At 49.8% G+C, this 144,179-nt stretch overlaps 3 protein-coding genes across 3 annotated transcripts in view; 1 reads left to right on the plus strand and 2 right to left on the minus strand.

Moving 5' to 3' along the window:
• LOC144138876 (guanine nucleotide-binding protein G(o) subunit alpha-like) overlaps window positions 1-12,581 on the minus strand; it is a 36,560-nt gene extending 23,979 nt beyond the window's left edge. The window contains exons 1-5 of the mRNA XM_077671374.1: window positions 12,349-12,581; window positions 6,783-6,943; window positions 3,770-3,861; window positions 1,360-1,452; window positions 660-820 (exon numbers count right to left, since the gene is read on the minus strand). Coding sequence (XP_077527500.1) covers window positions 660-820; window positions 1,360-1,452; window positions 3,770-3,861; window positions 6,783-6,906 — 470 coding nt within the window. The 5' untranslated portion in view covers window positions 6,907-6,943; window positions 12,349-12,581. The remainder of the gene's footprint in view (window positions 1-659; window positions 821-1,359; window positions 1,453-3,769; window positions 3,862-6,782; window positions 6,944-12,348) is intronic.
• A 39,354-nt stretch (window positions 12,582-51,935) lies between these two features.
• LOC144138877 (uncharacterized) lies at window positions 51,936-114,925 on the plus strand. The gene is made up of 6 exons (XM_077671375.1): window positions 51,936-52,126; window positions 55,897-56,086; window positions 107,568-107,864; window positions 108,680-108,943; window positions 112,650-112,979; window positions 114,265-114,925. Exons 1-6 carry the CDS (start codon window positions 52,071-52,073, stop codon window positions 114,772-114,774), a joined length of 1,647 nt encoding a protein of 548 aa, XP_077527501.1. The 5' UTR covers window positions 51,936-52,070; the 3' UTR covers window positions 114,775-114,925.
• On the minus strand, window positions 80,314-81,441 carry LOC144138965 (uncharacterized). Its single transcript, XM_077671470.1, has one exon. It carries the CDS (start codon window positions 81,439-81,441, stop codon window positions 80,314-80,316), a length of 1,128 nt encoding a protein of 375 aa, XP_077527596.1.
• Window positions 114,926-144,179: the final 29,254 nt, after the last annotated feature.

The raw sequence follows: 144,179 nt of genomic DNA on the forward strand, positions 1-144,179 counted from the left end.
AGAGAGAGAGAGAGAGAGAGAGAGAGAGAGAGAGAGAGAGAGAGAGAGAGAGAGAGAGAGAGAGAGAGAGAGAGAGAGAGAGATGTCAATGAGTAGAGAAAATAGAGATATGCTGCTGTTGCCTCCCTGTAGTAGCGTAGCCCCACGACCCTTTTCTTCCCAGCAAACTCCCAGTTCTTCAATACACCCCAGTTGTGAAACTCCAGAACTGGGCTGTGTGACCACCCTGCTCTGTTGTCATCAAGGGGGGCAGGTAAGTGTACAGGTGTTGGCACCTAGCTAGGGACAAAATTTGGACTCTGCTAGACACTTACTTTAATGACACAACCTAATAAAACAAAGCTTGCTTTTCAAATGAGGGAACGCTACATTAGGTACTGTTCATACTTATGTTTGCACGAGGCTTGTCCATTTGCCCCATCATGCATGCCCATTTGCTGCCCCCAGTGCAGGGGGGGGGGGGGGGGCCAACGGCGGACTGCCTTTCGATACGTGGGGCCTACAGGGAGTTTCACAGCAACTGGTGCGTGTTGGGCAACTCTGCAGCAAAGTTTGGGGAGCGGATCCCCTTTTCTCAAGCTAACATCTAGGGTAGCATCCAAGGGAGGAGCTGTCAGAGACAAAACGGAGAGAAGACACGCGGCGTCAGCATGACTCACTAGAGGGCGGAGTCGTTGAGCTCGTACTCGAAGCCCCGGGCAACGGCCAGCCGGACGCCCTTGTCGTTCCAGAGGTTCTTGAGGGCCGACGCCACAAAGGGCAGCATGCTCAGGTGCTCGTCGAAGCAGCACTGGCAGCTCAGCACCGTCTGCGCATACGCCTGCACCAAGGGGACAGGGGAGCAGGGGCGGACACGGTGAGCGGTCGCCCCTTGGCAGCTGCAGTGGCCCCGGTGGTGGTCACAAACAACAGACGCACTCTCACAGGGCCAGGCATGACGCAGGGCTTGACAAAGTTTGCTGGAGCAGACCGGTGCTCCACAATGAGCCTTCAAATACACAGGGACCATCGAGGAAGTAGTCGTGCAAGACTACGTGCGCGGTCAAGAACTGGCATCAAATCAAATGCCACTGCATGCACTCATTCATCTTGGGGCAACGTCTCCCCCCTGGAAACATGCAATCCGAATGAGAACACTGCACTGAACAGTCTAGGAACGAGAAGAACAGCCTACACTCTGCTTCCATGAGATGAGGTAGCTGGCCATGGCTTGTTGACACCAGAATTTTCAGCATAAGATAACCACGCACAGCCATGCACCGGCAACAAAACATGCACAAAGCGATTCGCGCAAGCAACGGCTGTCCAGCAGTGCCCACCAGACAGCCCAAGAGAGGAACCCGAGCGGCAGTGGAGTACCTTGTTCTTGGGGTTCTCGAGGTTGATGTGCAGGATGCCCATGCCCGTGAGCACGTACTTCATCGACCCCACCAGGTTGTCCAGCACCGTCGGCTGCAGGCAGGCGCACACACCAGAACCCAAATCAACACTCGCTCTCGGTCCTCAACTACTAGCACCACATTTCCATCCGTTCTTCTCAAGAAGACACTGCAGCCTCAGAGTTCTCTCCCCCATGCACCACCCTTCATTCAGATAGACCTTTTTCAAGTGGGGACTGGGGGGTCTGGGCTTACTGAACGGCCCACAGACTTGTTCTTTTATATTAAATAACCACAACACTTTCATGTGAGCTGATACCTCCAGTATTCTAGGGAAACCTTTCAAGTGGAAACTTCCCAATAAGCAGCCCTGCAGCCCTAAAAGTGCACAAGCGCCACTCGACATACTACCCTGTTCTCGTGGTTGCCCACATTTGCCTTTTTGCTTGCAGGTTTCTCCTCACGCCTATACCAGGGTGGTTTGCAAGAACTGTGCTTGTCGGGACGAGGGAGCAACAGGCCTGGGGCTACACCAGGCTGCCACAATTACACTTTTCTCAACAACGAACGAAAAGACCTTGTTAAGGCTATTATGTTTACCGAAAAAAAAAAGCACAAAACGACATCCCCACTCACGACAGTGTAGCTGCAAACGCAGGAAAACGGAATTTGACACACAACTTGAATTTGATGGGATTATTTTTGGATGGAACAGCTCAACTACTAGGAGCAATGTGTCCCACATGCCTTGGTGAAGTGTAGTGGAGGATAATGTATCCGGTAGCATTTCGGCTGGCGTACCCGCAAATTTTCCCGCATTTTTTCTCGGGGATACCGTGGTTGCCAGACCAGCACTGCCCTCTGTTGATTAGCTCGCATCATCGTAAAGGCCGCAGATCTGTCAGCCCGCTCTGGGTATACAACCCCCTGCATGCTCGTGCCGCGGGCTCGGGCTCGAGCCCGGGTTTTTTTTTTCGCTTCGTCCCCATGGTTGTCAGACCAGGAATGCCCTCCCCTTTACAGACTGCCTTTACGGGCCCCATACGTTTGTAGTACCTCCCGTGGGGACGAAGCAAAAAAATAAAAAAAACCCGGGCTCGAGCCCGAGCCCGCGCGGCGAGCGCGCAGGGGTTTGTATTCAGAGCGGGCTGACAGATCCGCGGCCTTTACGGGTGATGCGAGCTAATCAACAGAGGGCAGTCCTGGTCTGGCAACCATGGTAGCCCCGCGAAAAAATGGCGGGAAAATTTGCGGGTACGCCAGCCGAAATGCTACCATGTATCCAGCCTGAATCTTTACACTGACGTCAACAACTAATGAGTGACAATGGTGATTGAGGCAGCAGGCCTTTTTAGTACCACTGCCACTCTTTCTTTTCTTAAAAACACACGCTTAGACAAATGTTCGCCATGCAAAGGAAATTTTTCCTTTTTTACCGCATTGCCTGTGTGCAACTCAGTTTTAATTACCGCCCCTAGACGACTACTTGCGCACTTCATTCTCGTGTAGGCGACCTTAGCCTTGGCCAGTCAGAACCATACGCACACAGCTTATTCTCTAGAATGAGTTGCTTCAGCACCATTTGGGCTCACTTTTACTACACCAGGGAAACAGCTTTCCTCAACTGACCCCCCCACCTGCCAGCAATATTGTGCGCCACATGTTTTGTTTTTAGTGCAATTCCTAGCACAATGTTCTTTTTTTTTTCTTTACAGACAGTGATGTCAGATCAGCACACACTGTTCAGTACTTACCTGAAAGTTTTCCAAAAACTTCGGTTTGTCATGCTTCCGTGACATTATTACACCATTTTCAACAGCAGTGGCAGTGATCCGAGTAACCACGTTTTTGAGCCACAGAATGACACGCGACGTCTCACCCAGATGTGCAAGCCAAGGAAGTTGTTGCATGCTGATGAATTCAGCAATTCAAGTTCACTCAAAGTAAATACAACAAAGAGAATTAATTGCACTGTAAAGGTCAAACGGCACCTCTCTAACCCTGCAGGCACTGTCCAGTGGCCTTTACTAGCCTGCCATCCAGAGCGCGACACTGACCACTTCTTTTCCATTAAATACTAATGCATACTGTTGGGTGATCACTCAAAGTAGAGATCAAAGCAGAAGTCGCAGCGGACCCTCCCTTGCCAACAACACTGCCACAATGCCCGTTTCTCAACATAACACAAACATCGCTTTAAATGCACCCCGCACACCCGTTCTGTGCGTCCCCATCAGACTCACACAAAAAGGTTCAGAACTGCAACAGTGACACGAGAGCAAAGCTGCAGACACTGCAGCGAGGCATACAGCAGCGTGGTGTCCAAAGCGCACATGCGGCGAACTGTTGGTGCCCCGTAATGAGCAAAAGTTGGCGACGGAGATGCCCACCCGAAAGCTGCGCAGCTCCTCGTCCGAGAATCCCTCGTTGTGGATAATCTTCATCTGCTTCACGATGGTGCTCTTGCCGCTCTCCCCCGCACCTGCGGTTGAGGGGACAGGGACAGCGAGGTGTTACCACTGGCGCTTCCAGGCGGTCAGAACATCTAAACAAGCCCCGTCGTGAAAGCAAACAGCGGGAGGCTCCTCGATTCCCAGTCTTGGACTCAGCGTGGATAACACAAGGACTACTCTTGCCACCGGGATGCAAAGGGTACCGAAGAACTGCGTGTCGGCCAGTCTGCGGTGAGTCTTGGACTATTAATAATCCAAGAGCCCCAGTGTCGTCTGACCTTTGACAGTCTGGGTAAGTGAAATCAATGTCTGACCTCTGACCGTACTCCTGCCACCCTCTGCCGACCGGTCTAATCGAGGTGCGGCTATTGCGGCCCCAAAGATGAAGACAACGCCTGCCCTTACGCTGGATACTTCACTTGTCCTCGGTGAGGGTTTCTATAAGCACGCAGGTGACATCTCACCAGGCATGCTCAAGATCTCCACACAGGTGCTGTCCCAGCAGAATGACACGCAAATTTTACAGCCCCGTGAGCACAGCTGCAAAAACAAATAAACCAAGTAGTTCCGTTTCTGTCCCCCCCCCCCCCCTTGCACTGGTTGTACGTGCAAATGCCGAGAAAGTGAGAAAGCGCATCACGAGAAGTGGCAGACAAGTCTGGTGCAAGCTACAACGCCGACTTAACACCCAATGCATAAGCTGGGCTGTTCATCTGTGGTGAATCGCTCCTGCCTTCCTGGCAACAACACAGTGCCCCGACAGCATCTGCCATGGAGCAGAGCCAGGAAGAGGACGACCACGAAAGGTTCCTCCGTGTGGTGGCTGAACGGCACCTTGCAATCGGCCACGTTCTTTAATTGCCCCCTTTTCTCCCGCAAGTTCCCCTTAATACGTCTTCTTTTGCATCTCTCACCACCTGTGGCTGTTGCAATTCTTGGCACGCAACAATATCTCCTCGTCGGATTGGTGCCAGCTCAAGCAACGTCCATAAGCCTTGACCGGTGATTGCCCACGTTAGAGCCAGGGGGACAAGATGAAGCTGCAGCGACTGGCATTAAAAATAAGCCCCTGTTGTCCTAATCGTACCATTGCAACCCACTGAATTTGATGCACGCCACTGTCACAGCTGATCACTAAAACATCTTCAATTATGCAACTTCTCCAGTTATGCCCCCAGACATAACGCAAACCATCAAAAAAAAAAAAGCACCAGATTTAAATTAAATCGCATTGGCGCGTATAAAGCTCGCTAAGCTTGTTTATGCTGGCAACCACTTTTAGTCGCAGATTCAGGCTTTTCTGACAGCGACCCCTTGCCGCCGGTGTCATTACTTTTTCACTTTTAGAGCAGCCTCTCCCAATACTTTTGAAGAACAACTTTTGCTGCTAGGTATGAAGAGAAACTTGTGCTTTGGAAAGTAACAGATTGTCCATTTCTGTTCCGCACGTCCAGCTGAAAATAAAGCAGAGTTTGGCTCTGCTGCAAAGTGAGCTTGGTCAGTGATCTGGATGTACCAGATGCCAATGACAGAATTTGGGAAAATTTGTGTCAAATGTGCGTCCAAGTCTAATTTGTGGTTGCATTGTGCAGTTTAATGCGCATAATTTGTTGTTCCACTATCAAGCAAAAGTCTACAACTTCAGTTTATCTGCAAGTTCTTGGTGCGCAATCCCAATTGCACAATGTTTAGACACCCAGCCGCCTTGAGGAGACACTGAAGTGATTTGTAAACAATGCGGGATTACTTGCGCAAATTGTAGTCTGGAGAGTCTAGGCCGCGTTTCAGTCCCTCTCGGTGCACTCACGCTATTTTATTCAGGAGAAGAATCAATTCGAAAGTGCTGCCCTCCCGTCTACATCCCCTGTGCCGACTTCCCGTGAGATTTCGCATGACTCTCAATCGAGATGGCTTGGCTTGACTGCGCTACTGCATGGCTCGCTGACCCTCCAACAGAATCAGTCGGCCCTGCGTTCAGTCATCCGGCGGCCAGCAGGTCGTTTCAATTGGCCACCAGCACACTGGTACCTGCCTGCATGGTGCAAGACACAGCTGCAGCTACAGCTTGCTGCCCCTCGGCAGAGTGGGAAGTCACACGTGTGGGGAAGGAGACGATAGTGCAAGTGGAAACTGAGCTACGAGCTGTCCTTTGATCAGCGCCGCAAGTGAGCAGGGCCATCAAATATCTGCCACAATGCTGACCCTATGCTGTCCATGCAGGTCGGATGCAGAGACCTGGGTGATCTGGGCGCTTTGAAACTGCCGCCACAGGTGCGCCCCTCCCTATTGGTGGAGGAGTCAAACCCCACCCATGTGGGGTGCACTGCTAGGAGTACCGCGTGCCCGGCCCATTTGCGAGTGCCGAGATGCTGTCAAACTGCCTTATGAAATACGGGGGGTTTGCAATCCAGTACAGTGTTCCTTTAACCACTGCAACAATGCTTTCTACGGGCTACAAGGACTTCTGCTGGCAATAGTTTTTTAGCAGTCGAGTGTTTGTAACGTACCGCTCCTGAGCATGTACTCACTCGTGAGAGCTCACGAGTGAGCGCGAACTCATGAGTACGTACCCACAGTGGTTCTGTGGATCCCGAAGTCGGGCGATCACATACCCATCCAGGGTTCTCCCCACGGTGGGCGGCGGTGGAAATGCTGCCCACTGCCTTCAGTAGGCCAGCCACCGCTTCGATTTACCAGTTTGGAATGTGCGCCCGGGGAGCTAAAAACGGCCGCTGTGCGGAAGCAACGCCAATGGCCGCACCTCCCGCCCCCTGGTTATGTGAAACGGAGCCCCGGCGAGTAGCTCCAAAGTCTCACATTGCCAACTGCATGCCAATCTTGGAGTCAACGCCTGCGCGTTTACCAGAGGTGCCCCACTTTTCCAAGGAACCCTGTGTGAAGTTCTCACAAGCCGAGCCCAGTGGGGAGAGAGGGAGGCAGCCCCACGCACCGAGCAGCAGGATCTTGATGACGTTGCACTCCTGGCGGGCCAGCTCAGCGATCTGGCGGTCGATCTGGGAGCTGCGCAGGCGCGCCTTCCTCTCCTCATCGTCAAGGCTCAGGCACCCGCCCATGCTGCTCCTCCATCACAAGGGGTCACCACTCCAGCACCTGCGGGAACGGCCGGCCGGCACAGGCCAAGAGTCTCGCCACGGGACCCAGTGCACGCCTGGCTCAAAGCAAAAGCTGGCAGCTACGAACCGAGCCACGACACACCACCATCATCCTTTGCCTCCGAACGCAATCCCGGCTCGACTCCTCACGAGTTCAGAGTTGCTTCTTCACACGCAGGCGCGTCAAACTCTCGGCGACAAGTGTTTCAGCAGTACCTCCAGCTCTGTGCTTTAATTTTGTTACTTGCCCATTCACTTGTTGCTGGAATGACCTTAGTCTAATTTATAGACACGAGATGAAATCGGCACAGTTCCAGCAGAAGTAGGTAGAAGAAGAATGGAGGAGCCCCCGCATCATTCACACAAAAGCTGAAGCTTGTTTAGATTCAGGGAATTGAAACAGGCGTCAAGGCACAGAGTACCTTGACCCCTGTGGACTTTCACCATCTTGTGGAAAGCAAAAAGCTTGGTTCATTTGTTCAGGGGGAGGAAGGGAAAACGGAAGCATCCCTTCATGGGCATTCTGATGAACCACGAGTTAATGCACTGCACTGGTCTGAGATGCAGTTTGGTGCTGTCTCAGTCTTAGAAAGTTGAATGCCCACCCGTTTCGTCAAGCTCTTCATTTGTCCAGGTACAGTTTGCACTCAACACACACACTTGCAGTGCACCAACTACACACCTGCAAACTTTCAAGTGTATCATTGAGGCCAACGTCTTCCCTCAACAAGACTGCCATGATGAAAACGACCCTTTCAAACGGGAGTTCTCTCTGGAAAATGCATGCAAATAAGAAAAAAAAAAGAGAGAAATTAACAAAACAAATCGTGTTCTAAGTGATCATATGACCAAATCGTGCTCCCACCTCTTGTCACTGCAGCTTTAAAAATACAATGGTAACAGCTTCTGAGAATATGGTGCACCAAGTGTAAGGTTTCTGATCAGGGAGCTTTTTCACAGAAGTATTCAGTTAGTGCAGGTAGTGAAATTTGACAGAGCAAGGTTGGAAGTTCACACGGACCATGTGGCCAATATTAAGATGAAATGCAGGAAAGCGATTTTTTCCGTCTACGGTCTTAAATCACTGAAAATAATCATTACCATTTTCCGTCTCTTTCTTCTCTCAGTTACAATGACTTGGCACATACCAAAGTTGACATCCCAAAGCAAACAGGACGTGTAACATGGATGTCCTTTGCTACTCCCTTAATTGCTATATTGATAATTCCATGTTCAAATTACATATGTAGGCGCCTGCCCCCCCCCCCCCCCACGTCTCTAAACCCCATGTTTCTAAGTCAAAGGCCCCAATGCAGAATTCACTAACTGCACCTTCATTAAATAGGGTCACTGCGCTGTGGTGGCATTGGCGATGCAGTCTCACTGGAAGTCACTGGTTCAAATCCGACAACGACCCAAATTTACCTTTCCTTTTAAACCAACTACACCCTGTTTTGTATTCATTGAGCAGTTGGCCATTTTGTCATTTTGTGTGCCAGGGGTGCCCGATTTTCACACAACCAAATTCTCTAATGCTTTTTCATTAAAGTTCTGTCTTTGTATGAAAAGTAAGTCTGCAGTTCATGACAGGCGTGAGCCAAAATCTTTCCTGACATTTCTGCGCAGCCACTCTGTGCTTAAATAGAGGAACTGGACACTGAACTGTGTGTGTCACTTGAAGGAAGCAGTACATGGTACTCCGGATAGTCAACCACCACTAGGCCAGGTGGCCACAGAAGTGATACAAGGCAAAGTGCTAACAGCTTCTTACATTTCAAAGGGTGGTGGGGGGAAGGGGGGGGGGGGGGGCATGAAGACAAAAAAAAAACAAAATTTTGTTCTGTTTGAAAGAACTATGTTCATATGTCACACAGCTCCATCCCAGCCACAAAAGACGGGTTCTTTAATAACAACAACAAAAAAAAAAGAAAACACAATAAATACTGAAAACCTGCCGAATTTCGCGCCACCATGACTGGGCGGGAGTGACGTGATATGGTCCAGCAATACAAACATAGTTACCAGTGTGTTAACTACGCGTTAGCATTGTAGTAATACAATCGAACAGAACTAGAGCCCTCACCACAATCACCCGGTCATGCTTCTCGGCATTGGCTTTGGTGAGCAGCCAGCAATCGCACCAACAAGATTTTGTGGCGTCGTAGAGAAATCCCTGGACAGTGGCTGGGGCATCTGTTTTCCTTGTTATATCGATCACCGGTATTACGCTTTCAATAAAAATTGGTGTGATTGTTATTGGTAGAAAGCAACCATTTTAAAGCACCAAACTTACACACTGCTCCTTCAACAGTGGTGAAGATGCCCTCACGAAAAGCCAGCACCTAGAAGAACCTTTTGCCATGCCCATGCACTAATTGATTTATTGGTGCAAAAGCCAAGGGCACCAGTGCTATGAGCAAAAAAAGACCACGGCAAAGGTTACACATGGATGAAAGGAGTATTACAAGTGCATACAGCAGTTTTAGACCGACGGTTTCCAGTGAAGAGGATTAGAGGCGCACAGCCCCAGTAACTAAAAAATACATTGGTGGAGCAAGATCGTGAAATATGACAAGACAGTTGACAGGACTAGCCTGCTGCTACCTTTTGAAACACACCTTCTCCAAAAAATTCATACTTTTTTTAGCACACTAAAAATTTACACACGGGCTATTAGGTAAAAACATTGCAATTTGTCTTAGCACATGTAAGGCATACAGTTCCCTAAAGAGCTGCATTATTTTTTGTTCCAGAGTGCACAAGAAATTATTCCTTGTACACAGTGCAGAGAATCCTTAACCAACATGCAGGGATTTATACACCATCTTCCCCCCCATCCCAAATCGAAATTCAGGATAAACCCCTGCGGACAGGAACAATTTCTCCCAGGAAACCTCAAGTTAGCAGCTAAACTTCCTCGATCCTGTGTACCCAATCCCCACTATATATTAGCATGATGCTTTTACCCCCCAAATTCTCAACACCAAAAATCTTCATATGTTTGTTCTTCCAATCACCTCTTTCCTGCCACAGATTTTCTACCATTAACTTTTAGTGCACAAGCAGGACTGCAGACGGGTTTGCACCTGCAATGGGTAGTGTAAAAAGTGGTACTGGGCAGAACACGTGATGTCTATGAACAATGAAGGGCAACAGGCTACCAGCGGAGGTAAAATAGGGGCGCACCAAGGAATAGATGGAGAGATGAGCTCAAAAATATGGGGGGGGGGGGGGGGGGGGGGGTGGCAAACTCATGATGGAAACAGTTGGAAAGCCTTGACAGAGGCATTCCTCCACTGGAGTGGACACCAACATGACACTGATGAAACATTTGCATAGCCTTTAAGACCCTTTATCTCATTATTACAGTCACAACTTTCCTCAGCATACAAACATTCTCTAGACTCCCACTGTGCTGCCACGGAACACACCTGCAGGAAAGTCGGACCTTCACCCAAAACGCTCTTCTAAACTTTCTCCCTTGTCAACTTGTTGTCAGGGCCCAGCCTGCAGCCTCCCCAAACTCTTTCCTTCCTTTTTACCACTTTCCTCCTCCCGCGTTCCTTCTCGGAACTGTCGCCGCACCCCAAAGCTCCCGCCAAACGCCCCGTGGGGGGAACTGGCTAGCTTTCTCCCTTCTCAACGCCCCCTCCAATTATACCCGTAGTGCCGTACGGTTCCGAAAACTCCGGCGGGGGAGACGTGGCTGAACAATGCCCCCTGCCCATTGTGCTGCCTGCCCTCTTTGCGGAATGCCAGAAGATGCTACTGACCTCGGGACACACAAACCTAAACCCGTCCAGCTTATTTTGGGTTTCCTTTGGACCCCTCTCCCCTACTTTCGTTTCACTCTGGTCCACATAAAATTATACTTACATTATACATAAAATTCTTTATGTATACAGAAAGAAATAAACATAATAAAATTATACAAATAAACATAATAAAATTATACATAAATTCTTTAGTTTTACTCTTTAAATTTCGCGAGGGCACCGCTTTCGCCTTTTATTCCACGCATACAAGACGGACGGTTATTCTAGCCCACGGAAAACTTCTGCGGACGCCCATGTCCACCACATCCTACCAAACACTAGCATTTAGTGCAATGTTTTTTCTCGTCGCAATACCAAGCGGCAAGTATAAAACAACGCTAAACGATTTCTCCATAAGCCGCGAAGGCGAACTCGTCCTTTAACGCGAAGAAAATAAAATGTAGTTCTCTTCCGCAGCTGCAGCTCCCGTGATCGACAGTGACAATCCCATCACGCGAGACCTTCCAGAATGTCCTGCTAACCTACGAATAAACCCACAAAAGGCACCCATCGAGAGAGCCAGCCGCACGTTTTGGTTTTCACCTCGTGTCGCTCAGGAAGCACGCCTGGCAAAACCCCCGGTCCACGCCTCCGCGTGCGCGCAAATCGAGCGCGCCGCAGCCTACAAACAAGAATAACTAGCGTAAAAAAAAAAAATCAGCTAGAAAAAGAAAGCGCGTACAATGCGCACGCAAGGGATAAAAAGCGCTGGCGGGCGGTGGTGAGTTATGGGCAGACTGTCATACTCTCTAGTCAAAACCAAGCCGAGCTATGGTCACAGAACAGGGAGGATATATGGTGGCTAGCGGACATCCGGGTCTCACGGCCGTGCCATGCGGTTACGCTAGCTTCATCGGACCGTACGTAGTAGCACCACGCACACGCCACCGGACACAGTATCCGGTGCGGCACACGTCCTACCGGCGCGAAATTACATTTCAACGTTTCCGCGAAGCCCATGCGAAATAGAGAAACCCGTGTAAAATAGAAAGCAGCTTCCGAACCTGAGCTTTTGTTAGTGACAAATATAGCCTTGGGGTCGAAAACATGGCGACATTTACAACGCGCGCATATTTCTTGTTTTCAATTCCTCAACAAGTAAGACTTCTCCTTTACATAACGTTGTTGAAGTACAGAAGATTCAGTCAAACTACGGACGGGGCTAAAATCTCACGCCGAGAGTTGAGCGACACGTCTGTTCATGTCACCAGTGGTAATGCATTTCCATTCACGTAGCGATCAACTTTCGGCGACGCATCCGTGTACAATCAAGTTCGCAAAGAACGAAAGCTACTACGCTAACGCGTAAAATATCCCACATGCGCTATCTTTAATTAACAACTCCAGCGGGTCTCTCAATGCGTGTGGTGCACCTTCACGATACGGCGAGACCGGCCGGACGGCGGCGAGCAAAAATATCACGCAAGCGAGAACTCGCGAGGACAGATACAACCGCTGAAATACATTCCGACAAGACAGCGCGACACTATCGGGCAATCGCCTGAGTGCAAGTGAGGGCACTTCCGACAACAAAGTACGGTGGCAGACATTTTTAAATAGACGACGATCCCGATTGCGGGACGCTTACGTTTTCTCGTGGAGTCCGAGTCTGGGAGTCCCGCCAAGCCGCGACGGTTACCGCCGCCGACGCAATCGAGACAGTTTTCGCATGTTGTCCTTGGGCTACAACACAGACGAGGTAAACGACAGCGCAGGGAACAGGAAGAAAAGCGTCGAATACCTGCGACCAAAGAGAAAACGTGCTCACGCAATGACTCACGAACGCACGTACAGACTTGTTGACATTCCCACAAGGCCTTGCGAGAGACGCCAACGAGGCTTTAAGAAACGGCCGCTGCGCGCCGCTACAAGCGGTACAATGGTACAAATGAGCTCGAACAGAAACGCGATAAACATGACGGGATGTTCGCTTCATGTTTTATTGCTGATAATTTTTTATAACCCGTTTATAAAATCAGGACGGGATTTTAAAAATAAAATGATTAGGTCGCATTCAGTTTGAATTATAGAGAACTAGAAAATTTGCATGGAGATTTGTGAGTTTGAATGCTACCAATGTTACTCAATTCAAACCCTCATTTGCGCTCATCGTACATGTAACTCGCTTTACACACATGGTGACAGGTTCTGGAAACGGACTACAATGATATTTAACAAACTTTCTCAAGACGACCGCGTACATTCGATACATTCCCTTTTCCCTTTCGCGTGATCTTTGACACGACAGATGGCGACAGCGTCGGCAAGCGGCTGTATCCTTCGGGTAGTCTTCACCGCAGAGCGTCTTCCCGAAAATGGGAGTTGTCGGGAACGTGTGCCTTTCCTCGCTTCCCTAATCGTGGTATCGTTACAAAAGAGCTATTGATTTTTCGCACCGGATTGCCGTGGTGAACCAGACTGTACTCATCAGCCCGGGGTTACGAGAAAAGCCCGGAATGTCGCTCGTGAAAACGAAGCGAGCCCGAAAGGTTCCTCTGCGCTGAGCGGGTAAGCCCAACCTATCCTTTCCCGACTCTTTTGTTTATCGTCGCGCTGTCACAGTTCAGGTCAATGGGCTTTAGCAAACTGCCCGGTGTTACCGGCGCCGCAGGTGATTAATGTTGGGGTTGTGGCATCCTGAATAGATCACACTTTTCGGTCTATACGTAATCAATGCGGAAGAGCCCTGAGAATTCCGCTGCGCGATACATCTCTGTGCAAATGACTTTCCATTTATAGAAGGGTATCTGGTCGGCGGCTCCTCAATTTGGAGTGTTTACGCTTGAAACGTGCCGGCGCGTTTAGCAAGATGCATTTTGAGGGGGTGCGGCCACCGATCAGTTTACTCAGGGATCAGCTGCAGCTACGTATATAAAATGTATGCATACTGTATCAGCTGACACAACGTGCCATTCTGCAGAAAACTACAAATTCCGGCGGTTATAAAACGAAGGAGTCACACCTGGTTCTTACAGACCTGATGCTACAGGAACAGCGGGTTAATTTGGAATACGGCCGATGTATATTTTATGAACGGGCTGTATTTCCGACACATGAATTCCCTTTTCGCTATAAAAATCCTGAATTCGCATCCAACGCAAACACGTCTGTTTAGTGCTTCCGTGTTATTTTTTTTTATTCTGTAGTCAAACAGCTGCATGAAGGACCGTTAACAGAGAGGATGCTTATGTCAACTGTAAAATTAACACAATTGTGACAGCAATACCGTATCGTTCGCATGGGAGAGGTCATTCCCTAGAAATGGCTCGAACTCACGCCCCATGAATGTTAAAGCAAATAGCATATTTTTCCATCAAGAAGAGATTGCAACGGTGCCGTTCTTCAGGCAGTTCAACGTGGAGTTGTAAGAACGCTTGCAAACCCTGGTTCGCTCAGCCCATTCAAAAATTAGGGGAATCGCCGGCAGTGCTTACTACGTAGTGGCTTTCATCATTGTTCGGGTCGGGCAGGAATCATGTCGAACTGTATCATCAACCGCTGTTTTGTACGTAACACTTTTGTCTCATGGCTAGCTATGGTTTACTTAACGAGATCCATAACGCACTGTGAACGGAAGTCTAGTTTAGCCTCGGGAAAAGAGTAAACGTTGCTTTGAGTTTCACCGCGTTCACTCCAGTAGACATTTAGCCCAACCGCCAAACAAAATACTGGAACAAATGACAGGCATCGCTGCCTTCGGCAGTTGTTTCGGCGGAGGCCGCAGGGCGCTAGGGAAACCGGCCGAAAGCAGTTGGACTTTTCAATGACGTTTGAGCCCGTGTTTCTTCACCATGCAGTTCCATTGCGCCCCTGAAGTTAGCTGTGTGTGATAAATTGCGGAAATAGGCCGAGGATCGACCCTTAGCTACGCAATGTGCACATAAAGTTGTATTTACCTGAAGTTGCTCGACTTTTTTCAATCAATCAATCAATCAATCAATCAATCAATCAATCAATCAATCAATCAATCAATCAATCAATCAATCAATCAATCAATCAATCAATCAATCAGCTAAAGGGTGCGTGCCACCAGAAAATGAATATGCCTGTCGGTGGCGTAGCCATAAATATTTTTCAGTGCTGGGAAACATCATTCTGTCGGAGTACGAAGCCTCTCAATCAAAGCCATGAAAGGAGAAAAAAATGGCGCGCGATCAAGTCAACGCAGTAAAATACGCTAGCATCATCTGGGATCCGCATCATAAAGCTTTAATTGATAAGCTTGAAAAAGTGCAAAAAAAGGCGGCTCGGTTCATATTATCACGTTACTCACGGACTGAGTCTGTCTCAGATATGCTTGAAATTCTTAACTTGTCAACACTAGCAGATCGCCGCACTCATGCGCGCCTGAAGTTTTTCTTCTACTTACCCAGAATGCCTTTAAAATACAAACAACCCAATACCTAATTCCGAGACAAGGTAGAGACATGCGAAATACAAATATCCGCGCTTTTACGTATATGTATATGTATATGTATATGTATATGTATATGTATATGTATATGTATATGTATAGATTTCTTTATTGTACTCATTCGCTTGTCTACATTTTTTTGCGTTTGTTTGGCATTATTTGTTCGCATTTTTTGTGCAATAATATAGGCATGCACGATTATGTGTTTGCTTTTGTGCGTGCTTATGCACGCTTATATGTTATTACAAGAATTTTGTAACCCCACCCTGTATCGGCCTCACAGGCCAAAAGTATGAGTAAATAAAAATAACGCGTTGCTAAGCAACGCCTGGAACAGTGACAGTGTGTGCGAGGTTCCAAGGCCGCTGGTATAGATAATTTGGTTAGGTTGTCAAGAGCAGCGCAACAGCGTCGCCACGCTTTAGTTTTCAGAAGGACATTGATATAAATATGCACGCATGTTTTCTTTGCAACGTTCAGCGCGAAGAAATTTTGTAAGGCCATCACATAAAAAAAATGAAACGTGCGCTGGAAAGTAAGTAAAGAACAGGGAGTACGATAAAAATAATATGAAATACGAAAGTGCCTATACCCTCTACATAAGAGGAAATGATGATTCAAGGGAAGAGGAAATAAAAAGACCACGAAAAAATTATTAGCCACACCACTCTGTGGAGGTAAATAACCAGCGTAGCCGTTTTAGTCCACAACAGAAAGCTGACTTCGCTGTACCAACTTATTTATTAAGAAATAATTATGACAAATTAATGAAACTCGGCGTAACGATAAAGTCGCCTTAGCGGCCAATTGTAATGTAACTTTCATTTGGACAGTGTCAATAAAACATGAACTACAGCCGGTTTCTGTAGCCACACTCCTCCTGTAGGTGTCCTCTTCTGGACAACAGGAATTCCGTAACGGTCACAACTTCGCTGTGAACTAATTACTCGCGACAAGTAAATGACTCTCTGCGCAACGACTGAGTCGTCTTAACGGCCGATGGTCATGCAATTGTTTTTTGGGAAAGTTATCGCAAAAGGGGAGTTACAGCCGTTTTCTGCTGAGCATTTGCGATCCAGTTGGCTTTGCCGCAAGGTTCCTCGCGCACATGAAAAAATGCACGAAACTGCAGTCATATAAAGCCGCTTCACTTTAAAAGGAGAATTTTATGAGAAGAACCAGAGCGTGGTTAAGGAAATGGAGCCCAACGCATAAAAAGGGAGTACGCGAACGTTTGAGGAATGATCGGGCATAAAAATCGAAACGACGCACAAGAAAGGAACCAAGTAGAGACGTACGACGCTGGAAAAAAAAAGAAAAGAAAAATAAAAATAAAACAAAGAACCATCAATTTATAGGCAAGGCGCAAGAATGCGAGAGGAAGTAGTGAAGCGATAAAAATGGACTCACGTCTGCTTAATGGATCTGACCGCATTTTTCACTGCCCCGCGCCCCAGACCCTTTTTCGCAAAAAAGGCGAGGCTTTCTGGCACGGCACACTTGTTAAGCAGTGAGGACAGCTTTAAGGGCGCGTGGACGCACCGATGAGAAAGAAGAAAAAAATAGGGAGGGGGAAGAAGAGGTTAGAGGGCGTGGACGGACAAAGGCTGGCTTCACATTCCTCGTTTTTTATGTCTGTTCGTAGCTCACTCGTGGTATTTAGCAGACGCCGGAGCAGAAGCTTCTCAGCCGTACTGGGACTGGTCATCGACGCGTTCAGTTTCGAGGTAATCGGAAGGACTGGCGAGACAAGAAAGTAATAAGAAGAAGCAAAAGAGAAAAGAAAAACGAGAGGAGAAGCAGCAATAAACTATAGGACAAGCGCGTCCCGCACGGGAAGATTTAACAAGGAGAGTTTGCAGCCCACTACCACCTGCTTCTGGAGTCGGGGACTGATGGCGGAGAAAATCTCACTGAATTATTAATTCGCTGAGAGGGAAAATTGAGCTGTGCTTCGTTTAAACGGGCATGAAAGCAAAATACAGATTTGTTTTATTGAAGATGCTCATTTGTCCCAAACTTCAAACAAACAATCGAGATATTGAAGATAACAGATGAAGTAGTGGCGACTTGCCAACCGCTTTCCGGCGATGTCTCTATGGCGTCACAGCATCTTGTTTGTGAGATTGAGGGCCGTCATTCAAATCCACCGCCAAGAAACATCAATGGGGGGCTCCTATAGTTCCGTTTGATCGTATCACTCGAATGCTAACGTGCTGTCAAGGAGCTGACAGTTATGTTTCTAGCGCTGACCCGTATGACGTCATACCTGTCCCTAACACGTCACAAACTCCCTTTTTGTCCCCATTTCTTGCGTTTTTTTTGTTGTTGTAAAAACGTCTTTCGTGGGCGGAATAAAACTGAGTGAGTTGCCAAAGGCTAGTCCTTTCAAACTGTAGTTGCGTTTGTCTTCATGGCCCTTTATTTATTAAAAATATCGCCTGAAATGCGTTAACATTTGGCGCGTCGAAAAACGCAACGTTGCAACGCTGTTGGAATTTCACAGTTGTCAGCCGACATCCGAGTGCGTGTGTGTGTACGTGAATGCAGCTTTCGGGCCGCAGGAACTCCGAGGAAACTATGAGAAACCTTTCAGGACGTTTAGCGTATGAACGCATAAGAACTCGAACTCGAAAATCCTGAAAAACCAGAGAAGAACAGAGGAGAAGAGAAGTAAAAGGCAGAAAAGGGAAAACTGGGTTTTATCATTACCGAGCGTCTGCGTTTTGTTCGTGGTCTTCAATCTTGTAATGAAATTCCGATCCTCGATCATTGCCTGGGGCCCAGAGCGTTGGGTTTCCCGCGAAATGAACTGTGAAATAAAACGTCGCCTGCGCGAAAGAGGGAGCAAAATATCCCGTTCAGTTCTTTAAATGGAAAGACATCCCCTTCGGGGTTTTTTTTTCCAGTTGTAAGGGCACCCATAAGCTCGCAATTTGCAAAAAAAAAAAAAAAAATGGAGGTGGGGGTGTGGAAACTGAATAACGGAAATTTATTCAGTGCTCGCAGTGCTGTCATCGTCTCCTTCGCTTAAGATTCGGTGGGCTTCGTAAATGTATAAAGACGTCGTCTGATTTTTTCCGGTACCCTTCGAGCTCATTAAATTTACAAACAAATGGTCGCCGAGAAACACATTTCATTTTTTTTACAGCAAACCATCGTTGCCAGGTGCCCCTCGGCTGTACTCCTTGTCGTCTGCTACACCGTTGTCGTCGTCGCCGACGCGATTATAAACTGGAGAGGTAAAAGCCCGCAGACGATCTGAGGCTTCATTTCACAGGTCTTTTTTTTAAATCTTCAGCCGCCCACTCAATTCGCGGACCGCTATCAATTTTTCGCGATTCAGCCTAATGCAAATGGAGTGGAGAACAATAACGAAAAGGAAAACATTGACCGTTAAAGGAGCCATGAAGAGAAAACACAAGTTTGGTTCATTCAAAAGATTGTCTCGTTAGAATCATACTGACACCACTTTTAACGTAAACTTCGCTCAAATAAGCTACATAATTAGGAAAAACTGGAATGGTCATGCGACCCACCAGCTCATTTCCCGCAACAGAACCTGTGATGTCACATGGGCTAAGCTCTGCGATTGGCGGAGGCTGGCAGAAGCAGACGCAAATTAGGTAGAGCTTACAAACTAGACGAACGAGCGATTTGCGCTTAAATTTAGGGCACATTCTTTACAAAGCAATAGGAATGATGGGACAAACAGTGGAAGTTACGAAAGCACATGTAAACATAGAAGTACTGATGCGTTCTGCTGTTCGTACTGCGCACAGCATGCTTTGGTTTAGCTGCACAGCACTATGGGGCTTGGGGTTGTCTCAGACGACACTGGCCGATTGACGCAAGCAACGGTGTCTTACGTGACCCCATTTGTCGAGCGAGCACTGTTTCAGGGAACGAATATTTTCTCCCAGAACAAAAACAAGCCAAGTTTAAATGCGGGCAAAAACAAACCAAACGCTTGCCACGGTATGGTGGCGCCATCTAGGTTACGGAACGTAAAGAAACGCGGGAACAAACCAACACCGCTACAGGGTGGAGACAACCTTTGAACGGTCCCGTGCCGCCGCAATTGGGCCAACGGGCTCAACGCGTTATTCTTTTCGTTTCCCACGAGACCTAGCAACGCGAAACAGACAATATGATTCAAACTTCTTCAGTAAACCGCGTTGCGGCGATAATTTTAGCGCGGTTTTGACACAATGACTTGCTTCGGCGGCGAGCGAGCAACCGAACATGGCGGCGCCAGCGTTACGTGTCTCTACCCTGTACGGCGGATGCGTGAATGAAGGTACTCTAGGCTGCAGAGCGGTCGGTTCCCGTGATGTCACTTGGGGCCACGAAAACGCACGATTGAGCGGGAAAATCAAAATTTTAACCTAAATTGTTTAATTTCTCAGTGAATAAAGCACCGTTTGTATCCGGATAAGCGCTGGGGGCACTATAAAACACGACATCTTTCGAATAAAACCAACTTGCATTTTCTCTTCATGGCTCCTTTAAGCCTAACGTTCTTTCGTGCAACGCCGCCTGGTTCTGGTCGTCTGCCGCTTCCGCGCCATATTGGCTTGTGAGTGAAGAGGAAAAAATGGCGCGACGTTGCTGTCACAGCGAGGGATAATATTTCAGTGCGTGCCACAATTCGGGCCGATGTTTCCGACTTTCTATTATCTCTTTCCGACTTTCTATTATCTCTTCTTTATATCTCTCACGAAGTTTGGGGAAATGACAGGTTCATTGATCAAAAGCGACGCGTCCTTAATTTCAAGCCGGAGCGCGCTTCGAAGTGGAGCTATGTGATATCGCGACATTTATAAAACCCCTCGCCGTTCCTTTTCGGCTTATTAATCGGCGTGATGTTACCTTACTAAAGTCGTTTAAGGGCTCGTAGTTGGAGGTTATGTAGAAGGAAGGATTGTTGGCTGTCTTTCTCTGTTGAAAGGGGTTAATTGTGCCATCAAATTCTTGCTTGGGCCTTGTCTGTTGCACACGTTTCATGTTGCATTAGAAAGCATGATACACGCTCTCACATTCACATATTCTGAGTAAATGATTTATTATCGCACGATTCATGTGAACAGTATTCGGTTTCGGTCTCTGGGCGCCGATTTAAGCAGTGGCGTCACAGTGTTGCGACGTGGCCTCCGCGATCGGTTGCCGGCGGCGCGGAGGCCACGGTTGCGAGGACGCTCTGCCATAAGTGTCTATACCATGCGGCGCTGCGGTGCGCTGCGACTTTACTGCGGCGTTCACACGAGGGAGCATTTCAGCGGAGAAATCTGAGGGAGGTCGTGGCGTCATGATCATCGCAGGCTGGCTTCCGCTCGGCGAGTTCTTTCGCTCACACGGGGGATGCGACTGTCGGACAGATATCACTATTTGCAGTCGCCAATCTCTACCGACGAGCAGAGCTGCAGTAGCACTGGCGATTCCGCATCGGCGGCAGTTTCTGATAAATCTCCTACGTAGTGATCTCCGACAAAAAAGCGGCCGTGGACGTGATGCAGGCGCTGAGAGTGCTACTAATTGCTGCTGCGGCTAGAGAACGACGCTCGAGGCAATGGGTGGGGGGACGCGCGCTGGGAGCATTCGGCTGGTCTGCCTACAGGTGCGCCTACAGATATTAGGCTTAACACTGCGGCGGATATTCGATTGCCGCTCTCGTAAGCGGTGCAGATGACGATTTTTAATGCAATTGTCCATCACATCATTACCTCTTTCCTCGTATGTGCTGCCTTGTTTAGGATTTAGTCCCATTTAGTGGAGCGTTAATAAGCTACCACTCGAGCTACCTGCGCCTGCCTGCGCCACTTCGCGGCCGCGGCGGCCGCTTGCACGGCAACCGTGCGGCTCACTCAGTGCACCTGTCGTGTGCGCGGCGCGTTTTCGTGTCCAATGTAATAAGCAACAATAAAAATAGAGTGCCTGGAACTGCTCGAGAACTTGAGTCGCGGCCAGCTGCCCGATGAGCCAACGAAATCCTGCCGCCTCCGCCGCCGCGCCACGGATCGGCTCATTTGTAGTTCAAGAGCAAAAGCTCTGATCTCCGATCGGAGCGGCAGAAGGGGCTCGCGCATCGCTCGCCCTCGCTCGCTGATCCGACCAAACAGGTAACTGTGGTAACTGGGGTTCACGTTGACGTCGCTAGAGTCACTAACGTGATATGACGTCACTGAAACTTTGTTATGCCGGCAATACATTGAAGTCATAATTAGTGGCGCTAGCGATGGACCTCGATCTCTAGAACGAACATTTAAGTAATTTTTAGAAGCAAACGAAAACATATATTAAACTCTTGCTGTACCCAGCACTTCGTGTTGAGTGAGTGTCCTTGCATAAGCCTCCAGCAGGTTTTTTGCAGGCTAAAAATTTGATGTTACAACCCCTTTAATGGTTTTCAATATCAGAGCGATGATGTTTTGTAGTTATAATGCTCCTTTGCCTTCATTGTTGTTTACGGGTGTATTATAACGCCGGGTTCTTAGAAAATAAAATGAAAATCGATATGAGACATCGCATTGTTAGCGCGTTTTATTTTTAATACGCAAGGAAGCGAACGTGCTACTGACGAGTACCAACCACAGCCATAAAATCTTTTACTGAGAGGGACCAAACGAAGCAGGTAACAATAGTTCTACCCTTCTAAGTAATAAAAAATTACGCCCATCTTCCTGCGAGGGAACCCTGATGTGATGCGACGCATCAGGGGGGATCGTTTGGACTGACGCTGGTATTGGATTGCGTCAGTCCACTCGCTGAAGGGACTGTCGCTTCCATCACGTCTTCATTGGAAGAATCAAGTCAAGCACGCTGTCGTCAAGCAAAGTGACGCGAAGTCGAACGAGAGTGAGCGCTGGCTGAACCGCCGCAGCGCGCTACCCGCTTTATATTCACATCGCTTGAAGGAGAGGAGACAGCGGAGGAGAGTCGCGCATGCGCGCACTAGCGCGACGAAAGCGGAGCGAAGCGAGCGCACGCAGCTGTTGTTTATGATAATGAGACGGTGTGAGAGTGTTGCGCACAGCTGTTGGAGAGAAGAGCGGAGGAAAGTCGCGCATGCGCAGGTGGCGTGCGGACGCCGCCGACGCCGACGCCGACGCAGGAGGGACATGCCTCAGAGCAAGAGATGCTGTCGCATCTGAAAGAGAAATCGTGGCATTTATAAAACTCCCAAACACTCACGCGGGGGACTTTTTACAGCTTACTTATAAGCACTCACGCGACCTCGCTATACCTTCATCCAGTTATTATTGAAGACAGAACGGAAAGGTTTTAAGTGCGAATGCACTTCTTAAGCGAGCCTGAAGCGTCCGCCGCCGTCCGCATAGCAACAGCTGCGGGTGCGCGCGCTCCTCGTCTTCCTTGGCAACGAGGGGAGATGGGCGCGCGCTGCCTGGCCGCTGACATGGCCCATACCCACGTGGGGGATTGGCCAGGAATCTCCTCGTCTTCTTTGGCAACGGGGGGAGATGGGCGCGCGCTGCCTGGCCGCTGACATGGCACATACCCACGTGGGGGATTGGCCAGGAATCGGGCGTGAGAAGGGCTAATGCACCCCGCGCTGCCTGGCCGCTGACATGGCACATACCCACATGGGGGATTGGCCAGGAATCTCCTCGTCTTCTTTGGCAACGGGGGGAGATGGGCGCGCGCTGCCTGGCCGCTGACATGGCACATACCCACGTGGGGGATTGGCCAGGAATCGGGCGTGAGAAGGGCTGATGCACCCGCTTAAAGGAGTACTGACACGAAATTTCAAAGCTGAGATCCGCTCTAGCAATCAAGTACAACGACAACACAAATAGGTGTCTGTGAATAAATGCATCTTTCTTTCTTTGTAGTTGTGTGTGTGTGCGTGATCTCTCTTTCGCGAACATTACCGAACCGCGCAAATTCAACTCATGCATTTTTCTGCTTACTGTTTCTATTTAATGGTTTCGCAAATTTTACGGTGATCATGCTACGCAGCGTTAACATATTTTTTTCCTTTTGTTCTGCCTTTCTTCTGCTTCGGAGTATCTTATAACGCAGTGCTGCCGAGCAATACAAAGAACCGGCGCAGCGCACCCCATTGTTCAGTTTCTTTTTCTACTACACAAGGAAGGGTCCATGGTCCTAAGGAACGTCAGCCATGCTGGTAACATCTTTTATTGACATATGACGGAAGGGAACAGGTAGAAAGAGTCCGAGCACCCTATAGCATGCAAGGAAAAACATCCGTGTTTAAAACCATTAGTTCGCTGATGGCTGTATACCTAATGTTGGAAATAGGATAGCTTCTAGTGACCTACGAAGGAATAAGTTTGCGCAAAAGACGAGGACGAAGAGACGAGAGGACAGGACGAGCGCAACTTCCAACTTTATTTTGCATGAAATAGCAACACACATATACACCTCCCACCGGTGTCACCCTTTTTCCTATCACCAGTTGCACCACCCGATGAGGTGTAACAAGAATCACGACTGAAATAAAAAAAAATAAATCGAGGAGGGGGGGACTATGCATATCTGGATGCATTGTAAAACCTGCGGGTGCATTCCCAAGCTTGAGGATACCGAATTTCTTGCACGAGCTAAAGATCAAACAGAGAGAGAAATTATTGAAGCCTGCAGAATTAGAGACTTTGGGGAAGATTGCGTCAGCACGCCCTCGGTAAGCCTCCTACCCACTGAGTTAGCCTTCTTAGAAGGTCATGTTTAAAAGATTTCGATATTTGTCACTTTTAGGCTTTGTTAAATGTCGCAACGCGCACTCTGTGTTGGTCACCACTTCCTTCTGCCATCTCACCCATGTTATTATTTTATTTGTAGCGCATGCCTTTTGGCTCCGATTTTATGCTTTTATTCTTTCATCCTTTGTTTATGTTTAGGGTTGACACGTGTTAATGCTAAAAAGCTTGTGTAAGCTCGAAGTTTGATTCGTTTTAACTTCTCATAAGTCTCGCAAACGCGAGCTGTGTTGTTCTTAACTTTGATTCTTATACCCGTGTTATCAGGTTATCATTTTATTCTTAGTGCTTTATGCCCTTTTGGCTCTGATTTTATTCGTTTATCTTTGGTTTTAAGAGCGACGCGTGTTTTTATTGTGGAAGACGTACACAGTCTAGGTAGTATCTGTTATCTGATGTATACTGTTTTTTACGCCCTTTTATCGAATTGTTTTGTTTTCTTTGTTGTATTTGACTTGTGATTCCTGTTACGCCTTATCGGGTGGTGCAACCGGTGATAGGAAAGAGGGTGACACCGGAGGGAGGTGTATATGTGTGTTGCTATTTCATGCAAAATAAAGTTGGAAGTTGCGCTCGTCCTGTCCTCTCGTCTCTTCGTCCTCGTCTTTTGCGCAAACTTATTCCTTCGTACATCATGAACCAACTAGCCAGCAATCAAGTCCTTCTAGTGACCGTTTATGCCTACCAAAAGGCGATAGGAAGCATTAAAGACAAGCCTTAAAACCACTCCAAACAAACGTATTTAATTGGACTCGAGGATTAATTCTCATTCGTGGTTCTGTTGCACAGTTTAGCTAACTTAACCGATTATTGCAGCAGGCGTTAGAAACCAATGCGCCACTAGCGGCCGCTGAGTGAACTACAGTAATGACGTCACAGTGGTTGGCGTCACAAAATAACACTTTCCCGCATTTCTTGTTTAATGTCGACATTTGACTTGCTCCCGTGCAGACTGTAAATGTTTCGCGTTAGTAAATCGGCGGGAAGGATGATGCGACATCAATGACACTTTTGAGCTAACCTCTTTTTTTTTTTTGCATTAAGAAAGGCTGCAATTTCAGAAGACGGCGTACGTCTTCTAGACCTTAATCCGGGGAGGCAAATAGACAGTGTTTACAAATCACTTGTGTGTCCCGTGGATAGTTTACTATGTCGACGCGCTGAAATAGGCGTGCGACGGAACAAAAATTGCATAGACCAGGGTGAAAAACTACCCATGTTAGCGCCGACAAATATAAAAGATTTGCTTGAAGTTTGAAAGATGCAAATTTATTGATTTCATAAGTACGTATTGCCTAGAATACACGTTGGACGAGTTTGTGTTGTGCGGTAATAAGCTGGTGCGCTCACGTGCTTCACCTTGCACACGCCGTAAATGTACGCGTTTAAATCCTTCAACCCCACCTGCCATTGTGCGTGAAGGCGTCGTTCACCGATTAAGCGGGTCTATTTTGCGCTGCCTTCGTCGGTCTGTGTGTGGTCCCCACGGTAGAGCGCATTTTATACATACGTGTACATTTCATTAAAATAGGGTGATGGCGACGAAACGAAAAATAACTGCAGACAAGAAACAAAAAGTCGTGAACACAGAGGAACTGTAAGAAATAAATACCTTGGTGCACCTAAGTCTGCTTACGTGGCTTGAATGCGATAGCGTTTGCGGCCACCGCTGGCGATATAAGTGGTTATATATCTTGGTTATATATCTTTGGTTATATAAGCGATAACCCCAAAGACGTGGTTACTGCTACGTCGGGGGTGTGCGTCTCTCTTCTCACTTTCCGTTCTTCGTCTCCATCGGTTACCAGAGAACAGATGGCTCTGAACTTCGTGCTGTGAAGATGCGAATCTCTATTATGGTGGCTTCACGGAACCAAAGAACACTTCAGATCTCTTTGGCGACCACAACACCAAATTTGTGTTACCAATTGTGTTACCAAAAGAATGAAGAGGACAGAGGCATCCTGTTCCGCATTCGGACCAACTCAGCGCGGTCACCGGCGTGGCTTCATCAGCTGAACCTCGTCTCCTCACCTCTGCGCGCAACGTGTTCTGGAACAGGTGATATCGGACATTTTCTTATGGACTGCCGAGAGCATGCGACGGAGAGGTTAGCTTTGCTTAAGGAACTTCGAAGGGGAGCCGCTCCGCATGATTCTTTGGATGGTATAATTTTTCATATAGGCCATTGGATAGCCAGGAGAGACATTTTGTGCCTGATCCTCACGTTTTTAAGCGACACACACCTCGGTGACTGCTGGTGATTTTTCGCGCATAGCGACAAGAAGGTGTTGATAGGGGGAGTGATTGCCGGCATGCATACCACGCAAGGCTAGATGCGCCCGTTAATAAACATCGTCACCACCGCCACCACCAGCATGACACGCACGCGGTATCGATTTAGGCAAATTTCGCTCCATTGCGTGCCTGCTGCACTTCGCTCTTTTTGTTGGCATAATTGCTCCGTCGACCGCGCTCGGCCGGCTTAGAAATCGGCGGCACATCCGACGTAGTGCTTCACGCCACCACACTGTGCGACCTTGCGTTATCGTCTGGCGCACAACCACAACCACGTGGGCCAGTCAGACCCCTGTTAAAGCGAAAGCTTTCTCAGTGGGACCGATATGACGTCCTGTCAAAAAACTAATGCATTTCCCCATAGAGCGATTGGTCTACCGAAAAGCTAGGGTAAGATCTCTAGACGCACAGTGTGTGCATGAAGCTGGGCTTCCATTGTGTCTTCACTGTTCCTTGAAAATCATCGAAAAGAAAACGTCCTACATAAGGCAGTACACGCCTTTATCTCATAAACCACGTATCGATATGCATTTAGATCGTTCGTGTACGTTCGTCTACTTAGTGGGCGAGACATCGTCGCATGGGTACGTTCTTCGTTTGCTATTTGGGTCTTCGAAGCTACGGCGATCGAATGGACGCACTTTCGGCGCAGTTTCCACGCAATGTTAGCGAATGTTGTGACGCACTTTGTGACGCAGTTTTGATGTGAGAAACCGTTCGCACCTCCCTCAGCTCTCTTTAGGCAGGGATGGTGAAGTTTCTTAACGACAGATTATACGTGAACATCACATCGCGTGCGAACAATGTATGATAGATGAAATTGGGCGCGCATGCCGAGAGATGTGGTTCTTCGCCGGCCTTTGAAAACAGAACAACCTTTCGCCGCTCGAAAGACAAGATAACGCGCGAAGTTCTTCGAAGCCTTCGCAACGGTGTCAGGGCCGGGTGGAGGAAGAGTGCGTGAGCGCCTTGCCAACCCGGCTTTCGGCGCGTGAAATTATATATTCATGAGCTGTGCGAGTAAATGCCCCGTTACGTGTTGCGTTTATCGTGTTTTTAAAGACTACCGTCTTTCCTGGGCTACTTAAACCCACAAATTTTGGTCTGTCTGTCTGTCTGTCTGTCTGTCTGTCTGTCTGTCTGTCTGTCTGTCTGTCTGTCTGTCTGTCTGTCTGTCTGTCTGTCTGTCTGTCTGTCTGTCTGTCTGTCTGTCTGTCTGTCTGTCTGTCTGTCTGTCTGTCTGTCTGTCTGTCTGTCTGTCTGTCTGTCTGTCTGTCTGTCTGTCTGTCTGTCTGTCTGTCTGTCTGTCTGTCTGTCTGTCTGTCTGTCTGTCTGTCTGTCTGTCTGTCTGTCTGTCTGTCTGTCTGTCTGTCTGTCTGTCTGTCTGTCTGTCTGTCTGTCTGTCTGTCTGTCTGTCTGTCTGTCTGTCTGTCTGTCTGTCTGTCTGTCTGTCTGTCTGTCTGTCTGTCTGTCTGTCTGTCTGTCTGTCTGTCTGTCTGTCTGTCTGTCTGTCTGTCTGTCTGTCTGTCTGTCTGTCTGTCTGTCTGTCTGTCTGTCTGTCTGTCTGTCTGTCTGTCTGTGATTCGATTCAGCCAGCCGGTCAAAGCAGCATAGGTGCAGCGCAATGCTCTTATAGATTCACAGCCAAATCTAAACGCCTAAGTGCGGTGTTCATACTTGTCAAAATTGTTGAACAATAACTAGACATTATTCATGGATGCTTTATTTTTGCGATAGCAAAACACTCATCAACTGCAGAAAACCGTCGCCTGCTGTTGCCCGCGCTACTTGGCAGCATTAAAAAAAAAAACATTCAAACGGCAACAGCAACGAAAGGTTCCACTAGATATATAGTTTCGCGTTCCGCTTGGAACGCTCGTGGAGTAGGACAACATGGTTCTATAAACGTTGCAGTCGGGTGCCTGGATTCACGCGCGTCTCCGCCGTACAGCAGCGCTCGCATCGAGGCACCCGACTTGCCGCAGTAGAACGCGGTAAATTTAAATTGAATTGAGCAAACCTGTGGCGTGTTATCTTTGGAGGGACGAGACGGGAGAAGAGGAGCAGCACGAGTGGTGAGCGGAAAAGAGAAGGGATGCATGTACTTGCCATAGGCGCCGGTCGACTATCGTCTTGCGTCGACATTTGCAACGAAATGAACAGATAGGCGGCCAATGTTTTTGCGTTTTATTTAATATGTTCTATCTATGTTTATGACATATGACATACATGTGTCACGCGTATGTTTCATGTCATGTGTAATCCTTTCTTGCTTGATGATAAAGAATTGATCTTCTGCACTTCGCCGCGTCTCTGCTCGTCTTACGCCTTCGCGTCCAACAGCGCACCTAAACACTTGAATGTGATCTACTGATCCCCTTTCGTGGCAATGCTCCCCCCACACACTCAATGTGCACCTTACAAAGAGCAGAGGGACAGCAACATGATCGACTCGCGAATGCCTGCCCGAGCAACGGCACGAACCCGCGGCCTTCTGGAAATGAAAGACGCAGCACTCACTCTTCTTTTATCCTACTGTTTTAAATTGTGGCCCGAATAAGCGTTTTACATTACCATTACGACGCCTTTGTCTGTGGAAGCAGCGCCGTCTATAAAACCTTTGTTTTCCTATACGGATAAAATTGGAGTAATTTCAAAGCAGCAAATTGTCTCGCCCACTGTCAGGAAGACAAAGTGCCTCATCATATGTCGGGTTGCTCCTTTTCGGGTTTTATATTTTTTCCAAAATTCGCGGGGTAAGAATCGGGTGATAATTTTCAAGCCGATAAAGGAGAGAAATCAGGGTTTTTGTAAAACTATTCCGAAATCTGTTTTTTTTTTCGGGTTAAATCTACATATGTACGCAGTAATACACTCAGTTTATTTTAGAAGGTAACACAAGCGTCTTAACGCTAACGCGTTAAGACGCTTGTTTTACGCTTGTTTTTGGTGCTTGTTTTAAGGTGGTCCTCGGGGGGAAGGGGGGGGGGGACCTGGATTTTCTAGCAAATGCCCCCCGAAAGTTGGCATTTGTTTGGAAACGAATCAGTAACGACGACAGTAAAGAGCATTGATAACATCTAAGAAATTAAGCGTTGTATTCACGAAAAGCCGGCCATCGATTTTTCAGTCATCCTTGTGTTTATACATCGTCTGCATGCGCAACATGTCGGTTTCCAATCGATACCCCTCGGATCGTTGAACGTATCTCAGGTTGGAGAAGGTTCTCTCGACAACCCAGCTTCCATTAGGTGGACACAACAATGTCAGTGCACCGTTTGCCAGCCCGGAGTAGAGAGTGGTAGAGTCATGCCGATACTCAATGAGTTCGGCAGCTGGGTTGGGGCTTGCTTTCAGCAGGTACTAGCTGAGAACGGCGCACGGTCAGCCCACGATCGTCGAGATCGCTAATTTGAAAAGGTCCATTCGGGGAGAAATAGGGTGTAACCCGATTCTCTTGAAAAACGCCCTTCCCGCTTGACCCGTCCCGTGTGCGCCCGTTCCCGAAACGACCTTCCCGTTTGGGCGCTTCCTGTTTCAGTCCGTTCCCAAAACGCCCTTCTCATTTGAACCCGCATTGTTGCAAACCATTTGAATTTCTGAAAATATGCGTTACCGTCTTCGAAACTGTTCCCGAAAATGTGCTTACAAGCAACGGGTCATGCACTAAAAACTTGTACGCACCAAATTTTCCGGAATCGACCGGTATTTCCGGCCAATAAAAGTTTCCGAATGCCTTAGGTCGATACTGCCCTCTTAACACAAAATTTGTAGCGGCGAAAGTGTACTATAAAGATACCCAATATCTTGAGGAATGCACGCATTGGATTTTTCTGCAGTTGGTGTTCGTACGTGCGGCTGAAATTTATTTATCAGCCGCTCTTATGCTCATTGTCTGGAGCGTAGCTTTGTCTTCGAGTTCCAGAGACCTATAGATCAAAGATGTCAGTAGGAGAGACTTTAAAAAAAGGCAAAAACATGTGCAGAAATCTGATAGTTGGCTACAAATGCCTTTCCTACTCGAGTAATGGGCAGATATTTTTATTTATTTACTGATACTTTACGGCCTGGTCGGGCTCATGCAGGAGTGAACATAAAAGCACATCAGTATTGGTTGGCGTAGTTTAAAAACGCCCCACACAAATAAGTAAAAGACATAAATATGTAAAAGACGCAAAGGGGTCCGAACAAGGATATGCATTCGTAATGTATTCCAATTTCAAAATACGACGATTCAACCAGAACACATATTTACAATACGTGGGGAAAATTCTTCTAACGATTCCGAGTTCACTGTTCGTTCAGTTAACGTATTCCAGTAAGAAATTGCACGACGAAACAAAGAGATCTTTCGAATAGTATTCAGCTGATTGGCTGCCTAATAGTCTTACTATGATGTCTTCTGGCTGAACGTCTGAAAGGCCCTTGGAGGTAGTATTCCCGCGACAATTTTAAGTTTCTGTAGTAAAGAAAATTTAGGCTAGAGACGACCCTGCACTGCTTAAGTTTTTGAAGGTTTGCCCTATTATGCAAATTGAGTACGGTAGAGTGACGGGAATAAACAGAATCAATAAAACGCAAAGCTAAGTTTATAATTTTCGCCGCTTTTCATGACTGTGATTTTTTTAGCGAGATGTGGCATATGTATCCAGATACATAGGGTTACTTTATTTTTATACATCTTTTTATCTTTTATAGTTTTCATCTGTTTCTTTTCGACATTGATGTACACTTGCGCTAATATAACGATTAAATGTGTTAGTCCGCCAAATACGATTTCTTTCAAAGTGAGGGTGTGTTTTTGCGATTTTTTATTTGTGCTTCCGTGGCGCGTTTCTGGGCTTTTTGGTTTTATCATTTTTTTGGTTTGTTAATTTAAAAGACTTGTTTATTAATTTAAAAGATTTGTTTATTAATTTGTTAATTGTTAATATGTTTGATAGGCTTTGTTAATTAAAAAAATTAATTGGTATGACTTGAATTGTAACCAAATTTCGTCGTCTGTAGATTCAAAAAGTGAAGCCCAGGTTTGAAAAGCAGTCAAGGACTCTCGATGTACTGAGCATGCTATTGCAGCGACAAACGGAAATAAATGAAAAATAACATGAAAATTTTTTTATAACGTTTCATAAACTGGGTACGTTATTCCGGGAACGGGCTAAATAAATAGGAAAATACGAAACGCCAAGGTTCTTTCGCCCCGGGTTGAAATGGGAAGGAACAAACGGGAAGGTTGAAATGGGAACGGGTTCAAACGGGAACGGGCCAAGTGGGAAAGGGCGAAACGGGAAGGTCGTTTTGCGCCGCGTTGAAACGGGAGGGAACAAGCGGGAAGGGTGAAATGGGAATGGGTTCAAACGGGAACCTCCCCACCGGCCCACCTCTTTCTAAGATATTTCTTTCTTTCTACTCTCCCTAGCCTCGACGCAGACACTTGTAGGCGATTAATAAACACTGGCAAAAGTCTGCCTTTTTTGGCAAACAGCCTACTTTCCCCACAGCTATGCGGGTCAGGTTAGGTTGAGGAGACTGTGGTCGTTGAGTTAAGACTCCGGGTCACCACAGTCGCCGTTCCGGCGCAGTCTTCCTGAGCTCTTTCCCCCGAAAATAGTACGGCTGAAATCTCCAAATAAGTTGCGCCAGTCCTGCGCCATCAGCCCTTTGCCAGGACACGTGTAGTCTCAGGTTGACAGCGCGTGATCGTGCGGTGATGCTCGCCACAAACATTGGCATCTTTCGTTTTTCATGCCTCGAACTGCAATCGAAAGCCCCACAAAGCCACAGGGACAAAGTGATGCCCGCAACAAAAAAGGCATTCATTCCCCCTTACAGAGACCGATATTGCTGCATAAGATGGTCAATCGGCCGGCTTCTTGTCACTGGCATCCCCTTCGTGTCGGGGGTGACATGCCGTATTCGTTCGATTCACGCTAACTTTCCTTTTTTTGCTAAACGTAACCTTCAAATTTGTGTGCGTATTACAGTCGGGCTCGAAGCCGCAACCGGCTTTAAAGCGGTCATCGGCATTCCCATGTACACGAACACCTCCAAAAATACAATTTGATCCAACCAAAACAAACCCTTTTTTTCCCAAAATTTTTCAGCAGGCTTTTCTGCGTGTTGCAATCAGGGGTGCGTAAGAATCGTACAAATACGGTATGCCATCTGCAGCCGTATGCGTTCTTCCCGGCCGCGGCGGCCGCTTTTCTGATGGAGGCGAAAAGCAAAAACGCCCGTGTGTGCGAGATTTCGGCGCACGTTAAAGATCCCCAGGTGGTCAAAATTAATCCGGAGCCCTCCACTACGGCGCGCCTCATCGCCTGCGTTGCGTCGGCGCGTTAAATCCTACAATCAATCAATCAAAGCCGTATGCGTTTTAAGACGTCTACATACTCGTTTAATTCTCGCGCGTTTATTAGAGGGCACTTCATAAGAATTGGGTTTTGTTCGTGGCAGGTGATAGCTACGTTGCATCTTACTCTCTCTTTTTTTTTTCTCCTTCAATCTTGTGATCTTTGTATCAGTTCGCTCCAGGGCACCACATCTTGCTTCCTGCGCATTGAACCCTAGGGCTGTAAGCGGACATGTCGCCTCAAAATGCATGGCTGGATGCTATATCACCTGCTGATTAAAGTCGGACTACTTTGGGCGTACTAAACTACGACATGATTGTAAGCGTAAAGTGATACAAGAAACAAGAAACCCCAGATTGCATAGACGATGGGCTTAGTGAAAAGTGTGCCGAATCGTTCCTGTTAACTCGCTACAGATGGCATGCGGCTCATCATTTTGTGAACAATAGCTTACAAAGCCCATAATTCTCAAATAAACCTCTTTAGCTTCAAATAAACAGAACACTCTCCTTGAAGTTACGCTAGGGGTTTTCCTTTTCCATACCGCACGTCTCAGCCCGGTGCATCAGAGACGACGGTGACATACCGTTCCCACGTCGGTACAAGCTCGGTGTTTCCGCTGCTATCCAGAACGTAGAAAAACGGGTGATTGGCTGCTCCCCGCTCTTAAACCAGCTGAAAAGATACCGCACAACCTTTATTTACGTAAACCATGCCCAAAACTGATCCAAGGGAAGATTTTTAAGATGAAAACGTGGGACCTGGCCAAAAAATAAATAAAAAGAAAGTACCTCCACAGCGGGTGGGGCTCGAACTTCGGAAGCTATATGAATACGTCACTAGGCCACGAGGTTGAACAACGAGGTCATTTGAATGGTTGTTTAAACATACGTCAATGTTTAATGTGAACCTGTGGATAGCTATGGATGCAACAGGAAGCGCCGGGTTTGCACCTACATTCCGCGTCTGTGTTTACCAATTGGAACGAAATGCCGCCTGGCAACGCTTTCGAACTTCGAACTAGTCTATTCTTTCTGGTTATTCGTTTCTGCTCGTTCTGCTTCATTTTTGGTCATCTTGGATGTTGCTCATTCGATCTTGTTCATGTGATTCATTGTCGGCCCTGTATCCTTTTAATAGCAATGCTGTTTAAACCGGAAGTTGGGCCGGCGAACGTGCGCAGAAAAACCTTGCCGAGCAATGACGTCATCGCGCACGCCGGCCCTGCAGCTTTACAGTGGCTTTTCCTCTCCGCGATCGGGTGGGACTCGTGTCGCCACCTGTCGGAGGCGCGATACAACTGGTACAAGCACGGCTTTGGAAACGCATCGCGAGGTGGCTTTCATTGACTGATTGATTGATTGATTGCTTTAACGCGCCGACGAAACACAGGAGACGAGGCGCGCCATAGTGGAGGGCTCCGCATTAATTTTGACCACAGGAAGATCTTTAACGTGCGCCAAAATCTCGTACACACGGCCGTTTTTGCTTTTCGCTTCCATCAGGAAAGCGGCCGCCGCGACCGGGAATTGAACCCGCTGCCTCGTGCTCAGCAGCACAGCGCCTTAGCCACTGAGCCACCGCGGGGAGTGGAGGCTTGACCAAGCCTTGTAGCATATCAAAGCAGAAAACTTGGCTGCGCGCTCCTAGTGTGAAGCTGCGCCGGTTGTTGTCCCCTCCGCATTCGTGCGCTTTCATACAGGGTAACTTAAATACAGACACCCGGGAGCATGACGACGAAATGAGGGCAAAGGAGCTGACTGCGACACAGCCTTGGCGGAAAAGGCGGCGGTGGGCTGGGGGCCCGTTGTGGTACTCATCGACTCTCCAGTGGCCTGCAAAAACTAACGAAATGACCCCATTTAAGCGCGCGGGACATCCCAACGAAAGTCGAAAAGCAATCGAAAATCTGAATCATCTGAACGCCGGGACACGAGGTTCTGGCACGGAACGCGAAGTTGTCTGCCCGAGAACACGTTCTCCGGGCATACCGGCGTGGCGACTTCTCCCCGAACCGTATCTCTAGACGTTACAGGAACATCGTGGAGAGCTACCGACTGGGCTAGGGGAGGTACCCGCCGCAACGTCCCGAACTCCGCACAGGAGTTCGGGAACCCCAGCACCCCAATACACATATGCGATGTACCAGACTAACTACAACTTCGCCAGGAAGTGCTGCTCGGTGCCAAGCACACTGTGGCACATGGTGAAGGCGTGCGCGGGCACGTGACCAAACAAGAACACCAGCCGCGCCCCTGAAGACCAGCTACTACTTGAAGACACGGTGAGGAGGATGGCCAGGTCACATCAGGAGTCCTAGTGGCGCCGAACACACTGTCTGCTCTTTTCATAAAAGTTTATTAGCCCTACCTGCCAAAATACAAGTGTCCATGTTTATATCCTGCTCGCTGTTCTCTTTGGTAAGTGTAATGCACGATGTCATACTTGGCAAGATAATTAAGTGCAGGTATACAAAAATTTAAATCAGTGGACGGAATGCTGCAACTTAACTGGAAGTAAATGGAATTTGTCGTAATGATAGGGTCGGCTTAGCGGTCAATTTGGTATAATTTTTTCCAAGATGCCTAGATTACATTGAGAGCTAGGTAGAGAATTTTACACCAATTATGGAGCGAGCGCGTGCGATTCTTTGTCGGCGCGACCCGATAGACGCACGCAGTTTCGGCCAAGGGAGGAATTCTCAGTTTTGGCCATTTCACGTCCGTTCCGAAGTGTCCGTTTCAATCGAGCCCTGATTGGCTGAAGCAGACGGCCAGATGTGGCGCACAACATCCATTGGTCAGAGGACTCGCAAGCGCAACTACGTCACGACTGAAACGGGCGCGAAATAAAGATTTTTGAAGCGGACACAAGTCATAATTCCGCCCCAGAACGTAGCGAAAGACGGCTTCGAGGACGAGTCACGTGGCTCGTGACGTCAGCGTCGCGATGGTGATGTTTGCTACCGTGACACTGGCTGACTGCGCTCTCCCCACTTGTAGTCGTACGTTCGATGGTTGACTGAATCGAACGGCCATTTGGCGAAATATCTACAACTACACAAGCTTTTAAAGCGGTGAACCAACCCTAGAACCGTGTTACTGGTGTTACTCAACAATTTAAGCTTTAAGCTTACTTTACGTGCGAAGCCCGCCACTTCGCGCTGCGTAATGACGGTTTACAGTGCATCGGATTCTTCTTTTTCGCGAAGTTATTGCGGCAGTTCAGTGGCGTGTTGGCAATCGCATCGCAGAGCAGCAATTTAGTTCTGGCCTTTCTCGTTTATCGCGGTAGTATTTGCGCATGGTTGGTGTTATTTTGCTTTTTGTATTTATATACTATTGTCAAAGTCCAGGCTGGAGGTTTCCGGCACCATTTCCTATCAAATAGGTACAAGCACGGCCCTTGATGATGGTGGTGATGATTAGAGGCCCTCCCTTTGTATCGGGACGTCGGTTGTCACCAACCGACTCGCACCTTGCACTTGCGCTTGCTCCACGCACCCAGCGCCACTTATATACTGGTTCGCCTTGGAACACTCGTTCTAATCTTTTCCGCAACTGCTAGCGCCGCTGTTCGGCCTCAGTAGCTCAGGGGTAGAGCCTCTGGTTTAGGTCCGAACGGTCGGGATTCGAACCCTAACAGTCTGAGTTTTTTTTAACACGAAAGTGTTTTATGCCGGGATACACCAAGATTTCACTGATGTCATATTCGTCACGGAAATGACGCCAGTAAAACAAACACAGGAGAAACGGCAGAAAAAAGTTTCATTGACGCGGATGGTGCTGCCGTCTAGGAGAGGGGAAGCGGAGCAGTGCATCATGACGCCAAAGAGCGCCTATGGTTGGCGCCTCGATTAGGCAGCGTAAGTTGCGTCATTTCTCAGTGCGATGGCCCCGTGTAGGAAAAGCGCCGCAAAAAGGCAACGACGCCGACGAGCGGATGCCGCGAACGTGGCTGATTTGGTGCGACGAGAAACGCCAGCAGGATGCGGAACGCGTTCGCGCGTTCACGGTCCAAGCTGCGAACTCTGCCTCTCGCTTTCCACAAGCTGAGCTCGTCGCAACGCGACCGTCTGCTGTGCATGCCACGGAGCAGGATCGAAGTGGTCTCACCTCTGCCGAAGCGACCCGCCAGCAGCACGTCGCTCGCCAAGTACACCAACAAGGCAGCCACCGACCCGCAAATCACGCTCCTTCTGCTGCAGATTTAACTTTTGTGTTTTACCGATTCCCATGACAGAGAAATCAACCGCAGCTTTTCCCGAACACCCGTGGTTTTTTGAAACGGTAAAATGTTCTTCTAGCCTAATTGTGCCCATTCTTGCCGCAAATAAGAATGGAAAGGCGCCAAACCATTGGACGCATGGCATATCAGCACGTTCAATTAACATTCTGCATCAAACCGAATGCGCCGGGCTTGTACCCGGTTTTGTACGGAATATTGCACATTTAGGGAAGGTTCGGACGATCGTAGAAGGTTTGTATGGACACCTGCTTTGTGGCAGCCTTCACTTCATCACAAATTAGCTACCGGTGCGGCTGCACAGATCTTGTTGTATGTTCAATACGAGCATGATATCAAAACAAATACCCGAAAAAAAAATTGGGTGCGAGGTCAACCCTGAACAAACCGGATTGTATTGTCTGGAAGCGGCCCTTTTAAAAACCGAATGCTTTTGCCGCGATTACTACGGGAATACAAACTTTATCGGTTGGAACATTAATTGTATGTTATTTAGGTAATCAGAAGGTATCATAAATGATAAAACAAAGTCGGGTATACCAATAGGGGTGCGGCATTTACTGGGGCCTACTTTTGTTTTTAAGTGCGAATGCACTTCTTAAGCGAGCCTGAATCGTCCGCCGCCGTCGTCCGCATAGCAACAGCTGCGGGTGCGCGCGCTCCTTGTCTTCCCTAGCAACGGGGGGGAGATGGGCGCGCGCTACTCTCCTCCTCCTCTCTCCGCTCAGTGACTGCGGGTGTTGGGCGCCTCCTCTCCACTTCGGGCGGGAGAGCTCTCGCTCGCGTAGCGGGCGCTCCGCATTCCGACGCGTGAGGGCGCTCGTGTAGCGGCCGCGTGGCGCGGGAGGGTATTAGTCGAGCGCGCGCCGTCGTCGAGAGCGGTCGCTGGTCCTGCATCTCGATAACGATGATGGCGTACCGGGCAACGGTACCAGCAATAACGAGTGAAATATCTTTCTTTGTAGTTGTGTGCGTGTGTGTAATCTCTCGACTACTCATTAAGATCACGATATCCACCGTAATCGCGCAATCAACAACCGTGCATTCGCACTTACACACTCTCCCCCTCGGGGAAGTGCGAGGGGTTTTTTTCACCCATTTTCGCGCGAAGGCGGGCACTGCCTCGAGTGAAAACTGTTTCTAAACAGAAAAAAACAAAACCGAATAAAAACACTGTCCGGAAAAATTACCCTCAACTGAGCTGCGTTTCCTACTGAGCAGGTATGCACTGTGAAATGGTTTACACCCTTGAGGGTGTTTTTTGTCTATAGCTAGTACCCTTACACCGTAGCAAGAATACAATAAAAACACCCGTTTAAAGGATGTTATAAAAGGCAAAACGCTCTGGAAAAATAGTGTTGTGTTTTTGCTGCGGTGTAAGGGTGTTCGTAATAGGCAGCGAGAATTTCCCTTGAGGGTATAAATAATTTCACAGTGTGTAGCCGGAGCATGCTGGGGTGCAACAACACAAGCTAATTAACACAAAAGGAGCAGCAGCAGCAGCAGCAACGAACCCAAAACAACAGCCCCTAGACAATCGAATAATGTGAAGGCTTGGCCGGCGTCGTCATCCTTATGGTCTCGGTCAAGGTTACTAAGTTTGACCCGCCGCACGCGCTCGTAGTGGAGGGTATACGGAAACGATGGCTCAGCAGTGCACGCGCTGCTACATGGTCCGGTCCAGCTGTCAATGTATGTGCCCACCTAGCTTCACTTCCAAACGCAGTCCCATACGCATATACAGGAAGGAAAAAAAGCATCGAATGCCAACTTTGCCTTCAAACACCTGCTGGGCTTAATCTCAGCACATTGCTCGCCGGTGCATATTTTGCTTCGCACTGTGTGCACGTACCGTGTGTTCTAGGGCTAGCGTGGAGGGCAGGCTTTGTGTGTGTGTGTGGGTTGACTATTGCAGCCTGCAGAGACACACCGAGCAATGCATTTTAGATTAAAACCAGTCAACTTGACGGGCGTTTTTTCGAACTAACAAGAGCTCGATGTGGGCTAGTTTAGCACGCGATGCCTGATAGTAACTACGGCGCAAGATCTTCGGCGTGTTTCTTCTTCATTCGTCCTCGTTTTCTTGCGCCATAGTTACCTTCAGGCACCTTTTACGGCCTGTTTATTCTATTGACGAAAGCCGATCGGCGCAGAGACGGCCCGTAAGTTTTTACCTTAACGTTACCGCGGGAAATCGGCCGATTTTGAGGGGTCTAACAAAACATTTTTTCTGTGCTATACATATTGGTTAGACACTCATTGGAGTGACATACAAGGCAGACGATTCCACGTGCTTTCCAACGACATCATTTTTAATAATGTTTTCATAAGTAATGTTTGCGAAAAAATTATCGAATTCGAAATTTTTGTAAAGGTGTCGAAGAAAAAAAAAGGTAAGTGGTGTATAATAAACCACCGGTAGTAGAAAAGATTTAGAATATACATCTTGCGGGTAAACATTTCAAATAACCGTCCTAGAAAAAAATCGAATTGCGCGGTACAATTTGTCAGATATAAAAGGAAATGTTAGGCCGCGTGGTGCCCGTGCCTTGTGGTGAAGCCCAACCACTATTTCAAATTTTGCTATTCTTGATGGTTCTCTAGAAGAAAAGTGGTGGTTTGACATTATTAAAGGGGCGCTGACACAAAAATTTTGCACCTTGTTTGTTTTTTGTTGCGATAAGTAGCTAGTAACCTACTTATAACCCGTTGAAACCTCATTTGCTTCAGCGTGCGACGGTTATTTAACTAGAGGCATTTTCAATGCGGCTAGTCGCAGTTTCGGTTTCAGCGGGTGCCGCGAAACGATGGATTTTGTGTGAACAAAGCTGACCACGTGACCATGGGAGGGATATCACAGAGCAGAGCTGCCTTAGCCCTGTCGAATCCGCGTGACCGGCAGTTTCTGCGAATGCCCCCACGTACTGATCTCGTGAGCCTTTTAATTAAAAAGCGACCGTGGACGTGACGCAGGCGCTGCGAGTGCAAATGCTGCCGCGGCTAGAGAACGACCCGCGACGCTCGAGACAGTGGGTTGCAAGACACGTGCTGGGAGCAACCGGCCGGTCTGCCTACAGGTCCGCCTACAGATGTGTTCGGCTTAGCACTGCGGCGGATATTCGATTGCCGCTCTCGTAAGCGGTGCAGATGGCAATTTTTAATGCAACCCGCCATCGCATCATTAACTCATTTCTCATATAAGCTGCCATGGTAGGGACTTGCGTCCAATTGCGTGCATCGGTAACAAGCTATCACTCGAGCTACCTGCGCCGGTCTGCGCCACTTCGCGGCCGTGGCCACCACCTGCACAGCGATCATGCGGCTCGCTCAGTGGGCTTTTCGTGTCTCCGGCGCGTTTTCGCGCCCAACGTAAATAGAAAGTAATAAAAATAGAGTACCTGGAATCGCTGTAGATCTTTGGTCGCGGCCAGCTGCCCGATGAGCTGACGAAATCACGGCGCCTCCGCCGCCAACGATCGGGTCGTTCGTTCTCGAAAGCGGAAGCTCCGCCCTCCAATTGGAGCGGCGAGCCGGCGAAAAATGCCGGCAGTGCGCAAGCGGCAAACACAAACTCGTGACGTGTTTGGATGTTGCTTATCTACAAAATATCCAGGGGATGTCGATTGCGCGAGGTCCTCTGCTGGCTGCTCGCGTTGCGTTTCGCAAACTTTAAAATTGATTTTAAATATGTTCTAGCCTGTATCCGGCGCTGATATTTTGCAGATGACGCATGTGTGTTCACACAAATCTATCTCCGAAGGAATCTCGCCTTCAAAATTTTGTGTCAGTACCCCTTTAAAGGCCCCAATTAGCCACCGCGGGATGTAAAAACACCTTGTCAATGATTATTGTTGTGTCGTGGGCGACGGCGAGCGGCCTCGGCGGCGACGGGAGCGAAGGCGCACCGCGCCGGCCCACGCACCAGCCCACAAGAAAGAGTGCGACCTCGCTGTTCCAACCCCAGACAAAGAATGATTTATTTCACATCACAACGGCACCACCAGACACGCATACGCACGTGATTGGATCATTAGCATCACGTGCATCCCACCGCAACGACATCTAGTAACAACCTAATACAACACAACACACACAGTGCGCGGGCGCTTCACAGAGGGCGCCACTACACCACATCATCTACACCACAGCCACTACACCACATCATCAAAGGGGCATATGACAACGTAAACAGAGAACGGCTGTGGAGAATGCTGAAACTCCAGGGATTAGATGACGAGTTAGTACAGTTCCTTATAGCAATCTATAAAGACAATAGAGTGCACCTTACTTGGGAAGGACAGAAATGCACCCAGCAGGTCAACATCCACCGGGGACTGAAACAGGGATGCCCTTTGAGCCCAATACTGTTCATGCTTTACATGGCAGGGTTAGAAAAGAAACTGGAAGAAAGTCAAGTAGGGTTTAGCCTAACCCATATGCTGCAAGGCGAAGTGGTACAACAGCATATTCCGGGAATGTTATACGCAGACGACATTGTTCTTTTAGCTGATAACCAAACCGATATGCAGCGGCTAATAAATATTTGCGGCCAGGAAGCCACTGACCTCGGGTTAAATTTCAGTGCAGAAAAATCAGGAATAATGGTTTTCAATGACGCTACCACCGACGTAGTGTCTATCCAGCAAGGCGAATTACCTAGAGTGAAGGAATATAAATATTTGAGAGTGTGGATAAACGAAGGGGATAACTACTTAAGTACTCACGAGGAGCAACTTAAGGTTAAGGGAAAGCGAAACGCAGCTATAATGAATCATAGAGCTCTGTGGGGGTATAACAAATATGAAGTAGTAAGAGGAATGTGGAAAGGAGTAATGGTTCCGGGCCTCACGTTTGCGAATGCTGTACTCTGCTTAAAATCAGACGTTCTATCAGGCCTTGAAGTAAACCAGAGAACGGTAGGACGTTTGGCCTTAGGCGCGCATGGAAAAACAACTAACGAAGCAGTTCAGGGAGATATGGGCTGGGCGTCGTTTGAAGTTAGAGAAGCTCAAAGTAAAATATGCTTTGAGATGAGGTTGAGGGAAATGGATCAACGAAGGTGGGCAGCTAAGGTTTTTAGGTACCTATACTTGAAAAGCGTGGACACGCAGTGGTTAAGGAAGACTAGACGACTAACGATGAAATACGGAAAGAACAGTGGGGAATCCAAAACAGCCAAGGTAACCAAAAAAGAGGCAAGGCAGATTGAAACGAATAAATGGAAGGAAAAAATGGAAGCTAAAACGTCGTTAGAGATGTACAGGGCTGAGAAGATGAACATCAGAAAGGAAAATTTCTACGATAATTCCCAGGGCAGTGCTTTGCTTTTTGAGGCTAGAGCAGGTTGCCTGCGAACTAAGAATTTTGTGGGGAAGTATTCACAAAATGATGGGGTATGTGTGGTCTGCGGAAAAGAAACAGAAACTATGCGGCACATAGTGTTAGAATGTGAGGGTATCCATCCAAATCTACATGAAGGGAATATTGGGCTTCCAGAAGCCCTAGGATTTAAGGGTATCAGAGAGGAAGTTAACTTCAAGGCTGTCGAGGGGACGAAAAGAAGATTAGAATGCTGGTGGACGAAAAGCAGACAGGGGAATATTGCCTAGGACAGTTACCACCTGTAACAGGGAAAAGAAAGTATTTCGGGCCTAATAAGCTTTAGGGCCTGCCATAAGCAGCGTTAGTATTAAACCAAGAGTGTAAAACATGGTTATATTAGTCCTTTTTGGTAAGATGACATGTCATCACCCCGCTTCAAAGGGGAAACCAATAGGAATCATCATCATCATCATCATCATCATCATCTCCCCGTGCAAAAGAAGTTCGCACACTCTGTGAACCACATACTCCACACCATTCCCCCGTGCTTAAAAAGACTGTCTGCATGTTGCACATGATCCACACAAAAGCACTCAGTCGCTAAGGACAGTCCTACATAGTCCCACAAAAGCACTCATCACTTGCGCAGGAGCAGTGGAGGTATGACTAACAGAGTCGCGCACACTCCTGTAATTTGCACACACGACACGCAACAGAGTAAGACTTTTTTAAAGACCCATTAAGAAAAAAACCATCCAAAAACACTTTCAATGGTGATATGCGATTCAACACAAGACATGACACGTCCAACATGACACAAGGCATGAACCCTACGTCTACCCCCTACCGCACATAGTCGCGAAGCCACTGAGGCTGCTTAGTCTTACGGCGTGGACGCGTAGACGATGAACTTGAATTATCTGACGACCCAGACGCCCCCTCATTTTCCCTTGTGTTGTCTACATGGCTATTTGGATCTGTTTGCTCACTATTTTCTTCCTGACATTCTACCGTTTCCTGAGGAACAACGGATCCAGACCTTGCACTGGAAGGAAGCTCTGACAGATCAGAGTCTGTCTCGACTCTGGGGTTTGCCCCATCTGTCAACGGTAGACTAGGGGACTGACTGTCACAAACGTCTAAGTTAGACGAAGAGTATAAAAACTCTTTATGCCTCGAAGAGAGTTCAATATTTTCAAAGGAATACGGTGCCGAGCCAACCTCAATTCCTTTCGGAACGACTGTGAGTTTTGAAGCGTTCCAGATCTTTCCATCACTGAGCTTAAAGGTGAAAGGTGCAACCTGAGCTTGCACTGTCAACGGCTTACTATACTTCAGAAATCCATGCTTACGGAATTTCACTTTCACGACATCTCCCCCACCTTTATGCGGGTCTGCTGCGCACCTTTCCTTCTGTCAAAGTACTGTTTAGCTTTATGCTGCTTCGTGAAGACCTGATTCCGAACATGAGGCAGGAAATTGTACGATTCTACTGCCTTTTTACGTATCCTGAAGTTGCTAATATCCACTTTGGAACGAGGATGACGTCCATGCAGCAAAAAAGCTGGAGAAAGACCTGTCACTGAATGTGGTGTGACCCTATATGACCCAAGAAATTGTGTAATGCTTTTCGAAGCATCCTTGCCTTCAAGTCTGGCTACCTGTAAATGTTCTTTGAGAACCCTGTTAAACCGTTCAATTTGGCCGTTAGCCTGAGGGTAATAATTCGACGAGAACACGTGGCGGATACCTTTCTCCTTTAGATACTCTTGCATTTGTTTGGAGAAAAACTGGGGTCTATTATCCGTCACTAAAACCTCAGGGAGCCCTTCCCGACTGAAAGACCAGTCCAACAACTTAATGACACCCTCAGTTGAAATGGAATTTGTGCCCAGAGCCTCAGGCCACTTAGAGTAGTAATCGACTAGTGTAACAAGAAATCGGGGGTACGACAGATCTAACGGACCGACGATGTCCATTCCCAACCTTTGCCAAGGCCCTTCAGGCCATTCCACTGGCTACAACGGAGCTACATGAGGCTTAGCAGACTTGTCTGCAAGCTGACAACCGTGACAATGCTTTACATGTTCTTCAACATTCGATCCATTTGGGGCCACCAGTAACGTTCCCAGAGAAGTTGTTTCGTACGTACTATTCCTTGATGATTTTGATGTACTAACTGGAGGAACGTAGGTACAAGTACACAAGGAATAACTACACGGTCATCACGCATGAGTAAACGGTCCACCACAGAAATTTCATCGTTTACATGAAAATAAGCTGTTAATTCACTGTGTTCTTTTTTCTTATCTGGCCAACCGTTAGACACATACTGTGCTACCTTCTTTAACGTCACATCTGTCTTCGTTGCCAGCTGCACGGTTTCTTTATCGACTACTGATGTTACCAGTGACACTATCTCTTCCTCCTTAACAAGTTCTTGACCGGTCTGAATGGGTAATCTCGATAGAGCATCAGCCACCAGATTTTCTGACCCTTTGCAGTACTCGATGTCAAAATTGTAATACAGCAGACGAGCCAACCACCTTGAAATCCTTAAAGGTCTCCGACCTGTATCACATGCGGCTAACAAAGCCACTACAGCCTGATGGTCAGTTCTAAGCGTGAACCGTCTACCCCCCCAAAAAATGTGCCACTTTTCACACGCGAACAAACAAGCCAGCGCTTCGCGCTCTCCCACAGAGTATTTTTTCTCAGTCTCGGACAAAGTTCTGGAAGCAAAGGCTACGGTTTCAAGCCTAGAACCATACCGCTGCTGTAGTACCGCGCCAATTCCCACATCAGATGCGTCGGTAGTAACTACTACAGGCAAGTCAGGATTAAAGACCTTCACGACAGGAGAACAAGTGAGGCCCGCTTTCAACTGATCAAAACTGCGCTGAGCATCATCAGACCAACAGAACGTCTGACCCTTCCTGAGCATGAGGCGCAGTGGTTCAACAATCTCTGCATAGTTCTTTATGAACTTGGCATAGTATCCTGCAAGACCTAAAAATGATTGTAGTGACTTTATGTCCGTAGGAGCCGGAGCATGTACCATTTGCAGTACTTTTTACTTTGCTTTTCAAAGGTGAGATGCCCTCAGCCGAAATCCTGTGACCCAAAAAATCAAGTTCTTTGACCGAAAAAAGACATTTATCGTTCAACTTCATGCCACTGTTTGCTATACATGTTAAGACTTCAACCAAGCTCGCGTCATGCTCAGACTGAGTCTGTCCCCACACAAGAATATCATCAAGATAGCAAACGACATTTTTGTAATTCTTCAAGATCTGGGACATCATTTTTTGAAAGACCGCAGGCGCCGACGCCAGACCAAAACACACCCTCTTAAACCTGAATAAGCCTTCATGAGTCACAAAGGTAGTTAAGTCCCTACTTCCCTCTTCCAGCAACAGCTGATGATAAGCCGACGCTAAGTCGAGCTTAGAAAAACAAACAGCACCATGAAACATCTGCAACAGCTCCTCGACATGCGGCAAAGGATACCCATCAATGATAATTGCCTTATTCGGTTCCCGGAGGTCCACACACAGCCGAATGTCACCGTTTTTTTTCCGGACGACGACGAGTGGCGAAACCCACTCCGAGGCGTCGACACGTTCAGTGACATCATTGTCCTCCAGGCGTCGCAGCTCGCTGGACACTGGATCACGGAGAGCAAGAGGCAATCGTCGTAGCTTAGATGCAACTGGAGTCACACCTGGCCGCCGTTGGATCTTATGCGAGACGTCTTTGACAAGACCCAACTCGCCGTTGAAGAGATGTTCGAAACCCGGGGGCACGTTCACGGGACACTGCACTGCACACACCGATGCTAGTCGACACGTAAGAGACGCACCGTCGATCTGAATAACCAATTGCTGGATGGCGTCGAGTCCCAAAAGCGATGTCCCTTTGTCTGTGACGTAGAATGTGACGGAGCAAGACCGTTGCAAGACTTGAACAGGAGCTTGGAATGAGCCGCGGATGCCGATACGCTGCTTGGAAAAATTCCACAAGTCGACGGAGGCCTTCGACAAGGCATGCTGTTTACTCAAATGACGCTTGAAATCTTCGGCAGTCATCAACGACACGGATGCTCCGGTATCGACCAAGAGTTGCATGGTCACTCCGCTGACTTTGGCTTGTACGACTAAGTCCTTTCTCGGAGGATTGTTGACGCTGACTTCCGCTTGGACGACTAAGTCCTTCCTCGAAGAAGTGCTGACTGTTAAGACAGAAAATCTCGAAGATGAGTTGATCTCCGTGGATGTTGGATGCTGCACAAGTTCCGGTGTCGGAGCGAAGCCCGTAGCTTCCTTCGAAGAAACTCGATGCACTGGTGCCGGCTTGCGACACATCGACGCGAAATGTCCCCACTTGTTACAAGAGTTGCAGCGCCGATTTCGGGCTGGACAATTTTGAAATGCTGAATTATGCCATTTATTTCCGCATCGCTCGCACAACTGAAGCTTGCCTGCAAACTTCTTCGCCTGGACTGTACCGCGAAACTCTGCAGCTGACTGCGAATGGAAACGTCCATCTTGGGGGCCACCATCTTGCCTTCCAGAACCCGGTGGAATGACGTCACGGCCTCCCCGGCTGGCCAGGGAATCTTGAATTCCTGTGCCGCCATCTTGAGCGCGCCGGCTTCCCCGGCGGCCAATGCCATATTGATTCTTCACGCCGCCATCTTCCGAGACGCCACCTTCTCACGTGCGTCCCACCGCAACGACATCTAGTAACAACCTAATACAACACAACGCACACAGTGCGCGGGCGCTCCACAGAGGGCGCCACTACACCACAATTATGGCCGGCACAATATTGAAGGTAAGCAAGCGATGCGAAAAAAATGGCTTGGAGTTGAAAACCAAACTCTTTGATGGATGCTTGTTGACGTTCTGAGGATCACTTATCAGTCAAAACTTTCATTTGCGGTTAATTATCATGTTCGGACTCGCTATGGTAGCCCTGCTTGCAGGAATAAGGTACGATGCGCTAGAATCGTGCCCAGCAAGCTTTCACCAAGCCTCCGTCATGCTATGAAGCGAGTTCAGCACTACGAGATGATGATTATGATGATGATGATGATGATGATGATGATGACTTACTGGTCATACCCTTTGCAACGGGTCGGCACTACAAGTGCTCTGGCCAACTAAAATAAACAAACAAAAACAGGTAAAGACAAGCACACAGAGTGTGCACAGTTATTGCATGTCGCGGTTCGGTTGAGCATACCTGCATGAGAGTCACACCAGACGATGCCAGTGCACAATGACCACAGACCACGCACACCGTAGTCGAGCACTCGAGTGCGCTGTTAGTCTGACGCCTTGACGCGATTGTGCGCGACAGTCCACCATTGCGCTAGGCGCCGCTTTGTCACCCGGACACTCGATTTCCTTTCTGCGGGTTCGTCGCTGGCCTCTTCGTTATCGTCGCTCAGGTAGACGAACCCAAGCGCCACCGGCAGGGTGGCGCCCCCTTTGGGGTGCGGCAAGGGTTGCGGGCACCAAAGTACGACATGTTCGATCGTTTCCTATTGGGTTCCGCACATACGGCATAGCGCAGTCTGTACCTCAGCGTCCGAGTCTGTATGTATGTATGTATGCATGCTTGTATGTATGCATGCATGCATGCATGTATGTATGTATATATGTATGTATGTATGTATGTATGTATGTATGTATGTATGTATGTATGTATGTATGTATGTATGCATGCATGCATGCATGCATGCATGTATGTATGTATGTATGTATGTATGTATGTATGTATGTAAATAAATAAATAAATAAGGTGCTATGCCTGTCTGTCAGCGTGTAGCCGCGGACATCCACTGCTACATGTGGTGTGGGATCGCAGGTGATGATTTCTGCAGCCAGGAAACGAAAAGTTTTGTCTTTCCAAGGCAAGCTCGGAATTTTGCATGCTGTGTTCATTGCCGAGTTAGAAGAACGTCGCCGCCCGGTACACTGTCGCAGCCAGCACCCTTTAACTAATTTTGAGTCTGGAAAGGAGCATCAAGTTCGCGAAAAGGCGTCCTTGAAACCCGTTAAGGCACTAAAAAGTGTCAAAAGCAAGAGTGATACTATAAGTTACGTTTGTCAATGCGGGTGCAAGCGACCGTGATTGTTTGGGTCACCGCGCATGGACGAAGCTCGTGGGAAAGCAGCAGGCGGAAATCGCGCAGTTTTTCACCGCGAAATGAATTCTTGAAGGGCGAGTTCACCGTCACTGATGCCAAGCACTTTGATTTCTGCTTTCGTCACGCGAACCTTAACTCTAAACCTGCATGTAACGAAAACCTGCATCTAACGAAAAATTGCGATTTTTTCTCAATTTTGTTATATCCAGGTTTACAGGAGTACTGACACCAAATTTTGACACCTAAAAAATGATAGAATTGGCTTCAGTAGTTTGTACAGATGCCTCACAGAAATTTCTGCAGCGATCCGAGGCCGGAATCACATCTAAAATCGATTTTGATTGTCCCGGCCACGAGCTTCCACAAATCGGCAGCACTAGCGAAATCGCTTTCGGCGTGACGAAACATCGCCCTGCGTGTCTGGCCGGTTCAGGGTGACGTCATATAGTCGTTTTCGGAACCGGAAACGATATCCTGCGCTGCGCGCTGCTGTTGTCGGTGGTATTCGTTTGGGCAGGAGACTTACGGGTGTAGCGGTGTGAGCAATGCTTGTAAACTTTGCGCACTTTGCGTGTTCGACGTCTTTGCTCTTCAGTTCGTGGTCGGCGCATAGTGTTCCCTTGCACTGGTGCTGAAAACTGCGCGGTGCCGGCACCGCGCGGTGCGCGATGTCGACGCGCACCGCGGCGACGCGGCGTTGCGCGTCGCCGAGCTCGACCAAGTTGTGCTATGGCAAGCTCGCGGAATGCGAAGTACTGCTAGTGGAAGCCTGTCCGAGCAAATCGACGACGACGCCAAGATGCATTATTTTCCACGCGATGACATGCAGCACTAAACGTGGACTGAGTTCGTGCGTGGCGGCGGCCGCAAGAAGTGTCGCCCAAGCCAGCGGGCTCGGCGTTGCTCGCGTCAGCTTGGGTGTTGGGAACTTTAGGCTTAGTATCGTGGCGAATATTTGATCGCCGGTATCTGTACAATTGCGAATGACCATCCCTTACACAACTTTTCACCACACTATCATCCCATTTTTCGCATACTGAGCTTTATTTTGGCGATAATTTCCGTTTCAGCGATCGGTGACCAAGACACCTGCCGTGGCCTGTTTTGATTCTAGCGCGCAGGTGGCGCCATCTTTCGGCCGCTCGCCGCACCGCGGTGCCGGCAGTGCTGGGTCGGAGCGCCGAACCGCCGCTTCCGGTCAGCGTAGGCTTACCATCGCGGCAAATATCTGAACGCCGCTTTTAAATTCAGCGCTGATAACAACCCCTAGCACAATTTTTCAACACACTAACATCTACTTTATCGCATGTGGAACTTCTTTTTCGCGATCAGATTGATTAGAAGAGTGGCGACAAGCTGTTGCTATCATGGTCTGCGCCGGTTCGAGCCGCAGTGGTATTAAAAAAAAAACGGACGACGGCGAAGACATTGCCGGCCTAATCGCCTGGCCAACTAAAGTTGTTCTGTCTGTTGGGTGGCAGCGACTCATCCGAATCTGACGATTCAGACGACATGTCGACTGCGCGGGCGAGTGCGGACCATGTGCAATCGTAGCAGACGATGCGGCGAACGTTCCTGACGTCACGGGTGAGACCGCGACGTAAGGCTGACCCGCTTGCAGGCTGGCCTTCGAACGGCCATTTTCCCGCGCAGCGACCAAATTCGAAACTGGTTGCAATAAACGTGCTATAATTAATTCTGTGTTGGCGGCTGACGGCTTTCGGTTCGATTTTCGTAATTACTGGGCCAATAGGTATTCTTTACAGCATAAAAACTGAAAGCGAGAAATTTCGTGTCAGTACTCCTTTAACTGTATAACAAAACTTCACCCGAAATGAAATATAAGAATTGATATTTTGGAGACTGAAATAAACCAAAATACCGTGTTCATTGCAATATTTCACCTTTATTATATAATTTAGTCGCTGACACGAAGTATGATCTTAACTATAATTTAGAAGAAGCCGTTCAACTTTCGAATAGCCAAGACAAGGCTGTCCTTCTGGGCTCTAGCATAAAAGGACGCTCGCCATTCGATCGAAATTTTACAGCAAAGCTGTAAAGACAGGGAAAAAAACTCCCTCCGTGAGCAAAAACGCCAAGGCCTAAGACGCCGAGCGCAGGCGTCAGGCTGATGAGGCATACAGCACAGAGCTCCGAATTCGTTTAAGGAAACCGCATAACAAGCATCAAAAACGCATTATGGATGATAAGGCGCTTCCGAACATGGGACCCCCTCCTCTCCCCTGTCACCGCCACCACCATGCGCCCCTGGTAAAGATTATGTTTGAAGAATATCTTTGAAAGCTAGGAAGGACTTGTGTCACTAATTCCCCAAGACGCCGAGCGCATGCGTAAAGCTGGGAAGGACCTAGCATTTGCCGCCAGAGAAGCTGAGCGTAGTGTCAGTAGGCAAGGTATTAGAATACCGCCATTGCGGCCCGCAAGTAAGCAATGGAGGCCATTATGGCGTTTATCAGTGTTGCGAGACTGCTGCATCTACGGCCTCGCCGTTAACCTCTACCGGGTCGTTTGTTTAACAACACTACCGAAGATGCAGCAAAACTGCATCTTTGAACACACTTCCGCTGTTGAAATGCTCTTACAGCGTCATCTTTGATTCGCATTCGGAACGACGTCATTATCGCGCAGGCGCAGAGCACGGAGGACAAGCTAAGCCTACCAGAGTTGACCGAATAAAACGCATGAACAACAAAATGGCGGCGCCCATGGACCGTTGCAGTGTAAACAAATGGCGCTAATGCGAACTGACCATTGATCATGGCAGCGGCACGGAACAATGGGAGAAATGAGTGCCGATACTCTGAACTCATATCTAGTTACACTATACGAGCTCAAGCGACAGGCCGGCCGACACGACGAGAAACATTTCATATGCTCCTCCATTAATATTTGTAGTGGTTTGAAACAGCTTCGCTGGACATCCACTTTCGCAGGGAGGGATGGCGACCATTTTTTTTTCGCTTCCGTTCTAAACGTCGTTAAGGTGTGTGACATCTTTGCCTATTCGGAAGCGCTTTCGCGGTGTCGTCGCTCATGTTGCCACTGACGAAACGGAGTGCGCAGTTGCGCGCTCGCCTCGCTGGGGGCAGCCATCTTTGAATTCCGCGCGGTAGCGAGAGCTGACGCGACTAGTTCGCTGTACCGCGACGGTCGCCTCCTGTATTTTTACAGGAGGCGATGGTTAAGCGTACAGCGAAGCGGGGCCCTTCGCTGAGCGCGCCACGCATGCGCAATAGTGCTCCGGCTTGCCATACGAGCAGAGTGGACCGTCAAAAATGGTCAGCTAAAACTCTCTATTAAAGATAATTCAGGAACAATCGCACCATTCGCGCTCAGCCGTCATACAGACCCACTGGCTCTCAGCGGAAGCGATTGAATATTTTCCAACAAACAACAAAAAACTACAAAACGAGACGATGAGTGAAGCTTCAGTGAAGTGTATCTACGACTAATCAAGAACTGCAACGGCGCTCTCCTTCCGCGCATGCGCAGAGAAAGAGGGGCGCAAGACCTGCCGCTGTCTGCCGAGGGCCGCGCCGGAGTGGTGGTGGCATCCCCACCACAGCAGGCGGGAGGTTGAGGCGCAAACGGCACGGCCCGACGACGGACTCCTCCCCCTGCCACTGCTACCGGCGCCAGCAGCACATCCACGCCAGCTGCGCGCCGTCGCCGCTGGACCAGGGCTCGGCCGGCCAGCAGCCACACAGCGGGCCGCTCTTGCCTCCCGAGGGCCTCCCCGGAGCGGACCTCGACACCGCCATGGCCACCCGCAAGAGGCCGCCGGGCTACGGCGGATACCTGGCGCCGTACCACAGGTGGGCCCTCGCGGACTTCTCACTTCCGAAAAACCGCCCGGGCTTAATTTGTATGGCGCATCTGAGCTCTTTGTTGCTTTAGTTTGTTGGTCCAACGTATGGTGTGCTTGGTGATGTCAGACATTTTTTCATGGACCGCCCAATGCATGCGATGGAGCGCTCGGCTTTATTCAAAGAACTTCGTAGAAGAGCCACCTCACACTCTCCTTTCGACGGCATGCTATTCCCAAAGGGACACGAGATCGCCAGGCGAGACATATTGAGTCTTGTTCTCAACTTTTGGATGCACGCAAGCTTTTGGGGCTTTTGGTGATTGGTCACGAATAGTTTTAAAAGGTGCCACCCGGGAGGAGCAATTGAGCTCGCGCCTCTCCAGGCTATAGGTCCGTTATAGTTTGCTAACTCACTCACGCGTTGGACAAACGTCTGACTTTCCTAAGATTCCGGTCACTGCCTTAGTCTTGGAATCTTACAGTCGTTAGTTTTGCGACCGTGCACTAACACCGATCCCTCGCGATGGAGGGTTCGCGTCAAAGTTGAGCACTGCGGTCGCGCAACACAAAACTCTACAAATTCTGAGCGAAATACAGATCGAAATGAAGACATCTCTTCAACCCGAAGAAAAAAAGCCATCCGACTAACAACCGCTAGCTGTACTTGTGGGACTGGCGAGGATACCGTAAATATAGAACCAGTGCAACATCTAAGTATGGTGCGATATGCCTAATCGAGTGAGTAACCATAAAATGGTCATTGGCTTTCTTTTAATTCTAGCAAACAAGAAAAATGGACGCTCCCCTTTCCCCTCGGAAGTCATCGAATGATAAAACTAACCTTCCTAAGGTAGCGAGAACGAAATCAAATAAACGATCGCGAAGCCCGTTTGGGACGCTTCCAATACCGACGGAATGCGAGGAAGCGAGCCACCAAGTGATAACACAGCGGGAGAGTAGGGAGCGTGCCTTCGAAAATGCGTCCTCTCGGCACCAAAGCTATGCGCGAATCTACAGACTGTTCTCGCATGCAATGATACAAGAAGATAGTGTTAAGCGCACCGGATGAACAACATCAACAAAAGAAGACGTTGCATTCTGCGGCAACGCCGAACGCTAGAGGCCTAGCATTTAATTCCACCTCGGCAGGAATTCAGAGTTACGTCCGAGTCAAAAATGTCCCTTTTGCTGCCCTTTCAGTGCTGAGGAGCACTTCCAGTTGCGGGGGACTCTGCTTTGCACAGAAACCTTGCCTGTGTTTTGTCACATCCTTTCACCTGCCTTCAGCAAAATGAGCACCCTAAAATGATGAAAGCGCGGGTTTCCACCCCAGGTGTCCGTAAGTGCGCTTGAAGATGCAGGTTAGGGTTAATCATCATAATTCTATTTGTATGAACTTACAAACTGGGGGTGGAGAGAAAAAAAAACAGCGACTGCGCACTGCTTGGCGGCGCCTCTCCCCCTATGTGATACATCCTCTACTACATCCTCTACTATTTAACCTTCTACCCGCCGCGGTGGCTCAGTGGCTAAGGCGTTGCGCTGCTGAGCACGAGGTAGCGGGTTCGATTCCCGGCCGCGGCGGCCGCTTTTCTGATGGAGGCGAAAAGCAAAAACGGCCGTGTGCACGAGATTTCGGCGCACGATAAAGATCCCCAGGTGGTCAAAATTAATCCGGAGCCCTCCACTACGGCGCGCCTCATCGCCTGCGTTGCGTCGGCGCGTTAAACCCCACAATCAATCAATCAATCAATCAGCTACTGCTCGCGAACAGCAGCGATAGTGAACTAGCGAAAGGGAATTCCTTTTGCCGTGCGGCTGAAGCTTGCACGCCGGTACGCAACAATTGTGCGCCTACAGTAATGTGCTGCTCGATAGAACGGGGCGAAAAATTGGCACTCCATCCGCTTGCTTTATTGCAAATGTCGTTGAAAGACGGTAGTCTTCCGCAGACCTTTCCACGTACAGGGGGATTAAAAGAAATACGCACGACGGAGCGCTTGCGCTGCTGAGCACGAGGTCGCGGGCTCGATTCCCGGCCGCGGCGGCCGCTTTTCTGATGGAGGCGAAAAGCAAAAACGCCCGTGTGTACGAGATTTCGGCGCACGATAAAGATCCCCATGTGGTCAAAATTAATCCGGAGCCCTCCACTACGGCGCGCCTCATCGCCTGCGTTGCGTCGGCGCGTTAAACCCCACAATCAATCAACGACGGAGCGCACAGCCTCCGATGCATGCTGCACCGTCTGGCTGCAAAGTGTGTAAACTGCGCGCATGCGCACTTCGTCGAGAACGTCTGAGAGTGTGGCCCACATTTGTGGGAAGCGGTTGATCAAGAAGCGACGCCGGTAGTTTATTTTGAGGCGCCTTTTCACGCTGCGTCGCCACTGAGCAGGATAATCGTTGAATGGCATAATGCTAGCTGCAATCATCAGCAGCTGTGCGCTTGGCTTCCGAATGTAGTAGATAACAGGCTGCTCCATGGTGACAGAGCATAAAAAAAGCGGCTCGAAATAAATCACTGGCGTCCTTCTTTATCAAGCATTTCCCTTAACAGTGGGCCACTCTCTCAAACGCTCTGAAACCTCTACGCATGCGCGCAGTTTACTGATAGTACAGCCAGACGGTGCGGCACGCGTGGGAGGCTGTACGCTCCGCTCGTCTTTCTTTTAATCCCCCCTGTAGCTGCCTCTTCCCTCTCCCACGCCCACCTCTCACGCTGATGCCCTCCTTTCATAGTCCTGCCACGGCAAACGCAATGGAGATTTGCGTAACTTTCCCGCGCTTGCACTGTTGGCGAGCTATCTGTTGAGATCTTTTGTTATTGTTCTCCCAGCTGATCGCGGAGGCCATACTTGGCGCTCGTGGCATGAGCTACAGCACTGAGCGCGACCCCTTTGTGTACTATGTGGTTAAAATATTGTTTCTAACGCGTTTTGTTGTGTTCAGAGTCGCAAAAATTGCGCGCAGGACTGTTTTTCATTAAAAGAACGATGCCAGTGTACGTTACGTATTGATGCTTTGCCTCACATGTGCCTAATTTTTTTCTCTTTGCTGAAGAGCGTTTACAAGTATAAGGTACGCTGCCAGATTGAGTGGTTTGGAAATACTGGGTACATTTTACTAGCGCAAAAGACGAACACACGAGTAAGAAAATCACAGGGCTCGTGTGTTCGTCTTTTGCGCTAGTAAAATGTACCCAGTATCGTCTAACCAAAAATCTAGCCCAACTTTCCGTCGTCAGTTCGGAAATTGTTTGCCTATATAAACGTCTCGTTCGAGACTTCTCTTGACTTTTCACCGTGTGGTTAAAAGCGAGGGACAGGCAGAGACATACCAAGATTTTCGTGTGTAAGTTGCCGAATAAAGGCTACCGTGTTGAAAAGCTCCACTTAAGCACATAGTAGAGCACACAGTGTGTGTGCACGGCCCCCATGAGGAAGCGGGAAAGTGCAATGACCCAAGACGAAATATGAAATAGCAACGGTGGAAGACCGAGTATGTGGGCATAGCCGACGAATGGCGGACTAGAAAGTTCGACTTTACAAGTGAGGATAAAATACAGCGCGAACTCGTGCAGTGGCGTTGGAGAAAAGCAAAAAAAAAAAAAAAGCCTAGCAAGCAAAGACAAATTTGGCGGAGAGGGATGGCCTAGCATAAATAAGCAGGTTTAGGCACACACCGCTAACGTCCAACGGCGGCCACGCGCACGTCCTCCTTGTCCCGGCGCTGAGTACGTTCTCGTAACGGGTTCGCCATTTTCCATCCCGTGCTCTAGAAACCGAGTCGGCGCCGGCATGTATGGGGGCGGCAGCCGGCGAGCCGTGGACCGTCGCTTCCTGTCCTTCTACATGGCCCTGGTGTTCCTGCTGCTCTTCGGCTGCCTCTTCCTCACGCAGCTCATCTCGGACGCGCCCAGCCGCGTCCTGGACCCGCTGGAACCGGGAATCCTGGACAGCCTCTTCCAGGTGCGCAGCCGTAACCTTTCGCTTGAACGAACCAGTAGGCTTAACACGCTTTCGAGTGGGGCTTTCTCCGTACACCGGAAGGAAGCCCTCGTACGCAGTCTAGTAGCGAGTATCCTCCTAACCTTCTTAACGCACTACTGAACTCGCGGTGTACTTCTAAGGAGACTTGAGGCGGGCGCATACCCGCGCTCACAGCTAGTGAGAGATTTGGTGCCGTGTGGTTGCTGCAGCCAACGACGACGTCGCTTTTATCGCTTCACGGACCATTTACTCCCTTCGCATTGAAACGCCGTTACGAGGCGCAATCGGACGGTGCTGCGGTTCAATGGCAATGTCATAGTCAACGTTTATCCCCGCAAACGGCATCGCCTTGATGTAGACGTCAAGGCTGAAATGGGCGTGCTGTTCACTACGAAGATTCAAACAGTACACTGCTTAATGACAGGAGCAGCGGCTGCCGCATGTTACTGCTATGTCCGCACCCTTGACGCATTGGTGGTGTCGGCACTCCCGGGCATTCTGCCTTTCCATTATCCTGGAGGGGCGCTTGCCGCTTAGCCAAACGCGTGCAAACGCCTCCGCAGAAAGCACTGCCCTCTTTCAGAAGGCGGCAGGTGCCGCGTTCTGTATTTCGTTAGCTCAGACAACCCTCCGGCCTTCTCAGGGCTCCGTTCACGGAAATACAGATAAGCCTGGTGAGGCGAAGCAATCGCCACGCACACCCGCTATGAAATGACGGTAAGCGAGAACTGAAAGTGGCCAAGGCTTGCACTGAGATTCGAAGACAGCCGAGATCATCGCGCCAGACCAAGCTAATGCCGTCTCACGTTTAACTTGACGGCGAAGACAAAAGAGAATCGGGAAGCTGAGCAGCCAACTTCCACAGCGGCATACAAACCACCGCTAAAACCTGTCAAACAATCGCGTTATACAACGATCAAGAATTCCCCGTAGTCCACGCTGCTGTAGGTCGAATGCAGTAGCAGCAGGAATAAAAATTTAAAATGAGTGCGCAATGCGGCGCAGTAACGAACGCGAGTGCCAAACATTCGACACAACTGTGAGCCAATGCGGTAGCAGCGCTCGTAAACAGTTAAGCTAATGGCTTAGCAATAACCGCATTCTTAGCCATACCTTTATTGCGGGTACAGTTTACGGCAACATAACTCTATTCAACACCGAGGCCGACTTGCAAGTCAAAAGAAAGGCGTGTCTTCGGTTTCTTTGACATTCAAGATCTTAAGAAATTACGAGAGCAGCTAAGCGCTTTTCGTGATTTTCATGCATTCAATCCAGCGCCTTACGATCCATTTCGCCAGCTTTATGCACCACCGTTACATACCACCTAAGCAATTGCGTGTTGCTAAGCTGAAAACGCGGGTTAAAAAAAAGAATCTGCGAGAGCACCTAAGCTCTCCTCTAGTTGTTTAAGCTTCTTAGGAAAAAAGTTTCCTAAAGGTAAGTTCTAGCCCTCACATGCCGGATGGCGGAGTGTGCCACATGCTGAAATCGCGCGCTCTTACGCAATCATCACCATCCGTTAAGTCCGTTACTGTGGCTCGAGCGTTGTCTGGTTTCCCTTGCAAGGCCCATATGTCGGCTTAGCGTTGGCCAGCAGTAACGTTCAGCCTTACGACGCGCCAATAAACGTCGCTTGTACTGTCGGCCACAAAATAAATCGGACAACGGGAGCGGTGGCCGACAACTATCGACGCGAGGCCTTCCGGCCAAGCGCCTGCCGTCAAGAGGGCGCGTGCGGGTTCTAGTCTCATTAATACATGTCAGTTTTCCCGATTTCGCCCACAGTGGTTCGTTTCTCTCGAATGGGGCACCACCACGCGGCGCCTTGCGTGGTGCTCCGAACGAGCAGCACTATTTGTGGCAGCGGCCGAAGCGCGTGGCTCGCGTTTAACGCGTGCAACGGGGCAGTTCATGCATCTTCGCGATATGTTGTCCGGTGCTCCATTTAAGGCCATCATATGTGACGAGCGTGATGTTGGTATCAAGCACTGAAAACAACCACGGCGGTTATTTCGCTGAAAAAAAAAAACAGGACAAAATACATAGTTCTGCTGAAAATAAGTAAAGTGTTATTGAAAAGCCAGGAGGTGTTTCAGTCCTTTCAAGCCCTGTCCACACAGCACGAGCAGTGAGCGCTCTCCTGGAGGAACTCGCGGTGCGTCAGCTGCAGTGGCCTCCGTGCGGGGCAGGCCTGAAGGCCACCGAGGATGTCTGGGGAATAATGAAAATGCACCTCGCCAAAAGAAATGACTGTGGCTCCACGGCTGACGAGTCGGGGAGTGGGAAGGCCTTCGCCCCCGTCCAGGAATCAGTCTCTTCACGAGTCTCTTCCCCGACGCATGCGTGAGGTAATCCACAGCGACGGCACCTTTGCACACACCTAGTCGGCTTGTAGTAAATCACTCGCTGTATCGCGTATATTCTTTTAAGAAGCGAATAAACCATGGCGGTTGCTTTCAGTGCTTGATATCAACTGCACGTTGGTCACATTGCCATCATCACTGGTTCTTTATCGCGGGGTTGTCTAAATGCCAATTTTCTTTACAGGCAATAAGATGAAAATAGAAAGAGCGTCAGAAAATACACAAGGCTTGATTGATTGATTGATTGATTGATTGATTGATTGATTGATTGATTGATTGATTGATTTATTGAACAACTTTTACTGAGCTTCAAATAAAGAATGGTGCGCGCAGGTACCAGATGGGGTGGTTCCCTATTCGCGGGGCCCATATGTGTCCAGTAATTCTTCTCCTCGAGCCACCAGCTGTTCCTGAATGGCGAGGTCAGAGCTGGCCAGTAAGGTCTCCCCTCGCTCGAGCGGGTTTGGGGAAGGGTGTAGGGGGTGTTTCGAGTTTAGTGCACTCCGCAATTATGTGGGCGAGAGTGCCATCTCCCTTGCAGAACGGCCATGCGTTCTCATGTTCTGCAGGGTACATTTTGTGCAGAAGCGCTGGGTGTGCGAGCGACCCTGCCTGTAAGCGGCGCAGTATCGTCTGCTGTCGTCTGCTTAACTGCCTGTGCGGCTTCGGAAGCTTCGTTCTGCTTTCTTTGTATAGCCGGACGACCTCCTTATAACTCGTGACGGGGTGCTGTTGCTCTTCCTCGGCCCGGATGGTAAGTTCTCGGGCATAGTGGTCGCCGGTGACGTTGCCTTCACGAGCGAGTGAGCCGGGACCCACACGAGCTCGGTGACGCATCCCGGTGTTGGGGAATCTTTTTTTAGTATAGCTGCTGCCGCGGAGGAGGCGATCCTTCTTTCGATAGCTTGCGTACGCTTTCTTGAACACCGTGCTGACCTCCGGCCCGGCCCGGGCCAGCGCTATGGCTACCTCTTCTGCCACGGTCGGGTCCGTGGTTGTCACCGACGCGCAGGTCTTCAGCTCGTCGATGTACGTTATGGCCACCGCAGCCTTTGTTCCGTGTTTTGGGAGCGAGGCGTCCACGTACCGGACCCAGGGGTCCTTCTCCAGCTTCCGGGCCAGGGCTTTGGCCCGTGCCGTGCGCCTGCCTTCGTGCCGTTCCGCTGTCATGTTGCGCGGTAACGGTCTGATTGTGATAGTCACGCCATCTCTGGAGGAGTGGTGCCTCTTCCGTCTGTGGTTCAACCTGCCATCCAATCGTGTGCAGGACGGCTCTTCCGTGTTCTGTCCTACTCAGGCGAACTCTCTGGTTGGACAAGTGTGCTTCGATGAGTTCATCCGGGGAGTTGAGGGTGCCCGTGTCCGCCAGTCTTTTCGTTGACGAGTACATCGGCAGACCCCATGGCTATCTTGGTGGCCTTACGATTCGCCGTGTCCAGCGCTTTCCTGTCCGCCTTCGTTAGCCAGAGGTGGGGGGCATGAACGGCGCCGTTTTGCGAGATAGGCGCTGTTGTGCATAGCACCTAGCCCAAATTCGTTGCACGGGGCGACGTGCCGACGGCGGCGCCGATTCACGCCTCGTCCAAACCACCCGTGGCCGACAAGCTCAAACTTGCACCGCCGCAGAGTCGCCTCATCCTTCTGCGTCGCGGCGGCTCGGCCGAATCATGCATCGGGTGAACGCCCGCACCCGACATGCCGCCACTAGGGTGCCTCGATGCGCGCCCGCTCCGCTGAGGGTGAGGACAACCGCGTCGTCTGCTAAAGGCCTATAAACGGTACCTCCGGCGAGGTCGTTCCGTTCCGGCCAAAATCATTCCGGCGGCCGGAACGCCCGGCGGATGGCGGAAGGGGTTGAAACGGTCTCTCCGTCACACCGCGCACTCCGGCGCCGCTAGAGCCATCTTATTGGCCGGCGAGTCCAATGACGTGCGTGCAATGCTTTTACTTTTTTTTTATTAATGCGTGCTCGATTCGAAGACGTTTGTTGTGTACTTTCGGCGTTGAGAGGCCGCGATATGGATTTACGCGAGCTTCAGTAGTGTGAGAGCAGTCTGGAAAAACTAACCTGACCTGGGTAATGGTCGTGCTTGCGCGAGAAACGCGCAGCGCCCCGCGTCGTGTGTTGCACCTGGGCGTCAATATTTGTGTAAAGCACAAAGCTTAACAAGCTGCCAGCCGGCGCCCGCGCGACTGCACAAAGGCAATCGTAGGTAAAAACTGTCGGCAGCTGATTTTAAGCAACGCACGTACATACCGCGGTTTGCTGTGCATGTTTACGCCATTTGTTTAGATACCCTTATTTATCATCGCTAGGCAGCTACTCCAGGATACTGATTATTAAAACCAAACAAGCCGCGGATCTCGTTAGGGGCGAACGGATCTGATAGTACAGTGAAGCTAGAAGTGTCTAGTTCATATCGTAGCATCGCCCCCGCTCCCCCGCCGACCTCCCGCTTATCATATTCGACCCGTAGCCGTAGGACACCGCGAGATGCTGCCGCTTCCCATCACTTATTTAGCCTCCGCAGGAATTTAGATCAAGGGTCATAATATAGTTTTAAACCTACAATTTCATTACCCAACAGCGCTTGCGCAAGTTTATTCAGCTTAGATTTTAAGTGACCCCGGTTTGCGAACTGTTCAGTCAACTGGGGCGGGTGGATCGCCATATCCCCCCCTTAACAACAAGTACCCATCTTCCAGCCTCTCCCTCACACAAACCCCTAACAACTCCACAATTCCGTAAATATTTTAAAATGACTGCAAACCAAGCAGCCTCATCAAGAAATGAGCATGACTAAGCTCTAGGAATACCCATGTACGCTCCAAACGAAAAATATGACGCGTTGGGTGTGCGCAACACTTTCGAAGAACAAATCAAGGCGCAAGCCGTGCAACACAATGCGCACCTAGAGCACCTCACCAAGACAGCCGCGAGCAGACACCTATTAGACAGCCTGCGCATTTTATACGAGAATACCGTCGGCGACAACATCTCCACCCCTGCGGAGAGAGCTGTGAGTCCAGGAACTTGAGGAAATCCGCACGTTGTTTGTATTGACACAGCCACGTGGAGCTATGGTTTCAGCCGCTACCGACTGCTCGAGAAAAGTTCTTGAACCCTGCTCCACCCAAACAACTAAAGGAGGACGAAGAACTGGCCTTTGCCCTAGCCCTATATAGCAGCTACCCAAGTGCGGAAAACGATTAGCGATTCCCATCAAGCGATCTGCAAAAGGAAGAATTTCCAGCGGAAGGCGCAGGATCTTTACCCGCCATGAGACGAACCAAAACACCAGACCCCCGCACGTGTGGCACTACAAGGCAACGAACGGGCCAACGAGGCTGCCCGAGATCTCACCCACCAAGAGCCCTAGCACACATTCCACAGACAACTCCAAAGATCGCGTCTGTTCTCGCCGAGACGTGCTTGTTCACTACAAAGGGGAAAGACGAAGCCACCCGGCTGCTGGCCCCTCGTTCACCAAGAAACAAGAAGTGGCGTGTAGACGTCTCAAGATGATCACTTATCCAAACCCAAGACTGTACTGGCCCTTCCATTTGGAAATAGACAACGCTGGATGTAAACACTGCCCAAAGCTTGCGACCTTGGCTCGCATGCTATGGGAACGCCCCAGTATACAGAGACATGGGTTCGGAAATTCAAAAGGAACATTTATTATCACTAGTAAGGAGCAATGGGAAACAGTGCCGCACTGCGAAAAGCCTGAAATCCAACAGTGGGCCGTCCAAAGGAAGACATCGCCAGGTGTTAAGGCATCTTGGCTGTCGTCTAGAATGCCACAGGCCTAAATAGGCCTCCCCTTTCGACCGCATAAAGTTATTTCCTCCTCCTCCGGATCGATCGGAGTTCAACATTTTCTAAACTAGCCATAGGATTTACTTGAAGTGAATTTAGTGCTGCAAAATATCACGAGCTAATTGCTAATTGGGCATATTTCAGAAAACTTCAGTGACAGAGAAGGATAATAGAACACTCAAAATAAATTCAACAAAACTCAAATTTAATGTCCACATGTGCCCAAATGCCCAGCTGTCAGTTGTACCACTGATGACGACCTTTGAAGGTTGGAATTCTGCAAATGCACGCAGCATTGTTTGCGAAACAGGGACTACAAGTTTATAGTGGCATGGGAGCACAAAGGGAAAGACACGTGAGCGAAAACATCTCTTGGTGCAACATCATCCACCCACCAGTTACGTAACCAGGATTTCATTTCGGGGGAGGATTGGGGCCAAAAAAGGTAATAAAAGAGCATGAAAGGATGAAAGTGCACACACACAAAAAAATACAAGCCAGAGCAAGGAATTCATTACAAAGAAAAACAGCTTTGTTATCTAACTCAACAGCCCGCACAAGCACTGTTTGAATTGCCTGCACAGTGGACGAGCAGATATCACCCTCATACCGAAGATCCACAAACCTCCAACTACGCCTGTACCTCTTCTGTTGGCAAAACATTTGAACACTTGGTACATACAAAAATCACCACGCACCTTGAACAAGCGGACAGTATCCTTATGCCATGTTTGGCTTTTGTACCGGACTGTTGGCTCAACACGCGCTGTTACAGCCAAAAAAGGCGAAGAAAAAATTCTGGAGGCTCCGTTACATCACCTCTCTTTTTCAATGCTAATTACTCCACTCACCCATAAGACTTCACCAAATCTCAGACCTTCACCAAATCTCAGACCTTCATTACACTCTCTATGCCGACAACATCATACTGCGGACAATTCAAGGTCAGTTGGACCCGACACGACACCCTACAGCAAGCTATAGATACAATCAACACGTATCTCATACCAAAAGGGCTACGCTGCCAAGCCGAGAAGTCTGCACTACTGATGCTTCGCTTACGCAAGCGAGAAAGACCTGCCGAAACCCCATCAAATTCTACTCTGGCGATTAAAAACACTCCTATCCCCCAAGTTTCTGCTCTGTGTAATCTTGGCGTTCCTTTGCATCGTGATGGCCCGAGTGCTGCCCTTAGCCTCCAACTCACTAAAGCATGTTCGCAACTTACATGCCTCACCCAACGTCTAAGACACCAACACGCAGTACTCAGAGAGGATGAATCTTGCAAGCAAGCTCAAACAGGCCCTGCTGCTTAGTCGCATCACCTACAGGATGACTTATACTCCAGTCGAACCCCCCTGAATTAAGAAAATTTGATATGTTAAGGGGGAACATGGATCTTTGGGACCAAAAAATTGCCCAAAAAAGCATTTTTTCAGGTATCACTTTTCTCTTGATTTGCAGTTTTTCCTCCAAGAATTCCATATGTGGAACAGTGCCACCGACCTTATAAAAGCCATAGAAGTTCAATTTTAATAAACAAATAATTATTTTCCCATAATTCCACACTTTTTCGCCTCGAGTGGTATCGCAGTGATACAAAACTCGTGAGAGGTACTATCAGCATCAAATGATACGCTAGCACGAAAATATGAACCTGAACACACAAATAGCACGATTTCTTTCCATGCAAGTTAAATGACGCGTCGCTTAGTTACAAAAACCAAATTCGAAACAGGGGATTTCCAAACATAACAATAGCAAGCCATTATATGAACTCTACGAACAGTACTTTTCAATTTTGCACGTTCTGGTTCATATTTTAATGTTCGCGTTTCATTTGACGGCAATAGTACATCCCAGCATGTAGTGCAGCTAGAAATGATCGTTTCTTTCGCACTGTGAAGCTGAATGTGTAAGCCATGCGATATGGGAAGCAGATTTTGCATTTTGTGTTTCAGTAGTTGCTTAATTAGCATTATTTTTAATTGGTTAGCAGTAGTAGTTCAAACCTAGAAGTTAGAGTTAGTGTAAACTTGTATGTGTATGCAAAACAAAAAAACTGCTTCACGTTTCATTCTCCACCACTTCTGGTATCTATTCATGTCTTGCTGGCAATCTTTTGTTGAATAGTTTTTTTTTCTACTGTTCTCAAAAACAATCAAGGAATTCTTTTAATTAACACAGAAACTAGTTGCCTCACATCAAAACTAATTAGATATTTGAAATCAGCTAAAAAAACTGAACAAGCCCATGAAGTTTCATCAGAATTGGTTGGAAAGAAAAAAAAAGTTTCTGGAACCAGTGTTTCCATGGAAAGCCTACAAAACGGCCCTTCACCTGCCCACCTTTACACCCTTACAAAAACTCTTAGGCAGCCACAAAACAAACTCACTCAAGTTCACCTTCAACTTGCCACCTAGCATAATCAGAAGTTCCAAGCAGGAAAATTGACCCAGAATGCAATACTGCACCGGCTAAGGAAATGATTATACACATGGTGGAGGGGCGTGTTGGCTATTGAAATGTACTTTACATGAAGTTTTGTTCACCACACATAAAATTAAAGGTAGAAACTAGCAGGAGGAGCAAAAACACTTTTCAAGACAACAATCAGTGTAAGTTCTACTGCTTTTCATTCAACTTAACAATTTTAGGCTTTCATATTTCCCAAAATTTTAACAACTGAAGGTTGCAGGCTGACAAAGGTTGATTTTCCTTGCACTTAAACTCAACATTAAATGCACATCTGTAGGTCTGTACATGCTTTATGCCAGATCGACTTCTATCTATCACCCGAGGCAAACTATATGTCACTGCGATCGCTAATCAGCTATAGTGTCAGCTCTCAGATTTTTTTTATTAAAATTTGGAATTGGATGGGAATAATACACGTCTAAAATGTGATCCCAGTACGCATCCCCGTCGCCAGTGTTTTATTGTTCCAAGTGAAAGTGGGTCTTGTGAATGCGTTGTGGCTTTCTACTTAGAAAACACGGACAACTGGTACATTCAGCTCAATGTACAGTGATTTCGACATTGCTTGGCACGTAAAGAGGGTCGACATTACGGTAGTAATGACAGGGTAAAATGAATATTGGCATGACGACATACCAACTCAGGTGGATTAGCCAGCAACGACTACAGCTGCCATCAGAACCAATTGGCTGTTCCACCAAATCGCATTTGGCTGCAACTTCACATACCCACCCATAATTCTCACCGGCTTCACCGGCTCGATGCAGAGCAGAAGTAAGTTCTAGCTCGCTCACGCTCCTCGGCTTCGCAGAAGTGAAGAGACATTGCTACACTGGCTGCGTCTTGGAGTAGCATTGACCTAAAAGTCTCCACACAACCCGACGCGAGGACTGCCCGGACTGCCTTCTGTGTGGTTGTCCTGAAACTATCGAACATTTGCTTAGCGCTTGTCCAAAGTACTCTAGTGAGCGAAAGATCCTTGAGGCAGCATTAATACTACACTTGGACACTCGCCCTGTAATAATCTGATTCAGCGACCCATTGTACATGAGGCGCTTATTGGTTGTACTGCTTGTACATAGTTCATTTGCCGATTTCACTGTCATTCCTCATACCTTCCATATTCATTCCGTTCTCTTTTTGTCCCCAGTTCCATTCCCCCAATGAGAAATAGCAGGCCCAAGTAGTTTCTTAGGCCGGCCTCTTCTCCCTTTCAATAAACATTTACTCTCTCAAAAGGTGACAATGACAATGACCGCTGTTAGAAGCTCATGGCCAATTCCCTTACTCTCATAACAAACTAAATTCTCACATATCGACAGAGTGGGACTGGCGACTGATAATGAAAGGTGCTTTCAAAAATCACGGTGAATTCACCAGTTCCTATAGGCTGTGATGTGAACACACCCACTTGAAGGAACACTCTGTGGCATTCTTTTTATTTATTTATTGCACAATTTTGACACAGGGCATCAAAGTAACAGAGGGGTAAAAAAAGGAAAGTGAGGGGATGCAAGCGGCTTCATGACCTACAGAATAGTGTATAGGCCAGTCTCGGCAAGAAATTCCAACAGCTGCTTGTGGAGAAAACCATGCGTGCAATGGGACCCCAGTGGTTTTGCATTCCAAACCCATAAGAAATGCTTCGGTGTCCTCGAACTTCTTCTCCTGTCACTTACACAACATATAGGTGTGCACACTTTAACACATTTAAGCGAAACAAAATTTTTGTTCACTGACATACACTTACAGGGCAAAGTGTAGGTAACCTGTGGCATCACTACTAGTAACAGTGCTATGTGCACATACAAATTTACCCCGGGGTACTATTTTTGGGGAAAATCACAGACCTATATGTTGTGGTGTACAGCTCACAATCAAACCATTCAAACTGATGGCCTATGTTTCATCACTTTTGTGGCAAATAATTTCAATGCAGAAGCTGTTTCAGCTTATTACTGGACATAACTGTAGCTCTTTTCAAATAGGTACTTTTCTGACAGAATCTCTTATGATGAAAACACTTGATAATTAGTTCAGTTGTGGAAGTTGAAGCTATTTAAATGACATCTGAATTCAGTATGGGGAGGCAACTTCATGTTTATACGTCGCACAGTGATGTCAACAGTAGAAGCTTTCTACATGATGTTTTGCCCACAGGAAAGCCGGAATGGGACGTGCAGTACACACTGCAGGCAAACCGGGGATATTTTCCTGCTAGTGCTACCTTCTTTGCATGCCTTATTTTTCTCACAAGATGTAACCAATTCTCAGGACTGATCCAGGCAAGCTAAAAAAGTAACAGCAGATAACAGCAAAAGGAACAAAATGAATAAAAGGAACAGCAGATAACCTGTTACATTCTTTACCACAGATCAACAACAAAAATTTAAGCAATGGGGAAAAAATATACTGCACTTGTTTAGGAGAAGCAAATGTATGTATGGCTATTCAAGACTTCATTCGCCTTCATGTTTAAGTGACACACAAGAATTAAGACCACAAATGTGACAATTAGCGACCATAGATAGCGGGCTTGTAGTGTTGTGATTGGTCTGCGGGGGAAAAGTGCATTGGTGATTACCAGATTGACGGCACCAAATGACATTGACTGCGGATTACCAACAACAAATGTTCTAACTCCTTTGTCGTGAGCCAGTAAATGCTATTCTCTTTTTTTGGTTTAGTTCCAGTTCAGGTTCAGTGAAAGCACTGTTTACTGCTGTACGGTCAGACCCAATCCTCCTGTGTTCACAATGGTCTGCAACACAAGAAGAGCTACTCGCCGACGGGATCCTGGCACCTCCTAGTAATGGGAGAAAAATTGTTCTTCTGTAATTCATGCTATGCACGACTACGCCACAGCTGGGCATCGGTACTGTGCATGCACTCTTCACCGCACACAACAGCATTAATTTTTGCCCGAAAATGTGACAGTCGACCGAGCTGTACGTGGTGAGTTGCCCCCAGTGTCAACGCAACAAATGCGCCACGCCTGCTCAGCCGGGAAGACTCCACCCTGCGAATCCCCCTCCCCCCCCCCCCTTTACCAGTTTAAAAAGTGGGCATAGATTTGATGGTCCCTTAACCTCGGTCAAAGAATGGGAACTATTGGATGATCGTGTGCATCGACTACCTTTCACGCCATAGTGATACAGCTGCATTGTCATCTGCAACAGCTGCCAAAGTGACGAACTTCATTCTCAGTCGCCGTATACTTCAACATGGCCCACCTCGTGTCCTCATCAGTGACCGTGGGCGCCACTTCACTGCTGACGTCGTTAAGGAGCTACTTCATCTGTCCGATTCTCAATTCCGCCATTCAGTGCCATATCATAAACAAACAAACGGTCTCACTGAGTGGACCATCCGGACACTCACTAACATGAATGCCATGCCTGTTGCTTCTGACCACAGCTGGGACGACATCTTGCCGTTTATTACCCATGCTTACCACACTGCCAAGCATGAGACAATTCTACCCAGTTGACGCACGTGTTCCCCCAACTACCTCAACACCATCTTCCCCTTCTTTCAAGACGAGGCCAGCCTATCAAACACCCTCTGCGTTGCTGATGAAGCTCAGAAACTCACTAGTCTCCACATACTGCCGTCACAAGACCGCTCGAAACTCCGCTACAACAGCTGACATCAGGAAATTCGTACTCGTGGGGAGACCTGGTTTTGCTCTGGACACCTCAGCGACAGCATGGACTGTGCAAGAAACTGCTGTCACATTAAGACAGCCCACTTGTGAACCGTGACTGACTTAGTTGTCTGAACTATGTCATGTTCAGCTTACTGCTTGAGGACGGCGTAGTCGCAGAACTGAAGTGGCTCGCGTACCTTGCTTGAAATGCTTTGAACCCCGTGACACTCACTGACTTGCAGAGATGGCTGCATCTTTGATGGGGGAAATGTTATGGCCTCCAGGGCCTTGCGATATTGGCCGCCTTAAATTTTGACACCAGCGAGAAAGATGTCACGTTACAATACTGAGGAGGAAGACGATGAAGCTGGCTGGTAGCCCAGTCCGCCATCTTGGCTCGCCACCCCTTTGTAAATAAATGAGTTTTTCACTGTAATGACATCGTGGTGGCTGAAGCAAGCTTTGACAAGTGGTCTTGGGCAAGCAAGAATGATCCAGCTTCGCACCAAGCACTAGCCGAGACAGCATTCCACTCTTAACAGTTATGCTGAAAACGATAATTGTTTCACCTTGAACAGCTGGGTACAACAGTGGGTGTGAGGGCCATCCTCAACATATCACTCACCGAGTTTAAACAATAAATACGGCATAAAGCTGCATTATCGCAATTGACCATGCAACTGCCAAGTGCAATCAGCAGTGTTTGATTCACAAACCAAACCAGAGCTTTATATTCATGAGCGACAGTATAGCTATTGCTGTTACATCAGCATAGCTACTGCTGTTACATCTGTCAGAAGTGCATTGTGCCACCACCACTCACATCACATGGAAAGTTGACAACTCGAAATTCAAGTCTGCTTTTATCAGGTTGTAGGCACTGCTTACACACTTGTAACGCTCATTAATGTCCAGGTGGCAACCGAGGAGGAAACCACTTTTGCCGAAAAATGTTTCTCAGTAGGAGTGTGTTAAGACATGACGGCCAGAAGGCAGCCAAGCAATCATGATCCTAGTTAAAGGAGTCATGAGGACAAAACACAAATTCGATTCATTCGAAAGATTGCCTCGTTAGAATCATAATGCCACCACTGTTAACGCACACTTCGCTTAAATAAGCTACATAATTAGGAAAAAACGGAATGGCCATGCGACTCACTAGCTCATTTCCCGCAACAGAACCTATGATGTCATATCAGCCCAGCTGCGCGATTGGTCGAGGACGGAAAAAGCAAACGCAAATTAGGCACGGCTTATAGGCTTTCTGAACAAACTATTTGCGCTTAAGTGTAATGCATATTCATTTTACAGCAGTAAGAATGGTGCAGTAAACAATGGAAGTTACGAAAACAGACGTAAGCATAGAAGTACCGATGCGCAGGTGTTGATACTGGGCGCACTATGCTTGTTTTAGGTGCACAGCACTCCGCCGCTTTGAAGTTGTCTTACAGGACACTGGCCGATTGGCGTAAGTGGCGTTGTCTTGCGTGACCCTGTTTGCATAGGCGTGCGCACAGGGGGGGGCGGCCGCCCCCCCTAATCATCTGAAGGGGGGCGCCAAATTTGCCCCATACCTTGCCGATGTAACACATGAAAGTACAAATTTCTGCTCAGAAATATTTTGTATGTGTTGCAGTTCCATCGCATTGAAATAAAAATTTTATAACCATCCCTGTGTACTGCGTTCGGACCGCTAGGCATTCAGTGGGAAGAGGTCGGGAGTTGGTGTAAGGGCGAAGGGGGGGGGGGGGGGGCGCAGCGATAAGACTTTGCCCCCCCTAATCTAGAACTCTGCGCACGCTTATGCCTGTTCGTCAAGGATACCCCAGGTTTCACGAGACGATCACTTATTACAGTAACGAAAACAAGCCAGGTGCAAATACGCTCAAAAACAAAGCAACGGCGGACAACAGTTCGTGGATGACTATAGTAGTACCACCTGGGAGGGCTGATGGACAGCAAGGCCCCAAACCCGAATGTCGCAGTGGAATTTTGCTTGAATACATGCGCTCATGACATCATTGCTGAAATTACGAAAACCTACGATTTGGATGGAGATTCAAAATTTAATCTAAAGTGATCAATTTTTCAGTCAATACGGCATCATTTGATGCCGGACAAGCGCTGGGGGCACTATAAAACGCGAAATCTTTCAAATAAAACAAACTAGTATTTGGTCTTCATGGCTCATTTGTGTATACAACGGCCGTTCCCTTAATTTGAAGTCACAGAAAGAAGCCAAAGTGCCCACTCCTTCAATTAAGCACAGCAATTCCAAGGCAGACACAAACCTGGAACACTGAAGACTACACGAGGTTGCAGCTGTGCTATGACGATTCCTAAATGGCAGCAAGCCAACTTTTTCCATTTCATTAATGTCGGGAGCAAAAGTATGGAGTCCACACAAGTGGCGGCCAAAATGTATTGCAGGGCCATCATGCGAAAGAGCTTCTGCTGTCGACACACTGGTTGTGCGTCCCATTTTAACTGCATGCACCTTCGTTGGCTCGCCTGAGTTGATACGCTTTTATTACGAAAAAGGACTGAGCTGTTTCGCTTCGGTTGCCCATGTGTCACACCTTCCCTAAGTGTTCTCGCTGAGCAATGATGAACGATGTAATTAGCGTAGAATGATATGCTGAACCAGTGGGCCGCTCTTGTTACTCCTTATCACGAACTCAAGCACACGACATGCTTCATTCAAACAAGGCCAGAGTATGCATTATTTTACTCTTGAGTCCCAGATTGTATAGGAAGTGCAACGATGACTGAAGAAGACGGAGTAACAATAAAGAACAGAAACACAGATGACAATTAATGCGCACACATATAGCAACTGCAAATTCAGCCACTCACTGGGGCCACCTTTGAAAAGAGGCACAACATGTGCAGCTGAAGCAACACTGTTCAGTCACTCTGCTTACCAACACTGCATCAACGCATAGGTGCAAACTATGATGCGTGCAGTTAAAATAAGCGACACAGCCTTTATCTCGGCAGCAGTCGCCCTTCCCCAAGGTGGCACTGCAGTGTGTTTTGGTTGGTGCTTGCGTGGAATCCAGACTTTAGCTCCCGACAGTACACATTCGGCCATGTGGAATGGTTATCGATTGATTTCAAAGAATGAGTCAGTTTCACACAAACACCAGTATACTCAGCAGGTGACGAGCCTATTGTATACAGTGGGTGTACCCCAGAAGCAACACAGAACAGTATATCTGCTTTAACCCAACGAGCGTGCACTCTGACTGCTTGAACACTCCTGACACAAGCAAGAGCACACTCAATCAGCCTAGCACACACCCAACCCAGACAAATGAGTAGACTGGGTCACTCACTAATGTTTCAATACACAGCTCTTGAAACTCCTATTGTCAGCTGTTAAGAGAGGTTTTGCGTGAACTTATACAGCTTCATGGTGTTGCTACAAAGCATATCCCCGCCTATGAAAAGCACTGCCCGTAGGATTACACCACCAGCGCCCGCACGCAAAACAAACTTCGGCGCGAGCGTGCTGTTGAGCACTGTTGCGCAGTGTACATGACGCTGTCGGCGTAAATAAATGCTGCCGGCTGCTGTCTGCAACAATCTTCGTGGATGTCTAGCTTACTGCAATAAAATTTAAAATCGTGCGCGCGCTTACACGAATTGTCGCGGTCATTGCGGTGAACAGCATCACGGCAGCACATCACATACAACCAGTGGCACACAACAGTCGCCCGTACACAGCGCATCGGCGCGAGACCCTGGCCGTAGTCGTTGCCGCACCGCGAACTCCCACGGGCCACGGTCGGAACTTTTAGAAAGCAGTGGCACACAACAGTCGCCCGTACACAGAGCATCGGCGCGAGACCCTGGCCGTAGTCGTTGCCGCACCGTGAACTCCCACGTACGCACACAGAACTGACAGCTTGCTGGTTTGTCACTCCTTGGTCCATTTTGGACGATGGCGAGTACAAATGACGCTGTCAACTTCTTCAAGCACACTCACGCACACCCAAAAACAAGGACAGGCCAGCCGTCACCAACATACACATCGGGGTATGCTTGCTGCCATAATATCGCGGCACTGTGGATCTCAAACTAAGCGCAGTGCAGGTATGCTTCCGCCGGCACAAACAAATGCTTCGTGGATTTATACCTCGATTCAAGCAGTCACAAAATAGTCGCGACGTACTATAAGCCCGTGCGACTATTTTCCTCCGCATCCCTTCGCTTGAGCAACGCCGCCATGTTGTTTAGCCTGAAACCTTCTGATAGCTCTGATTGGCCAGTAGGAGGTCGGTAGGAACCAATCAGGGCGTTGGATGATGGCTGGCGAAACGCGTCATCATCGCGGTCCGGCGAAAAGTTGAAGTTGGCCAACTTGTGGCGGAGAGCGATTTTCGGCCGGAATGCACCGCGTTCCGGCCGCCGGAATGATTTTGGCCGGGACGGAACGACCCTGCCGGAGGTACCGTTTATGGGCCTTAACGCGACCGCCATTTTCTTGCATCCGCTGGACGCGGGGCGCGCGTTTGCTGCGTGACGCGCCTTGATAGATCTGGTCTCGCTAACAGTGTGGACTTGATTTGGCTTTACTTTTGATATTCATTCCTTTTCTAGGGTAGATGAACAGAAGAGTACGGTTTTGGTGAAGGGTTCTCTATTTTGAGATGATTAGCGAAGGTATGGTGTATCCCGTGTGTTTCTGTTGCGCTACATTTGATCACTATGGATTACCAACTAGCCCAGTCTACAGCTTTACTTTTGGTGAAGTAAGCGTGATGCGGCGGGGTGACGCTTCGGTACTGAGAAAGGTCGCACACCTTCTTACAACGAGCGCCGTATTTCATGATACAAAATGAAAGAACTGAAGATCCAAACCGCCACGCGTTTCATATCGGCCCGTCAGTTTGTATCAATCAAATATAAAAAGGCCGCAAAAGCATCATGAAACCTCGAACATAAACGACCCGCCGCGGTGGCTCAGTGGCTAAGGCGTTGCGCTGCTGAGCACGAGGTCGCGGGTTCGATTCCCGGCCGCGGCGGCCGCTTTTCTGATGGAGGCGAAAAGCAAAAACGCCCGTGTGTACGAGATTTCGGCGCACGATAAAGATCCCCACTTAATTTAAAGATCCCCACTTAAAGATCCCCACATTAACTTTGACCACCCCAGGTGGTCAAAATTAATCCGGAACCCTCCACTACGGCGCGCCTCATCGCCTGCGTTGCGTCGGCGCGTTAAACCCCAGAATCAATCAATCAATCGAACATAAACGCATAAAACCGTGTGTCTGGTATCTAGAAACAGCCACACAGACAAGCTGACAACAGCCCCAAATGGATTTGGCACTGCTGAGAAGCCGGGTACAGTGGTGATCTCGCTTAGGGTGAACATGGGAGCGCGTGCGCGCCGGTACCATCAGAGCAGCATACCGTCGGCCGCGCGAAGCATCGCGCATGCGCTGTGCGTGTCGAGCTGTAATTTGCTTTGAACGCTCGGATTGCGTCATCGGAGCGTCTGATCATCTTCTATGCTGTGCGTCGTCTGCTAATGGTGCCTCGCTTTATACACCGAATCATCAAACCTTGTACGAACATGCCTAATAAAAACCACAAAGTATCTTTTCCACCGTAAATTGAATCGGGGTTGTAGTGCCCTAGCTCACTTTAAGCTCTAAATTTATTTCTGACAAACATTGTGTGTATGGGCTCCATTGGTTTCAGCGGCAATTACTTAAAACAAATAAACTGCTGTTTCAATTAACGTCATGTTTTTATGGAGTCTGATTGAAGCATGCTGGCGAGTTGCGAACTTGCGATGTGACGAACCAATTGCATTGCATTGCATTCAAGCTAATGAACGGATAACCGCTCACCAAGAAACAGTTTTCTTGCGGTTTCAAGCTTCCACTTATTTTTACAGCGGCCGATTTCTCCACCGCTTCAAGCACGATGAAGTTAGCAGACGACGTTCAGACGCTCCAATATGACGCGATGCGCGCGCTAGAATTATAGCCTCGCTCTACACGCATCCCACGGTAGGCTGCTCTGATAGCACCGGCGGCCATGCGCACCCGTCTTCATCCTAAGCGAGATCACACTGCACTTACACTGCATATGCAGGAGTGGTTCGTCTGCTGCCACTTGTCCCGCTTGATCTTCACCGTCCACAGAACTTAGAAGCCGCTTTTTTGGGTCTCCAAGAAACGAAAACATCCTCCACAAATTTTTAGAGCTGTTAGAACACTGGGGAACGCAGCACCCAGGCGTTCTGCAAAGATACTTTGTGAAGAGCGCCGCTTTTCGCGCGCGTAGCACGGAGTCGGCGGGGGTGGGTTGCAAGAAAATGGCGGCGGCGCCTCCCGAGAACCGGTCTTGGCGGCGGCGACCCCTTCAAAGAGTGGCGCCACCCTCAGCGGAGCGGGCGCGCATCGAGGCACCCTAGCCGCCACACGCCTGGAGCGCCTGGAGGCGGTTTCGCGGAGACGGCGCGGGCGTCTCCCTCGCTTTCCCCATCGTGGCGGCTCGGCTGACGCAACCGCTTCGCTTCCATTCGTCGCATTTCAAATTTCGGCCAGCGAGAGTCGTGATTGGAGCGATTCAAACTTCTCGGGGCCACAACGGACTTCCGGGGGTATAAAAACCCGCCCGGAGGCACTTATCGTCGGCATTCTTCGGCGGCACTTTTCGGGGGCACCGAGTGGAGAGGTGCTATCGCCTTTGAGCGAGCCATGTAACGTTTTACAGCAAAGCTGTAAATGGCTAGGATCCAGCAGATTGTCTCCGGTCCCAGAGCGATGTAGACAGGAATCGCTAGCGAGCGTAGCGCCACGTTGCGGAGCCCACTCACATCCCCAGAATCGTAAAACTGTGCGCCACACCCCCGGGGCATGGAAAAAATCATACAAAATTAAAAAGGTCCTAGGGCCTTCATAGAGCATGCGCCGTGCTTACCATACCCGCGCTATGATAAATTTCTACCCACGATTCCAGTGTGTTTTGTGGCGTAAGCTAGACTGGCCGAGGTTGAGCAGTTTCGCTTGTGCCGTGAAGGGCCGTTCTGCGCAAGCGGGAGGGGCATTGGATTGGATTCGCTTGGCTTGGCTTGGCTTGGGCTGGATTGGATTGGATTAAAGTGGGTTGTGTTGGATTGTGTTGCGTCATGGCCGCGGCAGACTCACTGGCGCCGGCGCGTGCCCAGGTGTGCGCCTCAATTGCGCAGTAGCCAAGTCTGCCGCTGCGTCAAAGCCGCTTGATAGACTCGTGATAGGCTCGTGAAGAGGCGTGCTGAGCATGCGCGAGAAGCGGTGACTGGACAGGACTGGACTTTCAGTTAATAACCTGGAACAATGCTCAATCGCAAATTACAAACACGTGTTTTGCTTCGTGCACCCCTTGGACTGCGACCCAGTAAAACCTCACGTGGAGGCTCGGCCCCCCAGCTTTGCTGGCCATCCCTCTTCACGGGGTGGAAGAGCTCTGAATTTTGTTTACCCTTTTACAGACTGCATATAAATGTTGCTTCAACTTTTCTTCGGCTCGAGAACTTAAAGGGACACTGAAGTGAATTTGTCAAGCTCCCGTTTTTGCTTGCACTGTGTAGACTGGCTCAAATTAACACACTATTCATCGTTTATCCGGTTGACAAATCGGTAATTATTTTACAAAACGCGAAAGAAGAAAAACTACTATGCGCGGTTTGCGGCGGCCGCACCAACTAAAGGCTGTGACGTCAGGAGGGGGGGGGGGCACCGTGATTGGACGATGCCCAAGGTTAGCAATAAAAAGTTTCGGTGTCGGTTCTGTAAAACAACATGCTTGACATCTGATGGCGTTGTTGGATGGGCATTCTCGATTTCTCAATTATCGCCATACCGCGCTTCTGCCATGTTGTCGGCTGTCAAATGTCTTGGAATCGTAGGGCGGCTTGGAATCGTAGAAATCACTAGACGAGGCCTACGCAGTGGATGAACGCCCTCCGCGTCACCGCAGACTCTCAAATGCCATGCGCTTTTCCCGCATATTTGGAGCTTGCCTCACTCATGTATGTTCGTAAAAAGCTAGTTCGCACCAGGCCAAGGGTGTGCTGATTCAGGCCTGGACCCACTGCCCGCAAGCAGTCGGTGCTTGTGGCAACAGCACGCCAACGAGAACTCGCTAGCGCGTCATTGTCAGTATGCGCGCGTTCTGCGATCTCGCTCGTGGAGCAGTGAACGTTTCGGCCCAAAAACGGTGAACTCAGTTCGGAAAACATCGGCCGCATACGAAAAAATCAACTTACAAAAAAAAAAAAAAAAAACATGTAACCTCGGGGATTTGAACTTGCGACTTTCAAAACAAATTCCAGCGCCTCAGACCGCTAGGCCACGAGCCGACGCTTTTTTTTTTCTTTCATACATGGAAATTTTAGAGAGAAGTCAGCCAAGACAATTGACACACAATATAAACACTAACAGACAGAAAAGGGTAAGCCCGTCAGTCTAACAAAGGTCGGCACCAATTCAAAACTCAGGCAAGCAAACGCACGCATCCAAAAGATGCAGCCACTCTGATGGATCACTCTGCGCGACGTAAACGCTCCGTACCAACGCCGCCTGTTCCCGAAAAATGACCTTGGTCGGCCTAGGGGGTTCAGCATGCCGATCAGTCATGCGGCACTTCCACAAGCTAAACAAACCTAGGAGCACAAAAACGTCATACGGCACCCGATTAACGTCCTCAAATGGCAAGAAGCGAATGGTGTATGGGGTGATGTCAATGTCCTTTTTTAGTGTCCGTTGCAAAACGTCCCAGAAAAACACCGCGTCACGGCACAGCACAAAACAGTGGTCAATAGTTTCTGGTTGGTTGCACAAGCGGCAATTGTCTGACCAAGGGATCGACATTCCTTTGTCTCGCAGCCATGTTTTAACTGGAAGCGTTTGCGAATGAAGCTTAAAGAAAAACGTTTTAGCATTTGGCGGCACGCACATACGCTTGAAACGGTCTAAAACATTATTCGTATGGTCCCGCAAGTATGGCTGGCGATAAAGAGGCACGGGGAATAGATTATGAATTAAAGTGTTCGTCATAGCTGTCCTTGAAAGACTAAACAGGTACTCCAGAGAAAACCGCGCAGTAAGGAAATGAAAAGTATCTACAACTTCTTTTAGAAAACCCCATGGCGGCTTTTGGTTGACCTCACCCGTAGAAACAAGGAGAAACGGCAAATGGTAACTTATGCGCTCTTGAATTACAGTACGTAAAAATGGATGCTCCGCCGACTTGTAGAAGAAAAACCGAGACACAAGTTGGTGCACAAACAAATGCATTAACCCAACACCACCAGACCGTAAAGGAAGAAACAAATTATCTCTGCGCATTGGCTCCCATTCAGAACCCCACACGAAGGTAGCAAACACTCTGTGTAGAGCCTGGACTTTCGCCCGCGCACAGTGCAGTACCTGAAGCACATAAACAAGCTTTGCTACCAAGAAGACATTGCAGACTTGCGCACGGGCAAATACAGAAAGTTCTCGCCCCATCCATGCCTGCGAGGCACGCTTGACATGCGTGAGTGCTGAAGACCAGTGTGGTCCTGAGTTCCTTATTTGGTGCAAAGGCACGCCAAGGTACTCAAGCGGTGTGCTGTCCCAATTAATACCTGCAAATTTGGAAGGTTTGGTTCCCCACAGGCCAAGCCAAAACCCCTTAGTTTTCTCCATATTCATGACCGCTCCAGACACGTCACAAAACTCCTTAGTCAATGCAAGGGCTTCGTGAACACTACGCTTGTCAACACAAAAATAGGCAATGTCATCAGCATACGCAAGAACTTTAACTTCACATGACGCTAACGAAAAACCACGTACTCTTCGACTCTTTTGTATGCTAACACAAAGAGGCTCTATGTACAGTGAAAACAGTAGCGGCGATAGAGGACAGCCCTGTCTAACAGACGATCTGATCTGAACTGGCTTCGAGAGGATGCGATTGACGACAAGTTGTGTAGTGCAATTCTTGTAGCAAAGCTGAATGCCTCTATATAGCACATCACCTACATTAGCCGCTTCCAAAAGTGCAAATAAAAAGTCGTGAGACACCCGATCAAATGCTTTCGCAAGGTCAATTTGGATAAGGGCCACCTGTTCAACCGAATCAGACACGCATTCCAATATAGAACGAGCAATATGTATATTCGTTTGAATACTTCTGTTCCGAATACCGCACGTTTGGTGAGAACCAACTAAACTAGAAATTACGTGTTGAAGACGGTTAGATAAAACTTTGGCGAATATTTTATAGTCAACATTGCAGAGAGAGGTTGGCCGATAGCCCTCTACAGATCTCAGCTTGTGTTCATCCGCAGTTTTTGGTATTAACACTGTGTGCCCTAAGTAAAAGGTAGGGGGCAAAACACCGTGATCGTATGCGGCTATGAATATGCCCAAGAGGACTGGAGCGAGGATATCAGAAAACTTCTGATAAAATTCCCCGCTCAGTCCATCCGGTCCAGGGGTCTTGTTTGTCTTAAGCGAAGAGATGGCAATCTTAACCTCTTCCAGTGTAATAGGGCCGGAAACCCCGGCACACTCATCATCCGCAAGCCTTGGAAGTGCCCCAATGAGAGAATGAAAGCCACGCTCTTGACCCACAACATTGGACCCACCAAATAACCTGCTGTAATGAGCATGGAATGCACCGGCAATATCAGCTGAGTCAGTATACCTAGTACCATTATAATTAATCTCAATTATCTCCTTTGCAAGAGCCGATTGGCGCTCATCACACAGCGAACGGCGAGTGGGATAACTGTCATAAAACCTTCGTGTTCTGGACCGAATTAATGCACCGTGGTATTTTTCAGTAACATATTGCTGCAATTGTCCTTTAGTTACGCCAATTTCATCTATACTTGATCCAGGCATTGCTGCCTCCAGTTCGTGAAGGTCCACCAGTGTACGGGAAAGTTCACGAACATGAAAGCGTTTTAGAAACGCAAGACGAGCTGACTCTTCTATAGCCAAGTTTCGCACCTCTTGCTTAAAAAGATCCCAATGTTGATATAATGAAAGCTCAGCTATTGCAAAAGTGTTGTGTAAACACTACGAAATACTTCTGCAAAAGATTTCATCGGCCAATAAGGAGACGTTGAGCTTCCATAGATCCCACTGAGGCAGCACACCACGCGGCTTTGAGCTACCGAAGTAAACAGATACCATACAGTGATCGGTGAAAAAAATAGGGCGCACAGTATAGTCGGAAATCCCAGAAACTTCTTCTGCAGAAATGTAAATTCGATCCAGGCGTGCATTCGAGGTACACTGAAAGTGAGTGAAGTGCACGGAACTCCCTTTCCTCTCTCCAACATCAACAAGACCATGCTCGTGCACTAGATCAGCCAGGATGGCTGCGCTGCGGTCATATTGCACGCTAAGCCTAGAACGATCCTGCACATTACATACACAATTGAAGTCCCCCATGAGGAGGACTTTTTTTTGCGTACGTAGAAAATCCCGAACCGACAGAAAAAACGACGTACGCTCACGACAGTTCACGGGGGCGTAGAGGCAAATGACACGCCACTCAACACCTGCAATGACAAGGTCACAGCAAATAAACCGCCCCGAAGTATCGGTGCTACACGAGAGACAAGAAAACCCTATGCCCTTGCTGATGAAGACAAAGCATCCCCCAGACAAGCCTGCGGAGTGGCTAACACAAACACTGTACTGCTCTAAGAAGGGCTCTAATGCTGCCGATATGTCCTCATCTCCACAGAGCTTTGTTTCCTGAATGGCCGCAATGCTCACGTCCATCCGTTTAAGGAGGCGCAAAAGCTGGTACTGTCGTCTCCTGTTCCTCAAGCCTCTCACATTAAGTGTGGCAGCGTGCAGTGCTGTGACACTTGCCATACTGTGGGAGCATCTCACGTGTCCTTGTCACCTCCAGATAAACCACCCTTGCGGATGGCCTTGGATGACAGTACCTTTCCTGGCTTTTTGGAACCAGCCAGCGGCACAAGACCACTAGCCAGAACAGCAGCGTCGGAGGAGTCCAGTACGGTGGACGCCTGCTTTTTGCCCGCGATGGATGCCTTCTCGCCATCCACAGGAGCAGGCCTTTTCATCGGCCCGCTGCTACCACCCGGAACGTCGTCAGGCAAAGCCACAGCATCCGCCCAAGATGATGAAGCAATCTCCATGGGGCAAGTAACGGAAGCATCGTCCCTAACGTCACCGGGAGACAAGTCGCTCCTCTCATCATCGCTGGCAGGCAGTGGTACTGAAGCATGGTCTTCCTCCAAGGCGTCAATGGGAGTCGCGGAATCCATGCCAATCGGCTCCCCCTGCTCATCACTTGTCGATCCACTTATCACTTGACCAGGTGGCACCGTATGGGGCTCCACTTGCTCACTCTTCCCCGCTGCAGGATTTGTTGGCACAGCCTCGGGAGGTCCAGCCAACACTGGCTGGTTAACTTCCCCCGATGCGTCCACTACCTCCGTGACATCCATGACATGAGCGGACACATCTTCATCAGTTGGTAATTCGTGACCTTGTCGGAGCTTGTCCGCATATGTCATGACACACCTTTCTGCGGTGTGGCCATACCGACGACACTCGGTGCACCGTGGGGTACGACACTGCCGCCGTACGTGCCCAATCCTGTTGCAACGCAGACAAAGAGGTGGTCTGCCAGGGACCAGTACAAGGCACTGGCTCCCATAAATGTCCATCATGTGCGGTATGTCAGTGACCGAGACGCCATCCTTCAATGTGAGGGACACCTCCCGAGCTCCGGTCTCCATGTGGTCCATTCCTGGACACCTCCACATCTCTCTAGCAACAGACTGGGTAGTTCCGAATGGTTCCAGCGCTTCAGCAATCCTCCGGTTGTCCAAATGGCGCGGCACCCAAAGTAGCTTCATTTTGATGTTTCTCGTTTCCGGATCAAACACCATACACTTTAGTCCCTTGACGGTGATGTGCTCGAGCTGGACTAGCTTTTGCTTGACACTGTTGGAGACGCAGGTAAGCATCCAAACGTGACTCATTTGATATTGTCCGATGCACAACACATCACGGAGGTTGATAACGCGAGCCAACGCATCCCTAAAGTCAGGAGCCCGGTAAGGACGGCCTTTCAAGTCCGCATGCAGGAAACCGGTATTCAAGACAACGTTACCGGTTGGGAGACGAGGAAGAATGATCTTGTAGTTATCCATATTAGTTTCAGACGAAGTAGTACCTCGGTCAGTGACCGATGCGCTGTTTCCAGCTGAGAGCATGAAAAGACACAGCCGTTCCGAACGGCGTCTTCTTCTTCTTCCTCAGGCCACGAGCCGACGCTGACCGGTTCGGATATATAAGGTTCCTAATGTATGACCAGTTTACACTTTTATTTATTTTAAGCATTTTAAGTACTTTATGTGACTATTTGTTGTATATCACTCCTGCAGTAAGTCTCCCCCAAACTTCCACAAATCTCACGTCTAGCAATTGCATTTCTTTGACGGAAAAGCGTTCGCAGATGTGCGGTCGTGCTGCTGACCGCTGTGCTTGTTTACCCAGCGCAAAAAGTGCTTCCTGCTCCCTATACTCCGTTTCATACATCAAGTGCAACGCTGTGAAGGCTACACAAGTAGTCCACAAAGAAAGGAGGTGTATCGCTCCGCGCTGTTTTGTAGCCGAGTGGTCTAACGCGTCGCTCTGGAGAAAAGACGCTGAATTTTCAAGTACATGGGTTCGAAACCGCGTTCCGACGTTTCTTTTTTCTTTTATCACATCTTCTGCGAGTTCGATTCTAAATCTTATTTCGTTCCTAGTAACTTAAACACTACGCGCATGCGGAAATGAACTGCACGTATGGGTTCTGGATGCATACCGATGTTTGACCAGCAATTGCTATTTTGTCGCGATTCTATACCATTGTCAGCTACCTCGTTGATTCTAGCGAGAACTTTGCGTAAGAAAAACACGTTAATTCATTAATAATTTAGCACAGCTGCTCTAACCAGGGTGAATTACGAACAGGTGTTCACTTTCAGCTTTCGTTTTTGCTGTTGCCCTGACGATCCACTTCTTTATGGGCCTCTCTTAACACACTCAGCATGTTATTGAATATACCGGGCCGCCAGCAGAGCAACGGGTTCAGTTTTTACCGAAACAGTTTGGAACCGGCTTTGGCACTGCACTCTGGAGTAGCCGAAGCTCTTGGTGCGAATAACATGTGATTTGTTATTCATGGGAAAGGACAGAAAGCAGATTTCTGTACCTTAGAATACTGATTTATGGCACAGAAACGCATAATATATATTTTAAATTTCTTATTCGCCCCTTTCCAGTCCGAATATATGCAACATTTTTGTGAATTCTTGTGCGTGATTTATTTCTTCACTGCAATATTTCACCCCGGAAGCAAGAGTTATATCTTCGTTTGTGATTGGAGAAAGAGCTCTTTAAGCTAGGCCCTTATTCGCAAGACAATCATGGATAGGTCAATTGTTTTTACATAGGGAACCCTGATATGGCCCGTTTTTCTGAGTCAAGGAAATTTCTATGGTATAGGTTAATGCTGTGACAAATAACAGTACTAGCTCATGAGTTGGAGATTTGTTGCCATACATAAATGCATACAGGGGCAATACGGATTGTGTGTCATACACAAATATTCCAAGAGGAGGCTGACTTTCGCGGTTTAAAAAACAAACTTTATTTATAGAAGAGGACCTCTGGTTGATTTCCTGGTGGGTTCCGACTTCTTACTTTCCTTCCTTTCTCCCACCCAGTTTTTGCAGAGGTTATATGACTGCTCCAGCTGTATACACTTCACGACCGAACAGGACAGCACTACAATGTAATGTCTTTCATAGCACGGGTCACTTGGTGACGTTAAACTCCACAAACAAAACCACACGACGAGGAAACACAGTTTGCTTTGTCGCGGTAACAAAGCCTTTTCGGGGAATCGGCGCAGCATGAAGAAGCGCGAGCAGGCTGGATAGAAAGGTGTCCACGCTCCAGCTCTACCGGTTGACCCTGGTGAACAAAGCCGCCACTACTGACAGGACACACATTGCTGGGAAGTTCATCAACGATTACCCCTGCCCTGCCTTCGGAATTCCTTGATCGCCCGCAGGTACCTGCGGCGCCAGACAATGATGCCAAGATTCCGTATTCTCCTATCATAGGTGAAGCCCATGTCCTTCATTAACCTCCACAAGGTGGTTTTCGTGAAGTTCGGCAAGTCGTCGTCTTCATGGACAGCCTTTCGCACACTGTCTAGTGTCGGGATCTCCCTCTTGGCGTACATGCTCTTCACATTCAGACAGATGGCATGGACTGTGAAGCTGTCATGCTTGACGGTCCGCGTGCTTGATATCGTCACGTCGCGAGGACTTCTCTTTGGAGACACCAAATTCCCATGCAGACACTCCACCTTCAATTTCGCCACGGTACGGTGAGATACTCCGGTGTACTCGCTCACAACACTCAGTACTTCCTGCACAGATTTCACCGGGAAACGCACCCTGGTATGGGCGCACACATTTGCAATTACTTGCTTGGCGTTCTTTGACAACTTTGATGCGCAAACCCTCGAAAAAATACGTACAGGAGACGTGGTCGAAGCCCGAGAGCTGGACGCCATTTTTTCAACGCTGCCTCAGAGTAAACAAAAAACGGCGTTCAAGGTTGCTCGGAGAGCGAAAACCTGATACAAAAGCGACAAACATAAAATACAGACTCGCATATTTCGATCGTTTGCCCGGCAACACGGGCGTTTTTTGTCAAGCTGATGATAAATATTTATGCTTTAAGGTTGCCGGGGAAGCATTTATTGTATCTGGCGCACCGCAACCAACCCACTACTTTTGGTCGCGGAAGCACACAGCGCAAACAGGAGCGCTAGCTTTGACAGCGTTGCACCTGATGTATGAAACGGAGTATAGTTTTGCGCTGTACGGTAAAAGTTTCAGGTGATTTTATTTTCTTAGTACCTATATTGACTTCGCTGACTCTTCTCCCGCCTTCAATTGGCCTTAGATTTTCCTACTAGCGTAAAGTCAGCGAAGCGTCGCATGTGCACTTGTGCAGCGCTTGTGTGGAGCGATCCGGACTCTCAGTTTGACACAGTGTACAAACTAACAAATTAAGGTAAGGCACATTCTTTCATTCACAAAGGTGTTCTGGCTTGGTTTCAATTGAGCGAGCGAATAGCGACGACCCGCCGGCGGCAGGCGGACGAAACGCTGGGCCGACTGACTCGATCGGTAGGTCGGCTGGTCGGCGAACCGTGCAGTAGCGCAGCCATTTTCCAGCTCATCTCCTGCTGACGTCACACGAAAACGCCACAGAAAATGGGCGAGCGTAAAGAGAGAAGGACAGCATTTTCTAATTGATTTTTCTACTAAATAAATTCGCGTAAACGCGGCCAGAGTGGTCGAAACAATGCCTACGGACTCCGAACTACAATTTGCGCTACTAATCCCGCAATGTTTACAAATCACTTCAATGTCCCTTTAATCGATCTGCTCTGCGCCGCGTCGATAGCGGACGGAGCAAGGCAGCGACGCTACACCGGTGAGTCGCCACATTGGTGGCTGCGGTGAGAGGGCCCAGTCCCAACAGCGGTGACAGCGTCGGGATGGTTGATTACCAACTTTGGTGACAAGCTGGATGCGAGTCACAACATCGGGATCGTGCGGTGGGATGCCCAGTCCCAACAGCGCATGTTACACGCTCTCGGCCGCTGCCACAAATGCGCCGCTCGCTCGAAGCGCCGCGCGAGGCGCCGCCGGGTGCCGCATTCGAGAGAGAAAAAGCGCTGTGACCGAGATCGAGCTAACTGACGTTCATTGACAAAACTAGAACGCACAAGCGCCCTTGGCTATATCGACAGCAGGCGCTCGGCCGGAAGGCGTCGCGCCGGAAGTTATCCCGCACCGCTCAATTGGTCCGCTTTATTTTGTGGCCGACAGTACGCGAAGCTGCGGGCACCGGTTTACGATGTTAAAGTTCAAAAATTAACGTTAAGGCGCATGCCCCTTAAGGCCGATGCATGCCCGCGATGATGATTTATGATGAGTGCTAATGGTATCCCCTTTGTAACGGGGTAATGACAGGTCATCGTACCTTAGACTAATATATGTTTTATACGCTTAGCTTAATTCTAGCGCTGCTCTTAGGGTAGCCTCAAAGTACTTTTTTAACACGAAAGTGTTTTATTCCTGGATACACAAAGATTTCACTTACGTCATATCCGTCGCGGAAGTGACGCGAGTACAACGAAGCAAGCGGCCTGTAAAGGGTGCACCCCTGCACACAGGGTCTTCTTGCGGGGAAGCAACCTTTAGTACTAAACAGTACGTTATACTTCGGGTTGTTCGTTTTCGGGTTTTATACTTTAACAAGAAAGTGTGTTATGCCGGAATACATCAAGATTTCACTGACGTCATATCCTTCACGGAAATGACGCCTGTACACCTTTGCTGAAGCGACCCGACAGCAGGACGTCGCTCGCAAAGCACACCCGGAAGACAGCCGCCGGCCCGCAAATCATGCTCACCTGCACATTTCGCTGCACATTTCACTTTTGTGTTTTACCGAGTCCTATGACAGAGGAATGAACCACAGTTTTTTTCTGCTACAGGTGGTAGCTGTCCTAGACAATATTCCCATCTGTTTTTCGTCAACCAGTATTCGTCGCCTCGACAGGCTTGAAGTTAACTCCCTCGGTGCTACCCTTCAATCCTAGGGCTTCTGGAAGAAGGATATTTCCTTCATGTAGATTTGGATAGATACACTCACACTCCAACTAGTGCGGGAAGTTGGGCAAGTTGGTACTGGGATAACTGGGGCATGTTTTCTAGCGCGAAAAAGACGGGGACTTGAAGAAGAATACGGACGGGACACAGGCTATTCGTCCGTATTCGCCCGTCTGTATTCTTCCCCAAATCCCCGCCTCTTTTGCGCTAGAAAATATGCCCCAGTTATCACGCTCCAACACTATGCGGCGCGAAGTTTCTGTTTCTTTTCCACAGACCACGCATACCCCATCATTTCGTGTATACTTCCCCCGAAAGCTCTTAGTTCTCAAGCAACCTGCCCTGGCCTCGAAAAGCAAAGCACTGCCCTTAGAATTATCGTAGAGAAATTACCCTTTCTGGTGTCCAGAAGCAAGGCAGATAGAAACAAATAAATGGAGAAAAAAAATTAAAATAAAACATAGTTATATATGTGCAGGGCAGCATTTATTAGTTTCTATCTGCCTTGCTTCTTTTTTGGTTACCTTGGATGACTTTGATTCTCCACTGTTCTTTCCGTATTTGATTGTTAGCCTACTAGTCTCTCACTGTGCGTCTACGCTCTTGATGTCACGTACATAAAAAAACGAAGCCATGCGCACCTTCGGGTATCTCAGGACATTGAAAACGTCTACAAAAGAAATCGAACTACTAGCCTACAAAACCTATGTCCGACCAATATTAGAATATGCCTCAGTGGTCTGGGATCCTCACACACAGGACAATATCGGTAAATTAGGAAGCATACAACGAGAATCCATCCGATTTGTTAACAACAGTTATAGCTGGCGTATATCACCCAATGTGCGTTCAGAAAACGCGCAGTTAGATACTTTACTGTCGATACGGTATTATGACAAGCAAATTCTTCCATGACAAAAAAGGCATAAATAAAAAATACGTACATGGAACCAGTGGTTGCCCGTTCTACACGCTCACAACACTAAAAAAAAGACTTCCCTTGCAGAACGGATGCCCTTAAAAAATTCTTTTTTCCGAGGACCATTCGTGAGTGGAATAGGCGAAGAGCGGACATTGTGGAATGTGCGTCCCTTCAATATTTTCTATCAGCGTTAAAACAATTGTTCATTTACAACCCCATTGTTCGTTCTTTTCCTGCACTATCATGCATACGCGCAGGGCGTCGCAAAGCCTACTGCTCGTCCAGCGGCGGTTTCTAACATGCCGTTTCAAAAGCGATTAATGTGGTCAGTGTGTTGTCTTGTCGTTGAAGGCAACGACGCATCTATTCTTGTTTATCTCTCGTGTTGTGCAGTCCTGTTGTAAAATTTTGCTCCTCCCCCGCTTGATTTTGTGAGAGGTGGTGTATGGTTCGCTGGCAGTACCCCAGTGAACTGCTTTCATTAGCGTGTTCATCTATGCTGCGTCACCTGTATATTGCATCCCTCAGTCCTCCCGAGAACCCTGTTTTAAAGGTCGGCAGTATTACAGAAATAAATATTTAGCTGTTCACCAACGTTGATCCATTGCTCTCAAACACCCTCAAATCACATTTTATTCTTAGCTTCTCGAACTTGAAGCTACGCAAAGCCTATACACCCTGCACTGCCCTAAGAGGGCGCGTTCGCCCTCCTCCCGTGCCATCTACTGAGACAGCGCCTCACGATCGCAGGTTTAGTAGAGGCCGCATGATAGCTCTATCAGTGGCGTAGCCAGGAATTCATTTCGGAGGGGGTGGAATTGGGGGTGGGGGGGGGTGATTCAAGCAAAAGATGGCAGGGGGGAGGTAGGAAGGCAATGTTTCTTGTGAGATGTTCAAACGAAGGTTCAAAAAACTCCGGGCCGCGGCGGCCGCTTTCCTGATGGAGGCGAAAAGCAAAAACGCCCGTGTGTTCGAGATTTCGGCGCACGTTAAAGATCCCCAGCGGGTCAAAATTAATCCGGAGCCGTCCACTACGGCGCGCTTCATCACCTGGGTTGCGTCAACGCGTTAAACCCTACAACCAATCGATCAATCAACGCTGAACTGACTTGAACGTACAATGTGTGTATGCCAAGCGCTAACAGTACAGACCACTTTTATTAGCTTAGTTGTTAATGATGATTACCTGAATTCACGCTCACAAGTCCGGGGGTAGGCCGCGGGATTCGTCCGGCCCAAGAGCAGGCGGTTATGCGGGCACGCGCTCGTGAGCGGCGAGCGTACGCCCATGTTTGTCTGGTGGAAGTGGAGGACGAAGTTGCGTGCTTACCACCAAATTTGTGTGTTTTAGATTTTCTGTTAGCAAATGGGTGAATAATTTTTCTAATCAGCTACTATAAAGTGCAGTCCAGCATGATTGGGAGGCTATACGCGCGATCATGGACTGGCCATGCCTGCCAGGGTCTAACGGTTCATTTCGGAACCATGAATATCAAGATTTCGCACTCTTATCTCCCTTGTTGCCTGTTCCGTGCTGCAAAAATGGCCCCCACGACCAACTTGCCACCCTTTCTGTTTTCAGCTTTACATTCGTTGTGATCAAGCACAGACTTGGTTGCCTTTTGTCCACGCCGACGATAACGAAATTGGCATGGAATACATGTAAAGATTGTGTTTCGTCCGCTTCATTTGAACGCGTTGCGCTCCCGCGATAACCTTGAAATCGTGCTCGACTGTGTACTTGCGGCACATCCGTATAACGCGGCAGTGAGGCAAGCGAACGGGCGCCTTTGTCATTAAAGTGACACTTCAGTGATTTGTATACACATTGCGGTAATACTAGCGCAAATTGAAGTCTGGAGTCTCTAGGCCATGATTCCACCGCTCTCACTGCGTTTACGCGGCTTTATTCAGTAGAAAAATCAATTCGAACGGCTGTCTTCCCCTCTGCATCCTCCATGCCGCTTTTTTTTTACTTTCGTATGACGTTCATATTTCAATGTATCACGATGGTATACTGTCGTGATACATTGTCACGGCTGCTTTTGTACAAGTGACCGTGACAGCTCGAGCAGTATGTCCGTGGCATCATGCACGGCTTCGTGGCCATGCTACGCTCCACTGTACATCCCTTCTGATTCTCGTAATATAGTGAACCTTAATACAGGTAGTTTATAGATTACAAAAAATGCACTTGACACATTCCCCACTGCTGCGGTGATTAAAGCGCTTGGGCAATAATGGAGTCAACAATTAGCCTTTCTCTGTTCCAAGATTTATTACAAGGATGCACGGGAACTACGCTCCTTCATCTGAAGAGTAACGAGTGCCCTATAAAAAAGGTATAGGACAAGGGCACAAACTCTCCAAAGTTACCTCAGGAACTATACTTAGGAAATATGTACGGATAAATGGGAGATACTTGAGCCACCGGAGGTTTGCGTCGCCCCTACCGGCTGCTGACCCCCAGCACTGAACATTCAGTGTGGCACAGCGAAGGCCTCACAGGAGCTCGCCTGACAAAGCAGCCTGCATGGGTCCGAAGTTTACGAGGACTGGATCAAAGCGCCTTTATTCTTTCTTCACTCTATAGAGCTTCTCCAGTGACGCCGCCATATGCATGATGGGATATTATTGGAGTCTTACTTTTTCCGACCCGCCTTCTTTCCCAAGCGGCCTCGCGCCTCCACCGCCATCATCTCATCATAATCATCATAATAGTCATCGTCGTCGTTGTCGTCATCATCATTAGCCAACTCAGACCCAATGCAGGACGAAGGCCCTTCCCATTGACCTCCACTTACTACTGTCCTGCGCTGCCCGAGTCCATTCTTCGCCTCCGAACTTCCTCATTCCGTATCTCCATCGAGTTATTGGCCTTCCCCTTCTTAAAGACCTGTCTTCCGGTGTCCACTCTGTTACCCATACCCACTCGCGCCATAGCTGCTAATAAATGTCATTCTATTCTGTTCGTTACCTGGGACTGGCAAATGAAAGCTTCAGGGAATCTTGAATGCCGAAGATGTTGTAGGTGAGGATGGCTGGACACATATTTAAGTGCCAGTATCATTAGGTGTCAGTATTATTGTTAAGCTTAACTTTTTTTATTACGCAAAGACGCCCTTTGGCATAAACTAAATGCAGTCCAGCAGTCCCGTCTCCACAATGAAGTCCGGGAGGGGCCGGTGTTGGGGACCATGCGTCCAGCGGCGAAGGTCAAGTGGTCGTCCTGGGTGGTACCGAAGGGCCCTCATGTGACGGACTCGTGCTGCCTGGAGGCCCGAGCATGTCCCCAGGAGGTGGTCCAGGGTCGCTTCAATGGCAGGGGCTTTACAGAAGGGGCATGTTTCTGGGGAAACGTGCGTCCCCCATGAGGCCTTTATCGCCGGGGTCAAGGCTTCGCCCACGCGGATTCTCCGAAGCGCAACCTCCTTGCGGCGGGTTAAACCGCCAGGAAGGTCCGACCCACGCGGAGGAAGAAGGGCACGCGTGGAGCGCCGGAGAGACTCCTTGTGGATGATGAGGGTGTCACTCTGCCACAACTGCAGCAGGGGTAGCGGCCTAGTTATTATATGGGGATGGCAGGCCGCGTCAGAGTCAGTGTGGGCAGGTGTCGAACGTGTATTCCACAGGCACGGAAATGAGTTCACAATCCGATGCACATCGCAGGTCAAGTCGAGCGACTTGGTGACGCGCCGGAGTTCCCGGACTGCCTGTTTGGAGTCTGTGTACAGCTGAGGCACGACGGCGGGTTTGTGCGTAATCGAGGCTCTAATGAGGATAACCCATCCCGGATGGCCGGAAGTTCTGCCATGATTGAAGAAGAGGTGCCTCGGTGAGGAATGAGCAGGTCTGCTGCACTTCTGCGTGAGGGGGCACACAAGGCTGCTGTGTAGGAGATTGGTTGGTTGGTACCAAAAAAAAAAGGCTCATACTCACTCAGGGGGATTGGCCAGGAAATGGGCGCTAACTGAGAGAAGAGGAAAAACTGGGCCATTCTTGCGTCGACGTACACTTGCATTGCATCGACTATCTCCTTCACGGCGAGTGGTGAACAGCAATGTTCCGTGCGGGGAATTTCCCTTTTTCAGAGAATTTTCGGCTGTAATTTTGGCCAAAAGGGAAAAAAGGAATATTTAACAGATGCAGTAAATTTTAGCAGTCGTGAAATAATACAGGGCTGCGCATACTTTATTACTGTTTTGTTTTAATTAAACAGCACCTTAGACACTTCGTCGTATTTATGTACAAATCTCCGCAGTCATGTTTTCGCAAACGTCTAAGACCGTTTCTAATCCACTTCATGAAACCGGAGGGTGCATATAAAAAAGAATGTTCCGCGGAATGAATGAATGAAACAAATCTTTATTAAAACAACAGGTGCAGTTGTTAGGGCACCCGCCCGGTGGAGGGGATCCCTAGTCCGGGATCCCCTGGCTGCGGCTGGCTGCGCGGGCCCTTTGCACCAGGTCAAGCTGGAACATAGGGTCCTTGCTGGTCAACCGTTCCGCGGAGAAGAGCTAGTAAAGCGTGACGCGGCGGCGGCTGAAGGGCTGAAGCCTCTTCGCTTGTATTCCTGCGCAATATAAAAGAAAGTATTTCGGGTGCGCCTTAGTCCGCGTGCTGTCAACAAGAGATGGCGCCAGCAGTCCCGGCGCTGAGGTAAAATTACCTCGATTACCTAACAACGACACGTTTTAACTTACTGTTTCGTACAAAACGTGAAATGCATAGTGAAATGCTGCTGAGCTACAGATGTAGTGGAATTTAGTTCCCGCTTAAACTGATTCTCTGAACGGCGTCTGTTTCCGGAAGGCTACAAAAAGTAGACGTAGGTGGCGCTGCGTAAGGCCGAAAACTCAGACGAGAGTGCGGCACACGGGGACGCTGACTCATAGGGAACCGCGTAATCCATGCAGAGAGAGCATGATATCCTTCCTTCTAATCTACTCTTCCCGCAGTTAGTTTGAAGCGACGGCTAGGGGGGCCAAACTTGAGCCCACCAGATACGAAGGGGATAGCCCCATCATCATCAACCGAACAGAAATCCATGTAAAGATCTTTCAGCTGCAAAATGAGAACGCAGGGAACTTTTGCAGGGAATTCTCGACAAACCTGCGGAGAAAAGTGCTAAAACTAAGGAATTTTCGAACCTAGAATGGGGAATTTTTCTTCCCACTACGGAACATCATTGGTAGTAGATGCAATGTCATCCTCACCATTGTAGACTACCACCAGCTCAACTGGCCAAGCTTGCACTAAGTCGCTCAATGCTTGAACCATAGCGAAGCTGGAGGCTTTCTTTCTGCGTGAGCACTGAAGGGCACATCACCACGCATCTGTAAAAGTTGGAATATGTTTATTTACATGTTCTGTAGTTGCTCTGCACTGCGCTAGTAGTAGTCATCGGCCTATGCATCGACATCGTCGTATTCCTCGAGCAAAGCATTACATTCGCGGTAGCGCTTGACAGCAGCGCTGGAGTACTTGCTTTTTCTTTTTTTGCTGAAGCCACTGCGCGCGCCGGGAACGCTCGGCGGTCGCCGCGAGAGGCGCGCTCACGAGCACACTGCATTTTCTTGGTATTTTTTGCTGCAACACCCAAACATGGCTTGTACAACAGATCCGCTGTTAAAAAGTCCGCTATCATCTTTAAATATCATTTTCGGAAAGAAAGCGGATACGTGTGATATTTTAGCATTCCTTCCTGGTCTGGGGTTTCGGAGGGTTGGGGCAAGGTATTCATGAGGGGTTTGCCTTCTTACCGCGCATCTTCAGACGGCTCCTCCAGATAGTTTCTAAAGCGCGTCAGCCACCTCTTCCAGCCCATCACATGACACACATTACACAGACGCCACGTTTACCGACAACCTGGCCACAACTGTCGCGGTAGGTCCACGTGAAGACATCATCCGTCAACACTATAATGTACCTTCTTCTACAGCTGCTGAAATTCGAGCCATTGCCGATTCGATCATGCTGCAAACCCATTCAACTGACCAAATTACCATCCGCACGGATAGTCAATCTGCCCTCAGAGAATTCGCAACTCCTTACATGCGCGCATTCATCACGAGCTGACATGCTACATGGCAGCCCAGTCACCTGCACGTATTTCTAGAATGGGTCCCCGGACACCAGGGAATCGTAGGGAATGAAAGGGCTCACACCCTTGCTCGTGCAAATCGAATTAAACCCGAGCGACCGTCAACCCTGTCCCCAGGACTCCAGCCCTAAGGAAGAACGCGCCGCCCATCGCAAGGCCCGGAGGCAACAGCTGAAGGACCTTCGCAGTTCCCGCCGCAATCTTCCTCCTCCCACCTCTGACCTCACACGCAGCGAAGGCACTTACATCCGCCAGGCTCAGACTCTCTCCCTCCCTTGTGACCTCGTTCTTCACTATATAATGACCCGAGATGGCACACCCCGCTGTCAGGTGTGTGGTGCCTATCCCGACGTTGAACACAGCTACTGAACTTGTCCTCGCGCCAGGCGATCACCTCACTTTCTTCATCCACACCTTTTACCATCCCACATTCCATACTCATGGGAAAGCTGGGCCGCTACTCCGTCTGATCTTCGCCCCCATCCTTTGGCCTCGCCTCGCCCGGCACATTGCCCACGTGCGGGGCCCTGATACCTTCGGAATTCCCGCCTGAACGTATTCCAGGCCCACCAGAACCACATTTTCGGCAGCCCGGACATGGGCCGCTTTAAACAAAGTTTGATCTCTCTCTCGAGCCTTTGGCCAATCCTCCTCCACGTGAATGTTCCACACGCATGAAGGAGAGAAAAGAGGCGGACCGCGGATCGCGCGCTATGCGCGTGCGCGGGTGCCGGCTCCACAACGGCGCCGAACGAGGCCTGTGGGTGACACGTCCTCGGCAGCGGAGCCCCAAAGGCCTCCCCTCCGGTCGCTCATGCGGGGCAGCCGAAACGTGGTGTTCTCCCCACCGGAGACTCCGGCGTGCAAGTCATGCCGCTGGCCGTCGGCCTGGCTTCGAAGCAGAGCCCCTGACACATAGCGCGCCTCGGCCAAGAACACCCGGTCATGGCCTGTCTGGCCGCCGCCAACATCGACTTGGAGCACGCGAGCAACTCCTCGGCTGGAGTCCCTCTTGTCGGCGGACAAGCCGCAGTACGTGCAGTTCGCCGAACGGGGTGGGAAGAGGACGGGCCGCCGGAACCACAACAGCCCCGAGCTCGACACACTCCCATCGAGTCAGTGCCAAAGAGGTACAACGACGGATTTGAAAACGATCAAGGCACAGAAAACTTTTTTCAGTCGCTCTGTTTTTTTTTTTATCCCTAGAAATTTTCAGGACTTGTTCGTGTGCTTGTGCGCGAACTTTAATGGACAGTTCACGTGGCTCCGTCCGCAAAGAGCTGACCTTCCTTTTTCTGCCGCTTCGAATTGCTTGCCCCCCGCCGGACTATTCAGAGTCAATAATAAAAACAGGCCTCCCCTTATTGCGTTGTTGTTTCTTTAAGTATGATTCATGCGAAGATGGTCTCCAATTTACCCAGCACCAAAAAATCCCGCTAGTGCGATGCCTTATTACAGAACCTGGCGATTGTTTTGGGGGGCACAGGGACCACGATTTATTCATTGCGAGATTCTTTCTGCTTTCGATGATGCCATATTTGATATTTAAAATCCATATTTGTTACGCGCCTTCTATTTACACTCTCAGACAGAGTTCACCGAGGAAAACACAGCAATGCATCTTTATTAATGCGTAACATTCTTTTCCGAGTACTCCGACATTCAGGATCGCGTAACCAGTAAGTAGCCTGGAAATTTTATCGGGGGAAGGGGGGGGGGGGGGTCACTCGTCCAAGAGGTGGGCGGGGGTAGGTAGGAAGGCAAGGTTTCTTGTGCGTTCTTCGAATGAAGGTTGAAATAACTGACTTGAACGTGTGATGTGTGCACGCTAAACGCTAACAGTATGGACCACCTTTATCAGCGATGACGATGATGATCACCTGAACTCGTTTTCACAGCTCTGAGTGGGCCACGGGTGATTTGTTCAACCCAAGATGCGGGCACGCGCTCGTGAGCGTAAGTCAGCCTGCTCGTGAGCGGCGTGCGGACGCCTATGTTGGTGTGGCGGAAGTGCAAGCCAACATTGAGTGTTTGTCATCAAAAGTAGCGCGTTTTATATTTTCTATTAGCAAATGGGCGAATAATTTTTTCTAATCGGCTATTATAAAGTACAGACGAGCACGATTGGAGGTTACGCGCGAACATCGACTGGCCAAGCATGCCAGGGTCTAACGGTTCGTTTCGGAACCGTGAAAACGAAGACTTCGCACTCTTCTCTCCCCTGTTGGCTGTTCTGTGCTACAACAATGACCCCCACGACCAACTTGCCATCCTTTCGGCTTTAAGCTTTACATTCGTTGTGATCAAGTGCATTGGGTTGGAAAATCTTTTATTGGGCCGGCGGTTAGAGCCTTACACTAAGACTTCAGGCTTGGCCGGAGTCGCCGTCACCGCCAGGCCCGAGCCTCGTTTCCCTGATCAGGGCTACGATGACCCGCTGGACGGTCTGGATTCGGAGGTGTTGGCCTTCGGACCGCTTTGCCTTTTTAAAGGCGGACGGCAGTCTTCCTGCCGTGGACTCTTCCGCGAAGTCCCAGGCGATCTGCTCGAGGGTCGCGGTGGCATTAGGACACACCGTGCATGTGTCGTCCGGATGCACCTCCGCGTAAATCTTGTGCATTAGGACGGGCTCATGACCATTCTCGTCTGGAGCTGCCTGTACACGACTGCCTGCTCTCTGCTGAGCCCTTTGCAGGGCGGCTGGAGCGTACTATGGCGAGTCGATAGGCCTGGGTGATTTCTTTGTAGCTGGCCATTCTGTCTCTCGGGCTGTGCCCCGGGCGTTCCCCGCTCGGCCCGGCGCGGCAGACAGATTTAGTTGGGCGCGCGCTCCGGACGAGCGTACGCCCCGGCGGGGCGGCTCGCGACTGCGCATGCGCAGTACGCTACGTAAACGCCCCGGCGATGCGGTGCTACGCACGCAACGGCTGGGAGCGTATGCTCCGGGGCGCTTGCGGGGCGCTGCGGACCTGCTGGGAGGCCCCTTGCTTTCAAAATGGCTGCTGCCTCGGCGATGTCGGCGGCCGGCCGTGGCAGGAGGTTCCCCGACTGAAAACGCGGACCGTCGCGTGTTTTTCTCGTTAGGCGACAACGTTTCAGTTCCAACAGGCATGCAGACCAGAAATGAGCGACCAAGGACAACCTGGATGGCTCCCGAAGCGGGTGTCGGTGTTTGTGTGCGTGTCGCGGCGGGGGAATGCGCGCAGTGTTGGTGCAGATCGGCGGCCTCCATTAAGAATTTTCGCCTGCGCCGTCGTCGCGCCCTCGGGTGCGAGCTGAGAACGTTGCGCTACCGTGTGAAACGTGAAGGATTTGTAGTTGGACTCCACGAATAAGAGGAAGTGAGTAATAGGAACGCATCGTGTATCTTATTGAGTTGCTACACCCGGGTGAAGTGTAGCACTAAACCGCCGTGCCAGCCTACCCGCTGTTTCATTTTGCGTGTCGCATTAGCGTCGCATGCCATGCTCAGTTGTATTTGTCGCATGGTCCTGCCATATTTCAGAGCTGAATAAAGTGAGTATCCCGAGCACTGCGTGTTGCTTCAAAACTTCGGCGTCGCGCGGTTGAGCAGAACAATCGCGACGGGTGTATCATATTTTTCCCTAATACTGAATCAAGGTAAGAGGGTATTTTTTATCGTACTTGCAAGATGTTTACAATCGAAACCAGCGTTAACGCATTGAAACAACAAAAAAAAAAGAACGAAACGCCGTCCAGCTACAGTTTCCCTTGGTTAGCCACGTAAAAAAGTTAAATTTGGGTACTTCGCGTTGGGTTCAACAGGTGGCGCCGCAAGGTTAAATTTGCGTACTTCGCGTTGAGTTCAACAGGTGGCGCCACAAGCGTTAGCGCACGCTACGAAAAACGCTGTACTAAAACTATCCATGGGCGCGTCGCGACGAGCGTACGATCCGCTTTACGCCCAGCAATACGCTAACGCCCGGAACGCCCAACTAAATCTGTCTAATGAGCGACAGCGACATGCCCGGGCTCGCACGCCCGGGCATGTGCGGTTTCGTTGTGGTTTGCACTGACGTCCGACACCTCTCCTGAGTGTGAGATGGGGGTCACCACCCTAACCCCATCCCATCCCCCAACCCTGAGCAGTGGGAGTCCGAGCTGACCAGCTCAGCACCAGAGCGACAGCAAGCCCTGGTGCAACGAGCTCTGGACGCAGCTCGGACTCGCGGCCTCCTGGACTTGGGAGGCTGAGCACATCGTGGTATGCACAATAAACGTTTATTCCTCCTCCTCCTGAGTGTGCCGGGAACCACCTAATTTTCTTCTTTTCCAAGATTCTCGGCGCTCCTCTCAGGGTTTTCTCCGCAGCGGGGAAGACCCTTCCTCGTGCGAAGTTCCTACCGCTTTCCTTGAGTCGCTTAGCACACTGCTGCACCTGAGCTCTTTTACGGCCAGTGCTATGGCCACTTCCTCAGCTTCTTCGGATTAATCTCTTTCCGTACTGGCTGCCACCTTAACGTTTCCTTCCGCATCGACCACGGTTACGGCGAAACCGCTTCCGTTCTCGTACTGGAGTGCGTCTACGTAGTGGGCTCCTGCGTCTCCGGCGTGCATATAGTTCCGCCACAGCCATGGCCCTCCCTTTTCGTCTGCCCTCGTCGTACTCGGGGTGCATGTTCCGCGGTGTCGCGTCCACCCGGATCATGCCCCTGACATCGTCCGGCTTCGACGTCTTGACTCCCTGCTGTTCGCGGTATCGAAGCCCCAGCCTTTCCAAGATTCTCCTTCCCGCCTTGGTTGTTGCCAGTATCTCCAACTGCGCCGTTCTCTGAGCTTCGATGACTTATTCTAGGGTGTTGTGGATGCCTAGGCTGAGCAGTCTCCCGGTGCTTGTAGACTCGGGTGCCCCGATGGCCGCCTTGTTCGCCTTTCGGATGGACGCCTCCAGCTTTTTCTCGCCACTTTTTCACCGGTGGAATGCGGCCACGTAAGTGATGTGGCTCATTGAGAAGCGGTGCACGAGTCCCGTGAGGTTCCCCTCTCATCAGTCTGATGGCATTGGCCGCCTTGCCGTCGACCCGCACCAACGAACTTCCGTTGTTTCCGAGTGCGTTGAGGAGCATGCCCAGGACGCGGATGTCCGATACCCTGGGGATCGCCGAGCCGTCTTTAATGTAGACCGTGATTTCTTGTTTCCTTCTTTTCTCGGCGCGCGGGCCTTCCTTGGGTCTGTACAGCAGCAGCTCGGACTTGGTCGGTGAGCCTTTCAGGTCGGTGCCCTGGAGGATCTCCTGGACCGCCCTCATCACTCGCTGCAGGGCCTCTTGTACTCGGGCATCTCTGCCGCCCTCGACCCACAGCGTGAAGTCGTCGGCATAGACTTGGTTGTATTTAATCTACGCCGGCGATAACAAAATTGGCGTGGAATACCACCTCCCAAAGCTGATATTTCGTCTGCTTCCATTTTGAACGAGTTGCGCTGTCGCGATAGCCTTCAAATCGCATTCCACTGAATTAGCGGGACACTGGCATAATACGGCAGTGAAGCAATCGAGCGTGCGTCTTCGTCCGTAAGTAATCGCCATTTTGTTATTTTACTGTGCCCCTAACGTCTCAAGTACCTCTACTCTCAGAGTTGCACCTTATTCCACTGCTTTTAAGTGGTGACCCCGTCGCACGTTTCTTGAATTTCATTGTTTCCAGCTATTTAGTCGAACAGGCATGATTTCAGTAAAACTGCGGTTAGGCAAACAGAATGCTGATTCAAACGAAGGGGGGGGGGGTGATTAAGGAATCAATGAAGTAGTTCCAGAAATGACAAATCTCCGCAATAAAGAGAACTTTACAGTTTTGATATGTTGACTGAACAAAATTCAGTGACATGCTCTGTAATCCCATAGTAAAGACACCGTTTGTAATCCTATAGTAAAGACTCTGTTTGTCCCATAGTAAAGACAACAAATGACAAAATATAAAGCATAAATACAGACCACATGTTTGTCCATATGAGGCTTTTCCTGCTGTTTCGCCGTTTCGCGGCCATGCTGTTCCGCCAGCAAAACAGCACGATCACCTCGATCGGCTCGCGGCCTGTTCCCGGCGCAGCTAGGTGCATTCTGCGTAAAATGCAGCAGGAGCTATTCCGAGTCAGGCGACGTCCTGGCGTCACCAGGCTGTATCTGCTTGCATGTACAGCATTTGAAGTGGCCACAGAAATCAGACGTTGGTTTAGGTCTTGGTTTCAGCTTTGCGTAAACGAGCATGGTCTTAAAGCTGCAGGTTCTCCGCCTGCGCGCGAATTCAGACGGTTCTGCAGGCGACTTGAACCGCAGGTATACCCGGCATGAAACACTTCGGAATGGGGGGGGGGCAGCATGAGTTCGGCGTGCCCCCCCTCCCTTTGACTGGCTGCGCCCCTGAGTACTATTGACTTGAAGCCAAGCCGGGATACCTGCGTTCGCATCAACAAGCAAAAAAAAATTAATATTGTTACGTGGCGGTAGGACGGATGACATGAACCATGGTGGATGCTGAAGCGATCTATTTACAGAAAGAGATGCAGGCTATTTAAAATTCGGCCATCACAGCACGAGCGATAACCCTACGCCAACCGTCTTCGTCTTCGTCGGTGTAAGATGCCCATCACACTAGGCTGCACATTCCACTTCCTCGTCTTCTCGTTACATATCCCCCCGCCACCCAAAACGACCGTCCCGGTCGAGGTCACAGTCAATGAACCCGTGCGGTGAAGATGAAATGAATATAAACAGTGAAGTCCTTGCCGCCACTGCACAGGCTGATCGGTCCATGAAGATGGGCCCCAGAACAGCGATGAAGCCGACGCCACGAAGGAACCTCAAGCTCTTGGAATCGCGTCGGAAAACTGGGCAGGGGAATGTCGTCGGCTTCTGGTCTGGTCGCGGCTAGTCAGGTCGGCTGGTCTCGTCGGATCACGGGCAGGGGACACCGGGCTGGGGAATGCGCAGGCCAATGGCTCACCGGGGCTGGGCGGACCGACGCGATCATTGATCCTTGAGGTGGTCGCTTCAGAAACCGAGACGGGCGTAGCTGGAGGTCTACGAAGGGGATCAGACCCGCAACCTCCACCAAAACATGTTACGTGGCGGTAGGACGGATGACATGAACCATGGTCGATGCTGAAGCGATCTATTTACAGAAAGAGATGCAGGCTATTTACAATTCGGCCATCACAGCACGAGCGATAACCCCACGCCAACCGTCTTCGTCTTCGTCGGTGTAAGATGCCCATCACACTAGGCTGCACAGCCCACTTCCTCGTCACCTCGTTACGGCTCTCGGCCTTTCTCCTACGGCTACACTCCCGATGCGCAGCGCCGTACTTCCCCAACCTCGGATACCCAACACTTGAAGGTAGACCCTGTGCACACCCGGTTCAACCGCTCACCCTCGCCCCAACGCCGCCAGTCCCGATCGCCGCAACCTCGCCGCTCGTCTCCGATTCCCGACCGTGCCGCCCGGTACTCTCCGGAAAACTAGGCAGTGCAGCTCCCAGAGGTGATGCTGCATTCCCGACCCGGCCCGAAAATCCTCTACCTCCTCGTTCTGGAAAGCACAACTTATTAGCCCTTCATGTCGATGATGTCCCGGTAACTGCTTTAGTCGATACAGGTGCGCAGTTGTCCGTCATGAGCTCGTCCCTTCGCCGCTGCCTACGGAAAGTCCTCACGCCTGCCCCGTCCCGTGTTTTGAGAGTTGCCGATGGTGGGATGACCACCGTAGCCGGAATGTGTACTGCGCGTGTTAGACTGGCCGGCCACCAAATCCCTGTTATGTTTGCTGTCCTGGACACGTGCCCTCATGATGTTATTATCGGCCTGGACTGTCTCGCGGACCACGCAGCCTTAATCGATTGTGCCTCAGGTGTTCTTCGGCTCGAGCTACCGAGCCCCCTTGCTACTGATGTCGAACCTCAGCCCCGGCTTTCTTCCTCTGAGCACATTCGCCTGGCCCCAAAGGCAGTGACCTACCTTCCGCTGACCTCGTCTCCGCCCGTGCCGGATGGTGATTACATCGTTTCTCCGGTTACAGCCGTGTTGCTCGACCGACACGTGGCTCTCCCATTTTCGGTCGTAACAGTTGCCCAGAATCGGATCACACTGCCGTTACTAAATTTCGGACTTTCGACACAAGTGTTTCCTCAAGGAATGGCGCTTGCCCAGCTTTCACCATTGCATAACTGCGAGATTTCTGCCATGGCCCTTGAATCAGCCCAAGTTGACATAGAAGACCACCACAACCTCGCAAAATCAAAGGAGTTTGTACGAATGATTTCCTCGGACCTTCCAGCGCACCATGCTCACGAGCTTCGCTGCCTTCTTGCCAGCCATAGTGACATTTTTGACTTCGACGGCCGGCCCCTAGGTCAGACGTCCGTTGTGACGCATCACATAAACACCGGGGATGCAAGTCCGATACGTCGACGCCCATATCGCGTGTCTCAGACCGAGCGAGGTGTCATTCAGCGGGAAGTTGACGAAATGCTCAGAAGGGATGTTATTGAACCCTCCTCTAGCCCATGGGCATCACCGGTTGTTTTGGTGAAAAAGGACGGCTCATGGCGCTTCTGTGTTGATTACAGGCACTTGAACAAAATTACCAAGAAAGATGTATACCCGCTCCCTCGAATTGATGACGCCCTCGACTGCCTACATGGTGCCTCCTACTTTTCATCCATCGATTTGCGGTCCGGATACTGGCAAATAGCTGTTGACGAAAAAGACAGAGAAAAAACCGCTTTCGCAACACCTGACGGTTTGTACCAATTCAAAGTCATGCCATTCGGACTGTGTAACGCGCCGGCCACATTCGAAAGGATGATGGACTCTCTTCTTCGCGGGTTCAAGTGGACAACTTGCCTTTGTTACCTTGACGACGTCGTTGTGTATTCGCCCACATTTGAGACTCACCTGCAACGTCTCTCGGACATTCTGGGTGTTTTTCGTAGAGCCGGTCTGCAACTGAACTCAAAAAGTGCCATTTCGGTTGCCGCCAAATCAAGATTCTCGGCCACCTAGTCGACTCCACCGGTGTTCAACCCGATCCTGAGAAGATACGCGCCGTTAAAGACTTCTTCATTCCGAGTTCAGTGCACGACGTGCGCAGCTTTATAGGGCTGTGCTCGTACTTCCGCCGTTTTGTCAAGGATTTCGCTGCCATCGCTCGCCCCCTCACTGATCTTCTTAAGAAGGATGCAGCGTTCTCTTGGGGCCAAGCGCACGAGTCGGCTTTTTCCGCGCTCATCGGCCACCTATCGAACCCGCCCGTCCTGGCTCACTTTGACAGCTCTGCTCCGACGGAAATCCGCACGGACGCCAGCGGCCATGGAATAGGGGCAGTGCTAGCCCAAACACAGGCGGGCCTCGACCAGGTGATAGCTTACGCAAGCCGCCTCTTGTCTCCATCCGAGCGCAACTACTCAATCACCGAGCGTGAATGCCTTGCTCTGGTGTGGGCCGTCGGCAAATTTAGACCATATCTGTACGGCAGGCCCTTTACCGTTGTAACCGACCACCACGCCTTATGCTGGCTTTCTTCTCTGAAAGACCCCACAGGTCGGCTTGCTCGCTGGGCTCTATACCTCCAAGACTTTGATTATTCAGTTGTGTACAAGTCCGCTAAACTGCACAGAGATGCCGACTGTTTATCTCGTTATCCCGTCGGCGAGCCTCCCACTGATGAGCTCGACACGGATATTTGCGTCTATTCTTTGTCGGACTTCAAAGACATCGGGGACCACCAGCGCCGTGATCCGACGTTTCGGCCTATTATCGACCGTCTCCAATCACAGCCAATGCACCCTTCTCTGAACGCGTTCGTGCTGCGGAATGGTATCCTATACCGCCGCCACTACCGGGCTGATGGACCTGACCTGCTTCTGGCGGTACCCGAGCAACTTCGCTCGGATGTCCTCCGCCAGCTCCATGACGTCCCGATGGCTGGCCACCTTGGCGCTGCTCGCACTTATGACCGCGTCCGCCGACGATTTTACTGGCCAGGGCTCTACCGGACTGTGCGTCGTTATGTCGCGGCGTGCGATCCTTGCCAACGTCGAAAGACGCCTCCATTACGTCCCGCCGGCCAGTTGCAACCTTTGGACATTCCCGCCGAACCATTTTATCGTGTTGGTTTAGACCTTTTAGGCCCCTTTCCGTTGTCCACCTCCGGGAATCGTTGGATTGCGGTAGCCACAGACTATACTACCCGCTACGCTATCACCCGTGCGCTCCTAACGAGTTGTGCTACAGATGTCGCCGATTTCCTCCTGGAGGACGTCATCCTGCGTCATGGTGCTCCGCGACAGTTGCTCACGGACCGTGGCCGGTACTTTTTGTCACAGGTTGTCGAGGACCTTCTCCGCTCTTGTGAAACAAAGCACAAACTGACGACTGCATACCATCCTCAAACAAATGGCCTTACTGAGCGGCTCAACAAAACGCTCACTGACATGCTTGCAATGTACGTTTCCACAGACCATCGAGATTGGGACGTTACACTACCTTATGTCACATTTGCTTATAATTCCTCCCGGCACGACGCGGCTGGATATTCTCCTTTCTTCCTTCTTTTTGGTCGTGAGCCTACTTTACCGTTCGACACCACCCTACCGACTTCAAGTGAGCCGACCACTGCATATGCTCGTGACATCATCGCCCACGCTGAACTGGCGCGCCAGGTTGCCCGAGAACGACTATTAGCCTCACAAGCATCCCAGAAGTCTCGATACGATGAGTGTCACCGCCCTGCACACTTTGCTTCTGGCTCCTTGGTTCTTCTGTGGACCCCTTCTCGCCGAGTTGGACTGTCTGAGAAGCTCATGTCCCCCTTCACTGGCCCCTACCGTGTCGTGCGTTCCGTCACCCTCGTCACCTACGAAATCGTGCCTGTTTTGCCTCTGACCTCGTCTGGGCACTCAGTACCTCAGCTCGTTCACGTGAGCCGCCTCAAGCCGTCACCGACGGAGTCTACCTGCTACTGCTCCTCCTTCATAACAGGCACCGGGACGGTGCTTCTGCGGCGGGGGAGTTGTGTCACAGACTTCGGACAGATTCCCGAGAAACGTACACGGGGCAATCTCTCCCTATCGGGGTATGTGCTCCAGTGGAAAGACGCTGGGCGATGTCCAACGGAATGAAGAGGAAGTAGACGAAGCCCGAGCTCCCGCTGGGGTTTGCGCCATCAACCCGTCTTTTCACCCGGTGGCTACGGTGTCCTTTGTAAATACACCCCCTTCCTGACTACCCATCTCCGCGTTGTCACGTGACAATATAAACGCAGTTTGCTGCTTGCCTGCTACCCGCTACTGTCCTGTCATACGCTTACACTCAACTGAGCCAGCTAAGTGAACCCAAATCAGTGGACTCATGAGTTTGCCTATCTCAACTCTTCACCCGAGAACTACCGTGTAGTCATTTCGCTCGCTTTTCGAGTCGCGAACCGCACGCACTTGCTATTGATTTCAACACTGTCTGTACTCCAAGGGGCAACAGCGTATTCGCTAGTAGGACGGCGGAAAACTACGCTAAATGCGAGGGACGTGGCTGTCCCTCCACTTCCGTGCTTGTTTCGTCAGGAAAGCGCTTCTCGCTGCCTGTTGTTAATGTGTAACACCTCGCTTTTGGCAAAACTCGCAGGACGATTAATGCATGCGCAAGGGCTAGGGAGAATGCTGCTGTGCTATGAATTTGGAGATGTCTATGCAACGATTGGGAAAACTAACGTGGTTTTGCTAGCGCAGAGCTGTGTTCGATCAATGTTACCAATCGTGTGTAGTTCCTCCAAACATCTTTGTTTCGTCATTGACGCCCTCATCTTCCACCCTAAAAGGTTTTGTTTGGCTGAAGTGTAATGTACGTGCTGTTTTTTTTTGAGATCTATCATTTTCTTGGACCAGACACTTGCCCTGCGTCTTAACACGAGGCCCAAGCACTGCTGTGCGTCGTATGTAAACTGGAATAAACGAATTCAATTAATCAAATCAAATCAAATCAAGGTTTATTTCAACATAGGTACAGCGTCGACGGTCATTCTGGCCAGAAGCTTTAGAGACAGCTTGGCGGGGCCAGAGCGCCGGTGCAGCTGCAACAGCTATGGTCATCAATAATACATTGCACAGCTTAGTTTGTTGGAAACAAATTATACAGAAACAATGTTACAATACACTGTACAATATTTCACCATTATTAATCAATCACGTCGAAATGCAACTAATTACAAGACGGCAGACACATACCACACAAAACGCCATTCCTTAAAAGAACATAAAAAACGTTGATACAAGCACCGCTAACTTGTCATTGAAAATTAGAGAATGCAATTCTTTGCGACTGATACGGGCACATTCAGCAATATGTGGACGTAATCGGCTAAGCATCGCAGGTATGTCGTGACTAAGCGATTGTAAAAAGTACTCAGTGGGACGCCGAGGGACAATATATTAGCCTCGATCACGAGTTCCACCTGCTCCGGTTCGTAATGATAGACCACACGTTTCCACCAAAAATGTGCAAATAGAAATAGCATGTATGATGGGAATATAGACGTTTAATGCGTGCATAGGCCGCATATGTGCACCAGAATCGCTACGACGCTGAACGTAAATTTTGCTCAGAAGTAGAAACACTCGGCCACACAATCGGGGTGTGCGACTTTAGCACTGAGCACCCTCCTCTCTTCCCTTCAACTAGCCAACACGAGCAATGGGAGATGCTGCTGTCCAGCCCCTCACAGGCGGGGCGGACTGCACATGGCCTGGGGTGCAGGAACCACTCCCCTGGGCCTCCATCTGGGCCGTTCAGAATACTAAAAAAAAAGCATTTCCTCCTCCTTCTCCTTACTTTGTAGCTGTAAAATCTGTGACGTACAGCCGCGGAATTCTTTAATGATATCGCGGGGGCGTCGACCGGCGGGTGCGTCAGCGTCTTATCACGGTGGAAAGCGGCAAAATCAAACAGTAGTTCACATGCTCAGAACGATCTTGCCAGTGCATCCGCCGTCTGCTAGGCTGTTCCCGCAAGATAACCCTTTCCGCTGGTTATCAGCCGCCTTGCCGTGAACAAGGCGCGCGTGAAATTGCCGCAGTTGGCCAGCATAGAAGATAGTCGACTGATTGTAAGGCGAAGGGGTTGTGTCATGCTTGAGGGAACAGCCTAGCAGACGTCGGGATCGTTCTGCGCGTGCGAACTACTGTTTCGCATTTCGTCGCTTTCCACCGTGATGAGGCGCTGACGCACCCGCCGGTCGACGCCCCGCGATTTGACGCCCGTGTTCCTTCGGGGGACAGCACTAGTGTGTTCCGCAAGCCTTTGCGCTAGCATTTCGACAACCTAGGTACCTGGGTGCTTCGAATGAGAGAGAGAAAGAGAGAGAAGTAACTTTATTTTCACCCCTCAATTAAGTGACTGTGGTATAGGCTTTCGCCTGGACCCCCGATCATCCTCCCTAACCGCGTCGGCCGGATTTTGGGACGCAGCGGCGAAATGGGAACGCTCGGGGACTTGAAATTGAGCATCTCCTTCCTGGTTGAGTTGCAGCGACTTCCGGGAGTCCCTACGTTTATCTGGCTCGTTAAAGCTAGGACAGGTGCACTCCGTGTGGAGTAAGTTTGTTACACCGTAACAGGGCTTACCCCGACTGCACCTCGGGATGTCATTTGCTCACCAGTTGCGGGTTCAAATACCCCCGTTCGCAGCTTCCCCACGTAACTCTCACCTTTAGTTATAAGGTTCTGGTCCGCTCTCGCGTAAGTCTTACGCCCCAAGTTTAATGGCTGGAAATTATCTGAAAAAGTGCCCAGTTGGTCACCGATCTGCAGTGGGCTTCTCGCTTCGGGGAGTCGTCGAGACAGCGCTGGTGGCATCCCGGAAAGTGAGACCTCGGGCCAGCGCGTGCGCCTTGTCGTTCCCTCGCAGGCCTCGATGAACCGTCGTCCAGGTTAGCGAAACCTGCTCCGCCAAAGGCTGCCCCACGCTGAGATCCCGCCCACATCAAAATTTATTATTGTACATTTCGAATAGCTGACAATAACTCTTGCATCCTTGTTACAATCAGAGCCAGCGCAATGGCGACTTCTTCCGCCTTCGTTGCTTCCTAATGCATGACGCTGCAGCACAAGGCAGGGCCTCCATCTCCGCGCGTAATTACGGCTGCGTATCCTTTGCCGTGTGTGGTGCTTCGAGTGCTTATTTTTCCGCTCGGCTACTGCTAGACGTTACTGCAGAGGATATAGAAGCAGGATCCCCTCACTATAAAAATGAATCATTCCAGGAGAATCCGGCAGCACTTCCTAGATGCATGATCCGCCAGGAATCATCTGGTCGTGTAACAGACGAGTGCATGGCGTGTACACAGACGTCTATAGTACACACGCATGCTGGTGCTTCGCAGTCTGCGGGAGACGAGCACCGAGAGCCCGAGCTGTTCCCGGGCGAGAGCTCTGGCGGCGCCAAAGACGACGGCCTGCCGGCGGACGCCAACATGAGCACCCTGGTGGAGCTCGCCGAGTCCCTGGGCGACCGGTGGCAGCGGGTGCGGCGCACCAACGACCGCTTCTACGTCTTCTCGGCCTACCTGGACGCGAGGCGTGTGCGCATGATCCGCGTCATCGCCGCCGCCCGCACCAGGCTCACCGACCGCGTCGTCTGCCGAATCTTCACCAGGGGCATCAGCGACGACCTCTTCCAGGTAGGTACCTGTCGCTGGGCACGGTGATTGGATACGTGCACTTGGTATTCTTACTTAGACCTCGGGCACCAGCAGCCCTAGTTCCGGAAGCGCGGAAGAGATGAGGATTAGCGAGCTCATCTGTCGCCTTACGCCACAGGCTTTAAGTATTTCCGTAGCAGTGTAGTAAGAATATGGATTTGCGCTTGCTCGTTCATAGCATTCAAATTGTAGCGCAGAAGAACAGGGACAAAGAAGGGGTAGACACAGGCAGAGGAGGCTAAGCAGGGTCATTTCACTTCATCAAGATTGGTTCTAGGAGAATCCGTCAGCACTTCCTGGACATGATACATTAGGAGCGCCGTGCGTGTCTATTTGGTTTCTGTCCCTGGTATTCTGCGCTACAGCGTAATACGCCCACATGACGTGAGATGCCTAGAAGCACCCCGGAGAGGACTACAGCACTGGTGATTGCCACTCGGGAGCCTACCTGCTTTGTCAACGCTTTCTCCTGTAGGAAACAGTCGCGCCACTTCAATTACGAGGAGCGACGTGGAATTTATTCTCAAGGCAGTTTTCAAGAACTTGCAGCCAAAAAACATGAGGCCACACACAAGATCTCCTGATAACAAAAACTGAAAAAAAAAGTAGTGGGTATTTCACAACTTAACGCTGCTCTGCTGTGTAACAGGTTCCCCAATGAATGTAGTCAGCTATTGGATGTAGAACCATGGTTCGACCACATGCACGTACTTCGGTACCGCCAGCTGTGTTTGTCGTTCGCCATTCTCTGGGTTTTCAGTCTGCGTTCGCTGCTCAGTCGCCCTCTCTTGCAGTCTGCCACGGTGCTGGCGTCGAACAAGCTTATCCGCGAGAACTGGAACCTTCGGTACAGCGCCTTCTTCCTCCTCTGCCCGCTTCCGGTGGGCATGACGGGCGAGACGCCGCTGTGGGTGTCGGTGCAGCGCCTCAACGACCGCAGCATGCCGCGCAACCTGCTGCGGGTGCACCGGCGGGACGACGACGAGGCCGACGAGCGGCTGCCCGAGGACCGGGAACTGGCCGTCTGCGTCAAGCCCATACACTACGAGTACAACAAGGTACACCGCGATTCCGCTGCCTCTTCACTCGTTCCGGTGGTGGGCATGCCACTTGGCACAGGCGGATGGTCTCGTAGAGGGGACTCTCAGGCTGGCCGGTATCGGTCTTTGAGAGGGGTGGGGGCGCACCCAAATGGCTCCGATAAAACGTTTGATAGGAAAGAAACACTGACAACAGCCAACCTATGTACTACTGTTCTGCCCCTTTTACCTCAAATCGAAGAGCAGTTTTAAAGACGTAAGGATTTTAGGTCGCAGCAACGGAGTGAACATTTAGCTAATCGCGCTTAAGACGTCCATCATAAGCCCGAGTGCAGGAGGGAGGGAGTTGTGTGTCGGATTAGGCGCTGTTGGTACACTTTTCAGTGAGGTGTTATATGGAGTGAGCTTTCCTCCCCAGGTTAGGAGAAAACCTTAGCTGTGTGTCTAAAGCAGTATAAGGAATCGCCATTCTTTGCAGCAAACGCAAGGTGAAGGGATTTCATGGGAGGAGTAACTGGCAAACAGCTTAATTGCAATGACATCGTAGGAGGAAAACCATGTTCTGCGCGGGCATCATCTGTCACGATACGGAATGTCGCACTAAAATCCCGAAAGCCTTGTTGTATTCAGTGAAGTCTTGAAAAGGCAGCTAACGAAAACACATTTTTCTCGTAGCTAGAAAGTGTGCAATGAATGGTTGATCGTGAAACCGAGGTATTCAATTTTGCTAATGCTAGCCTTACCCCTGAGACCTTCCGTAAATGTACACCCCGTCTCTACCGCCTCGATGTCCCTTCGGCGCCTCCCCCACTCCCGCCAATCTCCAGCACCTAATTTGGCACTGCCCGAAGTTCGCGCGCTACAGAACCTCCAAGCCTCCTCCAAATACAACCTCTCTTTACATCGACCCTCGTACACTGGAACCCTCCATGCTGGCTTTAATTGCACACTTTTCCCTAAAAAGCGGACTAGCGCGAGCAGTCTAGAGTCGTGAGCCTGCTCTCCTCACCCCACGCGGCCTATTCAACATTCTTGAGGAGCCCACCTGCTTTGGGTCGAACTGTACGCATTTAAGATGTCCCAAGTTACAAACCCCCCACCTTCTACTTCCCCTTCCCGCACTTGACGTAGAGTCTTCCTGCCACAATAAAGGCTACCTCCTCGTCCTCCTTTTCCATCAGAGATTGAAAACACGTTAATCTTATTGGGACATGTTACGTAAAAAAAAGCGCGAGACCAGGTATAGCATGACAATACCAGGGCTCTTAGCATAGTTGGCGCTGTTCTTGTGTTCTGAGGACCAGCGCCATCTGGGATAATTCAGTTCCATTGAGACCAGTCAATGAGGTTTTGACGGGCTTTAAGACCAGTAATCCTCTACTAGCTTAGAGCTTTATCTGGCCCACCCTGATTTTTTGAAATAAACTCTCGGCATAAAATACACCTCTGCACCCAAGCCCCGTCACAATAGTCTGAGAGCTGGAATGCTAAGTCAACAATCGTCAAATGGGATGTCCCGCAGATATGACGGCGGGCTCGTACTCACGGACTGTGCGTGAACAAATATCACCACTGGCCTCGCGCTAGTGCACGGACAGTGTTTATTTTAATGCAATTGTGTTGTTGTCATTAAGGTTCACGTGTTGATGCTTGCCGGCAGACATTCTTCTCTAAAACAAATGGGGGTGAACGTCACAAAAGAATTGTTGGTCACACATACGAAGAGGTTAGCAGAGCAAGATGCCTTCGCTCAGGTCTGTTAAAGGGACACTGAAGTGATATGTAAACATTGCGGGATTACTAGCGCAAATTGTAGTCCGGAGTCCCCAGGCCATGTTTCGACCACTCTAGGCGCGTTAACGCGATTTTATTTAGTAGAAAAACTAATTCGAAAACACTGTCCTCCTCTCTTTACGCTCGCCCATTTTCTGTGGCGTTTTTGTGTGACGTCAGGAGGGGATGAGCTGGCAATTGGCTGCGCCACGGCTGCGCTACTGCACGGCTCCCCGGCCGACAGAGTCCGGCCCAGCGTTTCGTCCGCCGGCCGCCGGCGGGTCGTCGCAATCAAGGAGGTTAAAAAAAAATTGCTTGGTCGCAATTAGTTCGCTTAGTTGAAACGAAGCCAGGACACGTTTGTGAATGGAAGAATGTGCCTTTCTTTACTTGGTTTGTTTGTACACTGTATCTAGCTCCAAGTCAAGGTCGCTTCACACAAGCGCTTCACATGCGACGCTTCGCTGACTGGTACGCCAGTAGGAAAATATAAGGCCTCTTGAAGGCGGGAGAAGAGTCAGCGAAGTCAATATAGGTACTAAGCAAATAAAATCAACTGATATTTTTACCGTACAGCGTAAAACTAGGGCGCGGGAAGCACTTTTTTGCGCTGGGCGAACAAGCACAGCGGTCAGCAGCACGACTACGCATCTGCGAACGCTTTTCCGTCTACGAAATGCAATTGCTAGACGTGAGCTACTGTGGAAACTCGGGCGACGCTTACTGCACGATCGCAGTACAACAAATAGTCACCTAAGCGGCTTGAAATGCCAAAACTAAATAAAAGTGTAAACCGGTTGTACAATATATACCCTATATTAGCAAGACATTCGCGTCCCGCTACCAAAAAAAAAAAAAAAACCGTGGCCTAGCGGTCTGGGGCGCTCGGAATTCACCGCAAATGTTTTGCGAGTCACGAGTTCGAATCCCCGCGGGTACGTGCTTTTTTTTTTGTAAGTTAACTTTTTCGTTTTCCGCCGATGTTTTCTATATTGAGTTCACCTTTTTTGGGGCCGCAACGTTCATGGCTACACGAACTAGTTCACAAAACGCGCGCAGGCTGGCACTGGCGCGCTAGCGAGTTCTCGTTGGCGTGCTGTTGCCATAAGCACCGACTGCTTGCAGGCAGTGGGCACAGGCCAGAATGAACAGACCCTTGGCCTGGTGCGAACACGCTTTTTACGATACAGGCATGGAGGCAAGCTCCAAATATGGGGGAAAAGCGCATGACATTTGGGCGTCTGCGGGTACGCGGAGGGCGTTCATGCACTGCGTAGGTCTCGGCTAGTGAATGCTACGACCACAAGCCGTCCTGGGAGGCTTATCTTCTGCATTTTACAGCCGACAACATGGCACAAGTGCGGTACGATGATTACTGAGATATTGAGAATGCCCATCCAACAAAGCCATTGGTTATGTTTTACAGAACCGAAACCGAAACTTGTGTGATTGCTAACCTTGGGCATCGTCCAATCACGGCGCCCCTCCTCTCAACGTCACAGCCTTAGTTGGTGCGGCCGCCGCAAACCGCGCATGGTAGTTTTTCTTCTTTCGCGCTTTGTAAAATAATTACCGATTTGTCAACCGGATAAACGATGAAAAGTGTGCTAATTTGAGCCAGTCTACGCAGTGCAAGCAAAAACGGGAGCTTGACAAATTCACTTCAGTGTCCCTTTAACGCGGCAGCCTTTACGCAGGCAAGGAGGCGAGAACTTGGGACCCGTGAGTACAGTTCTAGACAACTTCGGGCCCGTTGAAGTATAGATTTGTGCTACGCACACGGGGGAGATGTGCAATCGAAATTCAAACACGTTCAAACGGCGTAATTTATAAATGTCCCTCTGTCTGCACAGCACACGCTCCGGTGTGTCATATAAAGCTGCGAAAGAGCTGTGCCTAGGCTAATCGGGAGGTCGCACATACTATATACGGCGTCTCTCCCTCTCGGCAGGTCCTCCAGTTCGCCGAGTTCATGGAGCTGAACATTGCCCTGGGCGCGTCGCACTTCGTCTTCTACAACCACACCGTGGGGCCCGACGTGGGCTGCCTGCTGGAGCGGTACGCGGCCGAGAACGCGGCCACGCTGCTGCCCTGGGAGCTGCCCATCGCGTCGCAGCGAGAGATCCGCACCGAAGCGCTGTTCGCGGCGCTCAACGACTGCCTGTACCGCACCATGTACCGCTTCCGCTGGGTGGCCATGATCGACCTGGACGAGTTCATCGTGCCCGCGGGCAACATCACCATACCCGCCATGCTCAAGCGGCTGCACGAACGGGACAAGGTGAGGCGCTGTAAGGAAGGGGTGATCCTCGTCTTGAAGGCCTTCAGTCGGTGTTGTATGGATGGTGCCCGAAAACGCATTCTCAACACGATGCACTGTTGAGCCTACAGTGCGTGATGTTCTATCCCTTCTCGTGATTCACTAAAGGACCACACCAGTTCTCTTTACCCTGAACATGTTTGTACTCTATGGTCAGTAGGAGCCGGTGTTGATCATCCTTAGCGCTAGAACCTACAGAAGAATAAACAATGGCACGCGAAAGCAGGAGGAAGGAATACAGTACAACAAACGGGTGCCCGTTTTTCGTACTGTGTTCCTTCATCCCATCTGCGTGCGCTGTTGTTCCTTCAGTATGTTTCATCAACTCGCCCACGTCAAGCTCCTGTTGCTTTAGAGACTACAATTTGCAAGTCAGCCCAGTTTGGTTGAGGTGCAAATTACTAGGTACATTATGACGATGGAAACACGTGCACGCAGTAAAAGCACCTAGACAGCACCTTGTGGCGTATGTTCCGTGACTTTTCTTGCCCGATCTTCTGCAACGATGCTTTACTTTAATCATATTTTTAGCCGTGGCAGAGTTCATTCATAGCATTTACCATCAGGTGCTGCTGTGTGCCTAAGTTGGCATAGCTTAATTGCTTTGTCCAAGACCATCTGGCACAAACGCAGCTGCAAGGCCAGTAATTCCCCAGTTTAATATTTTCCTTCAAACCATGAACCAAGCCAGGAAAAGCTGCGTGCAGGATGGACGTAATACGCAGGATGGACGCCGGCTTTTTTGCATACGTAGTCGTTTTTACGGCTGAGTCATTCGCGTAGAGTAGCTGCAAAATGTCCCGTTCCTAAATTGCCCGTGTCGCTATATGTAGATTAAATTACAATACTGTTTTTTAATCATTTAAAATTCAGATGTTGGTTTACATGGATAGAAATACCGACACTGCAGTTCACGAGGGTAACGTTTGTTTCTAGCGTACAGTGACAAGAGTCAACAAAAACGTGTTTTCCTCGTAGTGTAGCTGTAGCTGTCACGTTCAGTGAAATGGAGGGTAAACCCATTTTATGCGTGCACGGAGAGCCCTCTTCAGGTTACGGAACATGAAAATGCATGCATTGTGTTCTAAGGACGTGTTTGTGTTTTGTAATCAATAAACGATGACTGGTGATTCCGCTAGTCTCGTCGCCAATAACTTGGCAGTGCGCAAGCTAATTCTGTTCCGCATTGAGTGCTCTCCAAGTGCTCCCACATCATTCAACTCGCGTTCACCTTTTCTCGCCGCAGAGTGGCCGCGCCGGGGCGTACTCGTTCCGGAACGCCTTCTTCTACCTCCAGTGGCCCGACGACCCCGTGGCCGCGCACGACCGCCTGCCGCTGGTCACTCTGCGGAAGACGCTGCGCAAGCTCCACCTGCACGCGCACCGGCAGCGCTCCAAGTGCATCCTGGAGCCCGAGAGCGTGGTCGAGGTGGGCAACCACTTCGTCTGGGAGTTCCTGGCCGGCAAGACGACGGTGAACGTGGCCTCGAGCGTGGCCTTCCTGCACCACTACCGCGTGTGCGAGTTCGGCGGCAACGACTGCGTCAACGCCACCTCGGTGCGCGACACCAAGGTCTACTTCTGGAAGCCGCGCCTGCTCGAGGCCGTCGCCCGCAGGATGAAGATGCTCCGGCGCAGAGACCTCGCCTGCCCCTCGCAGCCGCCCAGGATCAGGCCGGGGAGCAACCGGACGTCGACCACGCTCGCGGCTGTGCCCATGCCCCGCCGTCCGGCCTCCTCCTCTTCGTCGTCGTGACCCCCCGTGGCCGCCCCTCCGTGGTGAGGAACTCTCTATTGGCACGCTGCAAAGACTGCGGGGCAGCTGTTCTCCTTTGGCCTGTGTGGCTGTGAGGAGGCGTCTCCCAGGGCGTCCAAAGTGTCAGGCTTGCCTCCGTCGCGCTGCCGGGCAGAGCAGGCGGGACAACGGGCGAAGATTAGCGTTCGCCCGTTTTAGTTTTCCAAGCTACCATCGTATGCGCGAGTACGTGCGCTTGACTGACATGACTTGCCCAGGAGACTTCAAAGAACGCGTGGCCCTCGCGTACATTTTGAGTTATAAAAAAGCGGACGCAGAAAAAGAGAAAAGGCCACCGAACCTGCAATGGTGGCCGCTACTCAACAAGGCCGCCCTGTTGCTCGTCGAAGAGAGAGAGAGAGAGAGAGAAAGAGAAACGACGTGCAAGTGGAAACATCTCCAAACCTACCTTGGCGCTCCTATGAATACTTCGCTGATGTGCGGTATATTCGCTAGTCTTCACAGCGCCGAGCTCGTCCTTTTCGGGCAGAATGGGCACACATTTCTTTCGCAAGTTTTGTAACATGTGCTCTGCACAATTCTCCCGCATCCTGGTCGGTCATGGCTAGCTGGGGAGCTTCTTTGTGTGGCCCTCCCCTGCCGGATAAGAAACATGCGAGCACAGAAAGTCAGACCGATTGTGATGTCCCCTCCCTGTTGCACACAGCCCTGTCATACCCGTGGTCGGAAATGTGTGCTACTACAACCGAACCAACAAGCTGTCCCAACCCTAGCAGCACCAACATTGCGGAAGACATACTTTGTGAACAATTTGTGTGAGAGAAAGAGAGCATTCGAATGAGCGCTATAGTGGGAGTGGAACCCTATTCTGGGAATCCACGTGTTGCCCTAGCCGTCTTGTCACGTGCACCAGGCGAGTCCGGCCTCCAGTCGACAGCTGCTCAACGGCGTCTCCCACTGCTCAAGAAAGGAACGGGTGGAGAGGGGTGGTAGGGCTGGGCTGTGAGCGCTTACCGGAATTATGTCGGAGGGTAAAATCGCAACGGTGGGGTGCATCCTGTTCACAAGGCCACTGACCTGTTGTCTGCGGGAACCGCACCTGAACGAAATGTCATTTTCAAGTGCGAAAGCATGGTCCCAGTCTGGTTGCCATTGGTTCCGTCAATATGGAGAGACAGGGGCCGAGTAATTTCCTGTAGATTGCCGTCCTCTCGATAGCGCGTGTGGAAGGCCCAAAGACGCCCTGCTTTACGGCAGTAAGTCACAATTTACGAACCCGCGCTCGCCGCCATGACTCGGAATGCCCAGTTTTGCAAGAACTGACCGTCCGTATTGGGTGTACAAGGCGGGCGCCTTTCGGGACGCCGACCGTTGTACGCACCAGTTCGCAGCGTTGCCACGTGAAAAGCGAAGGCGGTTTTCAACGTGCCAGTCGCCGCTCCCATTGCACCCGGCCTCAACCCGAGATAAGTAAAAGCTGACGAAACTGCCGTTGAACCTTGCGGACAACGCTGGAGGAACTACAGTGCGACGTATGGTGAACGAAGTTTGCTTCCGATATAGCCACTGGCTAGAGTGCAACCCTTAACACTGGCATTTCACCCGTGGTTATTCAAAGAAATCTTTTGCAGAGTAGCACCAACAAATCCGACCAGTCGACATCCCTCCTGTATTTTCTCACGGCGCGTCCTTCTAATCCTCTCGTTTCGACATACGGATGACGGGGGCCTAGTACCTAGGACTCTCATTTTTGGCAAGCATTCCTTTCTTTGCCCGCTCCGTTCTTTTAGTTCGCCTGTCGTCATGCATTCGAACCTCCGCGGTAGCTCAGTGGCCAAGACGTTGTATTGTTGAACCCATGAACTCGGGTTTTGTCCCGGCCATGGCTTCCATTTTTGTGACGGAGGCAAAAAAGTAAAACGCCCCTGTGTGGAGATTTCGGTGCCCGTTAAAGATCCCCATGTAGTTGAAATTGATCCGAAGCCTTCCGCTATGGCGCGCCCATGAAAACAAGGTGAAGATTAGGCGCGTTAAATAGGCCCTGCAACACTTTCTTCAACTTCTTGTAAATCATAAATGCTTTCAAAACGTAGTCAATAAGCACATTTAGTACTTAGAATAGAGGGTCAAAAACTACCTTAGCCAAAAATTGCTGCTCTATACCCATCAGATAACTTAGAAGCTTGCTCAAGAAAATTTACTTTCCTGATCTTGACGTTCTTCCAGCGCTCCGAATACGCCAGAAGAGTAGTGTAGCAGCTATTGGCCTGTTTTCTTTAGATTGCAGCAATAAAACAATTCGACAGCAACTTTAGAAAAGCCACAAAAGCTAAGCAGGCACGGAAGGCCTTTCTGCTGCGACGAGCAAATCACGCAGTGACGCTCCGTGCTGGCGATAACTAATGCTTCCACGATGCTTCCAGACGCGAATGAAAGAGTAAAAAAGCATTTATCCGAAGTGTTGAAGAGTCCCTCAAAACGCTCGGAATTTCATTTTTTATCGCCATGGTCGCTTCACCCGCCCTCTCCGCTTCTAGTCCAAAAATTTGTTTTCCAAAGTCTTCCACGAAACATTCCGTTAGGGGCACTCAGCCTGTCCCCAGAGTTCTGTTCGCACTGGTGTTCCCATGGTGTTCCCTCTGATACGCTGCCTCTTACTTTCGTCATGAGTGCATTCCAAAAAAGGACATCGGAGCGAAAGATTGCCAGCTGTTTTATTATGCGATAACATTCGCTGGTAAACATATCTCGATTTCGTGAGCACGTGGCCACATTAGACCCCGTCTGCATTTATTTCATGGCGAAAGAGCCTGCAGCACATATCAGTGGGATAGCATTTATACCCTCACATGTTTCACGAAATGTGCTCGCCAAATCACTGAGGCTGCTCTCCGCATTGCACGAGTGGCGCACTATCGCCGCGGCGCTATCGAAATTGAAAATCGGCGCGGAAAAACGCAGCACAAAAAAGGAACGAGAAGTAGACAGGACAGCGCTATCGCAACATTATCGTAATTATCACCACCGAGTTAACGCAGAGGCTTGGACGATTCCGGAGGGCGAACAGCAAAAGGGGACAGATGGCAGGCGCCGGATGGCGGGAGAAAAATGCCATTTTCCTTCTTTCGTGGCTACCAGTAGCTTGGCACCCGCCAAGCCTCCGCCTGGATGCTACGGTGTTTACAACTATTCCGAGATTGCCTGAGAGTGGCCGTTTTGCCTCTTCCAGAAGCGCCCATTGAAACGCCTTCACGTACTGCCTCTTTCCCTCAAGAACAGTTCCTTAGTGTTCTGCTAAAAGCTCTCTCCAAACAAATCTTCGAACATTGGGCGCCCGTTCAGCCCAGTTCCGTTGTGGACGCTTGCCATCCTCTTCGTTTCTGGGCGAAGGCAGAAAATCTAGCAGGGTGTCAACGGGGCTTCCAAATGGTCCACCTTCATTTTGGTTGCCAGTTGCAGTACGTGGAATGTCGCGCTTGGCAACATCGCTAACCTGAATCGTTTGGTATAGAAGCTTCATGCTTGAAGCTAAGGAGACCCCTCCTTCACGCCGGCTACATCTACGCGAACACTACCAGTGTTACACCGATTCGGCTGAGGCGACGTCTCTACTTGAAGATTGTCCAAGACGCAAATCAAGGGTTCCTACGTGGCCGCTCTCACCGGTTTTGGAGTGAAGGCTTAAGGTGTGCGAGTCGTCGAGCTGTGTGTGCATGTTAGGCTGTGTATGAGGGACGATATTTTACGTTAATATTTTCGGACAAAGAAGCAAGCTCAGATGGACGCGCACTGTGTTAAGTGATGTTAGCAATTCATTGAAGAGCGTAAATGTTGTAGCACACCCATAGGCCCGGTCCTCTTGCCCTCTACATGTGCGTATTAAAATGAGCTGATTTGTCAAGCATTCTTCCGCTATTCTCTCCCGAATGGTGAAGCGAGCGAGATAGCAGAGCCGCTATGTGTTGGACATGGTTCTCCGTGAACCGGCTTCGACGTGATCTAATGAGGCGCCGCTGAACGTATTACTTCAAGTTTACGAGCCGCTGATCGTGTCCGAAGGAACGTTTTGTACCTGCAAGTATGGCGGTGGTGGCAGCGTGTAGTCCCAGCTCGGTGCGGCAGGCTACAGGGATAACTTCCTTACACAACCAGGATCGAGCTGTCCTTAGCGGCGTCTTCATGGAATTTGATGCGGGCGCTAAGAGTCGTGTCTGCACAGAGGTATTCTTTCATTGGTTGCCCGTTCGCTGATCTGTATAGAGGTTACGGCAGATGTGTGGCAGTGTTTCTGGTCGCTTCAGCGTCTGCCGCGCATGCGTGCCTGAATTCGTGTACCTACTGGCAGTTATTGTAGGGCTGCCTGTGAGGCGTTGCGAATTCACGATTGGGTTTGCGGCGGTCGCTTTTCAGGTGGGGGCGAAAAGGAAGAACGCCTGTGTGTACGAGATTTCGGCGCTCGTTAAAGATCCCCACGTGGTCAAAATTAATCCGGAGCCCTCCACTACGGCGCGCCTCATGGCCTGCGTTGCGTTGGCGCATTAAACCCTACAATCAATCAACCATTGGGTTTGGGAAGAGTAGTTTTGTACACGTCGTGCAACTGACTCTGAGGAAATTGAGCTAGCAGTGACCGCGGAATCTCAAAAGCTAGGAGCTTTAAAAAAAAAATCTTAATTTGCCTCATGAAATGCAAACATATGAGGTATTCACAAAAGGCTGCAATGGCACACTGAAGGCATTAGGGTGGTTGAACAAACTTCACCAATCGGTTACAAGAGTGGCGACTACTTTAGTAGCCGGTGTAGCGAGAAACTTGCTAGCTATACCTTGCTGTCGGAGGTCTCAACCAGAGCACAAGAAAGGTTAAGTGTAACCTTCGTAACTGGCGGCAAATCTGCATGCGGGCGATGCGTGCAACGGGACTCTTCAGGATGCTGTACGTGCAAGGCCAACATTCAAACTATGGCTTTCTTCCTGCAAAGTTTGCGAATTTAAGCGATGCTATTTTCTTACGTGTTGTCAGTAACGGCGGACTTCCCTTTCAAGAATGACTATCCTGAAATGCTTTCATCGATATTCGTGTGTGTGTGTGTCTCCCCCGTGGAACGTTTGTCGTCTTGTCAGTCCCTTTATGTTCTGCTGCTTAGCGGTTTTATCACTTCCAATAAAGGCGAAATCATTTTCACACGTGTCTTTCTTGGCTGAATTTTGTCTCGTCTTTCCGCCACAACATCGCCGCTTTCATGCAGCGCGCAGAATCGAACTTGTAAATTTACCCCCGCACGGGCGCCCATCCCCGAATTCATCATGGTAAAAATTGCATGGCTTCTCCCACGTTACCATGGGTAATAAGACATTTTTTTGCGTGCTTCAGTTGCGGAGTTTCGGTTATAGCTCCGTTTGCGCTGAAAAACCCTGCCATTGAACACTTTTGTAGAATGACTCTGCAATGCTTGACGCACCACACGGGTGACGCACCACACGGGATAGTGGAACACTGGTGGACCCTGAAGTCAGTTTCACTTCTAGATAGCATAAGGGGGCCGTGATTCCGTCCTTACCGACTCGATAAATAGAATAACAAGCTACACATTGCTCCTCGTGCAATTCCACTTGTAGACGCAGCGTCTTTACAGGTCTCTTCTATCTTACGAGAGGCTTCAAACAAAAACTTAGACAAGAACACAGGACGGAGCGCTAATGGCAACTGAAAGGATAATCTCGAACAGACATACATATATACTTTTGTGTTTGTACAAGTGTGGTGTGATTATATGAGTGGTTTGTTTGTTGTTTCGCCGCGATCTCTTAGCGAGCCATATCACTAGCAGGACTGGCCTCACCAGTTCACGTTGAATAGCCCCTCACTCTCTCTCTCCGCGATTTTGCCTGGTGGTAGGTTGCAATGTACACTGTGATGATGGTGTCTTTGATTGTATGTGTATACGTACGTGTGTTCACGAACAACTTTTTCTGTTGCTAGTAGCGCTATGTCATTGTGTTCTTTCCTGTTCAAGTTTTTCTTTGCGCTTTACCCAACATCAATCTATACCAGTACGCCGAACTCGCCGTTCTTCATAATGAAATGCTTCCACATGTTTCTTGCTGACGACGATGGCGTTTCCTACTACCCATAAACGGTGGCCCACTCCCACCCCCCCCCTTCCCCTCAGTGCCAACCTACATCTCATTTCCACCCATCCCCGGCGTGTTTGTCCATGCAAAGCACCAGCCTGGAGAACAAACTGGTACTTTTCCTCCTAATCAAGTGACCTGTCTGTACCCGCTCGCACTCCCGGCGAAAGAACCCGGAACCTCCCTGGCCATTGCGCATGCTGCTACGATTGCTGTCATGTCAAGCCGGCGTACGAGCCCCGCATCTTAGCCTGTCGGATTGCGCACTCACTAAATCTTTATACACACCAGCAGCACAAGTCCACCTGCTGCCCGAACTACGCCATTCGAGACGTGGTCACAGTAACGGGAGCGGCCATACCGGACACATGCGCTTACCTGTGTGACTTCAACGCCTGCCCTTGCCCGTACTCTTCGCCAACATGCAGGCAGACAGCCCACAGACACCACCCGCCTCTGTCACCGCACTCAAGCTCAGTATCTTCATCGCCGCGCACATTCGCCTGCATTGCGTGGAGCCTTACCCTGGGTCCGTGTACCCACGTGTCAGTTCAAAACCCTGGCCCCGTAAACGATGCGATCCCACATCCCGGAGTTTCTTGGCCTAGCAGGGAACGCCGTTTCTTTCGCTCTTCTTGTAGTCCCTACCCGCCCCGCGCTTACTGACACATCATTCTCGGCCAGACATTTCCCCCTCCCTCTCCTCGCCAGTCCTTGGGAGCGCTGGAGGGCTCTCTTCACAATTGCGTGTACCGCGGCTGGCTTCTCCGCGCGATGTTGGCACTGAAACCGCCAATATCGTCAAAGGCGTCGACGAGGGCTCGAGGACCTTCCAAGCATGGCTATCAGCGGTTGCGATCTCACCCAGCGACGCCCCACCTTCATAAGTGCATCATCCATGAACGTGGCCGGACTAGGCAACGGTCTAATTAGTGTTGCATCATGGCCGCCATGGGAGCAGTCAGTTGATTTCAGCCAACCCGACCAACCGCTTCGGCTCACTGACTAGCCAGCATCACTGTTAACTATTGACAATTAGGCTGGCTAGTCAGTGAGCGGAAGCGGTTTGTCCGGTTAGGTAAAATCGACACAGACTAATCACTTGCAGTTGCGAAACGACACCAACTAGGATTGCTGCACTGGATGGGCGCAGTCTGTCTTGATGTTTACCTAACCGGTCAAACCGTTTCCGCTCACTGACTAGCCAGCGTCACCAGCAATAATTAACAGTGACTGTGGCTAGTCAGTGAGCAAAAGCGGTTCGGCCGATTGGGTAAAATCAACTATGACTGCTGCAATGGCCGCCATGATGCAACACTATTTAGACCATTACCGCCGGACCGCACGTAAGCGCGTGCCCTCCAGAAACATGACACCGCCGAATAGCGGATGCGTTCTTTTAAAAGCGGAGCTGTTCTACCGCTGGCCTTCGACGACTGTCTCTGCTGCTATTGCGTCACGCTCTCTCTGAAACAGGTTTCTCCGCCGTGCAATAAACCGGTTCCCAGTATGTAAAATTTCAGAGAAACAAAGAAAAAAAACCTGATCCTACGGCGCCACGTAAAAAGATTTTTGATAAACTGCCTATGTTGCCCCTGAAGAGAGAGAGAGAGAGGAAAACATCTTTATTTGCCCTTCTATAAAGGCTTCTGCGTTGCTGGGGGAAGGAGCTGCTGTTACCAGTCGCCCCCAAGAACTGCCTCAATGTGTTGGAGGAGGGCCTCCCAGTGCTCCTCTTCTGTCAGTCGTAATGAGGAGGTGGTCAATTGTCAGACTGAGGGCACGTACCGGCCGGCGCTTTTCGTCCGCTTGCGGAGAGCGAGTTTGAGTTGTTTTTGGGGATCCTCTGGGGGGTCGATAACGTCTTACCTGCGATGCATTAGTTCTTAGAGGTGAATCCCATTTTAGGGTCAATTTCCAGGGCAGTGCTTTGCTTTTTGAGGCTAGAGCATGTTGCTTGCGAACTAATAGCTTTGTGGGGAAGTATTCACAAAATGATGGGTTATGCGTGGTCTGCGGAAAAGAAACGGAAACTATGCTGCACATAGTGTTAGAATTCGAGGGTATCCATCCAAATTACATGGGGGAAATATTCGGGTTCCAGAAGCCCTAGGATTTAAGGGTAGCACAGAGGAAGTTAACTTCAAGGCTGTCGCGGCGACGGAAATAAGATTAAAATGCTGGTGGACGAAAAGCAGCGAGGGGAATATTGCCTAAGACAGTTACAACCTGTAACAGGAAAAAAAAACTAAATTGTGCCTAATAAGTTTTTTTTTCCTGCCCTAAGCAGCGCTGATATTAAACAAAGACTGTAAAACATAGGTATATTAGTCCTTTTTGGTAAGATGACACGTCATCACCCCGCTACAAAGGGGAAACCAATATAAATCATCATCATCATCGACTATGTAAGCTGGCTTTCCCACATTTCCTGTTGCGCAGTGAAGCATGGCCATCTGCGGTGAAAATATGGTTACATAAAACAGCTCTAACTCTTGTGTTATCAAAAGTATCGCCCCAAAATAATGCGAAAATTGACCTCTAAGGCGATGAATACGAACACAAGATGAATCCGTGCTTGCGTATGCCGCTCCTGTCACGAGGAAGGCGTTCCACATCGTTGGGCAACGCACAGCCCAGCTGAAAGAATTCCAGGTGAGACGTGGACAGAATTCTGTGTTCCTTTATTCCGGCGCCCCTTCGAAACCTCTTCGAAAACTCAAGTGCAAAATTATAAATTGCGATACGTCGCAGTGTGGAATGTTTTTGGAAAGGTTCACGAGTATCCCCATTGGCCGCAGCAGCCTCTCGGATAAAAGCACATGTTTTCAATCTATTCTATCTTGCATCTTACCTGCATGCTTTGCCCTTGAATTTCAGTGTTTCCTACCTCCACGAAGTTCGCTGTCGGGCACTGACTTTAACCCGGTCCCTGGGCAGCCATTTTGTTTCTAAGGCGGCCCAGTTGTGGTCACTTCTGAAAATGGAAGGTAGACCCAATGTCCACACCGCTGGGAATACCTGGACATGTATCACACACTTTGCACTTGCACCCAGAATCCCGCTCTCCCGCCCATACCTCACGTCACCTCTGCCAAGTGGGAGGAGTGGCTGGCCGAGTCAAGCGCTCAAGGCCAGCGACAGCTGACGGAACGGGCAGAGTTGGCCCTCAGCTCCATACCCGGAGCCCCGGAATAGGGGCTGTCGGGCACTTCGACGCACTAACTGGCGCGGGCCCTGGGAAGAGCAGCGCGGAAACGGAAAGAACGTGTTGCATGGCGCTTTCAAACGCCGCGCATTCCGAGCAAGGCCGCGCCTGCTCGCACCGGATGTCCTAACGACCACCACATGGGGATGGACCCCGACGAAGAGGACTCACTTTTCCCTCTTCCCCGGCCCTCAGCGGCAAAATGAAGGGAAGATGAAGACTGACAGGCGCGGTCCTGGCGCCGGAGCTCTCGGCCCGTCGTCTTCGGGCCCAACCGAGCTCCGAGTCGCCTGAGTGTAATGTAAACAAATGTACAGTTTCGTATCAGAGGCTGCGTTTGTCGGTTGAGGATACCCGGGGTCAGATCCTCAGCGCTACTGCGGCTTGAAGGAGAAGCCCCGGGGAAAAGAACATCGCGAAGATAACGGGGACGCCTTCTCTTAATAAAGTTAGGCAACTGCTTTTGAAGGACACCACTGAGTGTTTGCGGTTGCCTTTATCGGTTCCTGGCGCCGGAGCTCTCGGCCCGTCGTCTTCGGGCCCAACCGAGCTCCGAGTCGCCTGAGTGTAATGTAAACAAATGTACAGTTTCGTATCAGAGGCTGCGTTTGTCGGTTGAGGATACCCGGGGTCAGATCCTCAGCGCTACTGCGGCTTGAAGGAGAAGCCCCGGGGAAAAGAACATCGCGAAGATAGCGGGGACGCCTTCTCCTAATAAAGTTAGGCAACTGCTTTTGAAGGACACCACTGAGTGTTTGCGGTTGACTTTATCGGTTCCACTTACATTATCTATTGGCGCAACAAATTTGGGGTATGCAAAAAAAGATATATATGTATAATTGTATTCAAGTCTACCGTTCTGCTTCAGACAGCTTTAATTCGTGAAGGGTGCGAATTAATGGGTAATTTGGGTTTTATTCATAACGAAGTTTCATTTTACGGCTTCTGTCTTTCCTGAAATAAATTAGTATTTTGAGGTCCTCAGAAATTTCAACGAGTTAGCCCTGGCCAATCCCCCTTGTGGGTACGTGCGAAAAACTTTGATGACACAACCATCATCATCATCGCTTGGTTTTCTCTGTACTCGTCAGTAAAGATGGTCCTGTAGTTCGTTTCCCCAAAGTCCGGTGTCGATCAGGAACCCAATCGCCCGGGCTCCGGTGGATTTGGCAGGAGGCTGGCAGGGCGATGGTGTTGAAGTTCTTGGAGACGGCGGTCAAATTGACGAACTCAAGGCGTTGGGGTTGAGTAAAAGAAACGAAGACTTTATAGACAGCTATTTACAGTAGAAAAACTGGGTACATGAGTAATAAAAAGAAAAAAACTTCAAACTGCAGCTAGACGCTAGCTCCAAGTGCGCACAAATCACTTGAGCTTCTCAACTTCGTCTAACTCTCCTATTCTCGGAGCGAACACAAACCGCTCGAGAAACGACGGCCGAGACTCTGTCTCGCTGCAAGATCCGTCTAGTTGCCCGGTACGGCGCTGCACCCTAAACCTCCGACGCGATCTTTACCTCGACTAGGGGGCTCACAAATCCCAACCTAGCTTTAACGATGTCGAGACTCCTTGTCCCGCCGGGAACTGCCCAGCTCGGCGCTATGACAAGAACGATTTCCAACAGCCAAGTTCGGCCTTATAAAACCTCGAGATCACCCTCTCTCGGGAACGCCCCTGTAGCTTTCGTACACGCGTAAGGGAGGGGCCAAATTCACGTAGACAGCTGTCACTCAGCACGCCACGGAATATTCAATGAGGCGCCGCCATCTTCGGGTCAACGGCACGCTCGCAGACGAGCAGGTGCGTGCGACCCCACGGGGTGAAAGAGAAAGACGGCGACAGTGCGTCATGCTGACCAGGGCGCGTTAACAATGGAGGCTCGCACGGCGCTCGTCCCGACGCCGGTAATCCCACCACCTCCGTGCGCCAAGCAGACGGTTCCCGGAATCCGGCGGCGCTGTCTGCTTTCTCAATGGGGGATTATCCCTGTGGTATGCGGTGGGCCAGACAATCCGTCTCCCGTGTGCGCCGTGAGGAATTGGCGACGGCTGCAGCGCAGTGTTGGCAGTGCTACGTCGCCAGAGTGGAGGGTTCTCACGCGCAGCCTGTGCGCCTGGCCACTAACCACATAAGTGGACCTTACATCGTACTTTCACCTGTTCTTTGTAACTCTAATTCTTTGTTACCGGGTGTATACATGAAGAGTGTGGCGACTTTTCCAACTTTGTTGCGCACTTGTTGTGGGTTCCCGTTCTTCTGATGAGTTTAGTGCAGGAAGTAGAAATAGCAACGGACTATGCGAACGTTCTGTGGGTGCCGGCATCTATCCGAAATTTTTCCAGCCACTCCACGCCACTTCCCGATGCCACGCGGAATGTCGCGCAAAAAAAGAGGATAACGGAAGCCCTTTCAAGGCCGATGTGCCAATAAACGTTTCATATATGGAAGCGGAAATTCCTCACTTAGACAAGTTGGATGCAGATTTCACGTTAGGCGAGTTGTCAGCTGCCTTGTCAAGCATTCGTCACCGAACTGCACCAGGACCTGACGGAGTACCGTATTCAGCATTTTGCAATCTTGGTCCAATCAATGCGACCCTGTTGTTGGAAATCTGCAACAGAACTTGGAGAAGTGGACGGGTGCCATTATCATGGAAACTTGCATAAGTGGTGGCTCTACTGAAACCCGGAAAAAGCCCCTTGGTGTTAGACTCATTCAGGCGTGTCAGCCTCAGAAATTGTATATCGAAAGTCACGGAGAAAATGATCGATGAACGATTGATGCATTGGTTCGAAAGTGAACATGTGCTAACAGGAAAAATACCGGGCTTCCGCAAAGGTCGATGTACCATGGACAGCATCATAGATTTGGTGACATTTGCTGAACACGAAAAGTGCAAAGGCAACATTACGGTATCCATATTCCCAGACGTAATGCGTGCCTATGATACGGCTAGCCCCGTCCACGTTTTAGAAGGATTGGCGCTATTAGGGCTACGTGGGAGGACGCTCCGCTTTATATCCGACGTTATTGAGGGCAGGCGAATTTTCGTCACGACAGAGAATGCGAAAAAATCGGAATATTTTGTTACCCAAGGGGTTCCTCAAGGCAGCGTTCTAAGTCGCACTCTTTTCAATGCAATAATGGCGCAGTTACACACACACCTCCAAAATTGCATTCACTATTTCATTTATGCTGACCGCATATGCCTTTGGACATCTGGACCGTCATTGGAAGTCATTCAAGGCAAATTGCAAGCGGAATTGATGAAGTTTCGATGTTTCTGACACAACAAAGAATGAATTTGTCGGTCGGAAAATCCGCAGTACTTCGTTTTACTGTCAAACAATTGAAGGGATTTAATATATGCCTGGAGGGAAGACCCCTGGTGCTTGTGACAAACCATCGTTTCCTCGGCACAATAGTAGATCGGAGGCTCTCCTGGTCACACCATCTTCACGTTCTGGAGACCAAGGTGAACAACACCGTCCACGTTCTGCGACACCTGGCGGGAGCCCGTTGGGGAACCTCCACGGATGTTCTGCTGAGACTTCACGGGACTCTCGTGAGATCCGCTATCGGATACTCATTGCCAGTTCTCAATGGTGTATCACCTTATGGAGAGAAGAAACTCACTCTACTATTAGCGAGAAGTCTTCGAGTGTGCTTGGGGGTTCCTACAGCCACGTCAAGCCCCCTTGTGCTGGCAAAAGCACGAGAGTTCGCTATTGTGGTTCTGCGGCTAAGAGAAATAACTCTGCACCTGTTCAGAATATTCACGCAACATGCTTACCGCACACTAGCAGATGCAATATTGAAGCGAACTGGTTCGAGGATCTATGCCATGCTGCAAGACTACCAAGCTCCCCTTCCTGGATTCACACGGTGGTCTGATCCTAGTCCTTCCAGGCTTCTTCCACAGCCTAACATCACTGCTGGAATACCAGGCATCGACAAGAAGGCCAATGTTCCTTTCCCGACGTTGGTCCAATTAGTGCCGATGCATATGTATAACGCACACGTGGACAAGCTACATGTCTACACGGATGGATCTTGCAATAGGGACCGGGCAGACAACTGGACGGGTGGCGCCACCACGCGGCACTCCCCTCGTTAGTGGAATGAGGCGGCGCATTGTACTACGTATCCTCCCGTTGTTTTTGCCGTCTGTGCTTCTGTGTTTTGAATGCCTTGGTGGTGTTGTGAGCGGAAGTCTAGACAGATGTTTTGGGTTCTTAGATGCAATAACGGCTGCGTAAACTTGTCGGACGCTTCTAAATTTGGGTATGGGCTACAATGATATGAGCGCTTATTGCTTGGCTCCACCCGTTCTGAGTACGAATAAAACTACTATTATTAGTATTCATTTCTCCTTAAATGCACTAACGGCTACGTAAACGTATTTGACGCTTCTAAGTTTGCGAACGGACTACATTGACATGAGTGCTTATTTCAGTGCTGTGCGCCTGGCTCCGCGCGATCTGAGTAGGAATAAAACTCTTAATATTAGTATTCATTTCTACCGCTTTAAATTATCTTCACTGGTTTCAATGACTGCGGTTTCCACGCCAGCTTTAACGCTGGGATACCACGATATGTATGTTTTGAAGAAAAAGGCACTTACATACTAGATCGATTAACGTGTGGCCGTGGAAACGTCGTGGCAGTTTACACTTTCTGCAACGGTGAGCTCTGTGCCTTCGGTTTTGGTGAGCGACACTCTGCCAGAATGGGAGCCTCAGAGCCGAAGCGGAACTCCCACGTTTGTAGTGGTCATTTTGTCAAGAGCCAAAGTTATTCGACCACCCAACAGCCCAAGCAACAAACCATCCCTCCTCCTCTCCCTATTTTACCACCTGCGTGGAATAAACGCTGGCACCGATAGTTTAAAAATGTGGCAGTGTTAACGTCAGCCTGTATTTTTTAATGCTTAAATATTATTTCCCGAGCAACTAAAAAAGTCGTGAAATGCCTTGTGAAGAAACCAAAAACGCGCGGCTAGTTGCCTCAAATAGGGTTGCATCAGCCGGAGTCCTCTAGCATAGACGCATTTCCGACACAATGGAAGCAGTTTGAATTTGGAGAGGGGTGCATGGAAGTCTAAAATTGAAGAGCAAAATCATCCAGCCCTCCGTCTAATGATTACGATGTTTGAACGCGAAGCTTTCTTCGTGCGAAATGGAATGACAAGGGGTCGAAGTTAAGGACTCTGCGATAAAAACAAACTGCGTGCTTGTCAAATTGAAATTTCAACTAGTCAAAGTTTAAATCCAGAAAGCAACCAAGGGAACCCACACGAGAGAACTTAGCGATAAACCATCATCGTCGTTAGATGGAGGAATGTGTGACTTTGCAATCGTAGCAGCTTGTAAAACGACCGCAGCATTCAGTTGTGAAACTGAGGACAGGTTTTTATGGCACCCTCCTGTCTCTCGTCCTTCAGCTCCGCAGGAATTGTTTTTTGAAGAACCATTCACCAAGTATTTAGCAACCCTTGCAATCCTTGTAAAGCGGTGCTTTTCCACGAGAAGCAATAACGTTGTACTGTTATGCGGTATTTATTCTATAAACGATTCCCGATGTCTGTAGTAAGTGTACTTCTGTGAAATTAAACACTTTTCTACCATATTTAATGAAGTTGCGGAAGCGTCATCCACCATAATTTATTTTTTGAGGTAGATCTTAAAATGCACGCCCCAAATTTGTCTTTCGCTTGTTCACGACGCCGTTTTGTCATCAAGTGACAAAGGCCAGCGCCGCAGCATTCCTGGATCGGCTGCACACACCGGCTTTGTAGCAGCATTTAGCTGCGATATATTCCTCTATACGCCAAACTGCACGCAAGCATGCAAAAATTTGCACGAAGGAACGGACTTGCCTTTCCAGTTTGACTTCTAGCTTGGCGCATTGAGTGTCCTCTCCTATTTGTAATTACTAAGTATTGGCGTAAATCACACACATGTCATGACTCGTAAAGGTCATTTTCATGCTCAATATTTATCGATCTTAAAAAAATCCTTGTGGTTATCTACGCTTCCCAAGCTACACAGCAGCAGAACGACAGAAAGCCATGCACAACAACGCTGCCCTGAGCGCCACCGACATTCCACTGACGAGCGGTTCGCCGCGGGCGGCGCTGTTCGCTGAAGCGACGGTGGTGCCACACAATGGCCGCCCGGTCCCTATACACGTAGCTCCGCTTGCGCGTTCGCACTACCTGCATTAGGCGTAGAGCCGATGTTCCGATTGTCCCAGAGAACATCTTTGACAACTGCTGAACTCTGTGCCCTTGTAGAGGCTCTCAACTTTATTGCCACAAGGCAGCAAAGTGCTAGGTGGGTTGTCTGCTCAGACTCTAAGCCAGCACTTCTGCTTATATCAAATGTTCAGGCCAGAAACGGGTACCGAATAATGGCTCTTACGACTGCTGAACACCTTCAAACAGCCCGTGATAAAGGGCATGTCGTAGACTTTCAAAGGGCACCCAGCCACAGTGGCTTAAAAGAAAATGAGACAGCCGACAGACTGGCCAAACAGGGGCACGACAACGGTGACGAGCCCACCGTTCCTCTCCTCTTGATGGTATAAGGACGTATCATACGGAAACTAAGTGAGCAACGGTCCGCAGAGGCGTGGTTTGATGAAGACACGAAGCGGTCATTGCTGTACGCAATAGAGCCAGCCTTACAGCTGCGTTTGAATGTGGAGCTGTAATGAAATGTATTAACTCGGCTTCAACGTGTGCGACTCGGTGTGGAATATACAAAGTCGTCTCTGTTCCAAATTCACTGCGCAAACTCACCATCCTGCGCATACGGAGTGCCCGAGGAAGATGTTTCCCACGTGACGCTAGACTGTCCATTATATTCACGGTAAAGACATGAACTTGTCAACAAACTCCCATTAGATAGGCGCCGTGTGGTGTGTTTGGCATCTTTACTAGGACCATGGCCTGATGCGGCGCTTCAAAATAAAATTGTTCGTTCCGAGAATGAATACCTCGACAGGAATAGCAAGAAAGTATTAGGTGACGTATTAGCTTTTTACCGTGAATCAGTGAGCACCAATCCAGGAAGACATTTTATACACAACTATTAGTACTCACGAAATTGTTGTGCACGGCGGACTTGTACAGCCGGGTCTACGACGCTGTATTGTTGAAATGGAGTAGCCGCAAGCACATTCGCTTCCAACCTCTCCAATCAATAAACCAGTTAAACCACCACCACCGCATGAAAGCCATCACTGTATAGATGTAGATGCTTCCTTACGAATTAAGGAATCGCCCATATCCGGGCTGCAAACTACTTTACTTAAATGGCGTTTGTCGTTCTCCGGAAGTCCATGGCCGCTGTTCAAACAGCCACAGGCGGTCTTTGTGCGGTGTCTACTTGGCCAATTAAATGTGGCCCTCTTGTAGGCTCCCCGTACCTTATACATTGGCGTCCTTGGACATTATAAAAATTTCCCCACAAATACTAAATTACTACCACTGAATCTTTTTACAGGCTGCAGGATCATCTGAACGTTTTCCCTTTCCACGCCATTATTGCAACCGATGCCTCTGTCCGCAAGAAGTTGAGCTACTTAAACGCAGAAATTTTGGTCTGTCTGTCTGTCTGTCTGTCTGTCTGTCTGTCTGTCTGTCTGTCTGTCTGTCTGCAGCTCCATTCAGCCACCCGGCCAAGGTAAAACAGAGACTGCGCAATAGATTTGCATACCCACAGCCAAATCTAAACGCCTATTTTCTCCCACTCTACGTTGGGCCTTTTCTGTCCGGTTGCACAACTTTATTACTTCTTTCCACGCAAAATTTCCCGCAACAGTCCTAGCCCTTCGTAAACTCGATTCTTCTAGGGAACAGCCAACAATTCTTACGGATTCATTTTCTGTTTGTGCCGCACTAACTTCCACAAGTTCATCTCCCTTACGTCGAGCTTCTTTGTCGTCTTCCTCCCTCCGAGAGCTTCGTTTTGTTTGGGTGCCTGGGCGCGCGCAGGCATCTTCCTTTTAATGAATCGGCGGATGCTCTGGCGGGAATGGCCCTGGGCGGTCCAGTAGTGGAGGTTCTGTCGCCAATTACCCTCATAACTTCGGCTCGCTTCGCTGCTTCCGAAGACTCTGAGAACGAACACCTCCGGTATTCATGGAAGTGCAGCATATGCCAGTCGCGAGCTTGCGAAGTAACCGTCAATGGTTTTCGCTGTCGCGTGCCATATTTTAATTATTACTTGCCCAGCTCTAATCCTGGCCCCGTCGCCGCTATGCGCATTCTGCGATTAACCAGAAACGATCTACCATTTCTCCTTCTCCTACAAGAGGTTCTCATCTATACGATGGAGGTACTCAGAAGGCGCACGCAAGCGGCTGAACCTCCCACTGCCTGCTCCACTCGTTTTATCGTTCGGGGCGGAGGTGCTGGTATTCTCCCACGGGGATTTTTGCCGAGTGATACACTTGCTCATTCTGCCACCAGGTCGTCTGCCGTGCTAGCTGCCATTTGGCCCAGCCGGATTTCCTTTTCCAACCCACGCCGGATTTTCTCACTGCTTCGTCTGCAGCACATTGTTTATCCGTTATACTTGTTTCCTACCTTTATTGCGATTTGTTTGCATCTGTTTTTACTCTCTTCGCTTTTATTTCTTCAGGCGCCTACTTCGAATGCATTCGAATATCTAAATACAGTGAACTAGGTGGGCCTTGTGCGATCGCCTCTGGGTTCGTCATGTTCAGTTATTGGGGATGTACACCACTATGTAATGTGTTTCCCAGAGCATGATGTCGAGCGTAGTGGACTGCAATTCTTTCAGCGATTCAAAAGTTGGCAGCCCCACACAACACTCTGGACCACATCGTCTTCCCAAGGGGACATTAGATGCTGCGCAGAGACGTGTCGCGTCTTCTATTAAGCTCCCTTCAGGAGACGGAACTGGCAAACTCGTGGTGAAAGGACCCCGACATTGGCTAATTAGAAGGAGCTTGAGCGGAGCAATTGCCGGCCTATCCAGCCAGGCTAACCCCGCCTGATCCCACACAACAACCACCACCACCGTTAAGACGAGCTGGAAAAGACCATGATAGTTTGTTCGTCTTATCAGAAGTTCGTCTTATCCGAAGTTCGTCTATTCAGAAGCCCCCCCCCAAAAAAAAATGCAATATGCCCAGGTGCATGGAAATATCTTCCTTCAAGACGGTGAATGACGTAGACTTAGTGGATAAAAACACAAAAAATCGTTTATTTGAGTGCACAACATGATAGGAGCTGTCATCAAGTGCTCTTTCCTGGTTTTATCCAGCCCAAGCGGCGACGGAGAGCGTACACCCGCTACCTCAAGCGGGTGTATACGTGGTGGGACTCGCGACGCCAACCGACGCGAACTCAGACTCTCCCGCTGAGAAACGGCATTGGTCAGGAAAGCTGCTATGGTCGCAAGCAAGAAGTCCCCGTTGTCGCTCTTTTTTTTTAGTTTTTTATCCTAGTAGTTTTGCTTCTGTCTCCTCCAGACCACAGTGGCCACAATACTCGCCCTCGCTCTTTTTTTTCCCTTTGCTTTGCCACTGGCTCCGCGGGTTGAAAGGTGGGGGAAGTGGTAGCTTTATCCGGAACTCTAGCTCATGTTATAATACAGTGTGTGTGCAATCCCAAACTTCCGCCTCTCCGATCCCCTCTTCCAAACCCCTGAGCTGTGGGAGAACCTGTTACCAGCGACCGTCTGGACGTCCAGCAGCTCCTGGCATCCAGAGCGAAGGCTCTCTGCTCACTTGATGGATTCCCGGACTAGGGAACCACTCCCACTTTAGAAAGCTCAAATAAACGTTTTCTCTCTCTCTCTCTCTCTCTCTCTCTCTCCGCGTGTCTCATTTCTCGCTCCCGCCCTTCCCTGTGGCGCGGATTGGCTTAGGGCTGCGGTTCTTTTTTAGTTGTCCTTCACTCTGGTCGCGTGAATGCCCTGCCGTATCCCGCCAAGACTGCAATGTTCGCTACAAAAATCGCCAGCAGTGGTGCTCACCCCAAAAGTTGTTCGTCTTAAATGAGTACTGACACGAAATGTCAAAGCTAATATAACTATGTAAAAAGCTTCAGTAAAGTTTTCCTTCACACTCCTCCCCCAAAGGTGGATCCGCTGGTGCCGCCGATGAGGACCGGACGAGATGTTCGCCGGTGCGGCTGACGATCTGTTAAGCCGCCGGAGGCGGCCGTCGAGGAGTCGATGGGTTCGGTGGTTGCTGAATTCCGGTAGCCATTAGACGCAGGCTTGGGTACGATATAACTTGGAGTTTATGGGCAGTACTATTTACAAGAGAAATTTACAATATTTACATAAAATGGGGTAACTCGTTACAACTCTCGGCATAGCCGAAGGTACAGGGTACCTACAAACGAGAATGGACCCAAGTGGTGGACCTTAGAAGAACGCTCGGTATAGCCGATGGCGCGAAGCGCCTGCAAGAAGTAAAATCCGACCCCCGGTAATGGGGTTCCTAGCATTTATAGGATTTGGGCAGCGCCCCTGCTGGTGCGAGAGTGCACATGATGTCAGGCGGATATCCGGGCTGACATCAGGGTGACATCAGCTCTCAAAGCCCCGATTGGTCCACTACAAACAAATAAAACACACACACAAAAAAAGAACTAACCAATCGTAAACATGTCACCCCCGCGGTCACATGACCCGATAATCTCTCTCATGCAACTCCTAGTCAGCTTCCCGCGAACGTTATTGCCACCGCTAAGCCAAGGCAAGGCCTCGGCTACACAAAGTCGCATACCGTGAGGAGTAGTCACCCCACTAGGTTGAACGGGCGGCACCTGTTCAAAAGCCAACCCCGGACGGCTTAGAGCGGTCTAGGCTAACGCCTTACAGTAACGTCTTAAGGTCTCGCCGCCTCGCCTTTGTCCACGGGCGCTCGCCGGCAAAATGAGGGAGTCGGGGCTAATCCCCTCCCGAAGCCAAGGACGGCCGCCGCCCGACCCGCGGGAAGAGCTGACCGCATACCAGCGCAACAAAGGTTATCGGGAAAGCACAAAAGGAAGGAACGCGAGGCATGCACTCGCGGCTTCCAACTTCGCGTCCCGCCGGTAAACAAAACGAGAATTCCGCAGCGGGCTTACAGCTTCCTTTGTATATAAAGATACTTCCTCGTATGTTTAAACCGTAGCCGTTCATTAGAAAATATTTTAAATCAATATTAATCCTTGCGCGCACGAGAAAGCACGTCCGCGATATCGAGCGAGGTCATAATATTATCAGCGCTTCGATCCAAACAGCCGACGTCAGGGCTCCCGTGACGTATCGAGGCGGCCGCGGTGCTGTTGGCGCGCGTTCTTCCGCTTTGTGCACACGCCATGCACAGTTTTTGGGACTGACGTCACGTGCCACTGCTGCCGGTCGGGCCGGTCTGGCGCGTGCGCGCGCACCCAGACCTGAATCGGCTGGGGGCCGGCAAGAGCAGTGACATAAAATGCGCCTTCCGCTCATGGCGGCTGCCTCGGTGTTCGCTTCACCGAAACGGAGACCAAAACGAATAAACGGAGCTGTAATTATTGATGCTGCGTTCGACGATCTAATGTGCCATTCTGTGATTAGTGGGCTCGTAAGCACCTATAGCTCAAAAAAAAAAAATTATGCCCGCCTCTCCTCGCGGGAACCCTATTGTGATGCGACGCTGAGGGTGGTTCAAGCGCCAGCGGAGAGCAACCGTCGACCGAAAGGCCGCCGGAGGGCGGCACACCGGTTATATGCGCAGCGCGCCCGAAGGAGAGGAGACCGCGGAGAGAGAGAGTACTGCACATGCGCAGCACCGCACGCTGCGCCACCCACCTGCGGAGTGAGAGCGCGGTGCGCCACACACCCGCAGATGTTGAGAGAGAGTGTTCGTTCTCACCTGGGCACGCGCCGGCGCCAGTGCGTTTGCCGCGGCTATGACGCAACACAATCCACTTTAATCCAATCCAACTCAAATCCAAATCCAAGCCAAGCCAATCCAATCCAATCGAATCCAATCCAATGCCCCTCTCGAGAGAGTGTTCACTCTCGGAGAGGAGAGGGGGTGAGCGGAGGAGAGCGCGGACGCCGACGACGACGACGACGGACGCACGCAGGAAGGACAGGGCCGCCGACAAGAGATGCTCTCAGCGTCGCATCTAAAAAAAAACCTTACACAAATATTTCGTGTCAGTACTCCTTTAGGACACGTCCTCACTTGCCGCAATAAGCCGGCGCATTAACGTGCGCTCACAAAAGCCGCCGCTTTTTGAGGCAACATTATTGGGAGCTCGCGCGCGCAAAAGCGGCGGTGACGGAGGAGGAAACCGGTCCTCGCCCTCTCCCGCGGAGGGAGGGGGCACGGGAGGATTACCGTGTCGCAAAGCTTTCTAGCTCTACTAGCCAACGGTTCTTTCGTGGCGTGCGGGACAACAAACTCCCGACGCAGCGGAGGTGGCGGTGGGGGAAAGGGGGGTGGAAGGCTTGACTCACGGAGCACACTGCAGATGGCGCCGCGAATTTACCCAGCGTCCCCCGCGCGGTAGTCAGGGATTTATACACACACCCCTAACACCCCCAGAAGGACTTCGACACCCCCCCCCCCCAAAAAAAAAAAGATTCCACAACCACAAGCACCCTGCCTAGGGATTTATACAACCCCACCTAACATCCCACCGACACCTCCCCAAAATCGAAATTTTGCATAAACTCCATGAGGTAGTGCGTGCTTGCCGGCGTCGGCGTCGGCGGTACAGCTTTGTCGTTTGCTTTAGCGACGGTTGTTTTGGGCCAGTTTTTGTACAGCGTCGCGTCCATTGCGCGCTGCCTTCGCACGGCTTGTTTAACTTATTCAACAGCACCTCCAGGGTAACCCGGACCCGGCGGACTTAAGTGGTCGTACGGCAAACATACGTTAAGAACTGGTCTGCAGGGCGGGAAAACAAAATGTACAAACCGCACACAGACATCTGGCCGCTAGAGAAACGCTACCTTTTGCACGCTGCTTGCCACGAATGTGACTCCGATTCCTAAATTGGTGAATAATAATTCGGTCGTGTTTTAAGTAATACAAAAGGCGAAAGTAGCAACTGGTTCTCATAAATAGCGATTATAAAAGTTTTCTCAGCTTTCTCGCAATTCTCAAACTTACGAAACTAGCTAGTTTAAATCGGTATAAATGGGAATCACTAAGGTCACATGCCGAATCATTCCGGTGTTTGCGCTTGTGTCGCGTGGTGTTGTAGCCCCAAGCTAACACATCAGGATGGCTTGGTTCTGCTGTCTCACCCTTCGAAAGACGCTCTTCTCCGTTTTCGTTCTCCCGACTCACGACCGGACTACAGCGGCGGCGTACGCCGCTCTAGCCCTGCCGTGGCCGACGCTGTTGCTGCGTTCGGGACACTGCCCCCGCGAATTCCGGGTAACGGCTGGAAGAATCTCCGGTTCCACTCTTTGTAGAGCCACGTGTGTGAATTCAAGTGACGTTGCATGGGCAGTGGTTGTGAGTATCATTTAACGCTTTGCTTTCCAACCACCTTTACAGCGTGGGTTGGAGCCTTTTTTTTTTTTTTCAGTCGCTCTTCCTGCTCCTCCGCTGTGACCACAATAAACTGCTCCTTTTCGAGTGCCCTGGGGCCCGGGTCACCTCGCAGCTCACGTGACCTGGGCACCCTGATTGGCTCGTGAATTCGCGCAAAGCGGCACGCCGCGAAAAATGGGTCCGAAACCCATCCTTGCGGGGCATAAGAATGTTGCCGCGAAAGGGTTGTTGTTGTTGTTGTTGTTGTTGTTCCTCTTCTGAGGCTATCGGCTCCACTCGACCACCCGCCTGCACTCACGGGAAACCTACCACACGAAGTCCGTAACAACATCGCGGTAAACCCCCTGCCCCGTAATATGCACCCCGTGTACCACGTCGACAGGAGGGAAGCCAGAGCAAAAGCCGTATACAAGATCTATGGCAATCAACCAACAACAGCGTATACGGACGCGGCGTCTTATCCGGGTAGGTCCGCGGAGGTTTCCACCGTAGTCGTCGAAAACAAGCCCCGTTGCAGCCTCTCGCTTGCCGGCGACAATACTATACAAGCCAAAGGAAGTAGCAATCGCCCTCGCCGTCGTACAAACTAATGCAGCGGTCATTGTCACCGACTCGCAGCAGGCTTGTCGGAATTTCACTAGGGGACGCCTTCACACAACAACTCTACGCATCATTCAGCAGCAGCCCCTGAAGAGGCTAATCAGGATTGTATGGGCTCCCGAACATCACGGTATCCCTGGAAATGAGGCGGCGGACGCCATCGCTCGAGAATTGACCCACCGAGCGGGCGCCTAGAGCAGCGTTGCCGAACCCGAGCGCATGCAGCCCTTGACCTCTTACGCCGAGATCACGCAGCACTACAGGCTGTCGCGTCAGACACTCGCTCCCCCACACAAATCTCTACCCAGAGAGCACGAACGTCATTTACGTGCTCTCCAGACTAATACATTCCGCCATCCTATCCGGCTTCACCTTTTCGACCGACAGAACTCCCAGCTTTGCCGATTTAGCGGAGAACCCGGAACGCTACGCCTTATGGTCGGAGGATGTGGCCAATCTCCACTGATTCCTCCCAACCTGCAACTTTCCACTGTCGAGCTTTGGGAGAGCGCCTTGGCGAGCACCAGCCTGGACGACCAGCTTCGGCTGGCTCAAAGGGCTGTCGATGCTGCCCGCGCTCAAGGCATCCTGGACTGAGGACGCCTCCTTCAAGCTTCAGCACAATCCCCCCTGTTGATTTAAATAAACGTTTATTCTCTCTCTCTCTCTTCTATTGGCACGAAAGGGTGTTTTGCAGCGCGCGCTTATTGCCGCAAAAGAGGACGTACCTTTAACCGACGAGTGCGTGAAAGGCTTTTTTTTTTTTTTTTGCTTTGGGTCTATGAAAAATCAAACAAATGCGCCCAGGTTGTTCGGCATAAGTGAGAATTCGTTTTAAACGGGTTGGTCTTAGCGGAATCTCATTGTGCTCATTTTTATCTTACCCTAAACTGATATAGTTTCTCTCGCTAAAGCACCTATTTCTTGGCAAATCCCCTAAATGGGCAAGAGCCATATCACTGGTTCCACCACCACTACCACCGCATCATAGCACGCTTCCCTCGAGGTTTTGTCTTGAAAATGGATAACTTCATTCCCGCCCATCTTCCTGATGCCTATGCGCAAACTGATGTCTGTACTGCACCACGCCCCACAGCAGCTAACGGCGGTAAGCACCCCACACTGTAAAGCGATCTCTTTTTGCTTCCCCGGCAGTGTAGGCCTAACTTGAACCCTAACTTGAACATAAACCTAACTTGCACCCGCACTGAAGTTGGACTAGGATACGATACGCCCGTGACCTCCGCCGTGGAACGGTACGCGGAGAGGAGGAGGAATAGACTTTTTTTTACTTGCGGTATGTCATCAAAAGGGGCTGGTGGTGACCGCTGGGCGTATAGTCAAGCAGTGACTGCGGCAGCACATTACTCCAAGGATTCTTTGGGCCCGCGGGTCAGAGCTGCCCAGCGCCGCCTCCCTATGATTAATAGAGGGGACTGGGGGTAAGGGGTTGGGAGGCACGCCCACGTGGTGTGGCAGATTGTTTCGTCACCTCCACAGAGGGGGCGTAGTGGCGATGGGCACTGGTCAGGGCATACAGATGAAGGGTATGTAGGGAGTATAAGTAGAAAGCAGGGGCCCGCCTCTGCTGCGCCTTAAAAAATGCCCGTGCCTCTTTGAAAGCCCCGTAAAGTAGGCCGAGATGCGACAGCGAAACAAGCATGGCGGAAGTCTCGCAGTTGCTGCGCAGACGTAACAAAAAACTGGTCATAGGTGAGGCCATATATCCTGCCTCGTCTGTAACTCTGGATTCAAGACCAGCGCGAGCTTTGAGTGGAGCTTTGTGGAGCTTTGTAGAGCTTTGTGGAGCTTTGGAGCTTTGTGGAGCTTTGGAGTGGAGCTTTGAATACTTACCGTACGTGGTACGTCATATCAACCAAACACGAAAGGTAGTGTTGATTTTCACGGCAACCGTGAGAATTACTGTCGGACATTTCTCGCGGTAGTCGCCTCTGATTGGCTAAGTGCGCCACCCGGAACCTTTTTGGAACAAATATTCACGAAAACGCGCTCGCATGGCTGGTTCCGTGGCGCTGTGGTACGTTAACTGCTTGAACGGGAAGGCTTGGGGCCTAATCCGGTGCAGGCTAACTGTTTTTTTAACACAAAAGTGTTTTATGCCGAGGGACCCAAACCTTACCGACGTCATATCCATCACGGAACTGACATCACCAGAAAAGTTCCACTGGAGCGTCGGCGCTACGATTCGAGCCGCAACGGAGGTGCAGAACGCTCTGCCAACTGAGCCGTGAAGTCATGCCCGAAAAGCTGTACGAACGCGCCTTATGTCCTTTCCTCTAACTTGTCCATTTAGATGGTGCTGCCATCTAGGAGAAATGAAGCGAAGTAGTGCGTCATGACGCGAACGAGCGCCCACAGCTGGCGCCTCGATAAGGCAGCGCACAGCAGCGCAAGCTGCTTTGTTTATCCGTCCGCCGCCTATGTGGAACGCCGCTCAGCTCTGCGTCCAAGCAGGATTTCGCTTGCCATGCACACCCACAAGACTGCTGCTGACCCTCAAATCATGCTCCTTTTTGCTGTGGCGGACCGTGACTTCACCAGGCGATTCGCTGAAAACCCGCTGGGTTTCGCTCGCACGGTTTGCGAGCGCCCATGGGGTTTAAATCGGATTTACGCAATGCTCCGGTGCGTGTAATCCAGTGTGTAATGTTGGTGCGTCTAACGGTGCCATACCGACGAAATATAAATAGCGATGCGCAAGTTCATATCGATGCACAATAAACCTTCAAATGCTCCTGTGAAGGCACATTTCGCTTTCGTGTGTTACCGATTCCTATGCAAGAAGTACCAACCACATTTGTTTTACTTTTCAAAGTTTGATGAGGTTTCATTTACCGGGATTTTGTTGGCGTTTTTTGTCCCACTGGCTATCCCTACAGTTGTAAGGCGATCGACGCAAACCACTTCCGGATTGCCTTGGGTTCAGTTTAAGATAGCCTGTGGATAGCCTGAGTGTGGTATATAGGTGGGCTGAGTTGCGTTAGGCTCGTTGCAGTTGATTTGGGGTAGGTTAGGCTGCGTTGGGTTTAGTGCGTTAGTTTAACTTCGATGGGTTAGGTTTGGTGACGTTAGGTTATTAGGCGACTTTATGCTACGTTAGTTAAATGTGGTCCAAGTTAAATGTACTTAAATGTGGTCCTCAAGTTTCTCACTTGAATTATAAGGTGGTCGCAGTACGGGAATATGACTGGTTGCCCGCGCAAAATAGGAGTGAGTTTTGGTCCGTTTAGTTTACTTCAACTAATATTATTAAGGTAATTTTATGCCTGCAGGCTTTTGTGGAAACTGCCATTAGACATTTCCGGCGGTAATTGTTACGGCTGCCGTGAGAGTAGACTCAGCCAAAACTAAGCGCTAAAATCTTCTAGATGTTTTCATCTATATTGTTTCTCGATGTACGTCTGAGTATGAAGTTCTTTAAATGTGCAGTTCCAATATTCTACTGGATTTGGCCACAGACGGGTAAAAACTGCTCCACCAAACAAGTTTGGGTTCAGCCGCTGAGTGTTTCCCCAAAGAGTTTAAAATTTCTCTCCCTTCGCACCTTTGATAAACTGTAAACATGCGACAAAAACGAGGAATTCAATTCTAGTTGCCCCTCCCGTTGAAAGAACGAACTCGTCCTGCCCTCACAAGGTAATCCTGCGCAAGCAATCGTAAGCAAACGGCAAAAGAACTACGAAAGGCATCCGGGTATAATAACTCAAAATATGAGCGTATATAATCTTTGCACAACTTTTCCGAACTCTACAAAATGCAGAGCCCGATTGCCACACTCGCTAACATGAAGCCTGCCGTTGATTATTCAGACCCATGCACATGAAACATATTTACGCTGAGTGATGAACACAAACGGCAATTCCTGATTTCTCAAGACCTCCAGGCATTCCTGATTGTGATCAGTTTAATCTGCCTGTGCAGACGTATAGCCGAGTCCACATCATGGTGGCGATATATGCACCACGGAAGGCACTGGCCCCTTCGAATCCCACTGATCTTTTTGCGTGGCGAAGGGTGCTTAGCAACGTGGCAATTTGGGCGATTCGGTGATGCATGTTGAATCAGAGCGCCTTGTTCGCCCTATTACTTTAGCCCGCGTCTTTTTGTTAGCTCTACGGTTCAACATGCCAAAGTCGCCTTAGTAATTCTCATTGATGTTTAGCAGTATTAAATTTCCGGAATTAAATTTTGGCTACGGCCGTACGCACGCCGTCGTGCAATCCTACCTAAGTGGCTATATGCGCGACATCCCCATTTTCTGAAATATTGAGTGTTTTTTTTTTTTTTGCGCGCTGTGTCGACAGCGACCCAAGAAGTACCAACCCACCTAAGCGTCTCAAACAACTCCGGTTAAATAAAATAAATTGAGTGCCCTGTGAAAACGACAATCTAAAATATGATCTAGTAAGTGGTCGATTGGCTTAGTTGGTCGTTAAACTGTGTACAGACCAGACAGCCTACTACGTGCCATCCCACGGCAGCTAAAAAACAGAGCGTAGAAATATAGCAAATTGAGTGATTACGTTAAAACAACTAACCTGTAAAAAAATAAAAATAAAATAAAGCCAGGGTGGTTACAAATTTACCTAAAAAAGCTCCGACATACCTCTGTACTATAACGCAAGGGGACACTTCTCCTTGGCCAGCGATGCTGAAGAATGTATACGGTCGTGCGCATAACAATGCAGGTAGGATTGCACGACATCGTGCGCGCAGCATTAGCCTCAAATTTTAGAGGTAATACATTTGAGACTAAAAAAAAACATTTTCCTTCAAGTTTCGTACGATCGCGCCGGCAGAATGGCGGCGTAGATGTTTAAATACCGACGCTGATTATAAGCAAAACCGCACGTACATTGCGGAGTCCACCATGTCCTTCAACTTGTACCTGTTCTGCGAACTTTCAGGTAGGCGCCGTTTCAAGTCGGTCACGTTTGACATGACCCCCTTGCTCATTGAACCTAAAGGTAAGCGACAGGCACCTCCGTGCGAATGCTATCGTAGGTTACGGTACACCACAGGCTGGCTCCGGGCCAACGCTTGTCAGCGAGTGCGGGCGCCACTGCTATCAGCTGCATACCCGCTCGTCATGGGATCGGATAGACATCTGCTCAGGGGCGATTAGGAGGACGCACTGCGTTACGGGAGTGCAAACTTACCTTCACAGCGAGTGCAGTATGGCACAGTACGCGTGCCAGATGTGCGTGTCGAAGCAGGCGTGTGATTCCCGTGATTGTTATTCCTCGACCCTGGAGCCTTTTAATAATGTCTTTGTACGTCATGTCTATACTCACACGGCCACGGCACACCAATGCAGTTACGCAACTAAGTGCAGCGCGTATATTTTAGATGCGACCGCATCTCATTCACCCGCCTTGTCCCTGCATCCGGCGTCGTCGTCGTCGTCGGCGGCGTTGTCCGCCCCCCCCCCCCATTCTCCTCGCCGCGCCAGCTGCGCTCTCCGCCGCTCACCCCCTCTCCTCTCCGATAGCGAACACTCTCTCGCGAGGCGCATTGGATTGGATTCGATTGGATTGGCTTGGCTTGGATTGGATTGGATTTGGAATAAAGTGGATTGTGTTGCGACATAGCCGCGGCAGACGCACTGGCGCCGGCGCGTCCCCTCACCGTTATGCGCGCTATAAAACGCGGTGCCTGCGCCGCTCCTCTCCATCGTTCCAGCGCCGTTCCTCCGCTGTCCAACGCTGCAACGTGAACCCCCTATGCGTCGCATCTACACATGGGTTCTCGCGAGGGGAGGTGGGAGTTTTACTTCGCACCATTTAGGTACAGTTGCCACACCCATGCCTAGATATTGAGTTCCGTCAGTTATCGCGACTGCGCTCAAACCGCCTTTGCACGTGCTAATTGACCAAGTTATTGGATACGCTGCGAAAGGGTTTGTTTTTGCAAG

The sequence above is a fragment of the Haemaphysalis longicornis genome, unplaced genomic scaffold, assembly GCF_048455015.1.
Source record: "Haemaphysalis longicornis isolate Haplotype H1 unplaced genomic scaffold, Haemaphysalis longicornis Haplotype H1 scaffold_5, whole genome shotgun sequence".
In the NCBI taxonomy this organism is placed as follows: Eukaryota; Metazoa; Arthropoda; class Arachnida; order Ixodida; family Ixodidae; genus Haemaphysalis; species Haemaphysalis longicornis.

Excerpts from the sequence above, each read along its gene's own strand:
- LOC144138877 (XM_077671375.1), top strand. The coding sequence starts at position 52,071 with ATGGCCACCCGCAAGAGGCCGCCGGGCTACGGCGGATACCTGGCGCCG. Across the intron at positions 56,087-107,567 it reads TCCTGGACAGCCTCTTCCAG|TCTGCGGGAGACGAGCACCG; the intron begins GTGCGCAGCCGT and ends GGTGCTTCGCAG. Across the intron at positions 108,944-112,649 it reads TACACTACGAGTACAACAAG|GTCCTCCAGTTCGCCGAGTT; the intron begins GTACACCGCGAT and ends CCCTCTCGGCAG.
- LOC144138965 (XM_077671470.1), bottom strand. The coding sequence starts at position 81,441 with ATGAGTCACGTTTGGATGCTTACCTGCGTCTCCAACAGTGTCAAGCAA.